Source organism: Phoenix dactylifera, chromosome 11 (genome assembly GCF_009389715.1).
Source record: "Phoenix dactylifera cultivar Barhee BC4 chromosome 11, palm_55x_up_171113_PBpolish2nd_filt_p, whole genome shotgun sequence".
NCBI classification, from domain to species: domain Eukaryota; kingdom Viridiplantae; phylum Streptophyta; class Magnoliopsida; order Arecales; family Arecaceae; genus Phoenix; species Phoenix dactylifera.
Genome location: NC_052402.1, coordinates 16,247,777 through 16,391,955, shown reverse-complemented (window position 1 = coordinate 16,391,955; position 144,179 = coordinate 16,247,777). Strand labels below are relative to the sequence as shown.

General features: G+C 42.6%; 6 protein-coding genes, 2 long non-coding RNA genes and 1 pseudogene across 14 annotated transcripts in view; 4 read left to right on the top strand and 5 right to left on the bottom strand.

Annotated features, from left to right (window-relative positions):
• Nucleotides 1-122, top strand: part of LOC103714620 (BTB/POZ domain-containing protein At5g03250-like) — a 5,090-nt gene extending 4,968 nt beyond the window's left edge. For both annotated transcript variants that reach the window (XM_008801931.3, XM_039131763.1), the window contains one exon: nt 1-122. This exon is cut by the window's left edge and continues 635 nt beyond it. The gene's annotated coding sequence lies outside the window, so the exon portion shown is untranslated.
• Nucleotides 123-31,679: 31,557 nt separating this feature from the next.
• On the bottom strand, nt 31,680-43,396 carry LOC103714619 (secretory carrier-associated membrane protein 1-like). Its single transcript, XM_008801930.3, has 13 exons — nt 43,079-43,396; nt 40,504-40,569; nt 40,291-40,407; nt 39,981-40,043; nt 37,987-38,020; nt 37,684-37,806; nt 35,574-35,636; nt 35,366-35,459; nt 35,198-35,243; nt 34,822-34,889; nt 33,093-33,141; nt 32,470-32,535; nt 31,680-32,163 (listed from the first exon to the last, which is right to left on the bottom strand). The coding sequence occupies exons 1-13, from the start codon at nt 43,133-43,135 to the stop codon at nt 32,077-32,079; spliced, it is 933 nt and encodes a 310-aa protein (XP_008800152.1). The 5' UTR covers nt 43,136-43,396; the 3' UTR covers nt 31,680-32,076.
• Nucleotides 43,397-45,784: 2,388 nt separating this feature from the next.
• LOC103714618 lies at nt 45,785-52,180 on the bottom strand (annotated as a pseudogene).
• Nucleotides 52,181-56,231: 4,051 nt separating this feature from the next.
• LOC103714616 (katanin p80 WD40 repeat-containing subunit B1 homolog KTN80.4-like) lies at nt 56,232-68,807 on the bottom strand. 2 transcript variants are annotated; one of them, XM_008801924.4, is made up of 17 exons: nt 68,470-68,807; nt 66,754-66,884; nt 66,221-66,338; nt 65,645-65,871; nt 65,449-65,551; nt 63,993-64,063; nt 61,502-61,576; nt 61,272-61,415; nt 60,325-61,195; nt 60,080-60,136; nt 59,853-59,989; nt 58,938-59,063; nt 58,331-58,405; nt 58,095-58,207; nt 57,229-57,345; nt 57,079-57,147; nt 56,232-56,703 (listed from the first exon to the last, which is right to left on the bottom strand). In XM_008801924.4, exons 1-17 carry the CDS (start codon nt 68,492-68,494, stop codon nt 56,643-56,645), a joined length of 2,520 nt encoding a protein of 839 aa, XP_008800146.2. In that variant the 5' UTR covers nt 68,495-68,807; the 3' UTR covers nt 56,232-56,642. The 2 variants fall into 2 exon arrangements, 1 of the variants encoding a protein (XP_008800146.2); XR_605253.4 differs by having other exon boundaries at nt 56,546-56,703; nt 58,327-58,405; nt 68,470-68,698.
• LOC113463212 lies at nt 61,583-63,290 on the top strand. The gene is made up of 2 exons (XR_003387077.2): nt 61,583-61,967; nt 62,008-63,290. It is a non-coding gene; the product is annotated as an uncharacterized LOC113463212 (long non-coding RNA).
• A 26,864-nt stretch (nt 68,808-95,671) lies between the features above and the next one.
• Nucleotides 95,672-97,196, top strand: LOC103714615. Its single transcript, XM_008801923.3, has one exon. It carries the CDS (start codon nt 95,853-95,855, stop codon nt 96,654-96,656), a length of 804 nt encoding a protein of 267 aa, XP_008800145.2. The 5' UTR covers nt 95,672-95,852; the 3' UTR covers nt 96,657-97,196.
• A 9,469-nt stretch (nt 97,197-106,665) lies between these two features.
• On the bottom strand, nt 106,666-112,704 carry LOC103714614. Its single transcript, XM_008801922.4, has 2 exons — nt 112,050-112,704; nt 106,666-107,469 (listed from the first exon to the last, which is right to left on the bottom strand). The coding sequence occupies exons 1-2, from the start codon at nt 112,341-112,343 to the stop codon at nt 107,311-107,313; spliced, it is 453 nt and encodes a 150-aa protein (XP_008800144.2). The 5' UTR covers nt 112,344-112,704; the 3' UTR covers nt 106,666-107,310.
• Nucleotides 112,705-115,198: 2,494 nt separating this feature from the next.
• On the bottom strand, nt 115,199-121,132 carry LOC103714613. 5 transcript variants are annotated; one of them, XR_005514021.1, is made up of 6 exons: nt 120,800-121,132; nt 120,120-120,529; nt 119,139-119,267; nt 118,644-118,798; nt 116,906-117,058; nt 115,199-115,747 (listed from the first exon to the last, which is right to left on the bottom strand). It is a non-coding gene; the product is annotated as an uncharacterized LOC103714613 (long non-coding RNA). The 5 variants fall into 5 exon arrangements; XR_003387076.2 differs by lacking the exon at nt 115,199-115,747 and having other exon boundaries at nt 116,589-117,058; nt 120,120-120,226; nt 120,392-120,529; nt 120,800-121,131; XR_605251.4 differs by lacking the exon at nt 115,199-115,747 and having other exon boundaries at nt 116,589-117,058; nt 120,120-120,223; nt 120,392-120,529; nt 120,800-121,130.
• A 3,491-nt stretch (nt 121,133-124,623) lies between these two features.
• On the top strand, nt 124,624-142,757 carry LOC103714612 (helicase-like transcription factor CHR28). The gene is made up of 12 exons (XM_008801920.4): nt 124,624-125,128; nt 127,825-127,903; nt 128,036-128,536; nt 128,711-129,651; nt 131,588-131,659; nt 131,757-131,834; nt 131,915-132,824; nt 135,025-135,155; nt 135,572-135,793; nt 138,668-139,282; nt 139,378-139,587; nt 142,121-142,757. Exons 1-12 carry the CDS (start codon nt 124,919-124,921, stop codon nt 142,223-142,225), a joined length of 4,074 nt encoding a protein of 1,357 aa, XP_008800142.2. The 5' UTR covers nt 124,624-124,918; the 3' UTR covers nt 142,226-142,757.
• Nucleotides 142,758-144,179: the final 1,422 nt, after the last annotated feature.

Below are 144,179 nucleotides of genomic sequence, written 5' to 3'. Positions count from 1 at the left end.
TGATATGGAATTGCTTATTTGTATTTCTTTTTCAACGGATTTTTACCATGTAAGCTTATAAAACTTTGATTTCGTGTGCCACTTTATTCTCTAGCATCATGGTAATAAATGATGTTTGCTAATATCGTATTTGCTAATGAATGCATAATCAGAATTAGTTCCAGTTTGTTCTGTTGTTTTGGCCATTTTTGCGAATCTTTTGTATGGTTTGAAAGCTGATCTCTGATCTATCAATTTTGTACAAGTGTGTCGATCTTCTTCAATCCATTGGAGTAGGCTTTTTGTCTCGCAACATCGGTTTTCTATTAACATTTCAGATAAGAAAAGCGCTTGGTTTGTTACTGTTGGGGGAAAAACCCCAAGTCATACCGCCACGGAGGCGCTCGGCCAAAAAGCGCCGACCGGAAAGGCGCTCAGCCAAAGAGTGCCGACCAGAGAGCACCAACCAGAGGGGTGCCCGGCTAGAGAGCGCCGATCCGAAAAGATGCTCGGCCCGAAAGTGCCGACCGGAGCGCCAAGAGGCGCTCGGACCAACCAACGACCAAGTAGGGATGCTCGGCTAGAAAGAGCCGACCAAAGGACGCCGACCAGAAAAGCGCTCGATTAGAAGGCGCTGACCAGAGAGGAAAGAGCGCGAAATAAAGGCGCTCGGCTAGGAGGCGCTCGACCAAAGGGCGCCGACCAGGAGCATTAGAAGCGACCCCGCCACAGGGCGCCCCATTGGGCGACCAGCTCGTCTCGGCACCCCTGCCGAGCCGATTGCCTTGACCAAATGCTCAACCCCTACCTAACCCCCTGAGGGACTTGACAACTCCACTACAACCTGCCGCTATCTCCAAGCCGTCAAGGCATAAGATCTCCGCAGGTATTTGGCATGACCTGCCATTAATGCATGAGACCCCCTCAAGTCTCCGATGCGCTCAGTCATTTAATGAACACGGCTCAAGACGATCTCTGGATCACTGAACCATCAAAGCGTATGGCTCTCCCTGACCGCCGGTTCACTCGGTAATAAATGCACTTACCATCCATGGACCCCGGGCCTACCACGGCCGGCGGTTCAACCACTCCAACAGGTCCGATCGACCGTGACAACTCCCTGGTTCCGGTCTGATCCGGCCTCATATTCCACTACGCCATTAATGGGCCAAATCGTGCCCAATTATTACAAAAGAGGACAAACTCCCTGTCACCTCCCGGGCAACATAAAATTCCTCTATAAAAGGGAGCCTGGGAGGAAAGAAGGGAGGGGGAGGGAACACAAGTAAACAGCACAGACACAATTAAGCACACTATCCTCTTTATCTTCTTCACCCTCTGACTTAAGCATCGGAGGGCTGGCGCCGGGGAGCCCGGCCTAGAGTTGGGCACTGGGCCGGGCCGCCCACGGCCCGGCACGGCCCGCTTCGTGCCGGGCCGTGCCTGGCACGGCCCATTTGAGAGGGCCGTGCTGGGTCACAGGGTACTGGCCCGCGGGCCGAGCCCGGCACGGCCCGCTTCGGGCCTGGGCCGGCACGGCCCGTTCTAGGCCCGCGGGCCAAGCACGGCACGGCCCGCGGGCCAGCCCGGCACGGCCCATAAGGGCCTGGGCCGGGCTGGCCCGCGGGCCTGGCACGGTCCGGGCCTGGGCCCGGCCCGGCCCGATAAAAATTAATGCTTCATAAATTTTCTAAAAAAATTAATAAATATTGAAAACTAAGGATTTATGAATATAAAGCCACCTTAATGGTGGGGGGTTTGGCATAGACCCCTACCAGTTTATTAATTTAAATCAAAATGGTACATGAAGGGAGGTTTGGACCTTGGTCTGACCTCTAGAATACAATAAGAAACTAAGAAAGGGCCGAGGTTTGGACCTTGGTCTGACCTCCAGAATACAATAAAAATGTACAATTATAAAAAATTAAGAAATCTTACTAATCATCAGTGATTCAGTGAATCAGTATTCACTCTTCAGTCTTCAGTCTTCAGTCTTCAGTCTTCAGTAGTGTTTGTATCATCATCATCAGAGGATGTTGTATTATGTCCACCTTTATCTTGAAGTCTTGCCTCAGCATCCAACCAATCCTTGAAGCAGAGAAGCATCTCCACCATTTCGCCCGTCATCCTACTTCTCTTTTCGTCAAGAACACGCCGACCTGCACTAAAAGCGGATTCCGATGCTACCGTGAACATCGGCACAGCTAAAATATCGCGTGCAATTGCAGACATAACAGGATATTGATTTCTAACACTCTTCCACCAAGATAATACATCTAGATTCTCTATTTGATTTTCATCATATGCAGACTGAAGATCATTTCGTAAATAAAATTCTAGTTCACTACTTAAAGATGAAGAAGATGAAGAGGAACTTGAAGCATGTGTGTGTCTTCTCTGTGCAATGAATGAAAAAATAGATGACGAACGAGAACTACTGAAAGAAGAAATAGAGGTTTGTATTTGTGTTCTAGATCCACGAATTTTTTCATCATATATAGCATAAATATCATAAAGAAGTTGTTTTACCTCATCTTTAGCAGATTCAGAATCTTGATTCATATTTTCAGAATATGCATCAAGTAAAATTAGCACGCCATTTAATTTAACTCTAGGATCAAATACAGCAGCTAAGTTATGCATAGGACATATCTTGTCCCAATACTCATTCCATTTAGATTCCATTAGGTCAATAATAGGCATTAAAACATCATCATATCTATGTTCTGCAAATTTTTGACTAATTATATATGCTTGTTGTAAAAATGAACATGAAGTAGGATAATAAATACCAGAAAGAACATTGGTAGCATTATAAAAACTAAGCAAAAAATCTTCCAAAATTTTTCCTTTATTCCAATCAGTTTCAGACAATGTAAAGCCTAATCCACGATCATTAATATATGCACTTAATAAGTTTTTATATGGGTATGCATCATGTATCATGCTATATGTGGAGTTCCAACGAGTAATTACATCAAGTTTAAATTTTTTAAAACGTTTACCATGATTTATGCATAATTCCTTAAATTCTTGAAGTCTTGATCTTGAAGCATGAATAAAAGAAACTGCATTTCTAATTTTTGAAATCACATCTTGAATCATGCCCATGCCAGCTTGAACAGAAAGATTTAAGATATGACATGCACATCTAATATGCAGTAAATTTCCATCTAATATGGGATGCAATGAGTCTTTTAATAATGCAACAGCAGAATTATTATTAGATGCATTATCAAAAGTAATAGACATAATTTTATCATTAATATTATATGAACATGCAGTTTGATAAATAATATTTGAAATTTGTTGCCCAGAATGTGGAAAATCAAAAGCACGAAAAGCAAGAATACGTTTATTTAATTGCCAATCATTATCAATATAATGAGCAGTAATGGCAATAAAACAATTACTACCTACAGATGCTGACCAAATATCAGAAGTTAATGAAATTTTTACATTTAAAGTAGAAAGTGTTTCAATTAAATTTTGTTTCATTGCTAAAAAGTTGGTCATAGCTACTCTTCTAAATGTACGCCTACTAGTTCTTTTGTAAGCAGGTTGTAGGTTTAATTGAACATATTCTTCAAAATTAAAAGATTCACATAAACTAAAAGGTAATTCATCCTTAACTATCCATTTTACAAGTGCTTTTCTTTGATTTTCATGATTATATGCAAAATTACCTACAAGTAATCCCCCTTGTATATTAAGGGTACTTTGAGTTTGAGCATGAGAATCATGCATCCTATGACTCTCTTGATGTCTTTTTAAATGCCCTGTTCCCCCACTACTACTACAACTATAAAGTTTGGCACATTTTTTACATCTAGCTTTCCAGACTCCATCAACCATAACTCTATCAAATTCATTCCATACAGCACTAGTCCTCTTACGAGAAGAGGTTTGATCTTCACTCGGTTCACCAGTTCTAGAGGAACTAGGAACATGGGGTTGGGGATTAGTTTCTTCTCCCTCAGAAACAGGAATGCCAAACTGACTTTCCTCAAAAGATGACATATCTATGATTAATTCAAAAAATAAAAACTAACCGCAAGGAGGAATTGAGTAGAGGGTCGGAGGGCAGAGGCAGAGCCGAGATTCCGAGCTTCCTCTTGTGCTCTCAACAGAAGCGACCTTCTCTTCTCAACAGGAACCTCCTCTTGTGTAGCACTTGAACAAACTAAAAATTAAATTGCTAGAAGAGCACTTTAGAAGAGAGAAATAATAGCAGTAGAGAAGGAGAGAATGAGAGGTTTGGTGTGGTGAGAATGAGGGAGGAATGGGCTATTTATAGAAGCCCCAAAATTTTTTTTCCCAAAATACCCCTCAATTCAGCCGTTATTGGACTGTTGGGAGGGGTAAAATGGACTTTTTTCCGAAAATAGCCATTGGAAACGGCTATTTTCCTCCCCCCTCTCCAGACGGGCCGTGCCGGCACGGCCCGTCTGGAGCCGTTGCGGGCCGTGCCTAGCACGGCCCGTTTGCGCCCGTTACGGGCCGTGCCTGGCACGGCCCGTGGCGTGCCGTGCCCGGCCCGTCCCGCCAATAGACGGGCCTGGGGCCGGGCCGGGCTGGCGTTCCGTGCTGGACGGGCCGTGCCAGGCACGGCCCGCTTCATAAGCGGGCCGGGCCAGGCACGGCCCGTTTAGTCCTTTGGCCCGGTGGGCCTGGGCCGGGCCGGCCCGGCACGGCCCGTTGCCCAACACTAGCCCGGCCACCGGCTTTTTTGCAGGACGGGACGGGACAGGACAGGACGCACTCTCCTCTCCGCTCTCTCACACCCCCCAGGAGGGCACAGGAGGACGCAGCCGGCCGGCGCACCGCCGTCCGCCCTCCCCGCGGCGGAGCTCCTCCTTCCTCGGCTTCGCGGCGGCCCCCGGGTCCAATTTCCAGCAACAGTTGGCGCTAGAGGAAGGGCCCGAGTTCGCTGCCATGAAGCTAAGAAGCAAAGGGGCTTCCAACGCCTCTCGACGTCCTCCACCCAGCCCCGAGCATTCCGTCCGAAACTCACCACCTCCGGCTGAGCCAGTTCATCAAGTTCGGCCGGAGCAGTTTGATGCCCTGGTGCAACAGGTGCAGGCCCTGGCTACCGCTGTCCAAAGCCTGCAGCCCAGGGGCATCCCAACGGCACCGCCTCCTCCGGCTCCAGTTCAACCGGAGCCCCCTACAAGCGGACTTCCCCTTCGAGGTCAGGACTCCCAAGTCCAGGCCTCCCTCTGGAGAGAGCACCAGCCAGGGGCTATGGAGGCTGGCCACAGCCTTCAGAAGCTGAGTCGGTTCCAGGGCAATCTGCGCTCGAACGAACCGCTGCAGCGATCTTCCAGAATGACGAACTCGACAAGAAGGTCGAGAAGCTGGAGCGCCAAATTCAGGCACTCCACGGGAGAAAATCAGGACGTGACGACGACTTCGAGTTCACTACGAAGTCCCCCTTCTCCCCGGAGATCAAAGATGAACCGGTTCCGCTACGGTTCAAGATGCCCCAGGTGGAGCCCTATAACGGCAAGGCTGATCCCCTTGACCACCTGGAAAGCTACCGGGTCTTAATGGCCCTACAAGGAGCCTCGGAGGCCATGATGTGCAAGGCTTTTCCGGCGACACTCCGAGGACCAGCCCGGCTGTGGTTTATCGGGCTGAAGCTGAGTACTGTCTCCTCCTTTGAGCAGCTCGGCAGACAGTTTGCCGGCAACTTTGCCGCCAGCCAGCCCCAGCGACGGACGTCCGACTCCCTCCTAGACATTAAGCAAAAGGAGGGAGAGTCCTTCAGGGAGTATTTGGACCGGTTCACCGCCGCAACATGGGAGGTCCGGGAGCTTGACCAGTCAATCGCCATGTCAGCACTAAAGACTGGATCCCGGTCTTACAGGTTCCTCTTCTCAATCGAGAAGAGTTTCCCCTCGGACCTCACCGAAATGTTCGCTCGGGCGCGGAAGTACGCCAAGGCGGAAGAGGCCGTGGCAGTTAGGCGGGGCGGGACCGAGCAGAACCCCAAGAAGAGACGCCGCGAGGAGCGCGGCCAGCCCAGAAGCCCGTCTCCGCGACGAGCTAAGAATCCGCCCCGCCCGAAGAGTCCACCCCGGTTGAGGGGACCGCCACAGCAGAGGTCACCACTCCGCCCGAAGTTCCAACTGCGGGCCCATGCACCCGAGGAGAGGTATGAAAAATACACTTCCCTTAACGCTCCTCGAGCTGAAATCCTCATGGAGATTGAGAGTCGGGATTGCATCCGGCTCCCACCTCCGAAGCCAGACACCAGAATCCGGCGTGATCTCCGGAAGTATTGCCGTTTCCACCGGGATCAGGGCCATGATACCGAGGAGTGTTACCAGCTCCGAAGTGAGATCGAAGCACTCATCCGCCGAGGGGTGCTCGATCGGTTTGTGCAAGGCCGGCGTGAAGGGAAGAAGCCCGCCGAAGGAGCAGCACAGCCTGAAGGTTCGAATGCCAACAGGCCCATCGCCGGCGTCATCAACACTATCCGAGGCGGGACCTCGGTTGGGGAGGCCTCAGGGGAAGAAGCCTCCTCGAAGCGCCCGCGCACCTCTGAAGCCGTCTCCTTCTCAGATGATGATCTAGAGGGAGTCGAAACTCCCCATGATGATGCCGTGGTCATCTCCATGATCATAAATAAATTCGATGTAAAACGCATCCTGGTTGATAATGGAAGCTCGGCGAATGTTTTGTATTTTGGTGCTTATTGTAAAATGGAGATGACAAAAGAGCAACTACGGAGGATGAATGCTCCGTTGGTTGGATTCACTGGGGATTCAGTCCCAGTAGAGGGCGAGATCGACCTTCTGGTCACAGCCGGGCTCGCCCCTCGTGAAAGTACCGTGGGTATGAGCTTCCTTGTAATACGCCTGCCCTCGGTTTACAACGCCATCCTCGGAAGGCCAGGACTCAACGCCCTCCGAGCAGTGGTCTCGACTCGCCACCTGCTGATGCGATTCCCCACCAGCCAGGGAATCGGTGAAGTTCGAGGGGACCAAATGGTGGCAAGGCGATGCTACCTAGCGACCCACGAGGCAAGACGACCAGCCGAGGTACCTGCCCCAACAACCGACCAGCCCTCAACTGAAGTTATGGAGGCACGGGTCAACCCCCAGAAAGAGCGGGTAGAGCCTGGTGAGTTGTTAATTCAAGTTCCCTTGCGAGAGAACTTTTCCGAGCTAACCGTGCAGGTCGGCTCTGGCCTTGGCGAACACGAGAGGAGTCGCCTCGTCAACTTCCTACGGGACAATATGGATGTCTTCGCATGGTCGCCTGCAGACATGCCAGGGATAGACCCGGAGATCATGGTCCACCGGCCAACCAGCAAGCCCGTGCGACAAAAGAAACGGGGCGCTGCCCCTGAACGACAACGAGCAGCAGCCGAGGAGGTCGGCAAGCTCCTTGAAGCTGGCTTCATCCGGGAGATATCCTACCCGGAATGGCTCGCCAACGTGGTCCTCGTCAAGAAAGCCAGCGGGAAATGGCGTATGTGCGTGGACTACACCGACCTGAATAAAGCCTGCCCAAAGGACAGCTTTCCACTCCCCAGCATCGACCAGCTCGTGGACTCCACCTCGGGTCACGAGCTGCTGGCATTCATGGACGCCTTTTCCGGATACAACCAGATCCGCATGGCACCAGAAGATGAGGAAAAGACAGCCTTCATCACCGACGGGGGAACTTACTGCTACAAGGTAATGCCATTCGGCTTGAAAAATGCCGGGGCAACTTATCAAAGGCTGGTCAGCCGAATCTTCAAAGACCAAATAGGCCGAAACATGGAGGTCTACGTGGATGACATGCTGGTGAAAAGCAAGGTGGCGCAAGACCACATAGCCGACCTCAATGAAGCATTCTCCACACTCCGAAAGTACCAGATGAAGCTCAATCCAGCTAAATGTGCATTCGGGGTCACCTCCGGCAAATTCCTCGGCTTCATCATTACACAACGAGGAATTGAGGCCAATCCAGAGAAGATCCGAGCCCTCCAAGAGATGGCGCCTCCCAGGACGGTCAAGGAGGTACAACGGCTCACAGGCCGAGTCGCAGCCCTCGGGAGATTCATCTTCCGCTCGGCCGAGCGCTGCCTTCCATTTTTTGCAGCCCTCAAGAAGCCGAAGAACTTTTTGTGGTCGGACGAGTGCCAGCAATCTTTTGAGGAGCTCAAGCATCTACTGGCTTCCCCTCCCCTGCTCACAAAGCCTCAACAGGGAGAGCTTCTCTATCTATATCTAGCTGTCTCCCCTGTAGCGGTAAGCTCGGTCTTGGTCCGAGAGGAGGGTAAACTCCAAAAGCTAGTATATTACACCAGCCGGGTCTTGAGGGACGCCGAGACCCGATACTCCAAGCTGGAGAAGACTGTCTATGCTCTGGTCATCTCAGCTCGAAGGCTCCGACCCTACTTCCAAGCCCACACAGTGGCCGTACTGACCGATCAGCCGGTCAAGCAGATCTTGCAGAGATCGGACCCTGCGGGCCGAATCACTAAATGGGCCATTGAGCTCGAAGAATTCGACCTCGAGTACCGATCCAGACCGGCGATCAAAGCACAAGCGCTCGCAGACTTTATAGTCGAGTGCATCATACCGGACGAGGCCGAGCCCGAGCCTGAGCCACCAACGGAGCCGACCCCGAGTTTGACATGGACTCTGCATGTCGATGGCTCTTCAAACTCGGGGGTAGTGGAGCGGGACTTATCCTCACCAGCCCGGAGGGGGTGGTCGCCGAGCAAGCCTTGCGCCTCGAGTTTCCCGCTTCCAATAATATGGCGGAGTACGAAGCGCTTGTCGCCGGGCTCAAGCTAACCAAAGAGCTAGGAGTGAAGGACTTAAAGGCCTTCAGTGATTCTCAGCTCGTCGTCAACCAAATTATGGGCGACTTTGAAGCCAGAGACCCGACCATGCAGAAGTATCTTCAGAAGGTACGGGATCTCACCTCAACCCTGGATTCTTTTCACATTCGACATATTGCCAGGTCGGAGAATCTCAGGGCCGACCAGCTATCAAAGCTGGCGTCCTCTCGCATGAGCGAGCTTCCCAAAATGGTAGTACTGGAGTATCTCCAAAAGCCTAGTACAGACGAGCCTGAGCAGACCCTCTGCACTGAGTTCGAGCCAAGCTGGATGGATGAACTCACCAGCTACCTGCAAGACGAAGTCCTCCCCACCGATGAACGAGAGGCTCGCCGAATCAAGCGCTCCGCCACCCGATACATACTATATGAGGAAAGGCTCTATCGGAGATCTTTCACATCTCCCCTCCTCAGATGCCTCCGCCCAACGGAGGCTGATTACGCCATGCGCGAAGTCCATGAAGGAATCTGTGGAAATCATCTGGGAGGGCGAGCATTGGCCCACAAAATTCTACGCCAAGGATACTATTGGCCGACACTCCAGAAGGATGCTATGGGCTTCGTCCAAAGATGTGACCGGTGCCAAAGGAACGCCAATGTTCAGCGCCGGCCCTCGGCTCCTTTGACTTCTATCAGCTCCCCTTGGCCTTTTGCCCAGTGGGGAATTGACATCCTCGGGCCATTTCCACTGGCCACCGGGCAAAGGAAGTTCCTGGTCGTCTCCATCGACTATTTCACAAAGTGGGTGGAAGCTGAGCCCCTCGCCCGAATCACCGAGCAGAAGATGCGGAATTTCGTCTGGAAGTCCATTATCTGCAGATTTGGGCTTCCCCGCATCCTTATCTCTGACAACGGTCGCCAGTTCGACAACATCCACTTCAGGGAGTTCTGCTCCGAGCTTGGCATTGACCATCGCTTCACCTCGGTCGCGCACCCTCAGATGAACGGAGAAACCGAGGTAACTAACCGTACTATTTTGCAGGGTCTCAAAGCCAGGCTTGACAAATCCAAAGGACAATGGGTCGAAGACCTATACAATGTCCTGTGGGCTTACCGGACCACGTTCCGCGTCCCCACCGGCGAGACTCCCTTCAACCTGACATACGGGACGGAGGCTGTCATCCCACTGGAGATTGGGATTCCTTCTCCAAGAGTCGAGCATCACGACACCAGCTCCAACTCTTTGCAGCTCAGAAGCAACCTTGACCTAGTCGAGGAAACGAGGGAGGCCGCCCGAGTTCGTATGGCGAGGTACCAGCAAAAGACAGCTCAGTACTACAACGCCAGGGTCAAAGTCAAATCTTTCAGACCAGGGGACCTTGTCCTCAGAAGAGCTGAGGCCTTCCGACCAACTGAGCAAGGAAAGCTGGCCCCAAACTGGGAAGGACCATACCGAGTCACGCGCATCCGCCGACCCGGAACTTACAAATTGGAGTCTCTAGATGGGACTCCCATTCCGCGGAGCTGGAGCTCTGAAAACCTCCGCGAGTACCACCAGTAGAACCCCAAGGGGTCCCTCATTATTCAACTATTGAATTTCATTCTGTGGATTTCATTTTATAATAAACTTATGATCTGCATACTCATTTCAAGCTCACCGATTTTCCTGGTTATCTCATGATCCCAGGTTTATTTCTCCTCTCCTGACCACGGTTGGGATGCCCCGATATCTCGGGATGATAGAGTACCCACGTGGACTCCCTGAAGATGGTTCGTGAGTTCGTGATGCGCTCTCCATCGGTCAACGAGCTCGGCTCGTTCTCCTACCCTGACCACGGTCAGGATGCCCTGCCACAACGGGATGCCCCGATCTGTCGGGATGGCTCGAGACGTCGAGATACGGTCTTAAGTGACCGACGAGCTCGGCTCGTCCTCCATCGACTTCCACCGACGAGCTCGGCTTGTGGTCCATCAGCCAACGAGCTCGGCTCGTTCTCCTACCCTGACCACGGTCAGGATGCCCCGAGACGTCGGGATGCCCCGATCCGTCGGAATGCCCTGAGACGTCAGGATGCCCCAATATATTGGGATGCCCTGCCACAACGGGATGCCCCGATCCGTCGGGATGGCTCGAGACGTCGAGATACGGTCTTAAGTGACCGACGAGCTCGGCTCGTCCTCCATCGACTTCCACCGACGAGCTCAGCTCGTGCTCCATCAGCCAACGAGCTCGGCTCGTTCTCCTACCCTGACCACGGTCAGGATGCCCCGAGACGTCGGGATGCCCCGATCCGTCGGGATGCCCCGAGACGTCGGGATGCCCCGGCTATAGGGAAGCTCGAGACGTCGAGATATGAGTTGCGGTCCTCTCTGACCAGACGAGCTCGGCTCGTTCTCCATCGACTTCCACTGACGAGCTCGGCTCGTGCTCCATCAGCCAACGAGCTCGGCTCGTTCTCCTACCCTGGCCACGGTCAGGATGCCCCGAGACGTCGGGATGCCCCGGCTATAGGGAAGCTCGAGACGTCGAGATATGAGTTGCGGTCCTCTCTGACCAGACGAGCTCGGCTCGTTCTCCATCGACTTCCACCGACGAGCTCGGCTCGTGCTCCATCAGCCAACGAGCTCGGCTCGTTCTCCTACCCTGGCCACGGTCAGGATGCCCCGAGACGTCGGGATGCCCCGGCTATAGGGAAGCTCGAGACGTCGAGATATGAGTTGCGGTCCTCTCTGACCAGACGAGCTCGGCTCGTTCTCCATCGACTTCCACCGACGAGCTCGGCTCGTGCTCCATCAGCCAACGAGCTCGGCTCGTTCTCCTACCCTGGCCACGGTCAGGATGCCCCGAGACGTCGGGATGCCCCGGCTATAGGGAAACTCGAGACGTCGAGATATGAGTTGCGGTCCTCTCTGACCAGACGAGCTCGGCTCGTTCTCCATCGACTTCCACCGACGAGCTCGGCTCGTGCTCCATCAGCCAACGAGCTCGGCTCGTTCTCCTACCCTGACCACGGTCAGGATGCCCCGAGACGTCGGGATGCCCCGATCCGTCGGGATGCCCCGAGACGTCGGGATGCCCCGGCTATAGGGAAGCTCGAGACGTCGAGATATGAGTTGCGGTCCTCTCTGACCAGACGAGCTCGGCTTGTTCTCCATCGACTTCCACCGACGAGCTCGGCTCGTGCTCCATCAGCCAACGAGCTCGGCTCGTTCTCCTACCCTGGCCACGGTCAGGATGCCCCGAGACGTCGGGATGCCCCGGCTATAGGGAAGCTCGAGACGTCGAGATATGAGTTGCGGTCCTCTCTGACCAGACGAGCTCGGCTCGTTCTCCATCGACTTCCACCGACGAGCTCGGCTCGTGCTCCATCAGCTAACGAGCTCGGCTCGTTCTCCTACCCTGGCCACGGTCAGGATGCCCCGAGACGTCGGGATGCCCCGGCTATAGGGAAGCTCGAGACGTCGAGATATGAGTTGCGGTCCTCTCTGACCAGACGAGCTCGGCTCGTTCCCCATCGACTTCCACCGACGAGCTCGGCTCGTTCTCCTACCCTGGCCACGGTCAGGATGCCCCGAGACGTCGGGATGCCCCGGCTATAGGGAAGCTCGAGACATCGAGATATGAGTTGCGGTCCTCTCTGACCAGACGAGCTCGGCTCGTTCTCCATCGACTTCCACCGACGAGCTCGGCTCGTGCTCCATCAGCCAACGAGCTTGGCTCGTTCTCCTACCCTGGCCACGGTCAGGATGCCCCGAGACGTCGGGATGCCCCGGCTATAGGGAAGCTCGAGACGTCGAGATATGAGTTGCGGTCCTCTCTGACCAGACGAGCTCGGCTCGTTCTCCATCGACTTCCACCGACGAGCTCGGCTCGTGCTCCATCAGCCAACGAGCTCGGCTCGTTCTCCTACCCTGGCCACGGTCAGGATGCCCCGGCTATAGGGAAGCTCGAGACGTCGAGATATGAGTTGCGGTCCTCTCTGACCAGACGAGCTCGGCTCGTTCTCCATCGACTTCCACCGACGAGCTCGGCTCGTGCTCCATCAGCCAACGAGCTCGGCTCGTTCTCCTACCCCGACCTCGGTCGGGATGCCTCGAGACGTCGAGATGCCCCGATTTATCGGGATGCCCCAATGCGTTGGGATGCGGTCTTCATTGACCAAGACGAGCTCAGCTCGTTGTCCGCCGGCTTCAGCCAACGAGCTCGGCTCGCTTTCTATTCTTGGATTTCTCTGCTGACGTCCCCAAAAAACGGAGTCCGAGCAGAGAAGCGTCTTCAGTCGCCTCGGCGCCAGGACGCACACGGTACAAGAGTCCGAGCAGAGAAGCGTCTTCAGTCGCCTCGGCGCCAGGACACACACGGTACAAGGTACCCATTTAATTAATGTTTCCACATTAATGTCTCTCTATTGTCTATTCTATTCTTGGATTTCTCTGCCGACGTCCTCAAAGAACGGACCCCGAGCAGAGGAGCATCTTCAGTCGCCTCGGCGCAAGGACGCACACGGTACAAGGTACCCATTTATTTAATGTTTTTACATTATCTTATCTATTCTTGGATCCCTGCCGACGTCCTCAAAGAACGGACCCCGAGCAGAGGAGCGTCTTCAGTCGCCTCGGCGCAAGGACGCACACGGTACAAGGTACCCATTTATTTAATGTTTCTACATTATCTTATCTATTTTGGATTCCTCTGCCGACGTCCTCAAAGAGTGGACTCCGAGCAGAATGTTTTAGTCACCTCGGCGTGAAACACTCACGATACCAACAAACTTGGTATAAACAGTCTGTTGAATCCCCGTCACGAGCTGACGAGCATTCAACCCATTCGTTGAAAAAAAAAAAAAAAATCCGACCCGCCCCGGCAATGTGGGGCTCGTGAAAGTGAATCCTAGGTTCTTCGGTGTTTAGCATGCTGAATTTTTTTTTTTTTTTGAAAACCATGGCTGAACCTAATCGGGTTGCCTACGTACCCCTTCATAAGGGGGATCAAGCCATACATAGTTCTTTTTAAGTTTTAAAACGCAGCGGAAAAACCGAATCAAACAATTTAATTCATGCATGCTTACAAGATCAAATCTAGAAATCAGCACCTTAAGAACACATAGGATTATGCCGGAATCGTTTAAACAATTATGCTAAAACTTTTATGCATGATTAACTATCAGATCTGAAACTTAAGAACTCTATTCCAATTAATCTCCGAATATCCATCGAATGGATTCTGGAGATATCTCCGTGAGGAGCCCCAAAAGAGGGTAAAACCTCGGGGAATTGGACCTAGACCTTGACACCATAATAAATGATTAATGCTAGATTAATACCTTTTATGATGGATGAAAGTTGTGAATCAGATTCTTGACTTCGCAGCCACGCACACGAATGGCCTCTACGAGAAGTACACGCGAAGTCCTGAAGGATCTTCTTCCGCAACAGTGCTAGCAGCTGCAGAACACTTGAAAGCTGAAATCTGCCCGCCGGGATTCAATCAACTTTTGATCAATCGCCTTGAAGCAGATAGAGATGAGGTTTGTAAGGGAAGTAGAGGACTCAGATCTGATCTTGAATCTTCTAGATATTCACCCTGAAAACCCTATCTAAAATGGAGAAGAAGAGGAGGAGGAGGCGGGTGAGGAAGAAGGCTGCAATGGATGTGTTTTTGGTGCCCATGTTTGACCCCTTTTAATGGCCTCCGAATTTTCATTCAAAATTCGAAATTTATTTTCAGAAAACCTCTTTTAGTTGGCACATGCAAAGGAATAGGAACAACCCAAATCAGATCTCAACCAAATCTGATTTAAATTCAAATTTTAAACACATGTGCAAGAGGGAAGGAATTTGAAATCCATGCGGCAAGGTAAAACACTTCATAATTTCGAAATCACCTCTTGAAATTCAAATTTAATCCATTCAAAAACTCAGACGCCACCTTGGCTGATGGTTTGAGTGATTAAAATCATTTAACACATTGCTTAATGTTTGAATTTAAATTCAAATAACAAACAATGTCGCCATGTGTCAAGCAATGGGTCCATGTGCCATGCAATAATTTTGGTTTATTTAAAATTCATGAAATCCAATTCCATGTCACCAATAATTGCCACATCATCTGAGCCTAATCCCCTTGGGTTGCACCTAATCAAATTTGGTCAAACCCGAATTAAAACAAAGCAATTTGGTTGAACCCAATCTAATCAGGTCAGACCCTGATTGAGCTCAAATTGAATCCAATTCAATTTTGGCTCATGTAAACTCAATCAAATTGAATTATTACTTTGTGTTGGACCTAATTCAATTAGGTCAATCCCCAATTAAGAACAAATTAATTTAAAATTAATTTGATCAGCTTAAGTCCTTTTTGGTTCTGACCTAATCCAATCAGGTCAAAACCCTGATTGAGCCCAAACTTGAATCCAATTCAATTTGGCTCATCCTTAGCACAATTACTCAATCAAATTGAGTTTATTAGTAATTTAATTACTAATTAATCCTTCAATAATTACTTTAATTATTTTATAAGATAATTTGCCAATCAAATTGACCAAATTATTTCTGAATGATTCTTAATCATTCATCAGCTTTCTTGATCAATCAAGAATCTTCTATGCGTGTGACCTCATAGGTTCTAACCTAAGCCGGTAGTATAGGAACAATTTTCAACACTAATCGATGTGACCATCTAGCAATGGTACCCGACGTCCGGATAGGTCGAATATATGCGAAGCAAATATTCTGGAACCCTGAACTATGGTTACTGTATAATTCAATCCCTTTGACTCCTAATGCCAGGATGACTTAGAGCTCACTGTCAACCCTATAATTAGTACATCCATTATGTGATTAACTTTAGATATCCCGTGACTCCTCACTGGGATTACCCTGGCCAAGGTTTTGCTAAATTAATCACAAGACATTATCTCCTGTTTTCAGGAGGGGTCAATTCCATCTTGACTCACAACTGACTACGCAAGTACTTGACTGCACCCAGTGACCTTCCGTCACTGAATTAGAAATTCAGGTAGTCCGGTACCAAAGTACAGTGAGTCGCTTGCTAGTCACAGGTTGCGGTCTCAGGTCAGAGGGCCAAACTTATACCCATATCCACTCGGAACATCTCTCGACAGTAGAGCGTTCCGGAATTGGTCACGTTTAGTGAAATGTACTTCTACACTTCACTTGTGTGGCATACCAGTGTCTCCACACTCCTTGGTTAAGAGGACAACCAATGTATATGTCACACGACGACCTAATCTCGATAATGTTGTCGTCCTAGTAACAACATATTATTTCGTCGCAAACAAGTTTAAGGACTCAAAGATAAATCCTCCTTTATCATAACATAAGTCCTAAGGACTTCATCATATAAGAGTTCATTTGAAGATGAAATGATGAATAATGCCAAATAACACTTTATTAATTTATCAATTCATTTACAAAATTCAATCATCAATATGCTGACGATTGACATTTAGGATACAAATTCCAACAACTCCCACTTAGCCTAATGCCAATCGGCACAGTATCTAATACCCATCTTCGACTTGTGTTCGTCGAACTCTTTGATGCCGAGGACTTTGGTAAATGGGTCAGCCAGATTTTCTTTTGTGTCAATCTTCTGAAGATCAATATCACCTCGATCGATGATCTCTCGAACCAGGTGGTAGCGACGTAGAATATGCTTGGTCCGCTGATGTGCTTTGGGTTCTCTTGCTTGAGCTATGGCCCCAGTATTGTCACAAAATACAGGCACTGGACCATCAATGGAGGGTGTCACTCCAAGCTCGGTGATGAACTTCCGCAACCATACAGCTTCCTTGGCGGCATCAGATGCTGCGATATATTCTGGTTCACATGTAGAATCTGCCACTGTATGCTGCTTGGAACTCTTCCAGCAGATGGCCCCACCCTTAAGAGTGAAGATATATCCTGACACGCTCTTGCTATCATCTTGATCTGACTGAAAACTTGAATCAGTATATCCCTCAAGTTTTAAGTCAGAATCACCATAGACAAGCCACTGATCTTTAGTATTTCTCAAATACTTAAGGATGGTTTTTACAACCTTCTAGTGGTTGCTACCTGGATCAGACTGGTATCTGCTCACTACTCCTAGTGAGTATGCCACGTCTGGTCTAGTACATGTCATGGCATACATTATAGATCCCACTGCCGAAGCATATGGAATTCTATCCATACTCTCTCTTTCTTGAGGGGTTGTCGGACAATCCCTTTTAGAGAGGTTAATTCCATGGCCCATCGGAAGATAGCCTTTTTTGGAATTAATCATACTGAACCTCTTCAGTATAGTATCAATGTATGTGAATTGGGATAAACCAAGCAATCTTCTAGATCTATCTCTATAGATCTTCATCCCTAGGATGTAAGATGCTTCTCCCAAATCCTTCATGGCAAATTGAGATGATAGCCAAACCTTTATTCCTTGTAATGCAGGAATGTCATTCCCGATTAAAAGAATGTCATCCACATACAAAATAAGGAATATAATAACTGAACCATTTGCCCATTTATAAATGCAAGGTTCCTCTTCATTCTTAATGAAGCCATATGTTTTGATTACCTTATCAAAACGTATATTCCAACTCCGTGAAGCTTGCTTTAATCCATAAATGGATTTTTGAAGCTTGCACACTTTAGACTCATCTGCAGATGTAAAACCTTCAGGTTGTATCATATACACTTCCTCTTCTAAATCTCCATTTAGAAATGCGGTCTTTACATCCATTTGCCAGATTTCATAGTCTAAATGTGCTGATATCGCAAGCACAATCCGAATGGACTTGAGCATTGCCACAGGAGAAAACGTCTCGTCATAGTCAATACCATAACGTTGACGATAACCCTTGGCAACCAAACGGGCTTTATAGGTCTCTACCTTTCCGTCTGCGCCCCGTTTCCTTTTGAATATCCACTTACACCCTATGGATTTAATTCCTTCGGGTGGGTCAACTAATGTCCAAACATCATTGACCTTCATGGATTCCATTTCGGATTGCATGGCTCCAAGCCATTTATCAGAGTCATACCTCTGCATTGCATCCATATATGTGATCGGATCCTCATCGTTTTCATCAAGTTCGATAGGATCCCCATCCCGGACCAAGAAACCGTAGTATCTGTCCGGCTGACGTGGTACTCTACCCGATCGCCTTAATGGTGCATCTAATATGGATTCTGGATCTGATCTAATCAAATCCGACTCAACTGGTTCAGTAGATGGTGTCGGATCTTCTACATGTTGAACTTCTCTAAGCTCAACATTAGAGCTATTTGTTCCTTCACCAAGGAATTCCTTTTCTAAGAAAATTGCTCTATTGCTTACGAACAACTTTTGTTCTTCAGCAAAGTAGAAGTAATATCCTTTAGTTTCTTTAGGGTAACCAACAAAGAAACATTTGTCAGACTTGGGTTCAAGTTTGTCTGTCTTCAAACGTTTGACGTACACCGGACACCTCCAAATCCTAAGGTGAGAGAGCATCGGCTTACGTCCAGTCCACATCTCATGTGGTGTTTTATTTACAGACTTACTTGGAAGCTTATTTAGAATATAGCAGGCTGACTCAAGAGCATATCCCCAAAAGGATATGGGCAGATTAGCAAACCCCATCATGGATCGAACCATGTCTAACAGAGTTCGATTTCTCCTTTCTGACACACCATTATATTGTGGTGTACCAGGAGGAGTCCATTGGGAGAGAATCTCATTTTCTCCTAGATATGTCAAAAATTCACTGGAGAGGTATTCACCTCCTCGATCTGATCGAAGAGTTTTAATAGTCTTTCCAGTTTGTTTTTCTACTTCATTACGATATAATTTGAACATTTCAAATGATTCAGATTTATGTCTCATTAAATAGACATAACCATACCTAGAAAGGTCGTCTGTAAACGTAATGAAATATGAATACCCATCTCTAGCATCTGTGCTCATTGGCCCACATACATCAGAATGTACAAGGGTCAATAAATCACTGGCTCGTTCACCTTTTCCGGTAAAAGGTGATTTGGTCATTTTACCAAGAAGACATGATTCACAGGTTGTCAATGATTCACAATCATTAACATCAAGGATTCCCTCTTTACTTAACCTGTTCATCCTATTCTTGTTAATATGACCTAGCCTATGATGCCAAAGGTAGACATCCATGACATTATCTATTCTAGGGCGCTTATTGGATTTATACATTACATGAATAGTCTGTGACAAAATGTAAATGCCATTACTCAAAATTCCATTTATTACAACAACATCATTCCAAATGACATTGCAATAATCCTTTTTTATTGATATTTCATAACCATTTTTGGCCAAAAGGCCTACAGAAATGATATTCAATAGAAAACTTGGACAATAGTGACAATCACTAAGGACATTTACATGAGAGCTGAATTCAAGTTTAAGAATTCCTAAAGCTAGAACTGGAACTGGTCTTCCATCTCCAACATTCAGGAACCTTTCTCCTTCTTCAAACCTCTTACTGACTTGTAGCCCCTGCAACGAGTTGCAAATATTAAAAGGACTACCGGTATCCAATACCCAGGTCGAATTATCACAAATAGAAAAATTGCAAGGTGTTATCATATAAGTACCTTGATTGGCAACTGATTGCCCACTTTTCTTAGGCCGGTTCGGATCGAGGGATGCAATGTAAAGAGGACAGTTCCTCTTCCAATGTCCTTGCTTCTTGCAGAAGAAGCACTCCGCCTTGCTCTGATCAGCCTTTTTATTCTTTTTCTGATTAGGCTGAGCATGGTGCACCTGTTTCTTTTGGATTTTATTTTTCTTTTTCCCTTTCTTAAAAGAGCGACCCTTGGATGAACCTCCCACTAAATTCACCGTCTTCTTAAGAAGTTGGTGATCATTCTCAAACGTCTGTAGTAACCCCAACAATTGGTGATAATTCACTACAGGTTTCGTCATACGAAAATGAGTGAGAAAAGGACGGTATGATCCAGGCAATGAGTTTAGTATGGCATCCTTCCCCAATTGATCATGAAGGGGAAAGCCAAGAGAGCTTAGACGCTCGATCAACTCAATCATGTACAGTACATGATCAGTTATTGAGGTCCCATCTTTCATTCGAGCGCTGAAGATGGCACAACTAGTTTTGTGCCTCTCAACGTCGTCAGGAACGCCGAATGATTCATTCAACACTTGAATGATATCTTCCGGCTGCGTATTTTCAAAACGCCTACTAAACTCATCACTCATTGCTGCCAACATGATGCATCGAACAGTGATCCGGTCACTGAGCCACTTCTGATAAGTGTCTCTAGCCGATCTTGATGCATTAGCAGCGGGCTGCTCAGGTGCTTGATCCGTTATCACATAAAGGATCCTCTCATGCTCTAGCACTATTTTTAGTTTCCTATGCCAATTATTGAAATTTGGACCAGTCAACTTGTCATTGTCCAACAATGAGCGAAGTGATAAATTAGTGGCCATTTCTGCATAAAAAGAAAATTTGGCTATTAGTATATGAATTGACTAAACACAGTAGACTTGGACTTTAGTCTAAAGATATTCCCACTATTTTATACAAATTGGTAGCCTCTACCTCTAATTTGAAAAATTACTCCTAATTCTTTAGTGGGCACTAGAACCCAATAGATCCCATATAGGCCCGAGTGTGGCTCGGCCAACCCATATGCACCTATTGGTAGGTTCTTAACCAATTGCTTCACCAAGCAACTTCTAGTGATGATTTTGCCCTAGGTTTTCCGGCAGGCGTGTGGCGCCTCCACCGAATACCCTAGTCAGTCCAACCATTAAATGATAGGGTTAAGTCTAATCAACTAATAGACGACCAAGCCCGAGTGTGGCTCGGCTCACCTGACCGCCTATTGAAGGTACACTTAACTCATCATATATTGAATGACAATTCCAATGCTTGATAAGTACCAGGCGTGTGGCGCCTCCAATAATTATCAAAACATTGGACCCATTATCACCCAACTTAATGGGAGGCTATGACCTAGTTATCTCCATAACCATTTCATTTTAAGGACCAAATAATTTTAGAGGATTTCATAATTAGGATAGATGAGAAGATCCGGTTAGTCTAATTTCTCCCACTGACTTCACCAAATCAGATTAGACTCAAACCGGTTAAGGAGACACCTAAATCAGTCATACTGATTTTCCTTAAGGCATGGGCTAACTCGAATCATTAAGTGATCCAATCAAAATGTGATTGACCATGTCGGCCAGGTAAGTGAGATCGGTGGAAGGGATATGCCATTAACTCGACAAAGACGAATCAGTGCGAGTAGCTCCCAATTAAAAACCACTGGTCAAAACTGCCAAACTTACCTTAGACACCGACTGGTTAATCAATTTCGATTTGATTACTCAAATGACTCGGGCTACACCTCTGAGCCTAAATCAAGTTCCATCTTGGTCTAATCAAAGACATGGAATTGATCAATCTACAACTATTGTATTTAACCTAGAGTTTCCTTGACCTAATCTAGTTACTACTTAATTAGATTTGATCAATTAACTCTAATTAAACCATGTTTGATTCTAACCTTAGGTCTAACCCAATCCTAAGAACTTGATTCAAGCTAACCCATATGCCCAAAGAATTATGCAATGTCAATTAATTGAGTTACAATTCTATTTCATAACACTTAATTCTCAATTAAGTTTAGACTTATGAAAGTTTTGATCATTGCATATTTCTTTTTAATTACATATTAATTACAATCTTTCAGTTCTTAAAATACATTTTCAGATCTGAGTTTTTGTAATTAATCACATGTAATCAGATTTAATTCATGTTTAAGTCATTATGTTTTATGTTCATGCATCACATATACATAACAACATGAATTAATACAAACAACATACATCTTATGTATTTATTTTTTCACTTTTATTTTCAGATCTGATTTGTTCATTAAAATCAGAGATCATATGAATCATAAACTTTATTTAGATCTAATCTAAACAATATTATGATTTCAGATTTATTCATGTTACTAATCCTAACACAAACATGCATCATATGCATCCAAAATTTCAGATCTACTTAATCATGCATAATCAGCAATTAAATCAATCATAAAAAGCACTTTAGATCTAATCTAAATATGTTAATGATTTCAGATTTAATTGCAAGAATTAAAACATAAAAGTTTAAACATAAACCTAGCTCTGATACCACTGAAAGTGAATCCTAGGTTCTTCGGTGTTTAGCATGCTGAATTTTTTTTTTTTTTTTTTGAAAACCATGGCTGAACCTGATCGGGTTGCCTACGTACCCCTTCATAAGGGGGATCAAGCCATACGTAGTTCTTTTTAAGTTTTAAAACGCAGCGGAAAAACCGAATCAAACAATTTAATTCATGCATGCTTACAAGATCAAATCTAGAAATCAGCACCTTAAGAACACATAGGATTATGCCGGAATCGTTTAAACAATTATGCTAAAACTTTTATGCATGATTAACTATCAGATCTGAAACTTAAGAACTCTATTCCAATTAATCTCCGAATATCCATCGAATGGATTCTGGAGATATCTCCGTGAGGAGCCCCAAAAGAGGGTAAAACCTCGGGGAATTGGACCTAGACCTTGACACCATAATAAATGATTAATGCTAGATTAATACCTTTTATGATGGATGAAAGTTGTGAATCAGATTCTTGACTTCGCAGCCACGCACACGAATGGCCTCTACGAGAAGTACACGCGAAGTCCTGAAGGATCTTCTTCCGCAACAGTGCTAGCAGCTGCAGAACACTTGAAAGCTGAAATCTGCCCGCCGGGATTCAATCAACTTTTGATCAATCGCCTTGAAGCAGATAGAGATGAGGTTTGTAAGGGAAGTAGAGGACTCAGATCTGATCTTGAATCTTCTAGATATTCACCCTGAAAACCCTATCTAAAATGGAGAAGAAGAGGAGGAGGAGGCGGGTGAGGAAGAAGGCTGCAATGGATGTGTTTTTGGTGCCCATGTTTGACCCCTTTTAATGGCCTCCGAATTTTCATTCAAAATTCGAAATTTATTTTCAGAAAACCTCTTTTAGTTGGCACATGCAAAGGAATAGGAACAACCCAAATCAGATCTCAACCAAATCTGATTTAAATTCAAATTTTAAACACATGTGCAAGAGGGAAGGAATTTGAAATCCATGCGGCAAGGTAAAACACTTCATAATTTCGAAATCACCTCTTGAAATTCAAATTTAATCCATTCAAAAACTCAGACGCCACCTTGGCTGATGGTTTGAGTGATTAAAATCATTTAACACATTGCTTAATGTTTGAATTTAAATTCAAATAACAAACAATGTCGCCATGTGTCAAGCAATGGGTCCATGTGCCATGCAATAATTTTGGTTTATTTAAAATTCATGAAATCCAATTCCATGTCACCAATAATTGCCACATCATCTGAGCCTAATCCCCTTGGGTTGCACCTAATCAAATTTGGTCAAACCCGAATTAAAACAAAGCAATTTGGTTGAACCCAATCTAATCAGGTCAGACCCTGATTGAGCTCAAATTGAATCCAATTCAATTTTGGCTCATGTAAACTCAATCAAATTGAATTATTACTTTGTGTTGGACCTAATTCAATTAGGTCAATCCCCAATTAAGAACAAATTAATTTAAAATTAATTTGATCAGCTTAAGTCCTTTTTGGTTCTGACCTAATCCAATCAGGTCAAAACCCTGATTGAGCCCAAACTTGAATCCAATTCAATTTGGCTCATCCTTAGCACAATTACTCAATCAAATTGAGTTTATTAGTAATTTAATTACTAATTAATCCTTCAATAATTACTTTAATTATTTTATAAGATAATTTGCCAATCAAATTGACCAAATTATTCCTGAATGATTCTTAATCATTCATCAGCTTTCTTGATCAATCAAGAATCTTCTATGCGTGTGACCTCATAGGTTCTAACCTAAGCCGGTAGTATAGGAACAATTTTCAACACTAATCGATGTGACCATCTAGCAATGGTACCCGACGTCCGGATAGGTCGAATATATGCGAAGCAAATATTCTGGAACCCTGAACTATGGTTACTGTATAATTCAATCCCTTTGACTCCTAATGCCAGGATGACTTAGAGCTCACTGTCAACCCTATAATTAGTACATCCATTATGTGATTAACTTTAGATATCCCGTGACTCCTCACTGGGATTACCCTGGCCAAGGTTTTGCTAAATTAATCACAAGACATTATCTCCTGTTTTCAGGAGGGGTCAATTCCATCTTGACTCACAACTGACTACGCAAGTACTTGACTGCACCCAGTGACCTTCCGTCACTGAATTAGAAATTCAGGTAGTCCGGTACCAAAGTACAGTGAGTCGCTTGCTAGTCACAGGTTGCGGTCTCAGGTCAGAGGGCCAAACTTATACCCATATCCACTCGGAACATCTCTCGACAGTAGAGCGTTCCGGAATTGGTCACGTTTAGTGAAATGTACTTCTACACTTCACTTGTGTGGCATACCAGTGTCTCCACACTCCTTGGTTAAGAGGACAACCAATGTATATGTCACACGACGACCTAATCTCGATAATGTTGTCGTCCTAGTAACAACATATTATTTCGTCGCAAACAAGTTTAAGGACTCAAAGATAAATCCTCCTTTATCATAACATAAGTCCTAAGGACTTCATCATATAAGAGTTCATTTGAAGATGAAATGATGAATAATGCCAAATAACACTTTATTAATTTATCAATTCATTTACAAAATTCAATCATCAATATGCTGACGATTGACATTTAGGATACAAATTCCAACAGCTCGGACCCAAAGTTTACTAACTTTGCTAAGTTGTCGTCCCAGTGACCGCTTTAGGGCTTGGTCGAAATCTGGGCTAGGCTCGGAAAGACTCTCCGAGCCCAAATCCCTTAAGCACAAGCGTTGCTATACCACTGGTCGAAGGGCCGAGTAATGGAGCTCGGCAAGCCGAACCTAAAACCAAACCCTGTGGCGGGTAAAGCTGAGGCCCTAGAGCCCATACCCTCGGAACCTAAAATGGATCCGAGCAGAGAAACTTAGCAGACGAGTTTCCAAGAAAGTATATTCATTTCAAAAAGCCCGTAGGCTGAGTACAAAAATTCGGGTTCGACCCTTACAAGTATGGGGGGCCATCCCGACTTTACAAAATAACAAAAATCACACTAAGGCTCGAGCTCGACCACTTCGGCTTCGGCAGTATCGGGAGCGGTAGGCTCAGCAGTCGGGGCTTCAGTAGCCTCGGCAGCAATGGGAGTAGCCTCAGGGGCGGCTTCGGGGGTGGCTTCGGTCGCCTCGGGTGGACCTCCCTGGTCAGCCCCCGGAGTTTCTGCCTCCGCCTCCGACCTCTCGGCCCCTGCTCCCGGTTGGAGCAGGTTTACATCGAAATCCGGGAGAAGCCGCCGCAGTTGGTTGCGGAAGTCCCGGAAGCCCTGAATTAGCCCGTTCACGCCCTCCTCTGCTAGGAGGTCGTGAAACTCCTCCGACTCGCGGAAGAGCCTTACCGCGTTCTGGGCTTGCTCCCGAGCCTCGTGGTATGCGGCCTTCCGCTCGAGGGTTTTTATTTCCCGCTCAATCTCCGAGTGTCGGAGGCGGGCATTCCCCACCTCCTGCTCGCGGGAGGCCAACGCCAGCTCGGCTGTGGCCAAACGAGCCTCGGCGGCGCGCACTTCGGACCTTGTTAGTGTGTGCGCGCCCTTCTCTTCATCGAGCTCGGCGGTCAGAGCTCGAATTCTTTCCTCGGATGCTCCAATTCTCTCTTGGAGCACCTGACGTTCGGCCTCGGAGGCCTGGTACCTCGCCTCGGCGGCCAGGTACCTCGCCTGGGCCTCCTCGTAACCGCGCTGGCACCTCCGGGCCCGCTCCCGGTAGTCTTGGACTATGTGCATCAGCATTTCCGTCTCATGCAAGTGCTGTAAAAGAGACGAAAAGAAAGACATAAGGCGCTGCGAGTAAAATTTTTTTTACAAATTACATAGACGAAAATTTTACTTACCCGGACGGCGTTGCAGCGGGGTAGCGTCCATGAAGGCATTGTAGCTCATGGACTGTATCGTGGCCCGGTCGGCCAGGAGCAGCGCGACCCGGAATATTTCGCGCGCCACTCGAGGGTTTTCGAGGGCTGAATCGCCCTCGAATACCGACCAGGTGAGTGCAAGAGGCACTCGCTCCCCCGAGCCGGATGGGCCCGGAAGGCCAGCATCGGCTGGCCTAAGCGGAGCCGACCCCGAGGCTCCGTGACTGCTCCCCGGCTCGGAGCTAGGGGGCTGGGGTCGGACAAGCGGCCGATCTGACTGCCGCACGACCGAGGCGGGGCGCGCAAGCGCGGGACCCGCGGAACTCCTCCCCTGGTCGGCAACTGAAGCATCCTGCCGACCAGGGATTTGTGCCAAGGGCACCGGGCATGGGAGCACCACCGAAGCTCCCCGGGAGCCCGAGCCCCTGGAATCCGCGCCCTCCCTCTGACCAGCATCGGAATGCGCGGGGCGAGAAGGACCCGCCTCGGCCACTGCTGTCGCCGGGGTCGCTGAGGTCTCCGTGACCTTCTGCTTCTTCCTCGGCTCGGCGGGCTCGCCCGAGAGCTCGGCTGCCCTCTTCTGGAAGCGAGCATAGAGGACTTCGCTTTTAGTCACCATCTTTGCGATATCTACAAAGGCGAACAGGGTTAGAACATTAGAACAGTAAGAAAATAAAAAGAGACTAACTATCCTTACCGTGGGGACGTGCCGAGCTCAAGCCCACGTTCACCAAAGCGTCCTCACATATGAGGCCGTTCAGTAAGATGCCGTCCCCGAGGCTGCGGATGGCGTCGAGGATCCCCTGCTCACGTGGAGAAAGTCTGGGGGATTTGTTGATGGACTTGAGCTGAGCCGGTCCCCACCTGGGGTCAAACCCCCAGGACTGTGCAGAACCAAGGAAGAAGAATTTCTCCTTCCAGCCATGAATGGATGAGGGGGCACCATGAAAAAGTGGCCGACCCGCCCGAAGGGCGATATACAGCCACTCACCGTCTCCCGGATTCGACTTAAAAATAAAAAGCCGCCGGAAAATGTTGACAGAGGTCGGAATTCCGTGCAGTAAGCACAGCGATAGGAAACCGACCACTGTCCTCCAGGCGTTCGGAGTGAGTTGTGCCGGAACCAACTGGCACACCGTCAGCAACTCATTCACGAAGCCGTGGAGAGGAAATCGGAGGCCGGCCCAGAGCGATTCCAGATGCTCTCCGACTCGGCCTACCGGAGGATCGACTATCCGATCCCTTCGCCTGGCGGGCTCCAAGCGGAACCCGTGAAGAGGGAAAAACCACTCTTCGGTCATTTCGACCTCCAGGACACTCATGGTGGATACAACCTCACTGGGAAGAGAACCCATTGAGAGAAAGGGATTAAGAAAGAAAAAAGGACGACCTGGGGAAGACGCCGGAGAAAAGAACTTCGGACCGTGAAAAGCTGGGGGAAGAAAAGCTAGAAGCAGAAGGCAATAGGAAGGGGACGGAGGGCCAGGGGAGAGTTTATATAAACCTCCCCAACGGCCCCGATCGGCAAAAGAAAAGCCGCACCCCGTTGAGATGACCACACGTGTCGGTCCAAAAGACAGAACGACGCATTTAATTAGGGTTAACGCTTCGAACGCCGAAGCGCCCCATCGGATCGTGTGGCCCCATCATGAGCCCACGGCGCAAGGACGCCTCGCAAAAGGTGTCCCAATAATGAGGATTTTCGGGAAAGAAGAGACGCCGCCTATTAAAGGCATCTCGAAGCGTCCGATAATTCAAAATGCGCAATAAATTAAAATTTTCGGAATCCGTAACGGCCCAACTAAAGCTACTTCCCGCGCTCCAGCTGGTAGCCAACTGGAACTCGAAAGTCGGGAGGTAGTGTTGGGGGAAAAACCCCAAGTCATACCGCCACGGAGGCGCTCGGCCAAAAAGCGCCGACCGGAAAGGCGCTCAGCCAAAGAGTGCCGACCAGAGAGCACCAACCAGAGGGGTGCCCGGCTAGAGAGCGCCGATCCGAAAAGATGCTCGGCCCGAAAGTGCCGACCGGAGCGCCAAGAGGCGCTCGGACCAACCAACGACCAAGTAGGGATGCTCGGCTAGAAAGAGCCGACCAAAGGACGCCGACCAGAAAAGCGCTCGATTAGAAGGCACTGACCAGAGAGGAAAGAGCGCGAAATAAAGGCGCTCGGCTAGGAGGCGCTCGACCAAAGGGCGCCGACCAGGAGCATTAGAAGCGACCCCGCCACAGGGCGCCCCATTGGGCGACCAGCTCGGCTCGGCACCCCTGCCGAGCCGATTGCCTTGACCAAATGCTCAACCCCTACCTAACCCCCTGAGGGACTTGACAACTCCACTACAACCTGCCGCTATCTCCAAGCCGTCAAGGCATAAGATCTCCGCAGGTATTTGGCATGACCTGCCATTAATGCATGAGACCCCCTCAAGTCTCCGATGCGCTCAGTCATTTAATGAACACGGCTCAAGACGATCTCCGGATCACGGAACCATCAAAGCGTATGGCTCTCCCTGACCGCCGGTTCACTCGGTAATAAATGCACTTACCATCCATGGACCCCGGGCCTACCACGGCCGGCGGTTCAACCACTCCAACAGGTCCGATCGACCGTGACAACTCCCTGGTTCCGGTCTGATCCGGCCTCATATTCCACTACGCCATTAATGGGCCAAATCGTGCCCAATTATTACAAAAGAGGACAAACTCCCTGTCACCTCCCGGGCAACATAAAATCCCTCTATAAAAGGGAGCCTGGGAGGAAAGAAGGGAGGGGGAGGGAACACAAGTAAACAGCACAGACACAATTAAGCACACTATCCTCTTCATCTTCTTCACCCTCTGACTTAAGATCGGAGGGCCGGCGCCGGGGAGCCCGGCCACCGGCTTTTTTGCAGGACGGGACAGGACAGGACGCACTCTCCTCTCCGCTCTCTCACACCCCCCAGGAGGGCACAGGAGGACGCAGCCGGCCGGCGCACCGCCGTCCGCCCTCCCCGCGGCGGAGCTCCTCCTTCCTCGGCTTCGCGGCGGCCCCCGGGTCCAATTTCCAGCAACAGTTACTATCACAGGAGCACTCTTGATCAAGTTTCGGAGTACTAATGACATCCAAAGAGCAGCTTCGAGGCTTCCATTATTGCAGGCTCTTTACTCTATGGAGAGATTATTTTCATGTCTCGAATCCATGGGATAACAGAACATCATCACACCAAAGGCTCGTCCTAGATCCAATGCGTTTGTATTTTATTTTTACGTCCCATGCAACGTAGTAGAAAGATGAAAAATTTTGGATGAGAAGATAAAGGATAAGGAAATTAGAAAGGGGAGGCTCGATCTCTTAATGCATATATATCTTCTTCTCTTTTTTTTTCCTGCATCTAAGAGTGACTAATTAATTGAACAAAATCTCAAAGCTTGAAAAGAAAATAAATCGTTGATTTTTTTTTTTTTTTTGCTACAACGGATGTCTAATATGTGTCTAGTGTGAATACATTCAAAAAAGCTAAAATACAACAAATCTCGCAGTATTCTAAGCAACTTCCTCTTTCCAACTTACAGAGGTTGATCGGATCCTAGTTCAGGAAATATAAGGTAGTGTATTAGTAGAAATGCAAATGGATCGGATCAGATCGGGCCATGAGTGGCCCCGACTCAATCTAGTTCTTTATTCAGGTTCTAATGTTTGACCCTAACTCAACCAAATAAAAAATTAATCTAAAAAATAACGGGTCGGGTTGGATCGGAAGTCAACAAACACAGACCTGATCCGACAAATAGAATGGATCTAATTTTAGAACCCAATCCAATACTATAGATTTTTTAAAATAGATTCGGTCGGATCGGATCGGATCGGATCGAATTACCGATGAACCCAACACATTTGCAGCGGTTTTGGATGCCAGGCTTGGGGGACGCACGGCCGCTGGCAGTGTCCCGCATGACATGGATATCAAGACAAGATTCTACAGGATAGTGGAAACCATGCGGTGCGACTGCAAGGAGTACGAGTACAATTACATGGAGGGAGCCTTGCTTATGGGAATCTCAATGCAGACAGAGGCGCTGATTCGATCTGCCCCGTTTTTATCGTAAGATATTCATCATCGCGCTTCTAAAGGAGTCAGCATTTCCTCGGGCTATTGGGCGTGTCTGGAGGCAGAGAAGTTCATCTTCCATGTGCTTTTGACTGCCAGTGAGCTGTCCAGATCTAGAAGTGTGCCTCGAGCTTCTTCGACCTGGTTCAGCGGTGGGGGTTGATAGAGGAGTTCTTGTTCCTCGTAAGGAACTCGTCAAGGAGGCCAGACCGTATGGAGCAGAGAATCAGGGCCGCCTATCTAGCTTGCCATTGCTAGCTAGATAGGAATGCCCGGGTATTCAAGGGTAGAGGTGGGCATCCGAGACAGGTAGTGGACATGGCATTGCTTCATGCGGCAGAGGTCCTTGGCATTACCGCATCGTCCTCCCTTGGGTTTAGAAGAATTTGGGGCTCTCATTCTGCTTTTGTAGCGTCCAGAACTAAGCTCATTTTCTGGAAGCTCCTACCCCCTAGTTTTCTTGAGGTGAACCTCGATGGCAGTGTCAGAGAGGATGGATAGGGTGGAGCCGGGTTTGTTATCAAAGACTTGAAGGCCGGATTTGTGGTGGCGGGGGGGCGACGAATCTTCGATCAATCTATGGTCAGAGCAGAGGTCAGAGCTGCGTGGGAGGATTTTTCCTACGCGAGGAGAGTACTCGGTGCTGATTGCATTATTCTGGAGGGGGACTCAGCCACGACGATCGAGTGGATCTAGAAGTCCGACCATGCGACTGGCAGGTGGTGGCTGATTCATGATATCTGTAGGCTTTTGGAAGATTGTGCCTCTATCGGACTATCCATATCTTCAAAAAGGCAAACAGTGTGACGGACTGGGTGATATCCTTCACAGCTCACCACTCTGAAAATTTGTTTAGGATACTCACACTTCGCTACTGTCTTCTATGTATTTCTTCTTTTCTGACTTTATGGATTGTACTCACATCTGTTATGTGTGAGGTGCCGATGTACTTAAAAATAAAAAAAAATAAAATAAAATAAAATAAAAAAAGAGGAGGAGGAGGAGAAGAAGAAGAGTGTAGGTAGATAGAGACTGCTTGAGGGCATTTCGACCAGTGGAACAAAATGGTTCTTTTAACGGTCATGACGGACAAAGGATAGCTGAAGGGACGTGTGTCGTGCGTTACTAAGTTCACATGGAAGCTTCATTATTCTTTTCTTCGTCGATGCACGCAGAAGTTTCACACACCACACGACGCATCTAACGTGCAAGCCATTTTCCTCTAGTATCGTGATTCCGTGAACGCGCGCGCACGAAAACGCAGATGAAAAACCCAATGAAATTCTCAGACTCAAAAAAATAATAAAACAGCGTGAACGCGCCTACATCTGATGGATAACTCTCCCTTGGATCATACCACAGAGGCTGATCGCCGAGCAACAAGGAAAATTAGTTTTATGACCTTCCGCTACCGTTCGTTCAAATTACGGATTGTACGGATTGTAGAGGCCGTAAACAATGCGAGGTTGTTCTAAAAGTTGTATGCTACCTGATGACGTTCATTTGAGGGGCAGAAAATGAACTAATGGTGTGTTCCGAAACTAGTGAGCTATCAGATCAATATCATCATACAAAACCATAATGCCCTCAAATATACAAAGGGAAACAAAACTTTCTTCGGTCTCTCAACCATGCTAAGTACACGTGGCAATTGAAACCAACCAAGTACGCAACAATCAATGCAGCAAATGGCATGATGCAGCAACAAGAATATCATGAACATTCCATCATTTGTGACTTCATATTGACTAAAGCATAATGAATTAGTATAAACAAATGTGGGTGCCAGAGACCATTTTTGTTGAAAGAAGCAGGCACTGTCATGTTGAAGACAATTTATCAGCAAAAACTATATGGTATGAATGGGGGATTCAGTTACCGTATTATAGACCGTTACTACTAACGCTGTTTTCTCTAGCACGACTACACAAACATAGAGGCGAGCAAAACACAAGCACGAAGTAATGCTTCCAAGAAGCTGTACACTCTCCTCAGTAAACTACGAAAATGCAACCAGTGTATTCTAGTTTATACGGGGGGTCGGACAACCAATAAAATTCTCAAATACATAAATGGCTGCGAAGAAATCATGCAAACAACATACAGATGGGTTTGCTATCTGCCTTTTTGATGGTATAACTGATCTTCCACTTTAAGAGTAACCTTGGAACCTAGGATGTGAAGTATGTGCATCACATTGCTGCCCTCATAGCTCCACGGGCTGCCTCACGCTTCATTTCTGCTGCTTTTCCACTCCCTCGGAAGTACATGTATACTTGCTGCAAGAAGAATGAGAACGAAAATTATAAAGAGGATATATCGAAAAACTGACATAAAATCCCTTTTCTAGTACAAATATGTTAGCCTAATTAATAATAGCTCTATCTCCCCATAATAAATGCTTATCATAGTCTAAATCATAAACAAGTGTGAAATCAACACAATTTTCTTTAGACCAAATTTTAAGCGATGTTTTAATTATGAATTTTTGTGACCGGCAAAACTAGTAAATAATAGACTCAAAGAGAAAAAAATAAATAGTTCGACCAGTGATCAATTTTGCATATATGTGCATGAAAAAAGACCTGGATGACCCAGATGCTGAGCAGCGATTCAAGACAGAACAACCCGAATCCAATGAAGTAGAAGATCTACAAGTAGAACAGTATGAAGTTAGATACGACAAGAAGTATGATGTTAGACAAGATATAAGTATTCAAGAGGACTGAAAGAAATGAAACAGGAATCATTTTTACATAAGTCCTAAGAATTTTATAAGTTTTCCTTGGCTAATCTCTGTTGCATGTGCATGTCCACATTTACATGTGCGCGTGTGAAAAATTTTACAGTTGAATTTATCGACTTGCAACACCAAGTTGCCAACTACACAAGGATGTTAGAAGCCCAGCATGCACTACGGACTAGCATTCTGTGGCATCAGACCAAAGGTCAGAAAGTAACTGTTTGTGCTAGGTGGGACCAGCAAATTCTCTCTGCCTATGTAGCTGGGAGTGGTAACCCCTACAATTTACATTAGCAGAGCAGAAATCTGGCAAGAACCATAGCTTGTAAAGCTAAGATAATCAGCAATGTTACAGAGTATTATTTTAGTAGCACTGCAAATTATCTAGAGTCTAGGTGAAGATGTTCTTTTAGCACATCTAACGTAGTTGATTCCATGCATGTTTCATAGATAACCTTCACTTACCCCAACCAAGGCCTTTCCGCTGATAAGATCTATTGCCGGTAAAATACCTCTGTAACAGGAAAAAAAAAAAAACATAACAAAAAGAAGAAGGAATTAGCAACCCATGGAAATTGACAATGCACTTCTTCAATGAGTCTATATACAAGTGTTGGTGACAGTCATATTTCTCTTTCGGAGGTTGTAAATTACAAAATAGTCATAAATCTTAAGCATTTAATGAAAACTAATGTAATTTTGACTTGTTCAAAATTTGTCACCTATTTTTTTATTGTACAGAACCACAAGATGTCAAAGCAAGCCAATCCTTTGTAGAAATCACTTTCATTTTCTGCAGAGTATTGTTTCTTCCAATTTCTGGCGAAGCAAAGGCTGGGAACCCATATGCTTTAGTACTTGGATGACCAACATATGAAAGTCCAAGGTTGCCAGAAATCAAGCTTTCCCAGCCCAAGCATCAAAATCCCCTTGGTATGATGGTAACAGTGATTCTGATCATTCCTGACCACTCAAACCCATGTTGAGAATAGTGCAAAGTTTTGTTCCTTGAAAATCCCATGATTCCTCTTAATGAAGAAAACATCATGAGTTCTCTTCCAACCAAATCTCTTACAAAACAGTGAAAATAGAGACCAGAACTCAACTACCAAATCAAACTTTCAATGTCAACCGACACAAATATGTTATTATTCTTCTCTAAAGACCATTAGGATTTCATCAGCAGATCTCTGTAAGTCATCTGGCATGTACGGTTTGATCTTTCAATATAGCATATGCTTGGACTTGCCTAAAAACCTTTCAATTCAGTGAATAATTCAATAACCTCTACTACTGTGTTAGTCCAACCCTTCACATATTGCTATTATAAGAACCTAGATTTCTTCACACTTCAACACTCATATACCTTCATTGTTTGCTTATCAAACTTCATTTCTAACGTCCACTGACAGCTTTATCTCTTCCATTAAAATTAGCCAGCACCACTCAGGCAATCCTCGTTGTGCCAAGCAATGTCAGCAACTCAGCAACCAAGTCATTTCATTTATTAATTTATGAGCACCGAGCAGCTTCAATGCATGCAAACATTCCATAAATGGCTATTATTGCAAAGCTACTGATGGAGTCAACCCATCTCTCTGTTTTGGTTGGAATCTACATTAACTTTATTGGAAGCCAAAGAGCCAAACTTCCCAGTTAGCTAATAACCGCACTACGATAACTCTTTATCATTTCATGCAAGATCAATTTATGCTCTCATGAAAAGTTCCTATTGGCATGCACATGAGATCAAAATCTATAGTATCAGGAGAGTTCGGGTTTTCCTTCTCATTCAAGACCATGTAAAAGTGCATTGAAGATCCGATGGTTGGTCACAAGAGTTTCCTTTACACCTATTAGATTAATAGAACTCTCACTTCAAGCACAAATTGGACAATCATATTTCATGTCATATTGATTGTTGTCAAGCCATTTATTCTCTCAATTTCCACAAGTATTTGCCTAAGATAACTAAAACTTACAGAACACAAGGGGCGTAATCTGAAGTGAGACTGTAAAGTATGCATTCAACAGTGTTTTGAGTGACCTGTCATGATTTGCCCAATTATCTGAACATGTCATAACTACAATATATTAAAGGAGAAGAATTGTAGCAACAAAAATTTGATTATAGTTTCAATTCAGAAAATACTTTCATTTTTTTCTCCAAGCATTAGGCATTAGAGGAACTTACGTCAAAGATTTCCCCTTGAATATAATTGGAGGAGCCACAGCCGAAAAGATGCAGAAACCTATGTGAAGCTGTTGCAAATTAAAGGAACGATAAGTAAGGCATCTACAATAAGCTTGTAATCAAGGTTCGCCGTACCGGTACCGAACCCCGTACCGGTGCCGCACTAGTATAAGCGTACCGAATGTCGGTACGGTACGGTACGCGGTACGTCAGGCGTACCGACACTGGCGTACCGATACCGGTATCCATCAGTACGGATACGGTACGCCCGGTACCGACCTGTACCGATCGGTACAACATACCATGCTTGTAATAATGAGCACCTGAGAAATCAGGAAACCAACTTTACAATACAATAAAGCATAGAAAAACTCACCAGGTAAAGCAGGAAAAACAATCCAAACCTCATAGCACTATCAGTCCTATACGATGGGCAAATGCCATGTGAGCATAGATGTTCATGACTCTATAATATCTAAGAAGTCTTGATGCATCACATGAAAGGTTAAAATCTTCTGAAACTGGCATCATAAAAGGATAATACCTCATGGCACGATAAAGAGGCCGATACCATAAAACGTACGCTCCTGGGACGCCAGAGATAAAGTAGATGATGGCAAGCAACCAGATCTTTACACCTAGAAATTACATAAGCAAAATTAGCTTCTTTTAATAATGATGACATCCTCTCCACGTTGCAGCAGGTAACTCATCAGGCACATAATGACCACGGCCAAACTCTTCAAACGTACCTTCACCCTTAATCCAAGCTGTTGTAACTGCTATAATATTCCAAAAAAGGCATGCAGTCAATCCTGCACAACAAACAAGTAGCAAATATTCTCATTCCAAAGTTGGATATCATTATATCCAGCTTATGCACATCATGTATCATTTAGAATTATTTAAAATATTCATTCATAAAAGTATCCTAAAAATTCTTTTATTTGCCTTAAACTGAATTTCCATATAAAACCATAACACCAATTGTCTCTTCCTCATTATCTACTTTTCTCTCTATCTTCTTCATTTTTGACCCAATCAAGGTTCGTTGTACCGGTACTGGACCCCGTACCAGTGCCACACTAGTATAGCATCGTACAGTATGGTACGAAATTTTTTTGGCATACCGAGGGTTGATATGCCACCCATACTGATACCGGTAATGAATCAGTACAGTATAGTACGGTATACTATAGACCCAACCACATTCCTTACAGGCCACCTTGCTTCATCTGTGAATAACTGAAGATCCAAACCTGTCCAATCCCTCAATCTGAAGCATGGGTATAAATAAAAAAATAGACATCTTTGATGCTCTTTTTTTTGATTGAACCCTTGATGCTCATATTACCAACAAATTCAATTATTGAACAACAAGAACTATGGCCAAGAAGAACATAAGAGGTGATGATTGGTGCTTTTAGGGGGCATTTGGTATCGGGTGATCATCTCAAGATCAAGAAAGATGTGGATGGAGGTGATGAAATCACCGCTTTTGGCTGCCCTATAGTGATCTTACGTGGTAATGATCTCAAATCACCCCCATCCTCAAATCACCGCCCAACCTAGTGATGGAATGTCCGCCTTGAGGCCGGAAATCCAAGATCATCCACCAAGGTAGTGATCTCGGGCTAAAAATTGAGAACAAAAATGCCCCTCAGTATAGCAAAAAAAAAAGGGTATATCAATGTATCATTGATATATTATATCAATATTATATATATATATATCTGTTATTATATTATATTGATAATTATATATTATATTTATGATATAATTATATTATAATATATTCTTAATAATATTATTGTCATATTATTATTCAATGATAATTTTAAATTATAGTAGAACTATATTATTGTACTTTATATTTATATAATGAAAGTATTTAATATCTTACTTCTATTCGCCTTATTTTCCTAATCAAAATAATTATTAGTACTACAAAATATATTATAAGTATAAATCAAATATTATTTCTATAATAATTAATATATCTTATAGGATTAATAATTTATAGGACTAATAAATATATTTTATAGAATATATTAGTAATTAATATATAAATATATGATTAACATATATATTTTTATGGAATATAATAGGGCTAATTTTTGTATTATATAATGAGTGATCTTAGATTTTTATGGAATAACAAAGAGGTTACTCGTGGATATTTGAGAATCTTTAATTATTAAAACATTGCATACCAAATATGGTAATCTTAAATCACGGAGATCATATTAACCCGAGATAAGGATCACTAATGATCTAAGATCACTTGAGCGATCCCATTTGGGTCATCAAATGCTACACGAAGGACATGTTTGGTGTTGCTTATCATTTTTTTAAAAAGTTCTCACAAAAGGAGAAGCTAGAAGCTTGGTTTTCTAGCTTCTCCTAAAAACGATTTTTTTCACTTTTTCTTCTTGTAGAAGCAATTTACAGATATTGTTACCAAAAACAATTATCTAGAAAGCATATTTTCACTTTAAAAGTTACAAAACTACTATTTTTTTAAAGCAACACCGAACATGCCTTAAAAGATTTTCTATGGCAGTTCTAGCAATGTGACAAGTTCAATATGCAACTTACAAAACACACATATGGGCTTCAGAATTTCTTTCATACAAGAACAGAATGACATAAAAATTAATTTCACGCCAGGATAATTAACTAGAAGTTTCCTCCCTTCCAGACCTAAGTTTCAGATGCATATGAAAATGTCCAGAAAAAAAAATGAAGTTCAACTTTTTTATTAAGCAAAGCAAGCAGGTAGTCTCAACATTCCCCTCCCCCCTCCAAAAAAGGAAAAAAAGGAAACTTAAGAAAGCATATAATCCATGAACGAAATATTACCTAACAACGATGCAAATGCAAAATATTGCAATCTCTGCAGGTGGATGGGTATCTCATTTGCAATATCATGATGAATAATGGGAAAGAAAGGTGGCCAGTTTTTCTCCTCGATAACAACACCAGCTGCAAGAACAGAAGAAATAAGTCACTTGGGCTACCATGACAATTAAACTACTTTAGCCTCTCGATAACCAAAAGAATTTTACTGATCAAATAAAAATGGGAGAATTGCTGAATAAGAATACACAAAAATGAACCATAAATCAGTCTAGCACATTAGTTAAGAAAACAATGAAATATTACCCCGTGCTGCAGCCTCTTCCCGCCGTTTTAGTTCCTGCATGGTACAAATTGATAAAACAGTGAGCATAATGATTCTCGCCCATTGACAGAAACATTCTAGACAATAGGCAGTCCCGCAATTTAATCCATAAGTTACAAATAATAAAACAAAGAAAAAATCTTCTTTCGATTATTCTTCCATAACTATGCTAAGTCTACAGATTATTCAGCATAACTAGGGCTGGAAGTGGGCTGGTTTGGGTCAAGCCATGCCCCTACCTGAACCCAGCCCGAATTATTTTTGGGCTTCGGGCTGGGCTTAGGCCCCAAAATTTTTGGATAATCCGGGCCCGAGCCCGACATGAGCCCAGGCCCAGGCCCAATCCGAACCTAATTAGGTCAGTCCAAAATACCCGTTTGGGCCAAAAATAGGTCTGGCCCGAACCTGATTGAAGTTTAATATTTCATAATATTGCTTTACAAGTAAATAAGGTAGCTAAAAATTGGGCTCTCTCCTATAACACAAATAAATGATACATGATACATTATTCTCAGCTAAACCCATTTTAATTTATCCTTCACTTCCTCATTATTCTCTTTACATAACAACATACAAAAATAACTTGATTCAGGCTCCATTTTGGACCTTGTTTGGGCTCGGGATCGGGCCGGGCCAATGACATATCCGGGCCCGGACCGGGCTAATAACATATCCGGGCCCGAACCGGGCCAATGACATATCCGAGCCCGGCCCGAAAAACAAATAGGCTCTACATTTAAGCCCAAACCCGACCGGAACTCTTTCGGGCCAAGCCCAAAGTCGGCCTAGCCCAATAGGCCTTGGCCCGGCCCAAGCCCATTTTCAGCCCTATGCATAACAAGGGAAACAAAATGCACGAGTCCTAGAGTATCTATGCAAACCTCTATAACCACATAAAAGAGAATAACAGTAAGAGATACCTGCTCCTATCATGCAAATAAAAAAAACGTTTACTTCAATTACCTGTTTATCCTCAGAAGAAATCATACAAGGAAAGAATTGAACAATATCATGGTTGTATATGTTGAAGGTTCATCTTATTGAAATACATATATAAACATGTGAAAATAATTTCAATAGACAATCACTTATCATTTCGCCAGAAATTCAATAATAACAATGTTTTAGAATGACATAATTCAGTTGTCTACATTCCTACAACAACCTTCACAAAAATTCAGCAACAACTATGTTTGGCTTGACATAATATAGTTTTCTACTTTTCAGAGACCAACTTTACACAGCAGTGCAAGAATTAAAAAGAAATCAGCCAAGTTCTATAGTTCTGCCAATGTAATATTTATCAACAATCCAAATCAGTTGATTTACTGCTTTCCATATATCAAAGTTTTGAGGTTGAAGAACTTGAAAGTTTGAGATGTTTCTCTCACAAAAACATTTTAACCCTCACAGGTATACATCAAAAGAAGGTTCAGACATTCTCGTAGATTGTACAAAGAGACAATGATTAAAATCAAGGCTGCCTTTGGCAGAAGCTGAGGCTAATGTCATAAATATTTGCTTAGACTTTGTCTTTCAAGAAACTTAATAAGCAAGTAGAACATATCAACAAACACAACTATATTTCAAATATTTTCTGTTAATGAAAATCCTTATTTTTTCATCTTCAAACATGTATTGTCAATCAGTTGTTCAACTCAAAGCCAACGAGGCTCATATCACCTTATCACCCCTAAAACTACTGATAGAATAGAAGCTTCAACATAAGATTCATAGAGGAATATGCCCTTTTTACTTCTTCTAGAGCTGCATTAACTGTATATAATTCATTAAGAGCAACAAATTAGACATGGTGCAATTGTTTATAGATTTCATGCAAATGCCTTGTCTTTTGTTTGCAACACAAAAGAAACAATTAAGAGGCACAACAGAACCTCATACAGCAGAGAACTCAAATGTAGTTTCAATGTCATCTGCAACACTTTAGTTTATCAGAATTTAAGTAGGAATTTACCTTTTCCCTCTTATTTAATTCGGCCTCCTTGGCTTGAAGTTCCTTTTCCCTTTTCTTTAGATCCTACATGAAAATAGATGTAAGGAAACATATCACAAACTCCAAAAGCCCACTAGCACATAAAATATATACACACATAAATAGGAGTTATTGATGCCAGGATTATAGAACCAAATGCTGTACACAAGCATGGTTAATCAAGTGCCTAGCCAACCTTCTCAATTGTTAAGGTACCATTCCCAGCATGATGGATCTAACACATATCTGTAAATAGACCATTCTTTAGTCTTGACCTAAAATTTCCACTTACCTTTGATGTATCAAGAGGAATGTCAACTGTTGCACTGCGATCATCGTAGAAATCAGCAGGTTCTGGAGGAAGCGGTGAAAGCCTGGAATTTGAAGCAGGAGGAACACTTCCTGGGTGCTGGGTTGACAAGTTCATGCATGCTACGAGTCAAGTTCTGCGTTTCCTCATTCCATCAAAATGGTAATTCAGAACAAATAGCTATTAAAAACTTACTGTTGTGTAGAATGGACCCCCACCATAATTTGATTGTCCAGCTACCTTACCACGAACTCTTGGGTCCTGACACAGATAACAACAAAGGTCCAAATGCTGTCAAATATATTTCAACAAATTAAATAATCATACTATATTAGCACAGACCAGAACTCGTCATGAGACAAATGCAAGTAGACAGAACTCTTCCAGTTGTTTTCCCTTCAAGTCATACCTAATGCCCATATAACCTTAAATGATTCCTTACTTCGAAGAACAAATTAATTCTTATAAATAATTACCATTAGTTACTATCTTGCTTGATGAAGCTAGAAAGGAAAAATATAACCACAAAAGAAAAGATATTACACAACATTACTCATAAAGCCTTCACTAGATAAGTGAAGTAGGGTAGTCAGTTAGTTATTAATCTTGTTGCATTTCCTTTCAGGAATATGACAGCTACTTCCCTCTAAAGCAACTACCATACTCTAAAAGCTCATAAAACTCAAATTCTAGTTTGTCATTATCCAATGGCAAGATGTCCCAATACAGAATTTCATACTATGTTGTCTCATCTGAAGAACCCTAAAACTTTCACCAACCTTTTTTTGTGCCCAGGTGATCCTTCTACACTACATAGGCAACTTGCATGGTGTCTGTCTTCATTTTTCTCACCAGTACATACCACAGTGCTACACATGTTTACTTACACATATCTCTAGTGCTTTTGTTGCAATTAAAGATGATTATGAGGACAACCAGCCAATGGAAGTTCTTACCAATGAGCACTGTTTTAAAAAAGCAGTGTATATGTATATCCAGACCCTGACTGCCTCACTTAAGGTTTACTGCACTCTGTTGTGCGTGGATGAGACGCAATATGGGTTCCCAAGTGGCATGAATAAGCCTAAGCCCTGGATATGGAACCCTGCGCCTCCTCGTCTCCTCCTCTGCCACCATGTTTTAGTTTTTTTCTTATTTTCTAGTTTCCTTTACTAAGTTATTTCTATTTTAAATATTTAAAAACAAGCTAGATGTGCCTAGGTACTACAGTATAACTTGACTGCTGCAAATTGCAGTTTCGCTTTATAGTGCAGATTAGTATCTTACAGTACACAGAATAACCACTCGTCAGTCCTGGAGGCATAAGGCACCAACAGCACATATCCACTCAATCTATGCTGAACATACATCATAAATATTCTCTAGGGAACATGAACATAATAAAATCCAAGAAGGCTAAAATAGGCCACCAATTATCAGCTCTATTAACATTGTTAGCATCCTTGCATCAAGTGTCCAGCACTGATAAGTCACAGTTGCAGAATTTCGGGTATCATGAGCTAATACAAGTTTCCTCTAAACGTATGAATCAGGATGTCCAAATGCACATTGTGGGAGATGTTCAGAAGAACAGTATTGCACATGTCCTATCAGCTTTCTTTGGGTACTCTCCCTTCTCAGCTTCCAACTTTCACCAATTTGGTCATCCACTGGCCATACGGAAGGAGGAGGAAAAAAAATCCAACTACTTGAATGCTGAACTTATGAAGTATGATGATTATAGAACATAACAAACATTAAGTGGCACTTAGTGTGAGCAATTGGCACGACTATATTTCTTTGAGTCAGTAAAAGACTATCTATTCCATTGCTTTTATTCAAAACCATGTCTTGCAATGGGAAAAAAATTCACACTTAAACAAATCTAAGAAAGAGCAATTGAACTGCTAATATCATCGATTTTCCAACATATACTGAGGACCCCAAAGTCAAGAAGAATTTGTTTAGGGGTAAATGAAGATCAGAATATCTATGTCCAAATGTAATAGTTGATACTAAATAGTTCTTTGACCTGATAAAATTACATAGACCGATCACATTTAAAAGACGCTTATAGTGCGGTCTGCATATCAGGCGCCGTTATTTTTGTTCATATGAGTTTGAAACCGCACCTACAGATAGAAATTGCCACTGCATGGCATGCTCAAATGCTCTTGTATCCATGGATCCAGATTTAAAACCAAATAGAATAGCCTAACGGTCATCCCGATTGCACTCTCCTTGATATTGATAATCTTCCTTCTTGACGTTTTGCCCCCGGCAACCAATATTTATCGATCAAAGCACCGCAGCTGCTATGCTTTCTGCTCAGTAGAACAAACCATCCCGTCGAAAACCCCAAGTCACACAAGTTCAAAATTAACCACGGGAACATTTACGAAACGAAAATACATGAAAGGAAGGAAGAAAAATATCCATCCTAGTCCAAGGACAAGCACACTTCATGCTGCGGACAAGCAACTCCATAGAATCAGATCCAGCCCAATCCGCGCATAAATTACACCTAAGGTTCCATAAAAACCCAAAATCACAGGCCAAAACCCTAGATTCCGGATCTTCCACAGCCCCCCAATCTCTGCAGTAATTTCTTCCCCAGATCCGGTCGGCAAAGCCCTAACTCGATCGATCCTTCTCAGATCTACAACTTAAAACCGAAACCAATTGGGCAAAAGCAAGAAGAGCACGTAAAAGACACCAGAGAGACAGATCAGGCAAGAGAAATGGAATCGCGAACAGGGAAGGGACTCACCGCAAAGGGATTGACCTCCTCCTCGTCGAAAGGGTTGCTGTCGTAACGGCCCGCCATGGGATCGTCCCCCTCCTACCACGCGAAAGGGATCGATCTCTCCGGAGGAAGGAAGAAATACGAAGATCTCGAGATCCCGCGGAAAATAACGAAGAAGGGACCGGGAATAGTGAGGGACGAGGTTTAGGTGGGAGCTTTGCAAAGGAAAATAACGAAGGGAACGGGAGCGGTGAGGATGAGCTTTGCAAGGCGATTTTTCCTAATTTGCTTCGGCTTGGTAAATAAGTTAAGTGCGCGCGCTCGCTCGCCCTCTCTCTCTTGGTTCCAATGTGAAGACCCTTTATTCCTTTCTTTACCTTTGGGGGTGGCTAACCGTCTACAATAATACGATCTTGGACTTTCACGAGCCGCCCAGTTACGGCGCTCTGAAGCCGGGGGAGTCAGATAGGGAAGAAACGCGTGAAGCGGTAACGATCAAAGAAATGAGTAATGTAAGTAGAAAAATATTACGTATCGTGCAGCATGGTCAAGCTTTAGAACATCAAATCCATAATAAACTCCCATGATATTAAAAATCTTGCAACTTCTAATGTGACATAGCAAATCTATTTATGATTTATTAAGAGTCCATCTGGAATTCAAATCTTGTGTAAAGAACTTTTCATTTACTAGAACTTGAATGGACACAAAAACCATGTATTTAGCTTTTATTCTTCCAAAGGAGACAAATTCAGATTGAAAAAATAATAGCTTTAACACACTCATGAAGCGTTTCTTACTGTGAAGCACATATATGAACCCCAAAAGTATTAGATTGGAAAGACGCTAATAAGCTGACACTCTTAATTTTCTTTCAGTATTTTTTTTAGAACTTCGTAAACACGCCTTATAAAAAATCTCTACCGTAATAGGAATTTGGTGTCAAAATCCAATTCTACGAACATGATCTAAACAGTTCCGTAAGTTGACCTCCAGGTGGTTTATTTAGAAGCTTCTTTTTAGTTCTTTTCCAAAGGTCCTACCAAGGACTATTCTAAGTTCTCCTGGCCGAAGATCTCGACTTCAACTTATAATAAAGTTGGGAACATGAATATTGAATAGCGTGGAGTAGAAGTTATCCTCTCTTCTGAAAAATTTGGCGAATAGCAAACTACGCCTTCAAACGGACGAAGTTGCCTATCTTCCCAGGCAAAAGAAAACGTTGGCTGCAGAAGATCAATTTTCTCTCCACGTATAACACCAAAAGCATGCATGTTGGAATCCTGCCTGTAAGTCACAGTCAAGGAAATAAGTACATGGTAGATAGTAGAAAAGCATAGAGCAGGAACTAGGATGATATCTCCTTTCAGATGGATACCAGCCCCTCGTTCGAGTCAGGAAAAGCACACTCTGAGTTGAGATGATATCTGCTAATATCTTCTCTATTTTTTTTTCTTTTTTAGTTCAGATATAGGCTAGTTTTGCGCCAACTTCCAGGATGGGATTGAGAAGCATTCTAGGATTAAACAAAAAGTTGTAGTTACTACTGACAAGGATAGGCCAAAAACCCAGCGGTCCTCCGAGGTCTTTAAGCTTGAGGTCTGTGTATGTCCTAAATAACCACCAAAAGTGACAACCTTCCTCCACACACTGTATAATAGAATAACATGATGACACCGATAGAAGAAAATGCAACTCTATCAGATATAAACACTGGAGCTTCAGCTTATCAATTACCATCATGTAACTACGGTGAATTACGATTAAAAAAATTCACTATATGCATCGATGAATACATGGATAGATAGCTGTGGGCATGATCTACAATTTGCTCCGATAATCTGAGCGCAAATCATGCGATCAAGAAAGTTGAGCAGACAATGACATTAGTCACATTACAAGAGTGCACTGACCTCAGCAGGTAGCTGAGACACTCCCATATTTTCATTTTTTAACTCAAGACTCTCCAATGAAGGTGATTGTTCCCCTCTATGCCTGGTTAATTGCCCACTTTGATAGCATCCTCTCCCTGACAACTTAAATGAATAATAAACAAAAAACCAATAAGAAATTATAAACGCCAAGGAAGCACAGACCAAGAAAACATTTGGCCGGGGGAAATTCTTCGAAGTGCATGGACTATTTCTTGCATTCATACTGGGTTCTCCTGAACGGTCCCTGACCAGCATCCAGCTTTTCAATTTACACCATGCAGGAGTCCATGCAATAGACTTCCCCGGCAAATATACAAGATAACGCCTTAAAAACCCTGGCCAATCAATGCAACAGTTCCTGACCAGCATTCAGTTCTTGGCAAAAGTCTGGCAATCATTGGCCAAAATCAAACCTTCCAAAGACTCCGAAAGGAGAGAGAGAGACCAATCAAAAGTTGCTGGATTCTTACCTAGCTTTTGGCGACAATTGGCTACGGCAACAGTGCAAATGGCAGCAAGTATTCAAAGAGAAAAAGCCGAAGATTTCTGGTAACACCTTCAATCAGGGGACATGGACTCTCTAGTGAGATCAAAGAGAAAACCAAAAGGGCTTTAAATAGGGTTGGAGAAGGATGAAATCCGCCCCTCGGTCGGATTCCTTCCGATGAGGTCAAAAGGATCAGGAGTCTTCTTTCTTCACACGTGCTCGTCGAAAGGATCGCGAGTCTTCTTTCTTTTTTGCAAGTGCGAATCCCAGAAAATTTTGCATGCAAGGCAAAGCATGTATAACATCTTGGGAGGATAAATTACCATATATATTTTAATTAGATTACCTTGTAAACAAGAGAAACATCAGTTTCTTCTTCACCATATGGTTAGACTATACAATTTGCCAGCTAGATCCAAAACAACAAAAGAAACTCGCAAATTCTTTGACAGAAGTCAAAAGGTATACCTCAGAAAATCCCTTCGAGGGAACAAAAAAAACCAAAAACATCCTGCTCCTAACAATATCACCTTCTTTGAGCTCTTTCCCTTCCTTTGTTAGGGCTCTCCTCTCATCTCCTGCCACTTCTTTGGCCACCCTTCACCGGTCGGCCAATACTTCTCTTCCTAGCCCCAGTCCCTTCTGGTATGTCCGCATGAGAATCTTACTTGCCATTCTCCATTAATGGGGTTCCAGCTCCTCCACCGGAAACCGCTGAATTCCCCTTGGTGTTGAGATTGCATGAATGCATGCTTTGAAATCTTTTGATTTGCCGGATCAGAAGAGAACATGTAACACCATGATCACCCGAGCTCCGAGCAGGATTTTTAGCACTCTGCTGCAGTGCTTTGCACACAAGATCTCGAAGGGTTAGTGCAGATTTGGGGCTCTGGTGAGTTCTTTGGATTGAAGACAACAGCATTATTGGAGAGTAGTATCAAGTCCCTACAGAGCTCCTTGGCTGAAGAGACTGAGCCATTGCTGATCCTTGAGCTTAGGGTTGGAAGTCAACATGTTGGCGGATCATCTTCTTGTATCTGGCTCTCTTCTGTAAAAGTTGAAATTAAAGGAAGACTATTTGTAACAAGACACGAAGGTTTTTGGAGTGGTCATAGGACTAAAAATGGATATTGCAACTAAGATGGCAGAAAATAGAGCTCCCATGAAATGAAAGGTTTAATATCAAAATCTATTTTTAAAAACTAGCCATGGTTATCATTTTAACCATCTATTATTCAAGAATTCTGAGCATTTCACTGATCCTGATCCAAAGATAATCTGAGCATGGTTTTTTTTTTTTTCTGTTCAAAAAAATTCCTAACAAAGAAAATAGCTTTGTCCATTACACAATAAGCATGATAAACCTGATGATTTCTGGTGTTGAAGTATTAAAACAAGCATTATATAATAACCCTTGCCACCTTACCAGGTTTTCAAGTCAGCGACAAAAAATTGAAACATCCTTGTGCTCCATAATTGAAATCACAAATCCTGTGAGATCAATATTAGTATCTTCACCTCTTGCAGACAAACCAGATTCCTCATGTAAGGGTAGAACATCCCGCTTAAGACCTTCAGATGACTCTTCTCTATCCATGTATGCAGCCAAAGTCACTGTCTCACTGTCTCCCACTACCTCCTTTGACTATAGTAAAGACCCTTCTCTTCCTCTTTCCCCTTTTCCCTTTGAAGGTTCCAAGCCTGGTCTCCAAGTTTCTAATCTGAGCTTTGTCCTTCCTGGAATCTGCAGAGAATTCCATCTTCAAATCATTCTCTCGACATGAAACTGATGTTAAGATCTGGAATCCTGATGACCAATCTCTGCCTGTCTCCGGAGTAAAGCTACCAGCAGATGATTTATCTTTGGATATATCCTTGATGGAAGAATCAATATCACCTGCATTTTCAGTGGGTGAGTGTGGCTCTGTCCAGCTGGTATCATACTTGAAATTGCAGTCACTTCGTCTCTCAGCACTAAGGCTCTCAAGTTTGGATTGCAAAGACCTATTTCAAATGGTTTTACAAATAATAGCTATAAGTGAGAATAATTTTCATGTACTATGAAAGAACAAAAACACCCATAGTACATAGGTAATGCTATCAAATCCAATAAGGTATTGCAACTGCATTAAAGATTTAAAAGAGTAACTAGAAGAATGGAAAGGTTTGAAAGAGAAGAAGCAAAAGATCTACAGAAGTATCTGCCATTAAATGATATCATTTAATTATTGGAACATAGTTTTCTTCTGTTTTACTTTTTCTATCTCTAAGAATCTTGTATCTTATCGCATAGAACATTTCAAGAACCAAATCATTTAACTAAACTGAAATATAATGATAAAAGTGCACGAGTTTGACAGCCAGAGGGCACTTAAAATACAGATATCAGATAATACATGTTATTTATTTCACACACGTTCATCCCAACTAAGTATTTTCAACACAGGCAATTAGATTTCATAACATCATTAAGAAGAATCAATAATGTATCAGCTCCTTCATTACAGGGATGAGGCATAGCAATTGCTAGATTTAGACATATGAATAGGCAATACATAGCTAGAAAGACATATATTAAGGCCTGCAAACATCTGACGGCAGGCATCTGCATTTGTTTGCATGAACAAGAGTTCAATACCAACCAGATGGAGGAGTCTGATTTTTCCAACTCTCTTTTTAGTTCAGCAACTCTCCGCTTCCGTAGTTCTTCAAACCAAGCACTGAAAAATGAAACAGGAAAAATGAATAAATTAAAATAGGAGAAGTAAAAAACTTTGGCAGCAAAAGTTTTGATAAGAAGCAAGAACTTGTGATCATTATCCATTTTTTGGGGAAAAATATGAATATTCTAAGTTATCAAGCTGAACTCTCTCAAATGATCCATTTGGATAAACAATCTATATCATGTAAAGTGACAATTAAGCAATATTGCAATGATTATAGTATTCCCTATCATCCACTTGCTCACATCTTAAGTTCAACAATAGACATTTTCCGGGCATTTTCATGCAATCATTGCCGTCCCATTTCAAGCTGTTAGGTTCAGGGTGTACCAACCTATAATGGGTCAAAACCGAAATGAGATTGGGTTTCGGTTCAGTACAAGCCCCAATTCAACTTGAACTAACTTGTACAGTCAGAACCAAGCAATATCGCCATGTATTGGAGTGCATGCTATACCGTGCCAACTCGTACCATCCAATTTCGAATGATAGTATGATAAAAAGTAAGATAACGATTTTGAGAGCTATCCCAGCATGGGGTGCGTACCATACCGTACGGTACCCCTACCACTAGCACGGTACCCATACCAAAACTGGATACCTTATTTTCATGTGTTATGTATGTGTTGAAAAAAGAGAGCTATTATAATTATAGATAAATATAAAATAAGAGTTTTTTCTTTAATAAGAATTTAACCTATTTATAGCCTTCACTATATCGACTTAGAATGTACTTCTGTTGAACTTCGAGAACTTTCCAGGTTTTAGTTTCAAGCTACCAAAAACAACTACAATAAGATGAGCCTTCCTGTTCACTTTTATATTCTTTTATTATTACTCACTTGCCCTATTTGCATTTATCTGATTATTGTGGTTTAGAAAACTAACATTCGAGCCCATGACCTCCAAGTCACAGTAGAGCAACCTTACTGTTGTACCAAGACTCACCCTCTTAACTACATACAAATGAATTAAAACCAAATTAACATACACCATTGATTCATCTTTTTGGAAAGTTAAATTCCTTGTGCATCAAAATAAGATACTCATTGATGATTGATCTAAAGGTTTGATGGAATTGAATGGGTTAAATGTATGAACTATTTCTTGAAAAAAAAAGTTTAAACCTACATGGGACAGGATAGACTGAAACAGAACTTCCAAGAAGACAACAAAAAGGATAACATAACCACTTTTGAAATATATGACACGACAGTGTAGTCATATGTCTGAACATCAGTGTCTTATAACTAATGGCCACCAATATGAGAAAGCTCTCTTCAAATAGAAGATAATGATATTACAAGGAAACAAAACACTTACTGTAAACTGGGGCTTTATTTAGTACGATCTATGCTTGGCACTATTAAAACTTAACACCAAACGTTACTAGCATTTGTGTTGCTCATTGACTTTCTTGATTTATAAGAGATGATAGGTAGCAATGCTCTTGCAGAAGCACAGCAATTTCATCATGGGCCTTCTGTATTGCACTGGTTAAAAAAGCAATTCTCAGAAAGAGATTGATGTGGCCAATCAGATCGATGCCAGCATAGGCATCGAGTGTTTGTTTCATTTATTTAACAAAAGATAGTTATGTGTTTCATCCTTATATTAATAATGTAACTAAGTTCATCCTTTTTAATTCTTGCACATTAATTCCCACTACGACGTAAACTAGGAATTTTAGCACAATTTCATGAGACGGCTGACATCATATAGAAGCTGATTACTAGAATCAGCTCAATCCCTCTATGGAATTTTCCAAATGTTGACTTGTTCCTAACCAATTAAAGTATGATAGGAGAAATGTTGTACGGTTGCAGTAATTATTGGTTATAGCAAGCCCAGTGAAACACCAAGAAAGGAAAAATGTTCATTAGGGTCAAACATACATATCGAAAAATTGGTGGAATAATCCACATCTTTAAGGGGTTACAAATTAAACAATACCTTTTCCATAGTTTGGGTTTGCACCATGCAAATTAGCATTCCTTCTTCGAGAAAGTTTTCCATTTAAAGGTTTACAGTCTGTTGGTGAGGTATATACATAAGGTTTCAGGCTTCCATGTCAAGCAGCATTTCCAATATAAGATTTCAAGAAAGCACTTAATTTTCTATATAAATATTCAAAATTTTCAAATAATTTAAATAAATATAGAAATAGAAAAATGTGAGTCCAGCTTAGGATTCTTCTTTGGAAGAACAAATTTGTTGTATTTGGTACAAAAATGACAACCCCGAGACAAGTGGATGCACACATTACAACTGGCACCAGACTTTTCTTATTCCGAACTCTTTCATTACATATTTAAAAATCCGTAACAGCATTTACAGCAAAGAATATAAGGCAAAGAGATTCTCTTTCATTTAAAAGGAAAGGGAATAGATAACAGATAATTGAACACTTACTTGCATCCGGAGTAACGCTCTCGTAATTCCTTGTACTTGGCCTCACATTCCTGCAATAAGAGATCATTGTGGATATTTTAGGTTAATCAGAACCATCTGTGCAAGATCAAACAATCTTACATAAAACACAATACATATATATTAAGGGTGTGCATAGGTTGGGTCGGTTTGGAGCCAAATGCGAAACCGAAACGATTTAAATTGGTTTTCTAAAACTGAAACCGAAACTAAACCGATCATCTACAAAAACCGCTTGAAACCAACCTAAAAAATTCGGTACAGTTTGGTTCGATCTAGCTTATTAGGTTGATATTCAATGGGTTGGGTTAAATCTAAATATAAAAAATTTTATTTTATATATTGTTGAGTTTCAATAGGCTAGACTAAATGAGCTGTGCTAAGTTTAAATATAAAAATTTTATTTTATATATAAAAATATAAAAAAATTAAAAATTAAAAATTATATATATAGATATATATGGATTGGGTCGGATTGGTTTGAATCGATTTTCTGAAAACTCAAACTGAACTGAACCGATTTTTTTTTGGTTCAAAACCTCAACCAAACCAAAACGAACAATGGATATAAACTGAACTGATCGGTTCAGGTTGAGTTTGAGTACATCGAATTGTACATATCAAAATTTTCATAATTTCAATTTTCAAAAAAAAATCCTTGATATTTTTTTAAGCCCAAAAATGCTAGGGATAGAAATAGGTCTATATGAGGGATGCATAGAGTTAGATAAGATAGACTGGAAGGATCGGGTCTCGCAAAACTGCAAAAATTAGAGATATATATCCGAGTCTGGTTGGGAGTGGATTTTACGCATCTACTCGGATTGGGCAAAACCCGCGCTATTAAGTGGACGGAGTAAATTGCCACCCAAGAACGCCCTCGCGACAATTAGTTTAAAAAAATGAATGTAGAAAAGATCAATGGGAGGAAACTTCAGAGGGGACTCGTGATTTCCAGGGCGGCAACAACTTACATGATAATATCTGAATTTACAGTTAAGTGGAAAAAAAAAGATAATCAAACATCCATTTAAAAACTTTTATTTCAAATAAAAAAGGAAAAATAAGCGGAGATAATTCGATTAATGATAAAAGAAAATTAAGCTCAACAACTGTTTTCGGGGAGGAAAAAAAAAAGGAAATCAAAAGAGGAAGAAAGCAAGAAATTAGACATATGGAAAGGAGGTGATAATTTCTTCTAACAAAATCTTTACCCATAAAAATTGGGGAGAAAAAGGCGAGGAGGGGGGGATGGGGGCAGAGGAATCAATCACCTGAGGGGTGAAGAGGTCGGGGAAGGGGGAGCGGGCCTGGAGCTCGGCGGCGACGGCGTCCCAAGCTGCGGCCCCATGGCGGAACACGGCGCCGCCCAGGACCAGCTCCTCCCACGTCCCCCATCTCAACGTCTCCGCCATCACCAACCCTCCGCCCGCCCGCCCGCCCGCGACCCAATCTGATGAACTACCCGTCTCTTTGATCAAGGTCAGGCACGAGAGGGATAAAAAGGGGCATTCGCTATACTCGGAAGAGGGGAGAATGAGGTGACGGTGGGTTTTTGGGGGGCTAAGAAGGGCAGTCTCGTGGTGGGGTTGGTTTTCTTTCGTCTTTATCCTTCTTTTTTTATTTCCAGATTAGATGGATAGTGACGGCTTTTCTTTAAAATTTTAAAGCCTTTTATCTAAAGGTAAAAGTTGAGCAGATAATAATAGAATATTGAGATCCCGTCACCGCCATGGAGTAATTTCGGTTGGGATTCTAAAGCCATTCTGGGCAACCTCCTAACGGTTGAGCGGAAAATAATGGATCTTTCTTAATTAGAAGTGGGTCACATTAATTTAACTTTCACTTCACAGTATCATTTTGATCCTATTATTTTGAAATAGAGCTGATCATAAGACTTTGGGTTGGATCTGCTTAAAATTTGATATTTTTTTAAAACAATTGTATAATATACTTTTATTTTAAAATAATGATAATATATGTTAAATTCTTGATCAGCTTTATTTTGAAATAATGATTAATTTTTGAACGCATGTATTACAATTGTGCATATTTTTTATGGTACTATGTATATATATTTCTAGGAAAAATTATGAATAAAAGAGCCATTAAGACAAACAATTGCACATAAAATTTCAGGTTTAAAAGATCTAAGTGTTAAATATTAGTCAAATCAAGAGATGAAACTAAAATTTTCAAAAATTAGAATTTTTTTATTTGAAGCTTTATTTTCACCAATTAGTTACATGCGTTGAAGTTAATTGAATGTAAATTTGATCTTGATTAATTTTAGAATTTCTAAAAAAATAATAAATTTTAGATCCATGATGTGGATCTGGGCATAACTCATTTGACGTGATAAAATTGGGCTAAGATGTTAGACTAGTTTAGATGACTAAAGTTAAAATATTTGTTTAACTAATATTATTTGAGTCTCAATTGGACCTTTTTACTGTAAGTAATCTACATGAGATGAGAAAAATTTAACTTTGATTGGCTGGAATTTAGAATAATTTTTGTTTCAAAAATATTCATAAAATAGAGTAGGATTTTTTTATAAAAATATATCAGATATTTTATATATTTTTTAAAAAGTATATGCCCAACTAAATGTAGAACGTTATGCAGTATGCTATTTTTTTTTTATGACTGACTAAATATAAAAATAATTTTTTTAAAAAAATATTTTGTATGCAGGTACGGCGGTCAGCTCTGGATGGTCAAACCCTTTCAGATAAATTCAGAAAGGAGGAATATTTGCGGCGCGAATGGCGGCGACAATTGCGCGAAACGTAGTTTCGGATGTCAACGACGGTTGGTTTTTGTTTGTTGCGAGTAATGCCACGAGGCTCCAATTATGGACACGAAAGCAGTTAACACGTGGCACAAAAGCAAAGTTTGATGTAACTCACGTATTCGTTGCCATGTACGGAGGGTTTGGTAAAATTATTAACCGGCGAATTATTAATTCGTCGCCACATGCACGCGGAATAGAGGGAACCTTCTTTTTCTTGAGAGTGATCCATCTATCCACATAGGAGCTGAGCATCACGTATAATGTACACGAATTGGTCTTCGATATGTACAAAAAAAAAAGATAAAGATAAAACATCATAAGCTTCTCAAAAAATAAATGGAATTGTGTTAGATGTTCCAATATGAAAAAGGAGCACTAGAACCAAAAAAAAATCTGCATAAAAATACAATTTTATAAGTAAAATTTCAATATTTCAAAGAAACTAAAACACTCCATAATGATGGACCTTTGGAGAAGATTCTCGGCTTCGGCTTCAAGCCTTACTTCATTTGCTTACTTTGAGTAGAATTGACGACGAGGATGATAATAAAAAAAGATGCTGAAATGATGAAGATGTCAGCATTTGTTAGGATGATAGTGATGGTTGCGATGGCACGAAGGCGTCAAAGATAATGCGGTGGTAATGGAAATAATGGTAGTAAAAAATTATGAAATTTTTTATTTTTGAAAAGCTAAAAAGTAAGATTTTCTTACTTTTAAATTTTCTAAAAATAATGAAAATATTTTTTAAAATAAAAAATAAAAATAATTGTACTATATGTGTTTTTTTTTTTTAATTTAGTTTCTGAAGTTATATTTTCAAAATTAGAAAACAAAAAATACAAGTGATGCTAAATAGGCTCTAAGCATGTGCTTACAACTGATCTACTCACACTTAGCATATTCTGTAAACAAAAGCACCAGGGCATGGATAGGATATAGTTTCCCAAAGGAAACGGAGCCAAGTGTTGGTGACCTGGATCTGCGAGCTATGTAATGGGAGTGCCTGATCCTGTTTAGTTCAAGTACTTAATGAAGTTTGGCGACAGGCACTGAACTTGAAAAGAGATTTCTAGATGCTCACCAAAAAAGAAATGCTTTCTAAACACAACAAAATTTTATTGATTCATTTGAATTGAATACGCTATTTATACACAGTTGCTGAATCCATTGGTGGTAGCGGTAGGTTTTCCAGTCGTCCTAGTTATCATTTAGAAAATAAGGCTATTTACCGTTGTTCTTTTGTCAGAAGTGCATATGTGATCACTAAAATTCCTTCTTATTGATCTTGAAATGAGATGTCATTTTTTTCTTTTTTCATTTCTGGGCGTATTTCTTTACTTTCAGGTTTTGAGTACTGAGGGATAGAGTTCTTTGGATAAATTTCTCACCCGCTTTCTTTCCAAGTTATCACCAGCTCTATTATGATTAAATGTAATGGTATCACAACAGTTTCTAGTATCCTTCATATATTTGATGAGGCTAACTCGTTCTTTTCTTGCCAATATTTGGCATCTGAAACTTCTGTTTTCTGCTTCCTCTAATGAAACAGTCAAGGCATTTGTATCAAGGGTAGTTAAGGATGAAATAAAACTATTTGTAAAGAATGAAGAGCTTGCATTGGAAAAAGTAGGACAAAATGGAAGTAATAACGGACAAGATTTTTGAATTTGGGCAAAAGGTTGGATAGACTATTATCTTTGTCCATACAAGTAGTACCAGCATCCTACACCAGTCACCGAGCAATGATGGTTATGAGTGCACATCAATTCTGGGCGCTTTAAAGCAAGAAGACAGAGAAAAAATTATACAGAAATTTAAAGATGGGTTAACCCAAATTCATATAACCACCGTTCTTGTTGCTTGAGGTTTTGATCAATCACAGGTATTTATTTTAGGTAGCTCAGTAGAGATGGCTTTCTTGATCCTACAATAATATGGTTTTATATTTCTAACATTTTTTTTTTGTCTTTTAAAAGGTTAATTCAGTGATCGACTTTGATCTTCCTTGGAAACACAATTTCTTCAAGGCATATAATTCGTCGGAGCTACTTGCACTACTTTCTACAAGATGTTCCATTCTTGGTCTATCATGAAAGTAGTAGAGGTAGAGAAATATAAATGGATAAATAATTGCTATACTTTGAATTTGTGTAGTGTTACATTTTCTGCAACCAGCTTGTACTGTTAAGTCTGAATAACACTCATTTCTTCAACTATAACAGCATAAATTTCTGTTTGGTGCGTGTAAACAGGTGCTGCCTTCAATCTATTTGTACTGATGAAGACGAGTCACTCTAGGAGAAGATTGAGCATCATTTCCATTCTCCAGCATCGCATTTCTGAGATACCGGCGTCATACCTTATCCTCTTTCCTATTCAAACAGACTGATAGATGGATTCAAACCATTGAGCTGCACTCTACATTGTAGGTTTCTAATTGGAAAAGTGGAGAAGATTTCATGTCTGCACACAAGGATGCAGGTTTAGCATAGCTTGTCAATGCCAAAGCAAGGATGATAACTAGGATGATGAATCCTGCCACAAACTCGCACTAGAATTTGCAAGAGCAGCCAGAGATTCACAGTCCAATAACAACTTCAGAGCCAGTACAATATAGCAGTGAACTACCATTGATCCTATAGCTTTTGCTTTGTTCATGCCATTTATCGCATATAATGATCACACACCTCAGAGGTTTAAAAACTATGGAGATGACAATCATACCTGTAGCAAATGCTGGCAGACAAACTGAAGAAAAAGAACTATGCTAGGTATAGAAGTCTTCAAGAGGATCAACTCAGCGGATCAAAAAAATAAACGCATGTATTATATGCTAGAAATATTTATGAATTAAGCATGCCCCTAAATCCACCCTTGTTCAATATACGGAGGTCTACAAGTAACACTGTAGCAGCAATTAACATGATGTTCTAAAGAATATTGTCTAACTGAACGTTATTATACATACAACATATACCAGAAGCTGGCAAAATTGATAAAGTAGCTCCACACCGGATCATGCAGCAGGCTCTGGAGAATAATGAATCTGGCAGCTTGGTTAGGACTAGGGGATTGTCATCAGGAGCAGTTGGCAAGGAATGCTGGGGTTGCTTGCTTAGATGCTGCACAGGACATAAAAGCAGGAGTTTTTTTCTTTGCGTATCTAGAGAGACATAAAACTGTAGTCAGAAGAAACTTTGGCTGCTTTAGCCGGTCATAAGTCAAGCAAGAAGAGATTCAATTCCTGGGCATGTCTTGCTATCAGCCCCCCTCTTCTGCAACAGGACCACAGAAACATAAGCAAGACATCAACCAAATTCAAATTTAATGGTGAAGACCAAAGTTTCTAATCCTCTTATATATTTATGATTTATTATACTACAAAGAAAACTGATGTAATTTTAATATAAATCATAACATGAGCAAGAGTATGGGCAGAAAACATAGAAACACCAACCTGTGTCATTTGGTAGCAAAAGTTACGAAATAAAAAGGTAAAAAAAACATATTTCTTAGTTTTAAATTATGTTTGAAACTTGAGCACGGCTCATGGTACAGTTTAAGGTTGCAGTAGAACAAAGCTTAACCGAACCAACTTGACGTGTCATGACAGTTTCTGTCCAGTAGTGCAACTAAAAGAGCTTCATTACCTAATCAGCGAAGGGAGCAATTGTTTTATCATTTCCAAGTGGTTGAAGCAGTGACTGCAACGCTCCAACCTGGTGTTCACCGTTCAAAATATCAATAGACTGAAAATTTGATATTTTAAAACCAACAGGGAAAAAAATCAATATATGGACCTCTGCTCAGCCTGAAGATCAACCCCTACTAGTGAAGATGCTGACATTGTTAAATGGATAACTGGTCCAAAGATCTTCACAAGCTCCAATAGCATTTCTAGAGAGATAATAAGGTGCCTGTACAATTATAGCATGAGTAAATTGCAGCAAGTTACCATTTATGTGTATAAACACAATTAATCGATAAAAGAAGAATGCAAACCACAGTGAATATCACAAATGAATCTAGTGATAGAACAGGCAAAATAACAGCTACAGAAGGGGAAAAAGGAGTGGTGGAAGGGAGAGGGGAGGACAAGAGAGTATTCTTTTTGCAATATATGAGAACACTGTTTAGAAATATTCTTAAACATCTATGTTTCCATACATGCTTGCTGTTAAGGAATGAAGGGTAAGTTTTTTGAAGGAAAGAGAGAAGAGCCAGTTAAAAGGCAAATTCCACTACTACAACAATTCCGCAAATATTCTGTATAGAAAATATTTATACTTGTTTGCCTATCAACCTTATTACATGAATCTCGGGATATATGAGTGACCATTTTTTTTCCTCAAAAAATGACTTGTAAATATGCTGTTGAATTTTGAAATAAGAATGCTAGTAAGGGCCTGACTCAAAAATAAAAGCTGCTAGGCCATTATATTGTTGAAAATAAAGAAACTAATTTTGCTGTCCAAATTTGAAATTACATACATAAGAAGCAACATACAGCAAAGTAGGCAACTGAAAGCTAAGATTACCCAATGATCTAAAGCAGGCATGAATATGAAATTCAAGGGGTGACCTAGATCCTAGCAGATGATTTCGTATTTGTATCTAGTGGTCATCCAATAAGATCGATCAAAGAGGCCAACTTCCTCTATTCTACCTTTCAGTCCTGCTGTTCGATAAACCCACAAGAAGTGGAAGCAAGCACGAGAAAAGTTCAAGAGTAAAACGGTCAATTTTCTCCTTGAGAATGCTGATAAGATCAACCTGAACCTGCAATTTGCATATTAAAAAATAAATTGATGAAAATATAGAATGAAATGGACAGCTGATTCGTCCAAAAACTAAGAAAGCTAAACACAAGTTGCAAATGAATGGCCTGAAAGGAATACCTACAGAATGGTCAGGCAACTTTGCCACTGCATTGATTGCACCTTTGATACCATTTTGTTCCCAAAAGTGCCTCACCGCCTGCAAATCTAAGTCAGTACCCCTTTTCTTCTATTATAAATGCTAAATGCTTGTGGCTAAGATAATATATGTATCTGCACACATTCTTGATTGAGCTCTACATGAAGAATTTCTACTTCTTAAAGAATGAACAGCAACAAAGGGGAAAAATTGGGCCGTATATCCCACCCATGCAGATCTGCAAAATATGGTATATACCATGCCAGGCAGATAAGGGTACACAAAGGCATGTACCTCTATATAGTGAATGCTAGTCTGTATTTGTCCAGGCTTGTGCATTACGGTCTAGGCACACCAGCAGATACTTGCACAGACCCATTTATTTTGGCATGTGCCCAGGCATATGACCAAGCACATGACTGGCTTGGCATGGTATAGTATTGTATCATGCCAGCCTTTGACTAGCACAAACATGCTCTGTGATAACATAATGCTTGAATTTGAGTGCATAGAATTAATGCTTTCATCTGATGCATATCATTATGCAAATCACTTAAGCATCAAGATATCAAGTTTAGTAATTAGAAGTTACCTGTAACTTTGTTAGCCGAGATTTTACAGCATTAATGAACACATCATGGTTTTGCAATAGTATATCTGGAACGAAATCATCATCCACTGACATCGCATCCCTTTCAGAGGTTTTCCCTGGTGATTTCTGTGCATCATAAAGCACCATGAACATAGCGATTACTTCTAACTTGACAAGAAGCATCGTACTAAAATCATGTGAAAAGTTCATACTAGTTGAGTAATGGCTAACATTCGTAAAAATCCTTATACAACCTATTCCTGTCTCTGCTAAAATTCACAAATCACTTTTGACACAGAACAAGACCTAAAAGTGACTGTTGGAACTAGCAAGCATTGATTAAGTTGAGAACAAGGAATACCAATGGCCGTTTGATTTCAAGAAACATTCGAAACATTTAGCAGTATGTGCACACTAAGCTTCCGTAATGGTACCTGACTATTTCTTAATAACGTTCGATTGCCCATAAAATCCTACTTAGCTGACAGTTCGTGTATATTTTATAAGTGCCAAAGGGCTGTTGGGAGATGGGAAATTGTGTGAATGTGCCAAAATGGACTTCTCTCATACATTTTTGGATGCCAAAAGTAAAGTTACTTGAATGTGTATAAGCAGTGTCCACAAATGCTTCTTGAAGAATGGGTTCATGAATAACAGGTTATAATTGAGTACAGAGATTTACATGATTATACTGCCTCTGTAATATTTAATGAAGCTTATCATCTATTTATGATCAGCTTATGAGAGTCGAAAAGTTATTAACTAAATATATAGATTAACCTTGTCAGCTTTCACTCTGACATAGAAACTGAAAAATACCATTTACAGACATAGCTCGAGTGTCAAACCATCCTACATGTGGATTGAGGGAAATATAGAAATTAAATAAAACAAGTTCAGATTTAAAAAACATACAAGCAAAGATGCCGAATTGTCGTCTCTGTGGGATGGGTCAGAGGAAGAACTAATTGTTGCTGAGCAACCGCTGTTAAATCTCTCTCTTTTTTCCCATCTTTCAACTAGAGATCGTGTCTTTCCAAGTGGAACAGCCACTACCAATAGAAACACAAACATTATCAAATATGTATGACATTCTCAAAAGACTAAATCAGATATCTCCAGAAAACCCCTCTTCCACACACCTCCTCTGACATATTTGACTGAATTTGTTTCACTGTTCGAGCATGGTGCTTCAGCATCTGCAGGGAAAAATAAATTGTGTTTCAGATAATCATGTCCTAATATAGCAGAAATATTGTTTCCTCATAATTTTGTCATTAGCGCAAAAGCAATAAGAACATATAAATCAGCCTCTCAGTAGACAATAAATGATTGGAAATTTTCAAATGAAGCTTCAACTTCCACAAAGTACAGGGCAAATTTTTACGTTTGTCACTGTATACTTGTAATGGCTGCTCCAATGACATTATTTTTTCAAAATTTTCTGCAATACTTTTGGTCCTTGTATGGTTTCCTTCGCCAGCTTCTGCAGCTTCATGGCTCACCGCTGTCCTGGAAAGTAACTTTGGGTCCAAATGACCTAAATTACTACTCATGCCACTCAAAGGCCCAGATCCAGATGCAATCAATTCGCTCTCACTACAACCACCAAGAAAAGATGGCTTCCGCATCTGAGTTGGTTTGCAGAGTATCGAACCCTGAGTTGTTGCTTCAGTGTCTGCAGTTACTTTTCTAGAGCTACCAGGAGTGTCCTGGTTTAAACCGTCTCTAGGTACAATGACAGGCATGGAAACAGGATTAGCAATTGTCTGGGCATCCATCACTGCGTTTGCCTCCATCATGGAGCCTTTCCTCGAGGTTAGTGAATTATTCGTACCGATTATAGTTGAACATGACGAGATCGCCCTTGATGCAAAACCTGATTCCATTCTGTTCGGAGTATTAGAAGGGCTCTCTGTAGCTTTAACAACCCTGAATGTGGTAGAATTCACAGCAGATGCTTTGGAAGAAGACTTCGAATCAAATCCTTGTGGAGTACTATGGCTTATGGTGCTTTTATTCCTTTTGATGTCAGTTGAATTCATTGGAGCCATGTTTGAAGCATAAGTAGACTTGATCCCTTGTAGGACATTTTCTTTTGGTTTACCTCCCCAGTCATGATGTCCTGTAATCAGTGTAGTACTAGATTTTATGTTGCTTTCCATTAGCTTGGTAGAATGATCTTCCCCATTACTATATACAGGCTCCATAAGATCATATGTTTTTGACACCGCACCAACAGCATATGGTCCAATTAGCTGAAATCGGGAAGCTATTTACATCAATACAGAGAGACAAGAAAAGGAATAATTCAAAATAAAGTGAAGTATTTACTGATATATCAGCAACCCAAACTCCAACACGACTTTCATGATAGGAGCATCCCAAAAGTTTTCCTTCATAAACACTGAGATCACCCAAAGTAGACCACCCCATGTCAACAACATCATGACATCTTATAGGCTCCCAGGAGAAAACCTAGCAAGTAACCAATAAATCAAGCAACAACAGTTTCTACACATAAATATCACCCACAATTAAAATACAAAAATATATATATATACCTTTAAGGTTACATCCAACCCACAAAATAGAGTTCGTCCATCGGGATGAAAGATCATGGAGCGTACCCCAGTAACCTGAGGTGGTACAGATTCAGCATTTTGCAGATTTGAAAGAAAATTGTATATGGGTGTTTTCCATTGTCTAATTTTAGATTTTCTTATTATAAATTTCATTCTAGCAACTAATTTATCATGAAACTATGGAAACATGAGCAGAAAATAGAAGCCCTTAAGAAGAAGATACAGCTACAAGCATATGACAACTATGAAAGCATTGATGAATTTTCTCTTTCAGAGCAAATGCAACAAAAAAACACCAAAGACGATATATGAGTATAGAGTATATAGACTTATCATTTGAATTATGACTGAAAGATATTAGGAAAATCGGGGCCTCTAGTTCTAATATCTCATAGAGAGATATAGGTGTATGCCTCTAGTTCTAATATCTCATAGAGAGATATAGGTGTATGCCTCTAGTTCTAATATCTCATAGAGAGATATAGGTGTATCAAAAAAAAAATCAAATTAGGAAAAAATAAATTTATGACGCTTGCTGACCTACTGGTAATGTTGAATACTGTAATGGCAGTGATGCAAGGCCAATATGTGTTTGATTTGGATCGCAAAGGAAACACCTCTGCCCAGTTAATTATCTTTGGGAAGCTCCTTATCTGTGCAAAACCTTGTAAAGTGGGGCTGGCATTTTAACTGAAGGTGAGGAAGGAGAAAACCATTATTTATCTACTCAACCACTTCTGTTTCAACAACAAGGCATGCAGGGAGGATCAGGGACAGCCTAGGTAGTCAGCAAGGCAATACAGCAGGTTGAAAAACCATCCAGTTTCCTTACAGAATGAAAGTGATGTGAATTGGGTTGCAGGGTTCGGATTATTGATATCCAAAAAATCATTTGTTCCTTAAATGCATCTTTGTCTTGCATACCATGTGTTAGTTCAAGTGTTGGTTCTTGATTTTTATGCAGGATGTTCAGAAACTTCTTGGTGCTGACCTTTACTGTTTGTTTCACCAAATCCACCATAATCTGAATATAATTTTACCGTATTTATGCCTAATTTTGCCTAATTTTCTTCTCCATAAATGTTTAAGAAATATGAAAATTTAAAATAAAGAAATAAGACAGGTACAAAGGTGATGATAAGCATAAGGTGCATGCCCAACAGGAGAAGAGTAATGAAGAAGATGCACACAAAAAAAGTTTTAAATAATTCTTTAGCATGCTATTTATGGCTTAGACAAGGAATCTTCAAATAGATTTCAATAAAAGCTACAAGTTTGTAAATAAGCATGTTAGACCTTACAAAAATCATCAAAATTCCATTTTCTTTAATGAAAACTGGGCCGCAGGATGTTATTTGAATTAACAGAAGAACATCAAATATATAGGGTTAGTCATGCAAGTCCGCAACATTATTAATTGTTTGTTGCGATGGCCGCTGCTCAGGTATTCACTGTAGTAAGACAGTTCATGCTATAGATAAAGTTTTGACTTAGAGAAAATTTAAGCGTAACAATGTAATATATGTTATGAGCTGTAAGTTGAGTGAGGGGTTAGTAAAGTGCAAGAAGGAACCTTTATTTTGCTAATACACTTTAGCATATGTAGGTGCACGATACAAGCATGAAGTCAAAATATCTGACATAAAAAACTTCAGAAACCCTAACACTGAACCATGTCCACACAGTTTTCATGCTTGTCTTGATATATGTTGAATATAATATATAAGCATTGGGCTAGATGGCCACGGCTCAACAATACCAAAAAGATCTAGAGGTACAAAATGCTAACAGGAATAGTTAATGCCATATTGCTCTGATATCATGAGGTCCTATGAAGTGTCATTGTCCATCTCACTAGAGCCACATAAAGAAACTAAACTCAGAGAGTCCTGATAACAATGATGTGCTTGTAAGTATAGTATGTTTCTCAATGCTTTGGATTAATGTTTGCATCTCTACTTGCTTTCAAAATACAATGAAGCTCATTAAAATTGAAGTCAACACAACCTCATTAAATATTTATGCAATTGAAGGTATCTAAATATCTTCAAGGAAATATGCCAAGCATCAATAACTCACATTAGATATTTCGCATCCTGTGAGCTCAAAATGAGATAGGAGACCATAACATATGACTGTACTAAATTTTCCTTGAACTGTTAGACTTGTGGCAGAAGATGAAGAGAATATCTAAGCAATTATTCAAATCCATGCACTTGGGACTTGCAAAAGAGGTAATGCTGCATGAGCTGCACTCCCAAAAAGGAAAATTGAAAGCAAGCTATAATATTAAGCTGAAGCCCTTAAAGTGAATGAAAGACAGAGAGAACCTTCTCCAACCATCGTAATTTAAGTATTGAATGCTCATATAAAAGAAAAGTAAATCACCAAAGTTGCAAGATTTGAAGCATCGGAACAAGTGTAACAAAGTCCATGTTTCTTCTTCCAACAGGAGAGACAGGTTACATACCTCTGGCCCTGCAGACCCTATTAGTTCAAATGTTTCTAGGTCCCAAAACTTTACAGTTCGATCAGCTGAACCTGGAAATTGTTCACATGCTAGCCTCATTAATTGTTTTTGCACAAGATGCAGGAAGTGCACATCAACAAATTTTAAGATCTTCAATGAAGAGTATTACATTAAATAATGCAATATGAAACATAATATAGCAGGCCCAGTAGACCACTACGAGAATCTACAATTATTATGTAACTGCATGATATATACTTAAAGTGATGGGATTTAAATTCAAGTGGACGTGCAAATTACGAGCATCTTGTTTTTTATTCAGATGGAATACAAGCTATGCACATCTTCTTAAGCTTAACATGACTCTCAAAACTGTGGGTGGGACAAGGAGAGTTTGGTTTCAAGGTAAGCTGAACTATACCGAACTGGTCGGTTCCAATCATACCAAATCGGACCAGTAGGTTACATGCACAATTCAGAAAATCGAAATAAGAATTATTAGCCCTTGAAAATCAAAAGTTCGAAGTCCTCCAGCTCTCTTGGCGCGTTTTTCGAAGCCCTCAGTCCTTGATGATGATGATGTCATCCTGGCAAAATGGTCCTCTCTCTCGGTCCTCGTAACCATATCTGGAGTCGTCGGATGGCTCAAAGCTCTCGAAGCCCTTGCTTCACCTCTCTTTTCCCTCTTCCGCCTCTCCAACCTCTATCCCCTCGCAAAGCCGTCATCGAACACCCCTCTCTCTCCACATCCGGTCTCTCTCAGGTGAGTCCGAAGGCCTCGGCCTCTCTCTGTTGCCTCCTTCCTCTTCCCCCTCTCCCTTTCCCTCCCCCCAGTTCTGTTATGTCATGGTTCGGTATGGTACATACAAGTACCATACTATACTAGTCTCCGGCCAGTATGACTCATACCAGTTCGGCAAACCTTGTTTGGTTTAGTTCAGCAATACCTATTAACCTGGACAGCAATAGGTGGCATTTTGAGACTTCAACTAAATTGGGCTCTTTGGCTTATAATGTATCTTGAAGATAGATGCAGTTCCCTAAAAAAAAAATCTTGCCTTTTTCCTCGTTGTCAAAACTCATTCCAAGGCAAGGAAATTTTAGAAGTTCATTCCCTAATTGTATGAGCCAAAACTATATAGCTTAGATGGCAGGTGTCCTACCTGCTAACAAGTATGCAGATTCCATACCCGAGCACCATTCTTGTCCATTGATGCAAGGCCAAAAGCCAGTCACAAAATGACCTTGAATTTAAATGCATAATACTTGGTCCTCAAAGTAGACACATTAAAGCCTTGTTGATAACATTATGGCCAATATATAATAATACATGGCATTGATACATAAGCACTAGCATGAGGTTACAGAAACATAATATGCAAGCTACAAAGCACAAAATAAAAAAGCAGATGATACTGCGAACCAATTTTAGAAATTTGAAAAAGAAAAAGCATACCTGTTGCAAGTAAAAACTCATGAGGATGAAAATCTATGCATCGGATTTGTCCTTTATGGAACTTAAAGTCATGTAGAAGTTTCCCTGCAGTCAAATCCCATAGCTGTACAGGCAGTTCAAAAAGGGTTTTAGTTGTTCTTCCCAGTGGAAGAAGACAAGTAGCATTAGTTCAAGCAGCATTAACATCAAGAATCACCTTCACTACATTATCTTCTCCACCAGTAACAACCCACCGCCCATCTGGAGTAAATTTGATTGTTCGAATTCCACGCGTGTGGCCCTTGTAGGTGTGGATGCATCCCTTTTTCCTAATATCCCAGATCTTGAGATCGGTGTCCGAAGAACCAGATGCAAAGAACTCACCAAATGGATGGAATTCAACAGAGGTACAATTGAATCTGTGCCCGCTAAGAGTGCGTACAACTACACTTCAACATCAAGAACAGACACATCAGCAGATATACGCCTTCTTACCTACCGACATTAGTGTGACAACTAAATGAGCTAATATAATGTTTAAAGATGAAGTTTTGAAACTGGAGTCTACTAGACAACATGAACAAATGGGTCCAAAAAAAGTACAGAAGTTCAGCAAAATAACTCATACCAAATGGCTTAATATGCCATATTGGAGGAGTTGTGAGTTTTGGTAGTTTAATACCACACATTGCAAGAAGTCAAAAAAGGCAAGTTATGAAGTTCTGAACCAGCAAAGCATAAGTCTTAGAACTATAGTTAATTGTTTCCAGTAATTTAGGTGTATATAACTTACTCTTTGCCTCTTCCAAATCCCAAAGCTTAATCGTACCACTAGAAGATCCTGCAAGAACCAAGACCTCCGCTGAATCAAACGCTACAGATTCAACTGCACTTGTGTGACCACATAGGCTCTGCAATTTTACAAAAGACAATTGACAATGAGACACGTACTTATGATTTCTGAATCATAACAGCGTATCATAGCTTTAAGCAATTATACAGAAAACAAAATGATGAAGCAATTGTATACCATAAACTGTTACATCTACAACCATGGTGTTTCCAACAAAATACAACATCCTGTGAGGATTCATGTGCAAACAAAGGGGATTTAAAAGGAATATGACACATATATACATATGTATTTGCCTATATGTCAACGCAGATATACATGTTATTTTTATCCTGATAGCACACTCCTTGAGCTAACAGTTTCAAATTTCCATAGCAACTAAGTAGCGGAGGTTGGCTTTCAAAGATAGAGTAACAGCAAGAACCAAACCACACAAGGAATAAGGAGAATATAAGTTAGGGCTTAGGACTAACCAGTAATGGAGTTGGTTTGCCAATTGCCCATAGATTCACCTTGCGATCTTCACCACCAGTAACAAAAACTCTGCTAGATTTCTTTCCAATATTTAAACATTTGACATCAGATGTATGCGCTATGAATTCCTCTAAACATCCACGTCAAGAAAAAACAAGAAACAAGGGAAAATAACAGCAATATTGGATACAAAGAGCAAAACTAGACTTGCATTTAAAAAAGTTCTTGCAGGGTAAATGATGAAGTAAGACAATCATTTTCTCCAGATCAGTAAAGAGAATATGTTAATTATTAAAGGGAAGGGAACACAAAAACTTATTGAAACAGAAAGCATCTCTGGTTCAAAAGTTTGTGCACCCATCTTATTTGGGAAACTTTCACAAGGAGTGGTCCTGATGTAAGCTATAGATAAGCATGAAGCATGCAAAAGAGCACATCTGATTTTGCTTTAAAATCTGAACACCCCATGAGTCACATTTGCTCAATTGCTGAAATTGCTGGAGTCAGCAGCAAAGAGCAAAGCAAGAATGTCATATAATGATATATTAGCTAGAAATTATAACAATGACTTGCAGTCCATTTCTTCTTGATTTCCCTTTTGAGTCCTTCACGGGTTATCCTTGTCAAGGAATACATGCCATGGAAATGCTAGCTTTTCCATATCCTTTTTCAGCACTTTGATCCTTTTGAGAACCCATTTTCCCTCAACATTTTAATCCACAGAAAGCACCATCCTTAGAATGTCTGGTAGTTTTCTTTAATTTTCCATACATTCTCATCCAGCAATCTATATATCCTCTATTTCCAAGCAATGAAGCTACAATTCTCAACCCTCAACTCAACCAATTCTAGAAAATTTATAGGATTTATGAACTTAGTTAGATACCTTCCAAATGATTTGTCAACAGGACTTGAGCTATCGTGCATCTAAATTTATTAGGATCAATTTTATCGAGGAAAACCTCAACATTCAGAAAAGAGCTACGCACTTAGAGACATGCACTTAAATAAAAAAATCATTTAAACAACTCAGCCTGGTGAATCAATCACACAACGGAATAAGAAGAGAGCAATTGAAATTTATGTAGAACTTGAACACAAAGTTAAAGAAACCACACGAACACATTACTGGCAAGATCAGATAACTCCCTCCCAGAAAGGCTTCGGGTACTTATCTTTCTAAATCTACTCCAAGTCTCCAACCAAATATAGCTCCAGAATAAAGTGATCGCAAGCCCTCAAGTAATAGCATCGTCCAACTGGATATTAGAATAATATCTTTTCAACATGATCGATTGCCAGCGATCAGTGTCACTAAGGACCAAAGTCCCAGCTGGTTCACATCTTATAGACTTCTAGACGCCAACCACATTCTTGCCATATATATCACTCAAAAAATCTAGCTTCAGCCCTCAATCCAAATGAGCTTTGACATCCAGATTTAAGTAAAAGGCCAGCCCTTCAATCATATTTAATAGCTCTTTGAATCCAATGGAGACATTTAAATCCAATCCAAGTCAAGCTCCTTAACCAAATCCACAGCTCGTTTTCAACAAAAAGACCTCTACACGCTCCCAATCCAAGAAAAATCGAATCATCGCACGCAGAACAAGATCCAGAGCAACATTGAAGCTAAAAAAGAATCCAGGAGAAATCGAGAAGACGAGATCGGGCCAAAAGGAGGAAAAGTTCGAGCCTCTTTAAGTAAAGGATACGGAGCTTGTAACCGCGCTTCGCCATTATCAGCGGAATCAACGCAATTCGCCTCCTGATCTTCGCATCAATTTTCCGAGAGAAGGCAGATCGGCGTGATGCGACCCGCAGCGAGCAATCGGAAGCTTCCCTGTTTGATTTAAGTCGTTGGAGCTCTCTTTCTCTCTCAGAGCTCGGCCATGGGAGGTGGGGGGAGGGAGTGGAGAAGAAAGAGGAGGAGGAGGAGGAGGAGGAGGAGGAGAGAGCGATGGGTGGAGATGGAGGGTATGCGTGCAGCGGCTGAGGTTGCTTCGACGTCTCCTTTGACCAGAAGAAAGAGGTCGGTGAGGAGTCTAGAACCTCTGCCCAGCCACAGACCCGAGAGGGTGGTTCCTTGTGGTTATCGGTGTGACCGTCGATTCCAAGAAACTCGTGCAATTCCACTCGCTGACGAACACGTAAGCAGTGAGGTCTAATTGCACCGCTCGTGCCACCCTCATATACAATTTGAACTAGTTCCGGCAGGGCGCCTGCCGGGACTAAGTGATGTAAGGCTTTTTACAGATAACTCCCCAGGGAGCACATGATTTGCAAATAAGTTACCGGATTGATTTTGCCGCTAGTCCCGGCACTCCGGGCGTTGGGCCCGATTGGTATTGGTGTAGGAAAACTTTTTTCACATGAACCAGTCCAGCTCTAACATAAGTATCACTCCAAAAATAACCCTCCACAGCATAGATATACTTTTCTCCAATAAAATTTAATAGAATACTATATTTCTTATAAAATTCAATGCAAATAGATATCTTATTACATTCAAACTAAAAACATTAATACACACATACATACACATACATAAATATATATATATTTATATAGGTGATTACAAATGGCCATCACATTCCATGCAAAACTAAAATCATTGATACATGATACATAAATATATAACTATAACTATAACTATAATTTTATATATATATATATATATATATATATATATATATATATATATATATATATATATATATATATATATATATATATATATATATATATATATATATATATCCATATATATCCATATAAGTGATTATGCACAATCATCTTCGGGAACAAAACCCAAGTAAAATGCTTATCAGCCTAAGAGTACACCTAACATATTCAATTAATTTGAAAATCAACAACTGACAAATCAAAAAATCAAATTGCCTATAAAGAACCATATGAAATATTAATTTAATTAGCTATTTACTAATCTTCTAATTCTAAATTTTGATGCTCAAACTATTTCTAACCCAAGATTTTATCTCGATTTGAGGATTAGAATGTAAAATTTGAATTTTTTCTCATTCAGATAAATGCACCCCTACAAAAATGAAACTAATAGTCAAAGAAAATTGTAAAGTGAATATGGTAAGTAGTTGCAATATAAGAGAGAGAGAGAGAGAGAGAGAGAGAGAGAGAGAGAGAAGGGTTGTTGGGTGCTGCATTCAATGACCTGAATTAGTCTGATGTAAGTGACTTAATTAGTCGGATCATAAAGCAAAAAATTGATTAGGGCAAAAATGGTATGATAAGAGTTCTCAATAGTAGAATTTAGTGATGTTTGGTGAAGGTTGGGGCGGATATCGATACAATGGACAATCACTAATTTAGTTTCCTCAACAAGAGTGCACAAAGAAGAATAAAAGAGGAGGGACCCTCTGCTAGGGTTCACTCATATATATATATATATATATATATATATATATATATATATATATATAGAGAGAGAGAGAGAGAGAGAGAAAACAAAGAGAATAGAGAGGAGTGAGAATAGAGAATGTAAGCATGGGATAGTTATGGCCAATAGTGGAGGGGTGAGTTGCGACTATTGGCAATGATGGTGAGCGAGGGACGAAGAATGGCAGTTAGTGGTGGTGATGGTCAGCAGTGAGCAGTTGATGAAAAAGAAATTAGAAGAGGAAACAGAGCACCAACAAAACATAGGATTGAAGAGGCATGGTGCCCTTTCGAGCCTTGACTTAGATGCCAGCAATTAAGGCTCTAATGACAGGTCATAGAGGCATCGAGAGGGTTCAGCTAGAGGTCCGACAAGGTCCTCAACTTTGAAACATGGTTAACAAACTAAAATAAGTGGAGATACTCAGGGAATAAAGGAGGTTTTTGAGTAGTGAAACTTGATAGTTTTAGCTACAAACCAAGTCAACAACGATGACTGTATATAAAGATGAGTAACGAGAGAGGAAGTTAAGGAGGTGGAAGGTTGATACCTTAGCTTCGTTGAGGTTTAGGCTATCGCACGGTAAAGAAATCTCTAAGAGAGGAAAAAAAAAGAGAGAGAGAGAAGGGGGGGAGAGAGAGACGTTGTGATCGGCGATGGTGGTGAATCAAGGGGAAGGGAATGCCTTTAAAAAGATGAAAAATTAGGATTTCCATATACTTCGATAGCTTCAGAATTCCGACCCCCACATGGAATCATCAAGAGTCCGACTATCATCAAGCATGCGCGAAGCATGCATCCAGCTCGCAGGTTGGGTTGATTTGGGTCAAACCCCATACAAACCCAACTTCACAATTTCTAAACCATACATAATTTAATAATTTATTCACAAGTAATTTTTGACTAGTTTGAGAAAATTTATGCATTAAAAACTAATGATATCATATATTGTTGATGGCAAGAATATTTTCTGTTATTGTTTGTTATTATTGCCTCTCGTAAACTCAATTATAATAAACTATTTCAGAAAATTCGTTGGTTTTTCAAAATCCATATCTTTATCTCCAGCAAATTATTCTTGAACACTGAACTCTTGATTGTGCTCCACAAGAGTATAAAACTTTCCTAAGTCTCTCATTCAATTTTGAATTAGCTCCATCCAGCAATTGGAATATCGTGATTAGTTCAAACAAAGGAAAGGAAACTCCACATATATTACAATTATTTACGCCTAAAATCTTTAAAAATACATTATCCAAAACTTGAACCCAAAATCTCCTGTTCATATATATGGGGAAGGGCACGACCGGGCATAACCCTCGGTCCCCGGGAACCGGGACCCGTTCAAACTTGAACTCTCATCTTCCACGTGTTCTCCTTCGTTCCCGTCTCTCCTGCACGGGTCCAGCATGAACGACCGGTAGATTCATCGAGCTGAGCTGGGCCCCACACGTGTGGACGCCAGCCGACACAAGCGTTTGGTGGCCGTGCGCCGCCCGGAAGGCCGGCTCGCGGGGACCCCACGCCGACCAAGTCCCACCCATTTCTCACACCCGAGAATCTAAGGCATGCGGCCAGTCCTTCTATCCGACGTGGCACGTCTTCCAGCCTCACGAACGTGGCGACGGGTTACCAAATGGCATATTGCGGAGATCTAATAAGGTTAACCATGCGAGGACAGCTCCAACGGCAACGACTTGATAGGGCTCTTCTCGTTGGACTCTGATGCCTATGTATGACCTTAATGAGGACCAACTCAACAAGTATTCAGTCAAAATTACTTATACCATTGCATGAATAGTAATTGAATTAACTTCATAGGGGAGGTTCAAACTCATAGTTCTTACTTTTTTTTCTTTTTTTTTGGGGTGGTATATTGGCATCTCACACTAAACCAAGATGAGTACAGCCAAAAAAAAAAGCTGACTAAGTAGTTGAGTAATACTCTTCACTTCATTGCCCGGCTGTAATTGCACTTTCTAATGCATGGAATTGTCTTGGCTAAGGCTTTGCAAGGGTTTGCAATTCCACCAAGGAGCATTCATTAATTCTAGAACTATAAGTTATGCTCAAACCTTGCTAGGCTAGTATGCAGGAAGCCTAACGCAAGTTAGGCTTTAATTGGTTCTGCATTAAGTCCATATCATGTAAAAGCTTGTTAGGTTGCACGTATAAATCTAACCTATCCACATCATTCCATCCAGCACCATGTGGTGCTTTAGGATATATATTACTCCTCCATTATTATGATGTGGCCTTGATAGTTGACAGGGTAACCAAAGAAAAGGAATGCCTATGAATGCATCGCATCAAAACCAGAATTTGGCTTAAAATGGTTTCCATGTCAATTTTGAGATACCTTAAAAAAAAAGTCTCGCCTAGCTTCCCACTCTATGTAATTTGGAGATGAGATTCTGATAGAGTCTATTTTCATGCTTGGTAATTTTTCTGAACATAAAAATACTAATTTTTATAGGTATTGGATTCCCATAAAAAGAGATAAAATCAGTAAGGACTTGGATATAATTTTTCCTACTCCTGAGTATATGCCTCAATAATAATAATAAAATTCGCTATGTATTATATTATTAACTACTAATTATATTACTTTTATTTGTATTTCTTTCAAATTATAACAATATTAAATTACATTAAATGCAACTGGTAAGTTTACATGTTTATTTTTCTTCTCAAAAGTTTACATTTTCTTTTCTTTAATCGATGGATCTTTATTACATAAACGAATTAAGCCCTTTTTACCTTTTTAGAAAACAGTGGGAAATACCTTCCTCTTCTAGTGCATATTTCATCAATTTTTCTCCTGCCCTTGGGCGCCTAGGCGCACATTGTCTTTCCACTTTACTGTCTATGGCTTAATAGCCAATTGCGACCACCTATCATGGTATCGTTATCGTTCGGCCTAGAGGGCAAACTTTTAGGAGTTAAAAGCCTTCGAATTAATTATGAAATGACATCGCTGATTTCCTAATGTAGTACCAACCCACTCATTTTTTCTCTTTTTTCTTGTGAAAAATGACTCATTTTAGTTGTAATTAAGAATCCTATGAGCAATTAAAATGGAAGAGTTTTCTAAGGTGAGTCTTGTGCAGTGTTTGTTTTGCATCGAAGAGAGTTATACGGTCCTAAATAGTTGCAATATCATCCATCTCATGAATAGATAGCTTACATCTCTGCAACATTTTTATACTTTTAGGATGAAGAAAAGTAATCTATCTTTGAGATGGAAGATGTAACAGCTATCCAAAACTGTACAACCAAGGCAAAACACAGATATACATAGGTACATAATAGTATGAAAGATACCCTTCAATGAACCCATAGGCTTTACGAAAGGTGATGTAGGGTCGAACCCTCTGATCTCCATTGGACCACCTATCATTAAACTTGTGGGCCCCTTATCATATGCTAATAGTTGTCGCCACCATTTGGAGTGCACAGACAACACCATCAATCCCCCTCTAATCTCGCAATTTGTGACCTATCCATATCAAACATCCAATAATGAGATGACAAAAAACAACATCAAAATTGCTCCAGTTACATTTCTCAAGCAGTGATTCCTCGTGTTGCTGGAAATTGGACCCGGGGGCAATCTTCGGTCGAGGAGAGGGAACGACTGTTAGTCCTCACGGCGGGGCGGCGGTCTGTCGGCGGGCGGCGTCCTCCGTCCGGGGCGGTCGGAGAGAAGGAACAGCAGGTCCTCGCAGCGGGGCGGCGATCCGTTGGCTGGCGGCGTCCTCCGTCCGGGTGCCTGCACACGAACCGGTGGCCGGGTTCTCCGGCGCCGGCCCTCCGACGCTCAAGTCAGGGAGGGGGCAAATAGTGGGGAGAAGGAGATAAACAGTGATTTTTGGGTGTATGAATGTTCCAATCCCCTCTTGGGAGGCCAAGGCTCCCTTTTATATGCGGGGGTCGGTTTACCTGTGATGTAACAGGGCGAGGCCGTAGTACGGCTTGGCATGTTGTTCAGGTCGGGGTCAGGCGAATCATTGCACTGATGTCGGCGGTATGGCCGAGATCAGAGACTTATCATAGTCGACTAGACCCTGCTGGGTCGATTTGCCGTGGAGAGCTGGGGATCCGTAGATGTCAGGAGCCATGCGCATTTATTGTGGAGTAAGTCGGAGATCCGCATTTATTATGGAGTAAGCCGGAGATCCGCATTATTGGTGGAGTAAGCCGGAGATCCGCATTTATTATGGAGTAAGCCGGAGATCCGCATTTATTGTTGAGTGTGCCGAAAGATTACAGCGGCCATGCGCAATAAATGCCGGAGGGGTGTTAGAGTACGGTCCTCGGACATCGGGGTTTCTCTTAGGTCGGAGGTTTCGGGGTCGGTCGTCTTGTGGCCGAGCGTTCCGAGGTCGGACGCTGACTTCGGCTGTCCGGGGTCGGAGGTTGTACGGCTTTTTAGGGGCATTTATGTCATTTGGGGGGAAACTTTATTCCCCCCAACACTACCCCCCGACTTCCGAGTTCGAGCGGCTTGTGGGGCTCGGACGTGGGAAGTAATGTGCCGGATGACCCCCCGGATGTGGCTCCCGCCGCTTAGGACTTAAGCATATTTTTCTTTTCTTTTTCATTGTATCCGGGGTCGGCCCTTGAGTGGCCGACTTCCAATTTTGTAATTGGCCTTCCGGCCCTTTGTTAATGAAGAAATGTTTTTGTCATTCTGTGTTCATCTTTCCCTCTGTTGTCGTGGATGAGGCTAGAACCTTAGCTAACCGCCTCGACGACCTCTAACTTCGTATTTTAATCTTTGGGCTGCTTAACGAAGCTGCCTTTTTCCCTGGCTATATCTTAGCCTTCTCGGATTCCAGTCGTCTCGACCAAAGGGAGCTCCGAGCTTAGGTTTCTAGAAAATTTCTCTAAGTCCTATAACTCGGATCTTAGAGTCGTGGGAGTTGCCACGTTTGGCCTTTAGGAAAATCTTAAGGTACCGAGGTCGGGCCTTAGCCCTTCAAGTGGGACCGGAATAGGTCTATTCGTGCCGCTATTCGGGGAGTTTAGTCGGGTTTCCGAGCTCAACTCCGAACCTCTCATAGGGAGCGCGGGCTAATAAACAAGTTATTGCCGAAGGTTTTCATAGTTATCGTTCTCGGACCCTGCCGAGATTTCGGTGAACAAGGCTGGGATTCCCAAAGATCGCCTTAGTACCTGTGCTTGGCTGGTACATTCGTGGCCGGGACCACTTTCTCAGCTGGACGTCGGAGTTTACTTAGAAGAGCCGAGTTGGGCCCTACTTTATGAAGCCTTAGTACGGATTGCGGAGACTTGACGAACAAAGCAGGCATAATGAGGTTGGGAGGTCGGTCTTAAGCCGACCCAGCGAAGAAGCCCGGCTTTGGGGCAAAATAAGACTCCAACATTGGACGAGATCCCGCTCGGCAATATGTAGATAAAATTTGACAAGGAGGGCGTCTAGTTGGGTGTACCTCTTGCATTCTCGGGGTCATGCTTCGCGTGGTGGAGTAGGTCGCTTCCCTTCCTCGTCGACCTCCGGAGTCATTTTTGACTTGTAAAAGGGGCTCGGGCTTCCCATGGACCCGGCGACTCCTGCCGGAGTTGAGAGGATCTGGGGAGGCTCTGTTGATTTGTAGCCCTTTTTGAGATCGAGGGGGCTTAAGACCCTATGGTCGGACCTCGGAGCGCCTCAACCTTGGTCGAGGGATCTCACATCAGGTCGGCGGGTTCGTGGACGCTTTGCTGACCTGTGATACCTCCCGAGGTCGAGGGAGTCTGGTTCTCTACGGTCGACCCTCGGGGCATCTCGACCTTAGTCGAGGGATCGTTCGTCAGGTCGGCTGGTCTGGGCACGCTCTACCGACCGGCGACGCTTCCCGAGGTCGAGGGAGTCTGGTTCTCTACGGTCGACCCTCGGGGCATCCCGACCTTAGTCGAGGGGTCGCTCGCTTCGGGGATCGGGGATCGTCGACCGCTCCCGGGGGTCCACTTTGTGGCGCCCCGGGTGGAGCCACCCTTTCCACCCCTCACGGCGCCTTCCCGAGGTCGAGGGAGTCTGATTCTCTACGGTCGACCCTCGGGGCATCCCGACCTTAGTCGAGGGATCGTTCGTCAGGTCGGCTGGTCTGGGCACGCTCTACCGACCGGCGACGCTTCCCGAGGTCGAGGGAGTCTGGTTCTCTACGGTCGACCCTCGGGGCATCCCGACCTTAGTCGAGGGATCGCTCGCTTCGGGGATCGGGGATCGTCGACCGCTCCCGGGGGTCCACTTTGTGGCGCCCCGGGTGGAGCCACCCTTTCCACCCCTCACGGCGCCTTCCCGAGGTCGAGGGAGTCTGGTTCTCTACGGTCGACCCTCGGGGCATCCCGACCTTAGTTGAGGGGTCGCTCGCTTCGGGGATCGGGGATCGTCGACCGCTCCCGGGGGTCCACTTTGTGGCGCCCCGGGTGGAGCCACCCTTTCCACCCCTCACGGCGCCTTCCCGAGGTCGAGGGAGTCTGATTCTCTACGGTCGACCCTCGGGGCATCCCGACCTTAGTCGAGGGATCGTTCGTCAGGTCGGCTGGTCTGGGCACGCTCTACCGACCGGCGACGCTTCCCGAGGTCGAGGGAGTCTGGTTCTCTACGGTCGACCCTCGGGGCATCCCGACCTTAGTCGAGGGATCGCTCGCTTCGGGGATCGGGGATCGTCGACCGCTCCCGGGGGTCCACTTTGTGGCGCCCCGGGTGGAGCCACCCTTTCCACCCCTCACGGCGCCTTCCCGAGGTCGAGGGAGTCTGGTTCTCTACGGTCGACCCTCGGGGCATCTCGACCTTAGTCGAGGGATCGTTCGTCAGGTCGGCTGGTCTGGGCACGCTCTACCGACCGGCGACGCTTCCCGAGGTCGAGGGAGTCTGGTTCTCTACGGTCGACCCTCGGGGCATCCCGACCTTAGTCGAGGGATCGCTCGCTTCGGGGATCGGGGATCGTCGACCGCTCCCGGGGGTCCACTTTGTGGCGCCCCGGGTGGAGCCACCCTTTCCACCCCTCACGGCGCCTTCCCGAGGTCGAGGGAGTCTGGTTCTCTACGGTCGACCCTCGGGGCATCCCGACCTTAGTCGAGGGGTCGCTCGCTTCGGGGATCGGGGATCGTCGACCGCTCCCGGGGGTCCACTTTGTGGCGCCCCGGGTGGAGCCACCCTTTCCACCCCTCACGGCGCCTTCCCGAGGTCGAGGGAGTCTGGTTCTCTACGGTCGACCCTCGGGGCATCCCGACCTTAGTCGAGGGATCGTTCGTCAGGTCGGCTGGTCTGGGCACGCTCTACCGACCGGCGACGCTTCCCGAGGTCGAGGGAGTCTGGTTCTCTACGGTCGACCCTCGGGGCATCCCGACCTTAGTCGAGGGATCGCTCGCTTCGGGGATCGGGGATCGTCGACCGCTCCCGGGGGTCCACTTTGTGGCGCCCCGGGTGGAGCCACCCTTTTCACCCCTCACGGCGCCTTCCCGAGGTCGAGGGAGTCTGGTTCTCTACGGTCGACCCTCGGGGCATCCCGACCTTAGTCGAGGGGTCGCTCGCTTCGGGGATCGGGGATCGTCGACCGCTCCCGGGGGTCCACTTTGTGGCGCCCCGGGTGGAGCCACCCTTTCCACCCCTCACGGCGCCTTCCCGAGGTCGAGGGAGTCTGGTTCTCTACGGTCGACCCTCGGGGCATCCCGACCTTAGTCGAGGGATCGTTCGTCAGGTCGGCTGGTCTGGGCACGCTCTACCGACCGGCGACGCTTCCCGAGGTCGAGGGAGTCTGGTTCTCTACGGTCGACCCTCGGGGCATCCCGACCTTAGTCGAGGGATCGCTCGCTTCGGGGATCGGGGATCGTCGACCGCTCCCGAGGGTCCACTTTGTGGCGCCCCGGGTGGAGCCACCCTTTCCACCCCTCACGGCGCCTTCCCGAGGTCGAGGGAGTCTGGTTCTCTACGGTCGACCCTCGGGGCATCTCGACCTTAGTCGAGGGATCGTTCGTCAGGTCGGCTGGTCTGGGCACGCTCTACCGACCGGCGACGCTTCCCGAGGTCGAGGGAGTTTGGTTCTCTACGGTCGACCCTCGGGGCATCCCGACCTTAGTCGAGGGATCGCTCGCTTCGGGGATCGGGGATCGTCGACCGCTCCCGGGGGTCCACTTTGTGGCGCCCCGGGTGGAGCCACCCTTTCCACCCCTCACGGCGCCTTCTCGAGGTCGAGGGAGTCTGGTTCTCTACGGTCGACCCTCGGGGCATCCCGACCTTAGTCGAGGAGGCGCTACGGGGGGCCGCGAAGGTACTACCCCGTTGTTGGTGTCGAGCGCCACGGGGGACTGCGAAGGTACTACCCCATCTTCCCGAAGTGTCGAGGGGTCTGGGCACGCACTGTCGACACTCGGGGCATCTCGACCTTAGTCGAGGAATCTTGCACCAGTCGACGTTTCACCGTCCTGCGATTCTTTCCGAGGTCGAGGGAGTTTGGGACTCTACGGTCGAGCCTCGAGGCATCCCGATTTTGGCCGGGAGATCTGAGGATCACAGACGACCCAATATTAGAAGAGGATTACAGTCATCAAAATGAGAGAAATATTTGCAGAAAAAGGAGCTGAGTCCATTATTCTGATTATCTTGAACCCCTTGGGGTTTCACTGGTAGTACATTCGTAAATTCTCGGAGTTCCAGCTTCGTGGGATCAGAGTCCCTTCCAGGGACTTCAATTTGTACGCCCCTGGCCGTTGTACCCGGGCGATTTGATACGGTCCTTCCCAGTTTGGGGCGAGCTTTCCTTGCTCGGTTGGTTGAGAAGCCTCGGCTTTCCTGAGGACGAGGTCCCCTACTTTGAAGAGCTTGGGCTTAACTCTGGAGTTGTAGTATTGGGCCGTTCGCTGTTGATATCTCGCCATGCGCACCCGGGCGACCTCTCTTGTCTCTTCGACGAGGTCCAAATTGCTCCTGAGCTGGGAGGAATTGGTATCGGGGTCGTAATGCTCCACCCTCAGAGAAGGCAAGCCGATCTCCAATGGGATGACGGCCTCAGTGCCGTATGCTAGGTTGAAGGGGGTCTCTCCCGTGGGCAGTCGGAACGTGGTCCGGTACGCCCAAAGGACATTGTACAAGTCCTCGACCCACTGTCCTTTCGACCGATCAAGCCTAGCTTTGAGTCCCTGCAAAATAGTTCGGTTAGTTACCTCAGTTTTCCCGTTTGTCTGGGGATGGGCAACCGAGGTGAAGCGATGATCAATGCCGAGCTCAGAGCAAAACTCCCTGAAATGAACATTGTCAAATTGTCGACCATTGTCAGATATAAGGATACGGGGTAGTCCGAATCGGCAGATTATAGACTTCCACACGAAGTCCCGCATCTTTTGCTCGGTGATCCGGGCAACAGGTTCGGCCTCGACCCATTTGGTGAAGTAGTCGATGGAGACGACCAGGAACTTTCTCTGTCCGGTGGCCAGGGGAAAGGGCCCCAGGACGTCGATCCCCCATTGGGCAAACGGCCAGGGGGCGATGATGGAGGTCAGCAGAGCTGAAGGTCGGCGCTGGATATTGGCGTTTCGTTGGCACCGATCGCACTTGCGGACGAAATCCGTTGCGTCCTTCTGGAGTGTGGGCCAGTAGTATCCCTGCCGCAGGATCTTATGGGCCAAGGCTCGACCCCCCAGGTAATTTCCGCAGATCCCTTCATGGACCTCTCGGAGGGCGTAATCCGCCTCGGAGGGGCGGAGGCATCTGAGAAGGGGAGAAGTAAATGATTGTCGATAGAGTTTATTCTCGTACAAGACATACCGGGGAGCCTGGCGCTTGATTCGGCGAGCCTCCGTCTCGTCATGAGGTAGAGTTCCGTCCTGAAGATAGCAGACGAGCCCGTTGATCCAGCTTGGCTCGGAGTCGATGCACATAGTGGGCTCGGGTTCCTCCGTGCTGGGGACCCGAAGATACTCGAGCGCTGTTTCCTTGAGAAGCTCGCTCATGCGGGAGGTGGCCAGTTTGGATAGCTGGTCTGCCCTGAGGTTTTCCGCTTTGGGAATATACTGAATATTGAAAGAATTCAGGGCAGATGTGAGTTCCCGCACCTTTTGGAGATACTTTTGCATGGATGGCTCTTTAGCTTCAAAATCTCCTTGGACCTGGTTCACCACCAGCTGGGAGTCGCTAAAGGCCGTCAGGTCTCCCACTTTTAGTTCTTTCGCCAGCTTGAGCCCGGCGATGAGAGCCTCATACTCGGCCTCATTGTTCGAGGCCGGAAACTCGAGGCGCAGAGCTTGCTCGGCCACCACTCCATCTGGACTGGTGAGGATAAGTCCGGCCCCGCTGCCCCCCGGGGTCGAAGACCCATCCGAGTGCAGGACCCATGGCTGCTTCGGAGTCTCCTCCACGGACTCAGATGGCAGCTCGGGGTCGTCCGGAAGGGTGCACTCCACGATGAAGTCGGCGAGTATCTGAGCTTTGATAGCCGGCCTGGGCCGATATTCTAGGTCGAATTCCCCGAGCTCGACCGCCCATTTGGCGATCCTCCCCGCACGATCCGACCTCTGCAATATCTGCTTCATAGGCTGGTCGGTTAATATAGCTATCGTGTGGGCTTGGAAGTAAGGCCTGAGTCTCCGAGCCGAGATGATGAGAGCGAAGATGGTCTTCTCAAGTTTAGAATATCGGGTCTCAGCATCCCTGAGAACCCGGCTGGTGTAATAGACCGGCTTTTGGAGCTTGTCTTCTTCCCGGACGAGGACCGAGCTTACTGCAGCTGGGGAGACGGCCAGATATAAGTAAAGAATTTCGCCCTTCTGGGGCTTGGTGAGCAGCGGGGGAGAGGCCAGAAGGCTCCGAAGCTCTTCAAAGGCTTGCTGGCATTCTTCTGTCCACCGGAAGTCTTTCGGCCGTTTGAGGCTCTTGAAGAAGGGGAGGCAACGCTCGGCTGATCGAGAAACAAACCTTCCCAAGGCGGCTACCCGCCCCGCGAGCCGCTGCACCTCCTTAACTGTCTTTGGAGGCGACATCTCTTGCAGTGCCCGGATTTTCTCCGGGTTGGCTTCAATTCCGCGTTGGGTCACTATGAAACCCAGGAACTTGCCCGAGGTGACTCCGAACGCACACTTCGCCGGATTGAGTTTCATTTGGTATTTTTTGAGCTTGGCGAATGTCTCGCTGAGATCGGCTATGTGGTGTTCTGCCGCTTGGCTCTTTACCAGCATGTCGTCCACATAGACTTCCATGTTCCGGCCGATCTGGTCTTTAAAGATTTGGCTGACCAGTCTCTGATAGGTGGCCCCAGCATTTTTCAGGCCAAAGGGCATCACCTTGTAGCAGTAGGTGCCCTTGTCGGTGATGAAGGCCGTCTTCTCCTCGTCTTCTGGCGCCATTCGGATTTGGTTGTATCCTGAAAAGGCGTCCATAAAAGTTAGCAGTTGGTGTCCTGAAGTGGAGTCGACGAGCTGGTCGATGCTCGGGAGAGGGAAGCTGTCTTTTGGGCAGGCCTTGTTCAGGTCGGTGTAGTCCACGCACATACGCCATTTTTCGTTGGCCTTCTTTACGAGGACTACATTGGCGAGCCAATCCGGGTAGGAGACCTCCCGGATGAAGCCGGCTCCGAGGAGTTTGTCCACCTCCTCGGCCGCAGCTCGTTGTCGCTCAGGGGCGGAGCCTCTTTTCTTCTGCTTTACAGGCCTGCTGGTTGGCCTCACCTGGAGTCGGTGGACCATAACCTCGGGGTCAATTCCTGGCACGTCCGCGGGCGACCAGGCGAAGACGTCAGCGTTGTCCCGCAGGAAGCTGACGAGGCGATTCCTCTCATGGGCGCCGAGGCCGGAGCCAACCTGCACGGTTAGCTCGGGAAAATTTTCTTGTAGTGGGATTTGAATAAGGAGCTCACCGGGCTCTACTTGCTTCTTCCAGAGGGTGTCCCTCGCATCGAGGGTTTCTATGGGCAGTGAAGGGCCCATCGGGCGGTCTGGTGCTTCGGCTGGTTGCTTTACTGTGTGGGCCGCCATGTAGCATTGCTTGGCGACCAGTTGGTCTCCGCGGACCTCGCCCACTCCTTGGCCGGTGGGGAACCGCATGAGCAAATGGCGAGTTGAAACCACGGCTCGAAGGGCGTTTAACCCTGGGCGCCCAAGGATGGCGCTGTAGACCGAGGGCAGACGGACCACCAGGAAGTCCGTCCTCACAGTGCTCTCCCGGGGGGCGAGGCCAACTGTGACAAGGAAGCTAGCCTCACCTTCAACCGGGACCGCATCTCCGGTAAACCCGACCAGCGGGGCATTGATTCTCCGGAGGTGTCCTTCTGTCAACCCCATTTTTTGGTAGGCATGGTAGTACAAAATGTTGGCTGAGCTTCCATTGTCAACTAGGACACGCTTTACATCAAACCTATTTACAATCATTGAGATGACCACAGCGTCATCGTGAGGGGTCTCGACCCCTTCTAAGTCCTCGTCCGAGAACGAGATGACTTCATCAGTGCGTGGGCGCTTCGGGGGTGCTCCCTGGGCGGCTGTTCCTGCCGAGGTCCGCCCAATCATGTTGATGGTGCCGGCGATAGGCCTGTTGCCGCCAGGATTTTCGGTTGGTGCGACATTCTCCGCCGGCCTCCTTTCCTCATGTCGGTTCCTCACGAACCGGTTGAGTACTCCCCGTCTGATGAGCGCTTCTATCTCGTCCCGGAGTTGGAAGCAGTCCTCCGTGTCGTGCCCGCGATCTCGGTGGAAGCGGCAGTACTTCCTGAAATTTCGGGGAAATCCTGTGTCTCGCATAGGAGGCGGGGGTCGGAAGAAGTCCCGGCCCTCAATTTCCATCAGGATCTCGGCCCGAGGAGCATTGACGGGTGTATAGTTCTCGTACCTCGCCTGGTACGTCCGGGGCCGTGGTGGAGACCTCGGACGAGGAGGTGTCCTCTGCTGAGGTCGCCCCTGCTGACGGGGCGGGCTCCTCAGTCTGGGGAGATTCTTCTCTCGGCGGGGAGACCGGCTCCTTTGTCGACCGCGCTCCTCGCGGCGCTTCTTCCGCTTCTTCGAGGTGGGCTCGATTGCCCCCCGCCTGGAGGCGACTGCCTCCTCGGCCTTGGCGTACTTCCGGGCTCGGGCCAGCATTTCGGTGAAGTCGGCCGGGAAGCTCTTCTCGATGGAGAAGAGGAATCGGTAGGAGCGGACCCCAGTCTTCAGAGCCGACATGGCTATCGACTGGTCTAGCTCGCGAACCTCCCATGTGGCGGCGGTAAAGCGGTCCAGGTACTCTTTGAGGGACTCCCCCTCCTGCTGCTTGATGTCCAGGAGGGAGTCTGATGTCCGTCGCTGGCGCCGGCTGGCAGCAAAGTTGGTGGCGAACTGCCTGCCGAGCTGCTCAAAAGAGGACACCGTGTTCGGCTTCAGACCAGAGAACCAAAGCCGAGCGGTCCCTCGGAGGGTTGCTGGGAAGGCCTTGCAGAGTATGGCCTCCGAGGACCCTTGTAGGGCCATGAGGGCCCGATAACTCTCCAAGTGGTCGAGGGGGTCGGTGATTCCGCTGTAGGGCTCCACCTGAGGCATTTTGAACCTCGCGGGAACTGGCTCGTCCTCGATCTGGCGGGAGAAGGGGGACTTGGTAGTGAACTCAAAGTCCCCTTCCTGTCTTGCCTTCTTGCTGTGGAGTGCCGCAATCTGGCGCTCCAGATGCTCGACTTTTCGGTCGAGCTCCCCCACCCGTGGGATTGTCGCTGTGGTTTGCGCCAGCTCACGGTGATCCGGGGCTGACTCCGCCTCAGAAAGTTGGGGTCTCCGGTCGAAACCTTCTCCCGGTAACTCTCTCCGGGGAGAAGCTCGTTCTCCATTGTTGGCTCTGGAGGAGCCATGCAAATTTTGGCTGGGGAGAACCGGGCCGTTGGGGAGACACTCCGGCGGGGCCTGGGCCTGCGGGGGAAGTGCCGGTAAAGCCTCCACGCGCCGCAGGCCCTGAACGGCGGCGGCCAGGGCCCGGACTTGCTGTGCCAGGGCATTGAACTGTTCCGGCTGGACCTGAGGAGCTGGGTCAGCCGGAGTTGGAGAATTCTGGACGGAGTGTCCAGGACTTTGCGGGGGACGCCGGGAGACGTTAGAGGTTCCCTTACTTCTCAACTTCATGACTGCTACTCGGGCACTTCCTCTAGCGCCATCTGATGTGGGGTCGGAACCCCGACACCAGCCCGCACACCGGACGAGCAGGGAAAGCATCCGCGTCCTCCCCGAGGTATTGTCCGCTCTGGGATTGCCGCTTCGGGTCTGCGGGAGGTCGCCCAGGGCCGTGGCCCAATGACAGTCCCGAGCCCTGCCGGCGCGGGGGTCCGCGGAGGTACTACCCCTACCCTCACGGTTTTGTCCTACAAAAGGGCCCTCGGTGAGAAGAGGTGTTTGCACCCCCCATTTAAGGCACAGACCTTTCCGCTGATTATCCGATGTGGGACTAAACTGGGAACCCCATCCCACAACACAGCCCCCCGAGCGGGAAGGTCTGTGCGTGGCCGGGGCCCTTCCTCTAGCGCCAACTGTTGCTGGAAATTGGACCCGGGGGCAATCTTCGGTCGAGGAGCGGGAACGACTGTTAGTCCTCACGGCGGGGCGGCGGTCTGTCGGCGGGCGACGTCCTCCGTCCGGGGCGGTCGGAGAGAAGGAACAGCAGGTCCTCGCAGCGGGGCGGCGATCCGTTGGCTGGCGGCGTCCTCCGTCCGGGTGCCTGCACACGAACCGGTGGCCGGGTTCTCCGGCGCCGGCCCTCCGACGCTCAAGTCAGGGAGGGGGCAAATAGTGGGGAGAAGGAGATAAACAGTGATTTTTGGGTGTATGAATGTTCCAATCCCCTCTTGGGAGGCCAAGGCTCCCTTTTATATGCGGGGGTCGGTTTACCTGTGATGTAACAGGGCGAGGCCGTAGTACGGCTTGGCATGTTGTTCAGGTCGGCGCTCGGTCAGGCGAATCATTGCACTGATGTCGGCGGTATGGCCGAGATCAGAGACTTATCATAGTCGACTATACCCTGCTGGGTCGATTTGCCGTGGAGAGCTGGGGATCCGTAGATGTCAGGAGCCATGCGCATTTATTGTGGAGTAAGTCGGAGATCCGCATTTATTATGGAGTAAGCCGGAGATCCGCATTATTGGTGGAGTAAGCCGGAGATCCGCATTTATTATGGAGTAAGCCGGAGATCCGCATTTATTGTTGAGTGTGCCGGAAGATTACAGCGGCCATGCGCAATAAATGCCGGAGGGGTGTTAGAGTACGGTCCTCGGACATCGGGGTTTCTCTTAGGTCGGAGGTTTCGGGGTCGGTCGTCTTGTGGCCGAGCGTTCCGAGGTCGGACGCTGACTTCGGCTGTCCGGGGTCGGAGGTTGTACGGCTTCTTAGGGGCATTTATGTCATTTGGGGGGAAACTTTATTCCCCCCAACACTTGTGTTGTGGGATGGGGTTCCCAGTTTAGTCCCACATCGGATAATCAGCGGAAAGGTCTGTGCCTTAAATGGGGGGGTGCAAACATCTCTTCTCACCGAGGGCCCTTTTGTAGGACAAAACCGTGAGGGTAGGGGTAGTACCTCCGCGGACCCCCGCGCCGGCAGGGCTCGGGACTGTCATTGGGCCACGGCCCTGGGCGACCTCCCGCAGACCCGAAGCGGCAATCCCAGAGCGGACAATACCTCGGGGAGGACGCGGATGCTTTCCCTGCTCGTCCGGTGTGCGGGCTGGTGTCGGGGTTCCGACCCCACATCAGATGGCGCTAGAGGAAGGGCCCCGGCCACGCACAGACCTTCCCGCTCGGGGGGCTGTGTTGTGGGATGGGGTTCCCAGTTTAGTCCCACATCGGATAATCAGCGGAAAGGTCTGTGCCTTAAATGGGGGGTGCAAACACCTCTTCTCACCGAGGGCCCTTTTGTAGGACAAAACCGTGAGGGTAGGGGTAGTACCTCCGTGGACCCCCGCGCCGGCAGGGCTTGGGACTGTCATTGGGCCACGGCCCTGGGCGACCTCCCGCAGACCCGAAGCGGCAATCCCAGAGCGGACAATACCTCGGGGAGGACGCGGATGCTTTCCCTGCTCGTCCGGTGTGCGGGCTGGTGTCGGGGTTCCGACCCCACATCGCCGGAGCCTCACGCAACACCTCGTATAGTAGATTTGATCACCATATTGCCACTTGCTACCTCGTCAAGAAAGGCAACTGGGTCAGCCCATCTAAATTCTAACTGTGCTGGTCCAGTGAAGTCACTTGCTGGGCTATGTTCCATGGCTCGGACCATACGATGGCCAAATCCCAGTCCAAAAACGAGTACAGGACCAAAAAACAAGGCCTAGGGCTATGCCCATGGCTCTTGGAAGTCCATATCCAGTAGTTCCTTTTTCTTATCTACATCTCGTCCATGAGAGTATGTTTCGCCTATCTCATCCTAAAACTCACTAAACATATTTCACATATGACTTCTAAGCCCCATTTGAAAGCGATATAAGGTAAACAGGGAGATGGAAAAGTTATCCCTGATTATATAATTTACACCGGATTTAGCAGGTATAAACTTTGTTTGCTTGCTTCTTCTTTTTTTTTGCTCTAAAGCGGATGTCTCATACAAATGAGGTACGAATATACCTAAAAAAGTCAAAAAAATATCAAGTCTCAGAGCATTGCTATTTGGAAATTGGAATAAAAAGGGATTGTATAATTTCACATATTCGAGCATTTAGATACTGACTGGCGAAATATTTGCCTTTTCAATCCCTAAAATTTTAGAGTCATTATTTTGGTAAATGTGCATGGATAATATTATAAGGTGATAGATTATTTTAACATCATTAACCACAACTAAAATATAATAATATATTATCTAATATAGTTAATTTTGAATTAATATTATTTTATATTATGAATTTTGAATTATTATAAGTAAAGGAAGAAAGATGGGTATAACGGTGCTTTTTCTTGGTGAATATGGGGCTAAATCAATCCAATCACACCCGGTGTAAGTCTACATCCAGTCTTCTTGGGTATAGGTTATACCCGGTCTAGCTTGGTTGAGGACGTGTTAATAAAAAAAAACAAGGATAAATTAAATTTGGGACACAGCTTGCTGTGTCTGACATTTATCCTCGATTTAAACTGGGATAAACCCTCTTTATGCTAGGTCCAAATATGATACCTTTTAATACATGTAAATTAAAAGCTATTGGTTGCTCGAAAAAATAGAAAAATTATGGCTTTTATCTCTTAGTTTATATGGTGCACCTTACTATGAAATGTTTTTTTCCCTTTAAATTTTTTATTTGATGAAAGGGGAGGGTGCTTAAAAAATTTATACTTCTAGAAGAACATTGAGAAAAAAGGACAAACTCATGCTTTTTTAAAAATTTGTTTAAAATTATATGCTTGTATGCCTGAGTTATGTAACAAATAGATCCACCAATCTTTAAAATTTAATGACCAACCCATTACCACTATGGTTGGTTTTCCATTGACTGCACCATCACAGCATAAGTCTAGATTTTATTTTTTGATATTTTTCTCTTCTAAAATCCAAAATTTAGCTAATCCACCCGCTTTGTTGGAATAACAACTCCATTCACACTTTAGGTGATGTTTAGTTGAAGCATAGGCAGATTTTATTTGCAAAGTGGGCATAGAATTGAAATAGCTTATGCCTACTCCTTATGCTTATTTAGTCATTTTAAATTATACCTTTTGAAATTAATATATAGCACCTATTATATAAAATATTGCTAGCATATTATATATAATATCACTAGTATGAAATATTATTATATTTTAGTACTCTGAAAAATATTATAATATTATAGTACTATATGTTATATTTGATATATAATATCTAAATATATTTCGATGTGCTAGGGCGATCGTAGAAGATTCAACAATTTGATGAGTAGGCATGGCGGTGGCTCACAACATAATCTAGGAGGATCTCCAGGTCGATGTGCACCACTTTGGCCACCATGAATAGGGTTGGATAGGGCCCGAGAGTAAGATCTGCTACATCAGGAAGCTGAGATATATGCCACGCTTTCGGAGGCCATAACTTAATCATACGATATCAGATTGTGATGATCCTTTTTTTTTAATCGGACAATTTTTCAAGATTATAACATGATGCCAAGCCCTTTAGGAGGAGGACCCCTAGTGATCGAGCCCAAATTTCATCGTTTGGGGCCTGAAATGAGCCTGTCAAACTAAAAGTTTTCTTTTCAAATAAGACTTTGATTGGGCATAGCTCTCTATTCGAAAAGAATCAAGCAGAGCGATAGAAGACAGAGTTAATGTAGAAGTTGATATCTACTTTCTCAAAAATTTTAACTTTTTCTAGAAGATTTTTACTAGTAATGTTTATTTTAGAAAAAAGAATCTTACTAGGATTAGAAAGAGGAATACAACCCAAATTTTGTAAGGGCAAATCTCACTGTTATAAATAGAGGCCATGTACCTTGATTTTTTAATTATCAATAAAAGAAAAAGAGACTTAAGCCCTACTTTCAAAATTCTTCTATCTTCTTCTAGTTATTTTTCGAGAAATTTGAGTTGAGCGGGTTGAAGAAAATTTTTCTTTTTCTTGATCGGATCACAACAGCTACCTCAATTATGGTCAAGGCACATCTTCAACCCAAGAAGCAAGTCCAACATGCTACTGAATAACGTACTGTAACAAGTATATAATTGATGCCCGAGACAAGCCTATCTATAATCATATAAGAAGATGGCTGATGTAGCGATTCCAAGATAGGAGAGAAGGCTTGGATAAAATTGCAATTCCTCTTTGCCTCAGGATATAGAAGAAAGCTAGAGAGTGCTAAGTTAGAGGCCATGATTACCATTGTATATGGGAGGAGGGCAAAAATTTGAAGTTGAGCATAGCAATGAGCGATATGTCATAGACTTGGGGGAGAGTGCTTGTGGATGTAGGACATGAGATCTATGAGGCATCTTATGTTATCATGCTGTGGCAGCAATTATGTTTATTAGAAAGGAGGCAGCGCACTTTGTTATTGCTTGGTACGATAAAGGTACATTTGCTAGAGCTTATAGTACACCATTTAACCAGTCCCTGGCAAGCAATCTTGGCTAAGGATAGAGTACCCCATTATTTCTCCCCCTATCCTAAGGGCTTCTTCAGAAAAATCTAAAAAGGTAAGAAGAAAAGAAGAGAATGAGCTAAAGAATTCTGCTAGAATCAGAAGAAAGGGTACGTCTCTAAGATGCGTCACTTGCCAATGATAGGCCATAACTCTACGGCTTGCAAAGGCCCCAAGAAGGAGAAGGCAGAGAAGAAGGATTAGAGCATTGGATCCAATCAAGCCAACAACCAAGGTAATAGCAAAAAAGAAAGAGGATAGGTATTATGTAATCATATTTCTTCACTCAACCATTATATCTTATATGTACTTATGTTTCAACACTATTTTTCAGGTTCAGGACACTAGGAAACCATAGAAGAAGAAATCTGCAAACTCCCTGCATGCAAACTTCTAGCTTGCATCCTTATAGTCATTAGCCTCACAACTTGCCTCTTTACAGCCATCAACCTCTCTACCTACCTCCTCATAGCCTGCCTTCTCACAGTCATCAACTTCCCCACCTGCCTCCTCATAGCCTGCCTTCTCACAACCATCAATCTCCATGCCTGCCTCCTCACATCCAACAACCAACAACCTCTAAACCTACCTCCTCACTGCTAGTAGCCTCCCAGATTGCTTGCTCACAGCCAGCAAATTCCTAGATTGCTTGCTTATAGCCAACAGCCTTGCTTGCTTATAGCCAGCAGCATCCCAGCTTGCCTCCATATAGCAAGCACCCTATCATAGCTTGCAAAAGCACTTTCATAGCCATGATGTTCTCCATTTATTTTTAGCAAACTTTTGGTTATGTATATTTTAGCGAACAGTGGGATACTTTTGGTTTAGCACATGTGTGGTATGATACCTTTGGTGTATCACTTTTGGTGTAATGCTTTTGGTGTTGATTGTGACACTTTGCGTTTGTGAAACAATGTGAAACATTGTGATACACTGTAATATATTGCGATACATTATGGTACAATCTGTTTTGACTTTGTTTTTGGACATTATGTGCCAATATAATGATTCTTCTTTTTTCATTATGCGTTATTTGTGTTTTGATTATTTTGAGTTAAATTGTTTGTGAAATACTAAGTATTAGTGGATGATGTGCCAAGTGCTTAATCTTATGATTCTTCTCTTGTGATGCTTATCTTATGATTCTATCCTAAATTGTTAAATATCACTTGATGATGCAGTTTGTATCCAAAGGTAATCATGCAGATACGTATCTATTGTTTGCATCTACTAGGGTATCATTTTGTAAAATATAGATTTGATTCCTTTTTTTGATTTGTTTGTTAAATAGCAAGTACCAGTGGGTGATCTATCAAATGTTTTAATAGTATTTTGATCCTTTTCTTATGATTTTTTTCAAATTATTACACACTGGTGGATGATGTAGCAAGTATCTAAGTTATAGATACCCGCAATCTACATCTGCTAGGGTACAAGTATTCACTATTTTAAAATTATAGAGGATGTGTCTGCAACATATTAAAATTAGAGGGGTTGTAACTAGAATATAAGTGAAGTAGAGAGGGTGTTAGCGGAATATCTAGAAAGGTGTAGGGGTGTAATTGAAACAACTTAAAAGTTCAAGGTGTATTTTTACTGAATATTCATTTATATATTTTAGCTTCAAATGTGCTAGGCATGTGGAAAATGCTTGGATCAGAAACCTTTGGAATGCTTCTAGTACAAAAATTAGTCTTAATGGTTGGGTAAAGCCATTTATTTTAGGCAAAAATATCATTCTCATTACATCAATATCCTAGAGTTTACAACACAAGTTGGGATTTTCCTTAAAATAAAACATCCAACATAGGACAAATCCCAAAACATCCCATACCAAGTCATAACAACCCAAGATGCTAGCTTATAGAACACGACCTATTTGATCCTTCTTTTGTAGCTAAAAAGTTGGGCCTCAAGCTTCTTGTTTCGCTGTAAGATTTTGTTAATGATGTCCTTATCTTTTGCATTTGAAGGCAGATCATGCCAACGAGAATAACCACTACCCTTATTTACTTGGAGCATCAAGTTGAGGCCGAATATTCAAGCCAAAAATGGAGAATAAATACGAAAACAGAAAAATGGCAGCATACCTCATATATCCCACATCCAAAGAAATTCTAGCTAGGGTTTTCAATAGTCTATGAGGTCCTCAAAGGCGACCTTATTCCATAATGACAAAAATCGACAGGCTGGGAGGACAAAGAAGTGGAAGAACTTGATTGAGATGCTTCCATTGTCTCTCTCTCTCTCCACACCTTCATTCTCTCCTTTTGATTTAGAGTTTCTTAGATAGAGGAACAAGAGTTATTGGAAAGGAATCACATGGGGTCATGTGATACCTAACATATTTCGGAGCATCTTGGCACAAGAACTATCCCACTAGCATATGACGCTAAGGGTAGTTTGGTCATTATATAATTTTATGCAGTTTGGTCATTATATAATTTTATGTTGTCATCTGATGGTCATATGATACCATTATGGACTCGTTTGGTTCACGGGAAGCATTTTTCCTGATAGAAATATAATTCTCGGGAAGCATATTTCTGAAAAGAGGGTGTCTGAAAAAGTACTTTTGGCATGTTTGGTTAACTTGGAAGATTTTGAAAACGTGAAAGGTTAGTTTGGTACTTTTCAAAGTAGAGGATGTAAGTAAAACTTACCTAAAGTGGAGAGAGAGTTTCTATAAGTTTTTTCAAAAAAAAAAAGTTACCAAAAAAAAATCATATCTTCTAGCCCTCAACATGTTATATTTTATATTATTTTGAGTGTGTACTTGTTAAATATTGATGCCTTGGTGTCTTATTAAAGAATGCTAATGCATTATTTTCTTTCCCTTTTATGGAGCTTTTTCCATTTTGAAAATAATGGAGGGGCAAAACCAACCCACGCCCCCATATCAATCTATTAAGAGTAAGAGAATAAGATATAACGATAATTACAGCAGAGGAACATAAGAAAGATTAACATGTCATTCTTGCTGTTGCTTAACATATAACCATGACTGCAGCGACCTGATCAACTCGAGCAATGCGGTCCTCAAGCCTCAAAAGAGTCTAATGGCAGCCATAAGATCTGAACTATCGGAGGTTTTCCTGCCTAAAAGGACTCTGGAATCTTGCTCTTTCTATTCTTGCCAACAGATGGCCAGTACTAACCGATCCCAGGCCTTCTTGTATTTCTTCTTAGTTCACTGCTTCCTCCATGCGGTCCCAAATGAGAGAAGGGTAAAAAGGGCTACCCTTAACATCAAGTGCAGTTTTTGAGAACAATCCATACACTCCTCACAAATGAACACTGCAGGAATAAATGGTTCATAGTTTTTATGCTCGTTCCACACAACAATATGCATCGTTTGTCCACCTGCCATCCTTTCCTTGCTAAACTCTCCTTGGTCTGAATTCTATTTTTTTTGCTAAACTCTCCTTGGTCTGAATTATATTTCAAAGAGCAAGCCAGATGTAAGTCTTTACTTTTTCAGGTGCAGCTAGTTTCCATAGCTCCTCATATGGACTTAATAGACCTCCTCTGTTTAGAAAATTGTGGTGAGAGGAAACTGAGAAGCTGCAGTCCCCTAAAAGCTTCCAAACAGTGTACCACCCCATTTGCAATTGCTTTTGAAGGGGTAAAAAAAAGCTCCTTAGAGGGTAGAAGTTCTTTCGAGGGATATTTTAAAACAGTTTTTTTTCCCTCTTCCGAAAACCAAAAAAAACTCCAATTTGAAGGTTTTAGGCAAAAACTCCATTTGAGATGGTGCATCAAGCCTTTTTTTTTTTCTCTTTAGATTTTTTTTTTTTTTTTTTTTTGGGGGGGGGGGGGGGGGGCGGGGGCGCCAATAATCATCCATAATCATTTAAGTTGATTTCTTTTTATTATCATAATATTGTAATAAGGATTTTGAGTTTTAACATTATGATGATTATAAGGATCTATTACGAAGAAAGGAGTATATAACAAAGTTAAATATTTATATCACTATTAGAACCAAAAATATCCAGTTTGCTATTATGATATCCTTTGTTACTTGATTACACCTACAAAGAAATAATTATATTATTCACTATATTATTTAGACTAAAATAAAATAATTCAAAAGTTGATAATATGCTATAATAATAGCTTTCGATAGTATAGTTATAATTTAGTATGCTAATATAATATTATTATGCTACTCTAAAATTATTATATTAAAAGATTATAGAAATATTAATATATTTTTAAATAGACATAAAATTTATTACTTATTATATTTTATAATAAATATTAAATAAATAATTTATAATTTAATTCATTTTATAATAACAATTTTGATAGTATAAATAATTAGATTTAAAAGCACTATATAATATATTTTATTAATTTTTTTTAATACCAATGTATTTCTTGAGTTTAGTTGCCAAACAGATGCTAAAATTTCATAGTACTTTAAAAATATAATTATAAAATAGCAAGCAGCTTTTTGTTAAAAGCTCTACAAGCGAGTACTCTACTATCCGAAGCTCTACATATAAAGTTTTATTACCTATAGTAATATTAAATAGGGCTTTTATTTCTCATCGATTATGAGTAAAAAAAATTCCTTACCTTAAAATTCAAAGGTCTGATCATATTAATGTTCTAATTAAATACTCTCGTATTCCATTGAGATGCTAAAACAACATTATTTTTTTTCGATGTGGCATAAAGAACGAACAAGGAAGCACCAAGAGGGCACTTTCCTCTCGTAATCTAATCCTATCTCCATTGTGGCCTCAATGATTATGAATGCCCCCGCCTTCCCCAACACCCTACCCCTTGGCCTCCATTTTTTTGGTAGAAAATTTGCCCCCCTCCCAATTTTTCTCTGAACCAATTTAAGTCAAAACTTATTATGACCCCAATCTTCTCTTTGCTATCAAACACGTGGATGACAAAGAGTTTCAATATCCAAAAAAATCTAGTAGGATTTTTCTTTTTCTCTAGAAGGATTTGGCCCTTCTCTAAAACATTTACTGTTATGCCTTTTTTCTAAATTTTTACCAACCATTCTCATCTTACCCAAACAAATCAGGAGAAATCATATTTTCTCCCTCCAATCCTCAATTTAAATTCAAAAGTCATCACTCTAATACACCATCCACGCCGCCCCCTCCCCCTCCCTCGGCAACCCACTTTTCTTCCGTTCTTTTGCGTCTTTCTTACCAAATGTCTATGAAAGAGAATAAAAAGGAATAAATAATGAAGAGAACATTTAACCCTTGTGTTAAATGGGGGTTAGAGATTCCACACGATTTTTTGGGCGTCACTGGAAAGATTGAAAGAAAAAAGTTTATAAAACTTTGGTATTTGTTATTGTCTCGTGACTACTCTTCTTAATTAAGAAAAATGATGAATCCAATTTTCATTAAATATAATAATACAACCTAATGTTAAATGGTATTTAATTTTGTTTTTCTTATACTTGGTGTTATTAGCATCCTACCAACCCCGCCCCTCCCAAACGAAAAAAATGTGGCTCTTTCCTTCGTGGACCAGGATAAAGTGTCGGCATATTTTTTTTTTTCCTTGTATCAGTTAGAAAAATAAAGCTGGCTGTACGAACTCACGGGTCCCACCAGCATTGGATTTGAGATAAATAGATAGCATCCAGATCTTACCAACTCGTTCCTATGAAGCAGCACCAAAAATTATGGAACTGGATGCCCCGCGCCCGGATGACTTATTGGTGGTTATGCTTTTTTTCTACCTGTATCAAGGTAGCGCTGGAGTGATGTACCCACATGTGAGACGGTGAGCCCACGAGTCGAAAAAAACACGCGAAAACTTACGATTTGTATCGAACATTTTCAGATGGAAGGGGGTCCAGTACAAACTGCTACGCGGGTGAGCTGGTCCCTCCATTTTTTTACCAGAAAAAAAAAAAGCAGCACTAAAAATTGAACAGATTGGCGGTACCTTTTTTATATAATGACACCGTAATTCTCGGGTTCGGACTTTAATTAAATACCGGACCCGCCCCGTCGGGTCCATCGTCCCCGACAGCTCCATCAGTGATCCCACCTCCGTTCTGATCCTCTTGTATACAGAAGACTCCACGCAGATTGGACGGTTGTCCTCAGCCTTATTCCTCCGATCCCGGGAATCCTATGCATTATAATTTCCTGCCGGCCCTAATCGGAACAGAAGGAAGGGAAGGTCCAGCAGTTGGACGGTCCTGATGGGGTCCCCACGGATCATGCCCTGCTCCCATCCCCCCCATCCCCTCCCTAGCCGAATTCATTGGATCGGAGGCCTCGGTTGGAGAAGGGCGTTTTCGTCCTTCTGATCAGCCGACATTGAATCCCACAGATCAGACGCTAAAACAAAGTTATTATTTTCTAAGAATTTTAAAAACGGGCGTGGCCGCGTGAATGATGGCATTTTCGTGATTATCGCGCACTTAGTATGACCTCTCTCGCCCCACGGTTCCGCTAAATGCACCCCCCCATCTGGAACCTGGAAAGGGAGAAAAGGGAAAAATTTGTTGATCTCGAAGACCAGGAGGTCAATTATATATAGGAGCCACCAGATAGCTCCCCAGATCCCGGTGGGAGAGCCGCAGCCGTCGCCGTTCCCCAGCCGAGAGATCGCCGGAGATGCCTCTGTAGTGGAGGAGAATGGGTTGCTGCTTCAGCAAAACGGAGGCTCCTTCCTGCGGCAAACCGCCGGAGCCTGAGGCGCCTCAGGAGGAGACGGTGAAGGAGGTGCTCTCGGAGACGCCGAAGCCGAGGGCGAGGACGAGGGAGGAAGGGATTGAGAAGGAGGAGTTAGGATTCGACAAGGTTTTGAAGGGGGGTCCATGTGTTAGCTCCATCAACGGAGGCTACGATGAGAGATCCGAGGAGAACTCCGAGGTCTGCAGCATAAGCGAGGGCTTCTCTGCCTCCACGATGGCGACGGACAGTAGAGTTGGGGAGGAGGGCGACGCGGAGGAGGTGGAGGGGGAGCCCAGGAGAGCGAGCGAGGAGAGATCCCCGGCAAAGTTCCAGAGGAAGCTTTCTCGCAACAGAGAAAGCGGCGCCAGCTGCGGCAGCGGGAGGATCTCTCAATCGCCGGTGAAAAGGAGGGCGGGTGCCGTCGGGCGGACGTATTCCGCCAGGGAGACGGGGCAGGGGAATGCGGCGAGGAGCCGTGTTCCGGCCGGGGATGCTTTCCGTAGAGACCCAGGGGAGAGGTCCGGCCGGAGGTCGGTGTCCCCGGCTGCGAAACGGGCCGCGGACCTGCGCAGCGCCACCACCGGTGGCCAATGCAGGGTGGTGCCGGCATCGAGGGGGAACGGCCGGTCGTCGCCGCTCCGAATCCCGCCGCCGCCGGATGAGGATGAAAGGAGGGCGGAGGAAGCAAGCTGTGGTGACGGCGGCGAGGGGAAGGAGTCGTTGGAGAATCCCCTCGTTTCCTTGGAGTGCTTCATCTTTCTCTAGTCTCTTGCCCTCCTGGGAGCGGTTTAGGTATGCAATCTGTTTTTAGGGTTAACTTTTCCAGGGTCAGCATTTCCGAATCGTAAGCGGGATAAAAAGAGAAGGGAAGTCATGAGAAAGGCAGGCTAATTTGGTGACGGTTATGGGCCGGATCCAACATAGCGCCCGGTGGTGCGGCTACCATCTACTTCTTAGAGATATCTAAATCATGGTTTAAGATAATCTTTCAGATGAAGCACATAGGTTACCGACTGAATGGCTGGCCAACCATTTTAGAATAATTTTTGAATTGAAGAGAGATGGTTATCTGGTTCACTCCGAAATATATTATTTTTCGACTTGTTTTAAATTTATCTCTATCCTTATTTTATAAATCATTCCTTTCAATTAAAAAAAAAAAGAAGCAAAGCTCTTCGCTGTTTTAAGTCGCGGGTGAGGGGAAGGATCACGATGTTCTTCCCCCGCTTGGGAACCGTTTGATCTTGATCGTACGGTCTAAATGTATTATAACTTCTCCTTATGATGAAAAGGGAACCTGATATATCTAACCATGGTACCTGCTGCGCGTCGTATTTTTGCCTTCGATATTTTTTTTTAATTCCTGAAAAGTGATATAAGTTTGAAGTATAATGAAAGAAATGGCCTTCAAGGCGTACGTTGGTTTTTTCCGGACGGTTGATGATAGTGTAGGCTGATTGATTGATTAGACGAAGGCCGTCAATTTATTCAGATGATGGGTCTCTGGCTCGGTCTTTTCCGCGGTGCTACTGCGACGAAGAAAGAAATGGAGCAAAGCAGTTGACTCTCTTGGTTCCAGACTATTAGAAGGGGAGCTGGGACTCATAATTTCCTTAAAAAAATTAGACTTTTATGCGACTCACGCAGCTATAAAGCATCTCCTACCTAGGACAAGACATGCTCTGAGTGGAGAGTGCATCCATCTCGAAGGCAACTCTACAGACAACATTTTAAGTAGAATAGACAGCCTTTACTTTTTGACATTAGGGCTGTTAACGAGCCGAGCCGAGCCCGAGCCTCCGCAGGCTCGGCTCGGCTCATTTCACCAACTTCCCGGCTCGGGCTCGGGCTCAGTACCGAGCCCAGGATTGGGCTCGGGCTCGGGCGGCATAGCTCGGGCTCGGGCTCGGGAAGCTCGTTTGCCCGAGCCCGAGCCCGAGCCCGAGCGGCGAGCCCGAGCCCGCCCCATCCCCAGCCCCATCCGGCCATCCCCATCTCTGTCTCCGTCGACCGTCGGAGAGAAGAACGAGCAGCCGCCAGCCGAGCTCAGTTCCGGCGGTTCGTCGGAGAAGAATGAAGGAAGGAAAGAGAAGAAGAAGAGAAGAAGGATAGAAAGAAATTAAAAAAAAGGAGAAGAATGACTCACCTTCTTCTTCTGAGACGAACGAAGGGCGGCGGAGGGAGCTCGGATCTGGAGAGCTCGCGGTCGTTAACAGCCCTAACGACCGGTGCCTTCTTCTGAGACGAACGAAGGGCGGCGGAGGGAGCTCGGATCTGGAGAGAGGGAGAGGGAGAGACGAACGAAGGCGACTCAGAAGAAAGAAATAAAAAAAGAGAAGACTCACCTCGTCGGCCGGTGCCTTCTTCTGAGACGAACGAAGGGCGGCGGAGGGAGCTCGGATCTGGAGAGCTCGCGGTCGTTAACAGCCCTAACGACCGGTGCCTTCTTCTTCTGAGACGAACGAAGGGCGGCGGAGGGAGCTCGGATCTGGAGAGCTCGCGAAAGCGACGATCGCCGGTGGAGGAGTCGGCAAAGAGGGGAAAAGAGAGAGGGGAGAAACGGAACCGAGCTCGGCATCGGCGGCGGAGGGAGGCAGCGAGTCATCGGCGGCGGAGGAGAAAGGCGAGAGGGGAGGGGAGGGACACCCGGAGGGGAGGAGGGGAGGGACACCCGGAAGAGGGGAGGGGAGGGCACCGGAAGCTTCTGGAGAAACCCAGAAGAAAGGAGAAGAAAAAAAGAAAAAAAAAAGAGGAGGTGGTCAGCCAGTCAGGTGGGAGGGAAGGATTAACGGATTGGGTTTGGATTAACGGGCTAAGTCCCAACCCAAACCAATCCAATTCGATTTTGGAGCTCTCTTTTGGGCTCGTTTGGGCTCGCGAGCTGCTCGGGCTCGAGCTCGGGCTCGGGCTCAGATTTAAACGGGCCTCATTTTGGGCTCGGGCTCAGGCTCGTTTGACTAACGAGCCGAGCTCGAGCCGGGCTTTTACCGAGCCGGGCCCGAGCCGAGCCCGAGCAGCTCGGCCCGTTTGACAGCCCTATTTGACATACGGCAGATGGTAAAAAATTCAGAGCCACACATGTTTACCGAAAGACTAATACAACTGCTAATTAGGTGGCTTTCTATATGGCGCAACACTAGTAGGATTTTTTTTTGTGAATGAGATAAATATTTTCTACTTATTTAGACAGCTTTTTGTCTCTAATTTGAATGGTTGTACTCATATACGTATGGTGTGAGAAGCCAATGTATAAAAAATAAAAAATTTAGAGTACCCGTGAGGTTACCCCTCACCGCGCGGGCATGGGCTCGTCGTGGTGCGGCCACCGTAATACCGTTACACAGCCACGCCTACTCCAAGATATTCCTCACAACACAAATAACTCATTGATGAAAAAAAATCATGTTAAGTTGATTTATAAAAAAATGTACTTTATATTTCACATGAGCAGAAATTAAAAATAATCACTTTAGAATTAGAACGGCAACATCATCAGTGAAGAGAAGGCCGGTTGCTCCTCCGTGGCGTCACCGTAGCTTCCTAGGAACCAAAGATATTATCTAGCATACCAGGGCCATAAACCAAATTGGAGAACGGGGAGACGAGTTTAGTACTGCTTTAGAAAAAATATTTATGATTTATACAGTAAAAAATATTTCTAAAATATATTTAATAATATTACCTAAGAAATGCTTTTATTATAAAAATAAAAAAATATTTTTAGAAGAAGATAGAAATATAGTTTCCGGCTTTACTTGTTCTCATGGAGGGAAGCAACGTTCAAACCCCTGAAACAAAGAAAAAGTAAAAGGGAAGCAAGTGTGGTGCAACACCCATTCGAAATAAAAGTAAATCTAACAACTTTCATGGATGCCAGGAAACAAAATCTTTTAGTCCGACAGAATCACGGAACCGGATGTGTGTGGTCTGCGGACTGGAGATTAAAAAGGTAAACAGGTCACGACACGGTAAGAGTTTTGCAGAGGGTGCGAGGTTCTCGTTTTACCCTCTGGATCTTTGCATGCAGAGCTCAGCTGGGGGAACCACGAGTTCGAACCAAAAAGACTTCAATTTTTCCTCAACTCAATTCCCAAAGTGCAAGGCTGGAAATGAGATGGCATGAAGCAGTGTACGAAAATTACCAGAAGCAATCAATAATTTGCCAGGTACAACTGAGGGAGAAAGATCACGGCTTCTACTTTTCCATCAAACGCAGCACCAAAGAGAATGAGGCGTAACTTGGACAGGGACATGTAAAATTAGTTGCAGAGTAGTGTGCAGGAAAAAAAACTGCAAACTTGAACCTAATCCATCACTTTGGTTTGGTTCTCTTTTTTTTTTTTTTGATATAGTTAGTTTGGTTTTTGTTCTAAAAAATTTAAACCAAAAAACCGGTTTGGTTTCGATTTAAATTTTCAAGAAACTAACCCAAATTAAAATTCCGACACACAAATATTGTCCTTCCACTAGAACAACCACCCGTCGTCTTTTTTCTCACCATATCTTCTTCATCTCACCACCATAACCACCGAGACCTCTCATCTAAAGGGGTGTCCCAACTCGCAACTCTTCTTCTCTCATTGGACCTCATCTCGCTACACATATTTTTCTTCTTTCCACCGCAACCACCAGAGCCCCCTTATCCCACTAATTCAAAGACAACTAATTCAAAGACAACGAGCCAATGGTATCATTGTCTTGCAGCCGGAGAGATTGTATGGGTGGCGGAGACATCTTTCTAATGCCTTCTGGAGTATCTCATCTCTTTCAAGCTCTATTATTTCGTCATAAAACTTATGCTAGAAACCTCCTTATCACAATGTCATACTTTGTACTCTTCAATGTTTTAATCTTCTCTTCTTTCTATTTGATTGCTTCACTTGCTATCCTTTTTTTTGATTCTTGGAATGGTGTTAGGGCGAAGAGAAATTTCGGAATAGAATGTCCACAAGAAATTAGAGAGCATCCAAAACGTCTCTCTAATCTAGATTGATCGTAAATCTTGTTTTCTCTCTTTTTTTTTTCTTCTAGGATCTGTAAATTTTTTTAAGGTCTGTTTAGCTATTTTTATAGAATCCTGTTGAAAATCCTGCAGAATATGTGAACTAGACTTTTTATTTAAGCATGGCCCTATATCAATCAAACTCTACCTAACTCAAATCCTATGGGGAAAAAAAAAAAAAAGGACCTCCATAGATCTTAAAATAGAAGCTAGAGAATTTTCGGCCGAATCCTATAGAAATATTCTAATAAACTCTTATATTGATTTTTCCAATAAAATTGCTAAGAACACTATCACAAACTAGTAATGCTCAGATCTTCTCAACCTCATACAACAAATTTAAAATTGCAGCTCTTCAACTAAAACTAAACCAATTTTTTTTTGTTCTGTTTCATTTATTTTGTGCACTCCCCGGCTTACTTTTGTTTTTCTTTTATTAATTTAAATTCGTTTGATTTTAATTTAATCTTTAAACAAATTCAACTAGCAGAGATAATAACTAAAAAGTTAAATAAGTTACTTGAGATACGCGCGTGGATCCTTTTTTTTTTTTTTTTTTTGGCTTAGGCGGGCGTCTCACAGTATGCGAGTACAGAGACATCCAATAAAGTTAGAAAATAATATATCACGGAGAGCCGTGGGCAGCTCTCCCCCCTGCATCTATAAAGTGCCGCCTGAGTGACTGCCTATGTAAAAGGCCACCCAATCAGCGGCTCCATTAGCCTCCCTATAAACATACCTGGCCAGAAAGGCATCCCCATCTCTACCCATGGCCCAAATATCTCGGAGTAGGGGATGGTCCCACCCCAACACCCTCCGACCCTCCTAGATCCACCCTATAATAATGGCCGAGTCACTCTCCATAATAATGGAGCGAGCCTACAATACTCACCGCGCATATCGAAGGCCCTCCCATGCAGCCCTCAGCTCGGCACTGGGGACCGAGGTCTCTGCTAGCTGATAGCCACCAGCCACTACTACACGAGAGCTCGGGTCCCTAATGACGAACCCAGCGCCCCTTCTACTTTCACCATCCTGTATCGACCCGTCAAAGTTAATCTCGAGGAAGCTCGGGGGTGGGGACTCCCAGATAAAAACACCAAACGAGGCACTGCATGAACGGAATGGGAGTCCCAGATATTCCGAACTATCAGAGGCCCACCTGACGAGGTCCCGTAACTAAGCTCCTCTGCTTGTACACAAGCACACTCTACCACATAACTCGGCGACATATGGTGTCCGCCAAAGATCCTAGCATTCCTGGCCAGCCAGATCTAGTAAGCAATGCACATAGCTCTAATAGCCACATGGCAAAGCTGGGGGCTAGCAGACCAGCATCGGATGACCCGCAAGGACTAATCCCTCAGTCCCCATACATCATGTGGAATCTCTGCTAGAGACCAAGACCTCCTCGACCACACACACTGTAGCAACTCATGCTCAACTGTCTCGTCGACATCACACGTCGGACACCGGGGGGAATCCTCACCCTACGGTCACTGAGTACCGATCTCGTCGGTAGGCAATCCCAAACCTGGTATAAGGGCATAGAAATCTCTCTGCAAAAAAATCAAAACAAACCTTTAAAAAAGCAAGTGCAATAGCAACTTTCTAAAATATTCCAATATGGACGGGAAACTCTTAAGTAAAAAACTCCTGCCACTAGTTTATAGATTTAAGCTAGAGCATTGCCAAGCCTTGTGCACTAAAAATATTATTATTTATGTCCACAACTCAACTTAAATATAGAGTTTCAGATTATTCGGTGAATTTAATGAGCTATATCTCCTTCAAAGTTTTCTTATTTCTATCAGTTTACACTCTTAAGAAGTTGTGTTTGCCATCTTGTCATCCAACCATGGCAGCATATATTCCACCTGCATAAGTGGTAAATAACTAAATTCCTTTTGTAATTGTTTTCTTCGTCAACAAAATCTAGCTTCATTAGATTGCTAACGTCCCAGATATCTCCGCAGATATAAATCTTCCAAAAGGTTATGCAGAGGTGGCCCTCCCCTCATCCATGTATATTTTGGCCATCAAACAAAGTTTTGTTTACTTATCCTGAATTCATCAACCCATGAGAATAATCACTGAAAGTGAGAAACAAAAGGTAAAACAAATAAAATAATGCGCCTGTTTTTATCTCTATAAGCAATTATCTCCTATCTGGGAAAAGATATATCTAAGATTTAATAAGTAACTAATATTGTGAATTAATAACCAACTATTGAACTTCAATAATAGAAACTAGTCTCTTGCCCCGGTAATGCTGCTTGAACTAGTATTTTACAGGGTAGTGTTTTTTTCATTGGTGTTATCCTACAACATAGTTAAACATCATAGTGAACAAGATTTCGTATTTATAGCTATAATTTCACAACTTCTGACAAAATAATAGAATTATCTACAGGGTTGGAAGGTGTTGGGGGAAAAATATGTCGTCACGCTTTCACGAACATCCGAGCAGACCCTCCGACTTGGAGGCGCCCGAGTGGCCTCTCTAACCTGGAAACGTCCGACTAGACCCTCCGATCTGGAGGCGTCCGACCCTCTGATCTGGAGGCGACCGACCAGATCCTTCGACCAGGAGACCCGGAGACGCCCGAGTGGCACCTCCGACCTGGAGCCGGTCGAGCAGACGGTCGAGCAGACCTCCTCCGACCTGTAGGCGGTCGAGCAGACCTCCTCTGACCTGGAAGCATCCGAGCAGCTCTACCAACCCAAAGATGCCCGATTTTCGTGCTGTGGTCACATCCCCCCGCAGCGCGACCGAAAAACTATGCCTTGCCTTCGTCAACAATCAATGCGTATGACTCCTGCAGACATCCGGTTTACTCAACAATCAAAGCGCATGGCCCCTGCAGGCACCCAGCCTACTCAACAATTAAGGCGTATGGCTTCTGCTGTCTACGGACACCAAGCCCCTTACGGCAAATCTGCGTGGCTACGAATGATGGCATGACTCCACGATGACTTCAGAATTTCGGCCTAATCTCCTACAGTAACAGCATTGATTCACACGATTGAACATTAATTTCTACTACATGTCCAATCGTACGACAGACCGTTTGCCCCGTCACATCACAGGTAACCCAGCCTCCCTCTATAAAAGGGAGGGGGGGATATTGACTACTTCTCTCGATTGAGACACTTGCCCCCTCTGACTTAAGCTTCGGAGGGCCGGCGCCGGGAACCCCGACCACCGACTTCTTGCAGGTTTTTCGGAGGACGTTGCGCGCCAGCCGGACCGTCGTTCGTCGATTCTCGCCAGAGTTCCCCCCTCCTCAGTCGACGGTCGCCCCCGGGTCCAAATTCCAGCAACAGAAGGCAAATGGGTTCTAGCATAAATTGGTTTAAAGAGAAAGTCAGGTGACTAGAATATTTATAGAAATTATTGTTTTGACAATAAAAATTGAAATAAATTGGTTTATTATACAAGATTAATTTAATTTACTCTTCTAAAGCCTGGTTGCTATAAAGTGAATCATCATAAGGCCAACCGAGCCCGATAATGGACTTGGGTAGAGTCACGATCCTCTCCTCATCATTCATTGAATGGAGCTCAAGTGTGCCGTCATGCATATCGTTAGTTGTGATTCATGAACTAGACCTCTTCAGTTGAGACACGAACAAAGGGTCAGACCTTGCTTGGGTAAGGTTAATAGGTTCGCTCTGGTCTAATTAAGGACTAGGTTTAGGTTGAGGCTTTATAATTGTTACTCTTAGCTTGCATTTTTCCACAAGGATCTCTTATTTTCTTTTGCATAGCTTTGACCTGTTTTTTTTTTTTTTTTTCGGGTCGCGCTAGAGTTAAATGTTTGAAATAACATCTATTGGAGATAATAATAACGGCTTTGGAGGCGATCTCACATATAGAAAGAAATAGGAGGTGTTTTTTTTTCAAGAAAAAGAGCCCTTCTTCTCCTAGTATTGCGCTATGGCATAAAACAACCTCCATCACCTTAGAAGGAAGCTCTACATCTAATCCCATGGCTCAGACTGGCCGCCCACCCTTAGCATGTATAATGGCCACCAGATATCATGATCAGACTGAGTGTGCGGTCCTTCCTCTTAAAACTGTAACCACTACTTGTCCTCCAGATTGATTTTCATCTCCTTGTTAAAAAGAACTTAGCATCCGCAGGGATACGACCTTAGTGAATTGGAGGTTTTCTGGATTCTAAGTGTTGCGGGATTTTTTGGGCTCACGCAACAGCATAGTCCCAACCAAGCCGAGCAAAGAAAGAGACTGCGTCCCTCACGAGGTATTGTCCGCTTTGGACGCTCCGGCCCGCGCGTCCAGCGCTACGGGAGGAGACATTTCCGACCCGCGCGTCCAGTGCTGATGGAGGGATGCCCTTACGGTTTTACCCTTCAAAAGGCGCCTCATGAGGAAAGAGGTTTTCCCTCCTTATAAGGCACGGAGTTTTCCGCTTCCTAGTCGGTATGGGACTAAATTCGGCACCACACTTACAACATAGCCCCCCCAGCAGGAAGGTCCTGGGCCGGCCTGAGCCGACGCAGCTCTCCAGGCCCAGAGAGAGTTTCTATGTGCGGGTGGGCCCCTACCTGGCACGCCATCTGTTGCGGAGTTTTTTGGGCCCACGCAACAATATAGTCCCAACCGAGCCGAGCAGAGAAAGAGATTGCGTCCCTCATGAGGTATTATTCGCTTTGGGCGCTTCGGCCCGCACATCCAGCTCTACGGGGGAAGACATTTCCGGCCCACGCGTCCAACGCTGATGAGGGGATGCCCTCACGATTTTGCCCTTCAAAAGACGCCTCGTGAGGAAAGAGGTTTCCCCTCCTTATAAGGTACAGACCTTTCCGCTGCCTAGTCGGTATGGGACTAAATTTGGCACCACACCCACAACACTAAGTGTTACGGGCCTTCGGAGTAGTAATGCGAAATAGTTGTTAGGTTGCAAAAGAGTTAGCCTCTTACCTTAAAGATGAGACACACAAAGCCCCCTAGTTGGCAATAAAACGATGTAGAAGCATATGTGCACATAAATTTGTAATTGTACTCAAGTGTATCCAAATTTAAGCTTGTTTTGCATATAAGCCCCTCCATTTTTCTGTTACCACATGTACTGTATTACAATAAATGCTCAGTACCGCCTAATTTATAACCCCCCTCGTAGAGGGTTTTTCGCATATTACATAAAAGTCCTGTTTGGTATTAAGGAAGATATTCCAGAACGATCTTATATCGCTTAAAGTAATATGCAACGATTATAGTGTAGCACAAACAAACTGATTCCAGATCAAATCATAAAACTAGGAACTGATAACTAAACTTCTTAGGCATTCGTTTTTAAGAAATAGAAGTACTTTCTCATTAAACCTTAAACTATAAAGTTATCAACTTTGGAACCAAGATAGATAATAGAAGTCATTGTGCATGCTGCCAATGGAAGAAAATGAATTTTTATTTGCATGTCCTCTTAAGACTCTCGAAACAGCATCTCGCAACCTGTCTATCATATGAGTTTAACCCTAATTCAAACAGATACGGAAGCCCCTATTCTAACAAACACTTCATCAATTCCTTATCAGTAAATTGATCCTTTGGTTTTTATGGACTTAAACCTTTCTTGTTACTCATGTACCTCAATGAATACCACAAGTTTTTCATAACATTTAGATTTTTCATTGTGGATCTTGAATACCATAAGGCCTTTTTTTCTTTTTTAATTTCTGCAAAATCTACACTACCCCGGCCGTCCACCTTAAAGATAGAGCTGTCCATCCTTAAAATGAATGATGTAGTGGCTATTCAAGACAGTACAACCCTTTTCATTGCAAAAGGCATACAGCAAACTGTAACTCTAGATAATGAATTTTTACTGGAATGCCATGTAAAAATTCTTGTCCCATGCAAGAAATCTAGATCTGCCACTGGGTTACAAGGAAAGTTGTTTTGACTTCTGAAACGAATATAGCAGCCTATAGTAGATTTGCATGCAGATCCATGAGTTTTGATCCCTGCGACCTGTAAAACCTTGCTTTTGGGTTGAGTCATGCAGAAAAGAGGAACAGCCAGAGGAGAGTCTAGAACTCAATTGATTTCTCCTGAACATTGACACGTAAATCTCGGACGGATCGAAACAGAAGGCCTCACAGTCCTACTGTTTCCAAGCATCCAAGTTGTGCAATAGCAAATACACAGAATGATATGTCCTTCAGAAAGCCACCACACCATCCCTTGAACGAACAGGGGCAGCATACACTACATGAGAGAGGTGGAGAACTTCTTGTATTTTGACATTATCTGCATGCATGAGCAGATAGGAAACATGGGTTACGACCGCACCAGCTGAACTGCCTCAGGTGGAACCAAGCAGGCTGTCCAAATGGGAAATGGACATTGCAGGAAGATGAGAATTTGGACAATGCCATGCTCCGAGATTCCTAACTTAGATTTGATTTAGACCCAGCGATTAGATTATGTTGATGAGAAGGCCAAGAACTACGTTCCGGGGGTAAAGGTGCTGGGGCAGGGTGAGCAATGAAGGTGGGTATATCATGCCCGGGCATCAGCACTGAAACCCCTTTTGCATAGACTGACATCTGCAAGAGAAGCACAGCATTAGTCACAGCGAGCTGAACCATCTGCAACCGTGTCAAGAGGTTAAAACAATTGATGAGTCTGCATAATAATCATTCAACCAGCATACTAACAATCATTACAGCTAAATAGGCTACTTCTTTCACTGCATCTAGAAATTGTCCCATGGTTATAAACTCCTGAGGTTACCCAGAAATGCAAACATAGAACTAGAAATATAATACTTTTTTCAGAAAATCAGATGCCTTCAAATGTCTCCAATGAAAGCTTAGTGGAAAACTGATGATAAGATACTACCAATAAGCTTTTCATCGAGTCAACATTGATACTACCAATAAGCTTTTCATCGAGTCAACATGCATGTAACATAAACAGTTCTCCATTTTGGGGGAAGGTAGGTCCCTTCCTGGAGCAACAGGCTCTAGAGGCTGAGGCTGCACCGTTAAGCATAAGAAATATATGAACCAGGTTGAAGCAGAAATATGCATGAGTGCAGTGTGATCATTTAAGATTTGCAAAACTTAGAACTAAATGTAACTACCTCTCAACAATTGAAAGTGGACCAATATATTATGATCATGCTCTCTCTCCCTCCCTCCCTCACCCCACCTTTTTTCTTTCTTCCTTGATGTGTGTTCTGAATGGTATCAGGGGTCCATTCAAACAATTTTGAAGATCAAATTTTATAGTTCTAATCAAGATTATGTTTATTAAACCAATAATGACTATCTGAAAATTAATGATCAGTTGTTACAAATCTTGCCTATTATGAAACACCAATGCTCTACAGCAAAATTAACACTATCCTGATAGTCAGCCTCTAGACCATCAGTTCAGGGGGGGAAGTTTTGTTTTCTTGTAAAGATAACAAAATTTTCTTCAAATGCCCCAGTTTCTGGAATGGGAAAAATATTCAGACTAAAAAGTGCGACCAGACATGCTTTACGGAGCAAAAGATTTAAGCACCACTTCAGAGAAGTCAAAAGCCTTCAGTTAATTTGCTTAAAGAACAAGAAAATCCTATTCCGAGGAAAACTCAAGGAATAAGAAAATTCTATTCCAAGGGTCAGTTCCATTGATAAAGTACATTAAAAAAAAAAAACACAGACATGGCGATGAGTGGACTTAGAAGCATGGCTAGCATAATGAATGCAGAGTTTTATGTTAAGAGATAGCAAATAACTGGCGAAAGCGGACTAGGGAGGCCATTGTTAGAATCACATCACCATCAATTTCTTGAGAGTTGATCTGTAGGAGTTTTTCTAGATAAACAAAGAAATCTCTTTTTGGCTTTACCTTCTTGTCTTCAAAATGAGAATTTAGTCATGGTAATGAGAGTTCACTAGTCCATCTGGATCTCAATTTTGAAACATCTACTTGCCATACATTATTTGCACATGAAAGGACTCTAATCAATATAGTATCTCTTCTTGTTCAAGATGTGGTATTCATGTTTCATCGCATCAGTCTTTTATGATTTTTGATAATCTTGTCTTATTCCCGCACCTTCTTCTTGGTCTTTCGTACACGACCAGGGTCGCTAAGGGGCATAGATGCAATTACTGTAACCAATTAGCAATGATAAGTAATTCAAGGTCAGTCATCTGAAACTCATGGAGTTATCCTTCCCTTAATCTTTTCGAGTCCCATTCTCAGAAGCAGCCAAACCTTCGTAATTTTATTCTTACCATTTTGTTTGGTCCTTCTTAAATGGATACATCTGTACACTGCATAATGTCAACAATTCCTCAAAAAATGCAACATAAAGATATTAAATCCCTCAATTTCATATGATCACAATTGATAAAACCTTAACCTTTAAGTCTCATCTCATCATGCAACTGGGGGGCTTGGAGCCAACAGTTTTCTTGTTGTGTATATTATCATGAAAAACAATTCTATCTTAAATTATGGGCCAAACCAAGTGAGTTCCCTTCTCTTTCTACTGAAAAATAACCATTTTTAAATAATCAATTAAGGAAGACACATCAAATAATGTTACATTGGTGCAATATGCATCTACTGACTAAGTGAATATGAATCAACCTAGGATGAGGTGTGCTTACAGCAATGAGTTGCCTGCAATGCATGGCATGCCCTATATTATTACTCATCCATTAATCACAAAGTGGAACTCTAGTAAGTCATATTTGTCTAAGTGTGAGGACCCGTACAAAAGTGTGTTTAGTCCCACATCAACTATGCAGTAGATACACCTTAGGTACTTATGCATGGCCAAAAAATTCAAATAGCCTTTTTTGGTTGAGGTCCTAGATTGTTATAAATGGTATCAGAGCAGACTCGGTCCATGACCCATGGGGACTAAGGGGCACTGCAGCACGGGCCTATTTGAGTTCACCATGAGCTGATCATAGTATTGTGATTGAATTTATGGTACTTGTCGTTGAATTTGAATGAATTTGAGCCTTTATCCTAATAAGAATGTTAGGGCTTAATTGGTGGAGTATGCAAGGACCCGTGCGGGTGTATATTTAGTCCCATGTCAGTAATGCACCGGGTAGATCTGGAAAACTTATACAGGGCAAAGAAATCCAAATAATACCTTCCAGCTAGCCTTTTTTGGATGAGATACAGCTAGCCTGCGCATGATTCCTTCTTTCATATTCCATCTCAAGCAATATTTTTCTTTGCCTCCCTAAATTCTCTAATTCGCCTTAATGGTTTGACCTTCTATTCTTCACAGTGTTGCCACAAGAAGTCACCTACATCCTTAAGTCACTATTAATACACATTTAAAGGGTTCCGCACAATACCCACTTTAGGCGCTGCATCAATATCGATCTGGCCACCCAAGAACACTTTAATTCTTGATGTTGCTATGTAACTGCAGGAAACTAGCCAACATGCTTGAGTAACCACACATAAAAGTTCAGCACACATGGATTTTGTTGTGGAATTTGTTTTAGAATGGATCATTCTATGATACATCCTTAATATTCATTGACATAATATATACTCTCATGCTCATATAGATGAGACAGACAATTTTTTCTACCTTAGGCTCCTTTGGGGGTATGGTTCTTCCAAATATTTCATTATTGCATCTTGAGCGCAATTGACTCCAAAAAGGTCTGACAAAAGTTGTCTAGGGTTTGTATTTCTTCTGAGCATTAAACCAACCTTTTTCTTGCAATCCTTCTCATATACCATAATGACTATCTCATAGGTGTCAGTCTTAACCAAAATAGTGAATTAAACACTTTATTTTAATTATTCCTTGGTTACATAATTTGGAAAAACTTTTTCAATGTCAAATCATCCAACTCCTATTCTACATAATTCACGGATCACGTATTACTTCCACATTCATCCTTTTATCATCATATATGCAAACATCTGATATATCAAGAGCATCTTGATTTCACTATGAATCAAGATAATAGGCGCTGATTTGTCTACAAATGGTAGACTTGGCGAGCAATAAACACTGCCTCCATCTGAACTAGGAAACTCTCTTCTATGTATTTCCAAGTTAGCAAATAGCTCAGATGTGATCTTTTGAATTTCCTAGGTTCTAATCATTTGATAGGTAACAGTCAGAACCCATCTGATGTCTAGCAAACTCAAAATATTAAAACTATGTTTGTGGAAGGCATTTGATTAACTTCACTTTTCCTTGGGTTAAATGTTTGACAATGAACAATTGCAGCTTCTATTTCTTTTTTCCAATGTAACATACAAGACTGTGTTTTGTCCATAGATTGTAAAGATGAAAATGTGCAGTGAGCTCTTGTTGCATCTAACAACACTGTACATCATATGAGACCTTGAGAAAGGCATGTTCTGCATGGCATCTCCTAGCAGGTATTCTAGCTACAACTAGCTTTAGTCCAGCTCGTGTTAGTGCTCGTGATTGTACCACGAATTGAAACACCACTGTAATCTAGTTTGACCTACCTTGGTACCTTCAAGTAGAGAGAGGGCCAACGCCAACATTATGGACAGAAAACTCGCCGGATTAGGCGCGATCGAGACCCTACAACGCCCTCTCGCTTTGGACTCTGTCCCAGGTCCTAAGAAGACCGACAAATCCGTCGTTAACTCCTTGTCCCCTCTATTACGCTAGTGCTCGTAGTAAACAACTTTAATTGAACGCCGCATGGGAAGCTGCCCCTTCCAAATTGCGACAAAGCCTTCGTGCTTCTCTTTTTTATTTATTTATTTATTTAACTTCCTCTGGCGTGGTGCGTCTTATTATTAACACTTCCCATACCACTGCTGTTGATAATATTCAGGAAAATAACAAAAACAATAGTGCATGTTCCACTAGAAAATTATATTTTGCATCTTTTTAATCTTAATCTACTCTGGATTCTGGAATACTTAATTCAAGAAGCATAAGAAAAAGAAGAAAAAAGAGCTAAGAAATATAGCTCCGAAAGCATTATTTAAAGTCCAAATAATTAAGAAAGGCATGCATTGCTCGCATAATCCAAGGAAGCAAGCGACGGATGTTCCGCTAAAGCGAAAGGGATTTTTTCTTTATACTGATAAGATATAATAAAATAATAGTAAATAGATGTAGAAAGTGGAGGTGTGGTGTGGGTTAGCTTAAAGCTACCTTGGGCGAAGGGTAACCGAGCTTGCCGGCGAGGCCCCGGCGGCGTTGCGCCTCGAGATCCACGGAGGGAGAGCCCCTCCGCCTCCGGCCATCGTTGGAGGAGAGAAAAGGAGGCCTGGGGCGGAGGAAGCGCTCCAAGATGGCCATGACGACGAACATGGAGATGAGGATGGCGGTTGCCACGAAGCCGAAGGAGACAGCGTTCACCGAGCTATCGAAGTGCCTCCACCTCTCCTCTCCACGCTCCACGTTCAGCGGCGCCATTGCCGGCCCCCCGACGCCGCTCTCCCCCATTCCCACCTCCTTCGACTCGCAATCTCTCTCTCTCTCTCTCTCTGTGTGTGTGTGTGTGTGTATAACCTCCCGGGCCGGGCTCCCTCTACCACGTCTTCGCCATGGCCTCTCTCTCCGCGGCCGTGCGATGCAGGGCGCACCGCGAGGATGGCATTGATGGGTATGGCGGGAGATCGTCAGCCCCTGAGAGCAAATGAAGTGGTGATGATGATGATGGATCGCTCTCTCTCGTTTAGTAGAGAAGAAGATTTAGGAGAGAAAGGAGGCCAAGAGAAACGGGTGATTCGGGGGCGGAGAGGGAGAGGGAGAGGGAGAGGGACCCATGTGGAGTGATGGACTGATGGGAGCTCGTCTTGCTTTTGTTTCGAGAGGCGAGCTCAGGATGATTGATAGAGATGGAGGTGGGCCAAGGCCCGGATCCACCTCCACTCTCAAGCAACCAAGCCCACTTTTTCCATTTTCTACTTTGACACCTTCGGGAAACACCCCTTCTTTTTCCTTTTAATTACTAGATCTGCCACCGACATCGGTTCCCCTATAATGCTCAGCATTCAGCGCAGCTTGGCTTGTTCACATATCCAAAATAACTAGAGAGCCGCCCGACATCTGACTTTAATATAAAAATGATCCAAGTTAATGCAAAGGTGCTCGACAAAAACAATAGAGAGAGACAAAATTGAATGTGTAACCGGCGTGGAAAGGAGGAATTAGTTCACACCTTAAACAGACTGTAATATAAAGAAAAATTAATGGCATGTCATATTAAACCGACTGCAATATTATCTATTCACACCTTGGTACAGCTGTTTGGAACGTTCTTGCGCCCCTCACTTCCTCTAACAAATGCTTTATATGTTGTTCTTTGAATGTTTTCAGAGTTTTAATGCAACCACTACCGCAAAAGTATGGGAATCTCTTACTTTTTTTAAAAAAGAAAAAAATCCTACTTTCTTTGTGCTCCCTCCATCTGCAAAAGAATATGTTTTTCTTTTCTATCTTACAGAACCAAGTACCAACTTGGTATTTTCTTTTCTCCCTTGTCTAAATAATCTCTAATGCGCGGAAGCCAACCTCGCAACAAACCCAGCACCAGACCCATAATACACGTTCAGACATAAAGTAATGTCCCAGACTGGGCATGTGTGTCATTCTTGTAAAGGAGCTGGGTAAATGCGTTCCGTAGCAGCTGGCCCAGGAATCGCTTGGGGGCAAGCATTGTAATTTTGATAGGAACCGCGGGTGCCTTCGTAGTTCGTGTGACTCCTCCCGAGGCTATCCCGGATTTCCACGAAAACGAGAGAAGACGACATTATCGGACTGGGACTCGCTGGAAATAAAAAAAGGGCCCCATATGACATGCCAGGTGGAGTCCACCGATGCGTGAGTTTCGCTGACTTGGCATGCCACGCAGGATTACTGGCCAACACTACGGCGGGCGGCCAGATGTCCCGACGCGTGGACACGAGTCGAGCGTTGGGTGGTCGAGAGCGAGCGAGGCAAGGGTGGGGATGGGTGCTGGGTTGGGAGCACGACCGGTCCGACATATCAGGCCGCCGTGTCCGCGCACCAGGTTGCATGTTCGGCCGCGTGCCTGACGCGTGTCTCATCACCCTACTGGCTTCAGAAGCAGGGAAGGTAGCACGTGCTGGGGGCGAGGGTGAGAGAGATCGGGGGAACGGGATATGGGCATGTCAATACGTGCGGCCGCACGTATCGCCTTCATGGGTGCGTTTTATTTTACCCTGAGATATATAGTCACGCACCTTTACACGCATCTCCAGGCAATCTGGTCCCCACAGTTAGGTGGTGTACGAGAGACGAATTTGTTGGCAATTGCCGTAGCCTCCCATCAATCTTCAGATCTGAAACGTTTCGGGACCGGCCATAGCGATGTCGCAGACCGACGAACAAAAGCTGGCCACTTAGTCGGCGTCGTAGAGCTAATCAAATTTCCAACTCTCTTCCAGCCCGTGACAGCTCAGCCGACGACCGTGTGCAGTTTTCCTACGTGCACGTTGTGCGATTAATCTGCATAACTGAGATACGCAGACATAATTCCCGGATAAGATATACGGATTGTTACCAAAACGGCTAACGCATATGCCCAGTTTGCTCGGCTAAGAACACTGGCAAGAGTGAAGACCTTCAGCAAAATCGGGAATGTAAATTGAGTTCCACAAAGGAAGAAGCCTCTGGTTTACGACATTCGTCTTTCTTTCTGGCTCCTGCTCCAGTACTAGGAGAGGGACCCGAGGTTAGAAAGATAAAGATTGACGAGTTGATGGATCATAGAAGATAGGATCACATGGATGCACCACCCAATGCACTAGTTTTGATATGTTAGTATTTGACTTTAGCATGCATCAATCACTGCATGCCATGGAAGCAGGAGCAAACGCAGCAAAGCTTCTTAAAATGTACCAAGATGACAGTTCCAACTAAAGGGAAAAATGGCATGTTGGGGGTCCTGATCTGTTAAGTTGCAACTTAGCAGCTCTATGGTAAGGTCTTCAAACAGCTTCAGAACACAAGGGAATCATGTTCAAATTTTTTATATTAAGTGTTTTTTGTTTTTCGGGCAAAGTTCTCATAAAGAGACCCAAAGATCACTAGGTGTTTGCAAGAACTAGACATCCAAGAGGAGATACCAATGAAGCTGGATGGGGAGCTGCAGTGATTGAATTGTAAGCTCAGTGTAGTTGAACAAGGTTTTTATTCTTCTTTTCTTTAGGGTATCTGAATTTCCTAGGCAGCAGAGAAACAGATGGAATAATTTGCAAGAACTTTTGATGTTTGGAAGCGTAGTTGTTTCTTGACAGTCAATTCAAAGACCCAGAAAATTATACATCATCTTGTTTTTGGGTGAAGAAAGTTATACATCATCACCATCAAAAAATTTCAATTTTAAGGTCCTTTTTTATTTCTTTTTATCTTCCCAGAGCTTGTTCAAGTCGTGGGGCCAAAAACTATACAAGTCGTTTGGGCACACTATGAATTGGTAGATAAATAGAGCAGAACTATGGACCATTTGCCAAGTTTGGAGATCAACAACAGGAATACGAAGTAGTAGAAGTCCCAAGGCCACAAAACATAGTTCAAGGCCTTCCTTGGTCCTCTAAGTAGGTAGAAAAGGAGAGTTTTGTTGTCGAGGTCTTCAAGTTTAGAGTTCCTGCCAGAATTCTAAGTAGTTTTGTGCTAAAATAACAGAGATGAGCTGAGTAGGGACATTGAAATGAGGAAATAACTGCAGTAAGAAGCATTTTAGAAACCTTTTCTGGAAGATGAATGCAGGACTCAAGAAAGTCATGAAGAAAGGAAGCGAGAAGAGAGTAAGTTCTAGGACGATCCATTGAGCTGTGCCCTCAACTCTGATGATGACTGTTCTGATTTTAAGAATAGAAACTCTGCATTAAGCAAGAGAAAATTTCAACAAGTATCAAAGTTCTACATGTTATACTTTTAGATTCAGTTTGTTTGCTTTAAAGATTTTTGTTTTTTAATATCACCATGACGACCACTCCCACCATCACCACTATTGCTATTATTGTTATTATTATTACTACTATTATTGTTATTGTTGTTGTTTGTTATTATTATTATTATCATTATTATTCTTATTATTTTTGTTCTTATTACCATTATTAGTATTATCATTACCACTATTATTGCTGCTACTGTTAATAATATTACTATTATTACTTGCTATTACTACTACTACTACTACTACTATAATTAAGAAGTAAGAGATTGTGTCTTTGGTCCTATTGTGTTTTACAGACTTAATTTGGCTTCTTGTAATAGAACGCATGTCACAATTTGATGTCGCCAAGCTGTTATATCATCTGAAGCATTAAGTACCAGGTGGAATTGAAAAATAAACCAGCAGAATGCATCCAGATGGATGCAGCTCTTTCTTTTTTTCATTTTTCCTTTTTTTTTTTCTTTTTTGCCGCAGGAGTTGGGGGGCAGAACTGATTTTCTTGTTTCCTTAGCACCATGCAGGAATGACACTTAGCCAATGTCTAGAGACATGTCCATACCAAGGAATTGGCTTTTTTGGATTTCATTGCCCCATATTGGATAAAGGGATTGATGCATTGATTTTTATTCTCATGAAAATGATGCAAATTTGGTCCCTGAGGTATTTCAGTTTCAACTCAGCTTCCAGTGAAAAGCAAAACCACGTATTCCATATTCCAATTATATAGAAACAAGGATAAGTTTTTCTCAACTCTCTCAGGAAAGTTATGCAGCATGTTTTCAAAGAGAAAATCCACAGATAATGCACAAAAGGGGTTAGACACATTTGAAATTATAGTTCCCTTAACCAATAACAGATGGATACCAAGTACAGAAAAATTTTGCAGACATTTTAGTTGGACATCAAAATTCCAAGATTTCCACAAACTAGCAACTGATAAATTGCTGAATATGATGGGAACACAGGGAGCCAGAAAGAGCTATACTGTAGAACAAAAAACCTTTAGCATCTCTATGCTATGGAACTAAAGTTTAGAAAATTACCGAAGCAGACGCTTGAAAAAGAGTGTCATTACACTGACCTTGATTCAACACAGATGACTTTCATCAGTTCAGATTGCTAGGCCTTCAAGTGATGCTGTCTGTATATTGATGATGTGTGGATAAGCAGCCTTTTTGTCAAGCTGCTTCTGAAACCCATATCAGCATCCTAAGCAAACTTGAGAGCAATGAGTCTGCCAATTTAACAATTGCTGTTATTCAGCGCATTTGTATTTTCCAGCGATGCTAAACAGAAAACATCGAAACAAGATGTACTATTACCAATTGTAACATGAAGGGGAAATAAAATCATGGGAGCAGAATTTCTGAATCAAAAAATGGGATATCTTGAGAACAACATCAGGGAAAAAAGGGGAAGCAGAAATAAACCATGATCAAGTAACATGCAGGCAAAGTAGAATATCAAGAATAGCATTTCATAGAAGATAGTAGAGTAGTAAGTTCAAATAGAAAACATAAGTAGAATAAACTTAGACAAAGTGGTACGCATAGTAGAACTGCAGGTGTAAAATTCCCGATCGGAATAATATCATGGGAACCTTTAGTAATACTGGAAGACTTAATATTCAACAGCTAAAAAACAGATAGCCCTATGAACTAACATATGCGGTTTTTCTGCCATGCCTTCCTTCTTTAGAAAGTACCAAACAGGATCTCTTGCTGGCCTTGTTAGAAGCAGTCATCATTTAGGCTGCCATTACACATCTAATGGAGAACTATTTTATAATATTTTCTCTTGGGGCTACTAGAGTATTTGTGCGTCTGTGTGCAAAGTTCATGTATCTGCTTTCAGTAATCAAAACGACTCTTGGCATTTCTTAGGTCCTTCAGGGCCCTTTTTTTACAACAATACCATTTTTTAGATTCACTGCCCAGATTACATCCGGCATAATTATTTCCTCTTTCTCTCTCTTTCCATTACTTATTTGATTTTACATCTGGACATCACATCAATGCATGATGATAGTCTTCCTTAAGCCTTCTAAGAGGAAGTGTGCAAATTTGCAGGTATGAGGCTTGATTGTGTTATTTATTGTAATTCTGATCTTTTGCACCAAGTAAACAGAAAGCACATAAGCATAATCTATGACACGTAGGCGTATCTAGCTTTCCTTTTGCCACTTGATTGCATCTCCTTTTTTTGTTTTAGGTAAAGACCACTAAAAAAGATTAGCAGGTATTAAAACTAATGTGTATCAGAAAAAATAAAAAAGTTATTTTTAATTCTATATGCATAAACTATCTATGACCCAAATAAGTATCCTGCAAAATTAGCCACACCAAGTACTTGGGGTAGACATAACTATATTATATTTCCATTCATTGTAAGCACATTAAAGCTAAACTAAGGGCAATCACATGGGATCGGTGTTAATAAAAACAGTAGTCAGTGGATCCTTACCATGGCCTCCAAAGGAAAATAAAGTTTTTCAATACACCCAAAGAGGGTCCAAGAAGAGAATGATAATTATTCATAATTGATGAGAACTCTTAAAATACTATATGCAAAAATGAGCTTAGCAACATTGTATGTGGAGAGTTTAGAATGGTGCTCTAAGACCAGCACTTAGAATTCTTGAGTGCTCCACAATGCAAATAGTTTTGCAGACAAGATTGCCATGCCATTTTTTGCCGCCACCATACAGTTTCAGAAAGGTATAAATATGTACTGATCGCATCTTAATTTTTTTTCTTTTTTTCTATATGCATACCTCAACAGACGCAGGAAAAAGAAAGAAAGAAATACTATGTCCAAACCTTTGTCATGGCCCTCACTAGTAAGAATGGATACATCCATCTCTTTTGCAGTTTTTGCATGCTGGGAAACATCCAGAAGCTCTCCACAACAAGCTGGCTTTACATCTTTGAGCGCCATCATTGCCATTGTCCTCTCATACTCTTTCAAAACTCGGCTGCAAAGAACCCATTTCACTTTGAGAAATAGTAAACAAATGCACTTCAAGCAACATTGTGCAAACACAACAGATTCTATTATCTCTCAATCCCCACATATTATGTAGTATACAAAGTTTCCATCAACCCATGCCTGTAACCAAACCATAATCAATGAGCCCTGTCACCAGCATTTAGGTTCATATGATTATGTAGTCATAAATATCATGGAGCAAATCTACCACAATAGAGTGAAAAGAAGGGAGCAAAAAAGGTGAAAGGTTTCCTAAATAAGCCTACTGGAGACACTAACAACAGAGTGTATAAATAGGTTGTCATAGTGATATTAGAGAGAATTACATTCACACAAGCCCTTGGTGCAAGCTTCCGAGCACATTCCAGAGCCTCTCATCTTTTTCTGCAGCGAATAATTTCTATCAACCTCTGCTGCTGTAACTGGAACTTGAGTTGGCGATTCATATCCTGTAGCTGCAAAAACAAGCATATCATCAGCGCTTTTTGCAACTTCCCTCGCACAGCCTTACTATGCTGTTAGCATGAATGTGCAATGCTTTGCATAACGCTATTCAAATGCACACTACATGCAAGTACATATCATAAATGTCATCGTGAGACTAACATGACTGATATATGAAGATCAAATTGTAGTAGCGAAATAGGATACTTCAAATCAAGCTATGAAAATGGTCACAAGACAAGAGATAATGTATGAATTTGTCAGTTCTTATTCTTTCAGAAACATGGCATGCTGAACTAAAATCTTCTTATAAAATTTCAGAAAAAGTGTAACGAGGTCACAAAAATTTAAAGCAATATATGTGTCCGTTAATACATAAATGTTAAAACTTCCAACCTACTGTTGAGTCCACTTGGCTTCACTGGAAATCTAATTTTACTTTCTCAATCATATATACATTTTTAGGACAATAGTTATCATCGGACTATCGATCTTCCATTGTCAATTTTATTTCCTTGTTAATTCATGAAGGATCCTCCATTCAAATAGATCCATCTCTTGTGGAATGATTTGCAACACAATCTGGAGAGTATAATATTTTGTCCACAACCATCACGTTCTTGGATCTTTAAGAGTTTAACAAGGCCCTTGGCGAGGTGAAGATCAAATACCTTGTTTTAAAGACTTAAGTAGCAAAGAGGTAACAAGTATAGATATAGCGTGACTTTAACCCATAACCATAGTTCTTTCCTTGGTATATTAGGTCTACTTTTCTGTTCCCTTCTTTACATCTTCTTTTTATTTCGTTTGAATATCGAAAGAACCACATAACCTTTATCATCACTGAAAATGATAAAGAATACCCGTGGCTTCCAATCATTGATTGTCCGGATAGCGTCCTCATTATTACCAGACAACACGGTTTCCTTCAAAGCCTTGCGGTCCTCTACTGTTTTGAGATCCATATCTGCTGTTTGGCAATAAGGAAAAGCAGGGAACAGAGGATATATCAAGACTACTGATACAATGAAATGCATCACTAAAAAGAATTTAAGCATGCGAGTTCAATTCCAGATTCGAGCTGGAACTTCTTCGCGGCCAAAGCAAAACCTTCGGTCAGAAGAAAGTTCATCACCAGCTTATTCATGGTTCTTTGTCAAAATATGTGTATCTTTGAGCTTCTTTTCCCATTCCTCTCTCGATCACTTTCTTCCGCATCGGCTCCTTGGAAATAGAAAAAGATCTTCTTCCGCATCCCAAGGCTTTCCCGTATCTATGTGAATCAAAAGAAACAAAATCTAGGTTAAAGATAAACATCGAGAACACGATATAACCACCAAAAGAATGCCTGAAAACATCAAGAACGATACAAAAGGTTTTCCCACACGGACAAAGACCAAAAGAATCGATTCCAGTCTTCTGCAGAAGAAATACACCAAGAACAACACAGAATAGCCAAGAGAAACATAGCAATCGAAATATTAGAAACCAATACTTGAAAACAGAACGCGAAGCCAAAGATTGCTGCAGTATCGCGAGATACCCGAGATACTTCTTCTTCTCTCTAAATGGCGGGAACGACGAAGGGATGTAAAGGGCGGGGGGCGGGCGGATTGCCATTGCTGCGATTGGATCGAAGTGCCCAAGGACGACGGATCTATCACCAAATTATGCATGATCTGACCCTCATCTACCGAGATAGCCGCAATTTTGGATAGAACGAGCATATCGCTGGACCCGACGGGATTTTTTCTTCAGTTCGCTCCGCCAAATAAGTTTCCATGCTACCTGGATCGAGTATGCGCTGTCGCTCCATCCATGGCATCGTTTGAAACTTTTAATGGCAGGTGCGTGGAGACCTTTTACTCCACCATTGGTCCAGGACAAGTGCCCTCTTTTCACCATTCCTATTCATTATTTGTACGGATGCCTTATAAAGGATGCATAAAACTATGGTGCAATCTAACCTATTGATGATTTACCAGCCCTCATCCACCGATATCTCACATTTCCTATTTGCAGATGGATGTGTCCTAATTGTCCGGGCCACCGTATGGACTGTGATGGTCCTCTCCAGCATTATTAAGGGGTACAACGAGTCCTCAGGATTGAGGGTAAACTTGAGCAAGTAGGGGATCAGATTCAGCTCTAAAGTTAACCTTGTAAGCAGGCACTAGATCAAAGATCTCCTGCAGATCATGTGATCTAGTGATATCTGGAAGTACTTGAGGGTGCTAATTACCAGAATGAGTCCATCTTTTGCTGACTGCAATGGACTAATACAAAAGTTTCTAGACAAATTGGAGGGCTGAAAATAGAAGACATAATCTATGATGGATAGGGTCACTCCAATCAAGTCGGTGTTAGCAGTGCTACCTTCCTGATGACCAACTCCATTATCCTCAAGGATGTCATGCAAAGACTTCGGAATATTATGAGGAATTCTCGGTGGGCCAAATCCGATCATTTCAAAAGAATCCATCTACTCTCATGGGACTGAGCGTGCTAGCCTATTCGATATGGAGGGCTTGAAATCCCCTCCTTGGTTTGCAAAAGAAGAGGCCATGATGACCAAGCGGGCGACTCGACTCATGTTGGACATTACAGCCTCTGCTGCTCGATAATGAGGGCAAAATATGGGTAGTCGTTCAAATCCTCGCCACTAGATTCGGCATCGAATTTTTTTTTCTATTTGGAAGAGGATTTACTCTTATGCTCTGATGGTCTTCTCCAACATTAGATGGTCTATTGGCAATGAAGCATCCATTGATGTTCTTCATAATTCTTGGATCTCTTCTACTCTCCTTACCCACTATATTAGCTTCTTGCGCGGATAATTTGTCAAAGATCTTCTAGTGCTTGGGAGGAGGAGGTGGAACTCTCCACTCATCCATCAACTTTTTAGTGCAGATTTGGGTGATAGAATTTTGTTTATGGTAGTTTCAGGCCTTAATAGGGCGGATAGATTGGAGTGAGGTCCATCCTCCGGCTTGCCTTTAAGGTGGGTGATCTTTATAGTCTATTTTTGCCCATGCCTAATTCTACTTATACTATAGCCTGAGGTTGGATACTCCACATTCATCTAGGGGTTGCTCTCTTCATATGAAAGGTGGCTTGAACCATCTCCCATTTCCGGCCATATCATATCGGCATGCAGTGTAGCTTCCACCTCACTTGGCCTTTTGTCTCGAGGTGCAGGAGTCCAAGCTAGCTTCAAATATGTGCTAGGTGGCCCTACTTACAAACTCCTTGCTATCCCCTCTCTCTCTTTAGGTCAATTCTTCTAGACTGAAGGAGAAAGCTTATAGCAAATGGCACAGGAATGAGATGATCTTTACATGCTACATTGCTTATTACATCTAGCTGGCATGGAATGGCCGTTTCTTTTGGAGAAAACCACGAAGCCATAGGTTGATTTGGTTGAGAGCTTCTATTCAAGCCTCTAAGTTCATCCAGGCCATTGCCATCAAGGGTTCTTCTACAACAAAGGATATCTACAGCTCTCCATCTACAGACTCTACATCGCCTTAGATGATCTCTTTCTCATGGAAGTTATCACCTCCTTGTTTCTTTAAGATCAACTTTGATAGCTGTATACATGATAAAGAGGCTCATTTGGAGCAGCCATTGTTATTAGAGATATGGAGGTACCCGATTATTTGATATGATTGTCTTGATTGCCAAGCTGCATGGAGCATGGAAAGGAGTGGCCTCTAATATAAAGACCTTAAGGCATCTCCTATTGTGATTTAGCGGGACTCAAGCACAATTACTGTTAATGGCTATCACACATGACCCTTGAGATTAATGGTGCTCACCCACTTATCCAGGATTACATGTTGATGTTGGATTCCCTAGATTGGTCTGTGTCTTATATGGCCAATTACATAGGGGTTACCTTGTGGGATCACTAGTCATTTCTTTCTTCTTTTTTTGTGAAAATTTTGTATGTTAATTCTCATAGATGTACTTGTAGTACATCCATCTTACAAACAAAAAGGGAGAATTATGACAATCATCATAAAACAAAAATATTTAAAAGAGAAGGATGGCATTTATTTAAAGTAATCTTCAAATTTATTAGATGTGGTGATAGAAATATTTATGTGGGGATACTAGAAGTTCTACAAATATTTTTTGCATTGTAATTAAAGATTTTATTAAGCATATTAAAAAGATGGTTTTTTAAAATTTAAGGAGGGCATTATAAAAGAGAAAAGGCAAAGCTTGGATATTTTAACTACAAATTAATATTTGTTTGTTATATATTTGAAAAGGGCTATATGCTATAGTTAATGGCCTACTTGTTAGTCTTGTTGGCAGACATTTATTGAAGCTAAAAAAGTTAATTGCAATCAAAGCTTAATCCATTAAACATGCAATTACATCGCGAACTTAGTTTCAATATCATCAATAAGCTTTCTCCAAGAACAAATCTATTTGTACTTCTATTTTCTCCCAATTATTTGTCACAAATGGCAACCAATAAATGCAATGCATATCACAACATACCACTACTACTACAAAGTTTAAAATGTCAATTGTTACTATGCATAATATTAAAATTTTTAAATCCAGTCACGCAACACCAATCTTGTGAAACCTTTCATCTAGAGAGTTTCATCTCATATATCTAATTGCACTTATAAATACACTCTACTTAGAGCTATTGTTGCTTTGAGATAGAGAGAGAGAAAGAGACAATCACATCGATCCAAAATGTTGCTTGTGTTAGTAAGATAATCATGCAAGGAGATCAAAACCATCCTCCATTACCCTACATACATGTTACTCTTCATATTATGCACCCACACAATCAACATTTAAAGCACATGCACCAATGTATAGATTACCTTTTGCCATCCTTAAGCACATCAAAAAATATCATATCATGAAGAGGGACATAAGTTGTAAGGATCATGTAACATCATTTTCATATCTTTTAGTTTTTATTTTTCTGTCCTATCAATGCCATCTTTTTTTTTATATTAAAATCTAAGTATATGAATGGGGCATGCTGCATGCCTAAGTATGCAACGGTCGGTACGTCCTTATTATTCACGAAACAAGACCTTCCTAGGTTTTAATAAAGCGCGGCTCCTCTTCTCACCTCCATAGGCTCCTATTCATTATATGTCATCATGGTAATTAAGTCGGTGATCCTGCTTTCCATCGGAATCAGAGGCGCGCGCGAATGAGTAAAAACCGAAAAAGGCGTGGGGAAATTCCGGGATGAACACGGCTCCTTCTCGTCCTCGTTCTCCGCCCCAGTTTAGGAAACGACGACTTGACTCACGCGTCCACAACAGCGGATGGAAAGTTAAAAAATGATAAACCCACCCCATCCTCCTCCTCCGAATCAAGCCCCCCTTTCCTGATCTTTTCCCCCACCCAACCTCCCTCCTATTTATACTCCGCCGCAGCCACCTCACCGCACATCACCCCCGCAATTCTTCTTTCCACGTTCCTGCCCCCGTCTTTTTCGCCCCTATTTCGCGACCCCCCTCTCTCCCCTTCCTGGATTCTTGAATCTTGAGGGCCGACGAGAACCCCCTCGGATCAGTGCGGCCGCGCGGCGGAGGAATTTGGTCTCGGAGAGAGGGGTGGGGCGGAGGGTGGAGGAGTCTAGGGTTTCGACTTCCCATGATCTTGTGCGACGCTGATGGGGGACGCGGTAGAGAACCCAACGAACGCCTCCTTCTTCGATTCCGATGCGGTGAACGGCAGCTCCACCGATAATCTCTCCATCACCATCGACGAGCTGTTTGTGATCCTCGATGAGGACCCTGGCCCATCGCAGGGCTTCGCCGAGGACCCTGGCCTATCGCAGGGCTTCGACGAGAACCTTGGCACCTCGAAGGTTCCTTCCTCGGTGAGTCCGATCTCTCCTTCTTTGATCATCGACTTGCTTGTTTCTGTTTTTGAGTCCATGGGTATTCTATTTTGGGTTTTCAGTTTGAATTTTGATCGAACCGGGGGAAACTGTTTTCTTGGGATCATCGGCTATGTTATCTTTTGCTGGAGAATCAATCTATTCTGGTTCCATGTTGGGAATAGTTTTATAATTTTGTATTCTCGAGTCTTGACTGGGAATCGAGTGCATGATTCATTTTTTTTTCTCAGTCAAAAAACACGATGCGGGCCTTCCTTTCGTAAGTGCACACTGTATTCATCATATTGCCATATCTATACTTAGGGAATTGTAAAGCGGGTGTTTGCCTCACGATTTTGTTCTCAATATCGAGAGGTTTTTCTTCCCTCGTTGAAAAAATATGTCTTCCTTGATTGATGAACAAGAAAAAGATGGTTTTGAGCTTTGACTATACTAATTTTCCTTGGTCGGTAATGCTACTTTAGAAAACATCTTTTCCAATTTTATCCCTAAATTGAATTTGATGGTTGGATAATGAAGACAAAGCAACTGCTTATGGGCCGTCTGAGAGTTATAGTCCAGTTTTACATTGTTTATATGGATGTTGCACATATCCTTCTTGGCATGCCATGGAGGTATGATCGTTGTGGAACACCTCCAGCACATGGAGAATGGATAGCTGAAATTTTATGCAAGTGTTTTTTACACTTCCATCCTTTAGAGTCAGGGGATTACCTGTCTAAGCAAAGGTTGGCAAAAACTACCTGGGTCACTGACCGTTCTTCTTTCTGATTTCATAGTGGGTAGATTTCTTCTAGTTCAATGTCAAGGACATCTGCATGAGACTACCCAAGTATAGTATGTTTACTCACAGACCAGTGTGGTGCAACAAAAGCTAAAAATACTGACTGGTGTGAAGTCAGGTAGTGGCACTACGGGCAATATGGTTCTGAAAAATTGGTGCTTAAGGCATATTGTAGGTTTTCTTACTAGAATAGCATGTGCAACATTGGCTCACCAAGAAAAAAAAATACATGCTTTAAATTAAGGAAGAAAAAGCACATCTACAGATTATTAAATGAGCTTCTAACACATTTAGAATTATCTAAATTAGAGTTTGAATATGGAAATAATGACCGAAATAGTAATTTATCTTCAATTAAAACCTCTTTGGTTGTGATGTTCTGCTCACATTGGCTGCTGGAAGATTGCCTTGAAGAAGTGCAATTTGGAGCCCATGTAATTTAGAGCCCACAATTGCATTTCTTAAAAAAAAGAAAAGTGAAGAGTGACTATGTCTGTGATTAAAGGTTTTTTATTTCAAATTTGGTTTTATGCCTTTTTTTTTCTTTTTCCATTTACAAGTTTTGAATTTCAAATTGAGATCTTTTTAGGAAGTTTTTGATTGTTAAAAGAATGAGGTTCAAAAATGGAAAAAGTTTAGATGACATTCAGAGAAAATGTGAATTTGGAAAATTCTAGTCAAAACTTTTCTCAATTTCATGATTTTAGGGTAATTCTGAAACTTCAATGCAGAACTAAACACGTGGTGTAAATATCATAAATTGCAATTTCAAATACATGTAAGCTCTTGCTATATCATGATTCTGTGGTACATGCAAAAAGGATGGTGATAGTCTTGATTCTGGTTATGTGTGTTTGCATGCAAAACGGGTTCTGGAAATTATTTTTATGAATTTTTGTTTCTTGCAGCTTTTTGGCATTTCACTTCTTTTTTGGTCTAAGTATGTAAAATCAAAAGTTGTAAATTGTAGATCTAAAACTTGAATATCCTTTGCAGTTCTTGCATAAGGTCTTTAAATACATATGCTCTTCTCCTTGCCTTGCATCGCCAATAGGGTATGTCGGTATAAGTGGGCCAGTTAGGGGTTTCTACCCTAAACTTGGTTGCATATAGTGTGGGCAAACAAGAGCTGATCTGACCAGACCAGATGCCACAAGAAATGCTTCAAAGATCCATGTTCAACTTAAAAAAGTTGGATTTTTCTGGATAGTTGGTTACCTGGTCTATCTAACTTGTATGTTATACAGGTATCATTGAGTTAAGGCCATCAATTTGGAATTGAACTTGGCCTAATGCCCCCTCTTGCAACCACCACCACCACTGCTTATCCATGGCAAAATTGTAAACTTTCCTCTCTTCTCAGTTAAGCCATTATCTCGATCTAAAACATCTGGATGACAATTTACAATGTGCCAGACAATGTAGAATCATTTCTCATATGTTGTTTTTGTGCTAGCCAAACACATCAGGACTGCTATATAGCGAATCATCTGGATGTGCAACAGTAACAACTGCAACCCCCACTCCCATTGGAAAAATATGCAACCAAGAACACCCTGGATTAAAATGCTATCCTGGCATGTTTGGAAGTTTAACATTTTCATTCAGCCGATAAAGATTCGAGACTAGAAGCAAAGAAAGTCATCCACTTTATTTAGTATTCTAATTTAAACAGACTTTTGTCTTTGGGAATTATGAAGTTCTAGTAACTGTTTTTTTCCCAAGTGGAGTAGAGATATACAAGCCTTTTTTCCCTAAAAAAATGACAATTTTGAACAATGCTATCTTTTTAGGTGTATTTTTATTCCTCATTTTGTTTTTGTTTGCTTCATTTTCTGGCATAAATTTCCTCCTTTCTGTATGCTGAATGGTTGTAAATATAAATCCTCAGGATACTCTAAAAGATTTGGGTCAGGGGAAACTGTCTCCTGGCCTGCTCAATCCTGAGAAGGCCTTTTGGACTCAAGCAGGTAATATGTTGAATCTGATTGCTTTTTCCAACTGTGTTGGAATCTGACATCTGTAAGTTAACTTACTAATCCTGCTAAAAGATATGTCATGTGTGACACTTCTCTTTCCCTCTCTCTTTATATTTGACTCAGGTTTTTCAGAACCTACAGCAGTTCTGGAAGACTTCAGCGGAGAACTGAGATCAGCTCAATGGGATACATCAGATAGTATGGATGCATCTGATTGTAAGCAAGAAACTGGCTCTGAGTTACTTTCTAAGCCTGAAGGAAGCTTTAACAACTTAAGTTCTAGCTGTCATCCACTGTCTGTGAATAATGAGATGAGTCATGAAATACAGCTTCCTGACTCCACCTTGGCGAACTACCATTGTTTTCCTTCAAATCATTCATCTAACTGGTTAAGTCTTTCAACTTCAGACTATAACCCTAGTTCGATGGATTTAGTTGAGAACTCCTTTAACAGTTTGATGACAGGCAACTTTGACCACCAACAGTTGCAGAATAATTTACCAAATTGCAACGCCCCTCTTGATAATGCTGAAGGAGAGGGCCTACTTTACTTACCATATGCAGGCTTTGGCAATGGTTTCTACTCAGACAATGACCAAGAGAAGGACTTTAAGCAAATGAGAGGTAAAAATTGTTTCAAACAGGGGCCAAAGAGTCTGAATCAGATGCAGATAGTATGTCATATCTTTGTATGCTGCAAAATGGAGAAACAAGTGAAACACCTTTTTTTCTCAATGAAATTGTTTTTATGTTTGAAATATTTGGTTGTATCACTAAGTGTTTGTTTTCCTGTTTCAGATTCATCAAATACAATTTTGATGGAAAAACCTGGATTAAGTGACGGAATGCATAGTAATGTAAATACAGTTGCTGTGCCAGATTCTTCAGTGCAGGAAGGAAATCTCTGTCCATCACACTCTATCTATTCATCTATGAGTTCTGATGCAGCTTTACCTGATACATTACTTGCTGAGTTGTACGCTAGTCAAACTACTGGTATCGCAGACGGTGGTAGAGGGAGTTGTTCAACATTATATAGAGAGTATGCTACTGGTGATGCTAACTATGACTTAAGTCAGTTCTTTCCAGGTCAATTTTCCCAGCCATTTTTGTCACATGAAAAGGAAACAACGGGACATATGAAGGCTAAAAGAGAAGATCAACTGTTTTTATCTCAGAATTCATGTGGAACTAGCGAACTGATGTTAGAGCCCTCTATCGTAGGATTGGACGCAAATTTGTCAGAAACATTATTTGCTGAGCAGAATCTTTATGAGGATGTGAATTTCAGGAGTGAATCTAGCTCAGATTCTTCTCCCCTACCCTCTAGCAGAAACTCAACTTCTGATAATGTTGATAGATATGCAGTTGATCCATCAAAACTATTGGTGCCTGATTCTAAGGTAAATTTGCACAATAAAAAGCAAACAACTTTCCCAAAGAATGAAACAGAAGATCAGATGCCAGAATCTCATCACAAACAGAGTGGTATTCCCAACGCAAGTTATAATGCTGTCCAAAAGAATCTCTCAAGAAGCAGCATAAGTGTGGATGATGATGCTGATATATGTGTCCTTGATGATATCAGTGATCCTGCCCATCCCCCTCCCCCACCAGTGCACATAAATCCTCATTCACTGTCACAACAATCTGGATTTGCTGGCCCTTATCACCCTGGTTTAGGAGGGATGAGACTTAAGACAGACGATGAGAGATTAACTTACCGAATTGCATTACAGGTTTGCAAATAAGCTTTACTGATAGTCACATCTTTAAAACTAACTTGTTACATTCTTGAAGATATCTTTTTGACTACATTTTTAAAAGATGTTCGGATATCTTTTTTTTTCTCATTTAAATATGTAGTTACAAACTATTAACTTCACTATGGATTCTGTTCACAAATTTAATCAATATTATCTGCAAATGTTAGTTGATTTAGTCTGAGATCAAGAATATAATGCTAATTATAGTATTAAAAATATGATGCAATTGGAGTTCTTAAAACATACTATATATGCAATAATTAATATCAAATTAGAAAAGTTTCAATGTGTAAGTTTGTGCGGATTGTGCATGTTGACTCTCCGACATTCTCTGATATGAATTTGTGAAGTAAAAAACACAACAATAGCGATATCTAAAATCAACCATTAATCAGAAAAAGAAGAGGCTGAAACATGAATTTGTAGGTAATCAAATGACTTGGATTTATTTTAGTTGTTTTGGTCTAAACCTGTGCAGGTTTGTTTGGTAACTGATTTCATATAATGAAACTGAAAAAAAATGAAGTAGCTATTTACTTGCTTCAGCCATCCTTTTCTCAGCTTTACATGCCGAACAACCCAAACAATTTTCGAACTGAAAAATCATTTTTGATGGAATTATAAAACTGCTAAATCTTAAATGTCCTCTTCACAGTGCTATCTATTGATGAAGTCTTGCATCAACGCTTTGGATTAGCATACATGAATCCCTTCCCACCAATTACTAACTTAATGCATGCTTTTCCAAATCGATATGTTAGTTTAAGGTTCTCCCTTTATCTATCCTGTATCTCAACATAGAATCAAGCACCTCTCGATTTTTGGGCCTTCTCAAATTATTTTCTATACATGTGAATACCATCTTCATTGATCTCTGTCATTTTGTCCTTGGTGCAATTTGATGCATCTTTTCAGTATGCTCATTCCTTTACAACATATCCATTTATGCATTCTTATCCCTACAATATATTTTTTGCATGTGGGCATTATTTGCTCTCAGTTTTTTTTTTTTCAGTTTTCTTTCTCTCAAATTGCCAATGCATATGTTGATCAGAGGCACCCAAAAAGAACTCTTCACTTTATCCACCAAACTCTGATTCTGTCAGATATATGTCTTTACTTTATCCATCCAACTCTAATTCTATCAGACATGTTTTTATTAATTTCTTTATTTTTAGGATAATATTATCCAGAATAATTAAATTAATTATGCAATGGTGTTTCTTTGCTGCCAATTTTGACTGGGGCCTATTTTTCATTCAGTCCCATTATAATTTCATTCTATAGACATCCCTTCATCAATTGATTTTTTGACCCTTAATCTTTTTGTGTTTCCTTTGTGCTTCCAATCTGTCACTTAACTTTACTGTGCATAGAGATGTGGAAAATTGATTGAAATTTTTTTGGTGTGTTTCAAGGAAGACCAGAAAAATATTTAGCTGATAGGAGTATGTTGGTGTAGTTTGACCCTGTTACCTGTCATAGTCATTTTAATGTTAAATTTTATTAGTTCTAAAAAACAATTTATGTGCCTAAAGTGCTTGATTATGTTAGCTGTATCTTCAAGAGAGCATTTCTTCTTTATCTTTATTCCAGAACATGACACAATTCTCAGTGGCATCTCTTTCATAGTTAGCTTGTTCTACAGCTCTCATATAATTTACTTTGAAATGTATCATCATCATATGTTATTAAACTGAGGCATTTTTTCATTACCATCATACCCCATTTTCCTCATTCAGGCCATTTAATCATACTTTTTTTCAAACTATTCTACCCTTTCTCCTTGTTTGTTGTGTTTAAGAATGCTGATTTTTATTTTGTTCTGATACTCAGTTTTTAGAGTCTCTACTATTATTTCTGTAGATTTGTACAGTCATGATGAAACTGAAGCTTAGTTGTTTGACAGGATCTTGCTCAGCCAAAATCTGAAACTACCCCACCAGAAGGACTTTTAGCTGTTTCTCTATTGAGACACCAGGTCTGGGTTGGGTTACATTATTAATTTTATGATTTATGAGGTAACTTCTGGGTATTGTCCTCTTCATGTGTTTAACTAAAGCGACACTGTTGGACAGAAAATAGCTTTGTCATGGATGGTACAAAAGGAGACTGCTAGTCCGCATTGCTCTGGAGGGATTCTTGCAGATGACCAGGTTTTGCTTAATAGCTTATTTGTATACATCATATTGCGGAACCTCATATAGATTTAGTTGGCTTCATGTCTATCTTACAGGGATTGGGTAAAACAATATCTACTATAGCACTTATCCTGACGGAAAGATCTCCATCGCCAAGATCTTGTCCTGGAACAGATAAACAAAATGAATTTGAAACTTTGAATCTGGACGATGACACTGATGACGATGATGTCTCCGAGCTTAATCTTATCAAGCAGCCTCGCAATTCAAGTTCTGTGGTGAACAGTAAGCCTGTGAAAAGAGAGAACTCTGTGATGGCAGTGAAGAGCAGGCCAGCAGCTGGAACTTTGGTTGTTTGCCCTACAAGTGTTCTTCGACAATGGGCTGAAGAACTGCAAAACAAAGTCACCAGCAAAGCCAATTTATCAGTTCTGGTATATCATGGGGGTAATCGAACAAAAGATCCCAATGAGCTCGCCAACTATGATGTTGTTCTCACAACATATGCTATTGTAAGCATGGAGGTCCCGAAGCAGCCACTTGTTGATAAAGATGATGAGGACAAAGGGAAGCCTGATGCATCAACTGTTCCTACAGGGCCTATAACCAATAAAAAGAGGAAAAGTAGTAGTTCCAGTGCAAAAAATCTGAAGGATGGTAACACAACGGATGGTCCATTGCTTGAGTCTGCTGCTAGACCTCTTGCAAGAGTTGGGTGGTTCAGAGTTATACTTGATGAAGCTCAAAGCATCAAGAACCACAGAACTCAAGTTTCCAGGGCATGTTGTGGTTTGCGAGCCAAAAGAAGATGGTGCTTGTCTGGGACTCCCATCCAGAATGCAGTTGATGATCTTTATAGCTATTTCAGATTTCTCAGATATGATCCATATGCTGTTTATAAGTCATTTTGCTCTAAAATAAAGATGCCAATTAGTAGGAATCCACCTAATGGGTACAAAAAGCTTCAAGCTGTTCTGAAGACAATAATGCTGCGCCGCACTAAAGGTGAACTCAGGAGATCATGTTTTCCTAGTATATATGGGCTGATATTTTTCATGGATGATACGTTCCTTTTAATCTTCAAATGAAATATTACATTTTTGTGCAACTCCAACTCTATGATTAATTAGAGCTTTCATCCCTGAATCTGAGTAGCTCTAAACTTATAGTTCTTGTGATCTTGTCCATTAGCACTTACGTGTTCATTTTCAGTCATTTTTGATGAACTCTTTTTGTATCCCTTAAATATTCTTGAGAAACCATGGGATGCACCCCCTTTCTAGACTCTTTATGCTAGGGTTGAACTGGACGTGCACTTCTGCAGGATGTCATGCATGGGAAAATCCATATAAATATGTTTATATCAATGATACAACTAATTATGAATTGCATCATGGTGCTTTACTGTTTGATCTGAATGCTGAAACTATCTATATAATTGACTACTAAATTTCTACTCAAGTCAAAACATATGAGATGAATATGTTGATAGCTTTCTTCTGTTTTTCTGCTGGATGCTCAGTGTAATGGTGTAAAGCATTCAAGTTAATAGCTTTTGATGTGGATGATGATAAAATATTGATGGGGAAACCAACAGTGCTATTGACCAAGAGTTAGGCTTAGGATGTGTCTGGTTGCATGTGAAAGACATGGTTTCTTTTGTCAAAATTGCAAACTTATGCAAGTATTTTGATTAGGCGATCATGTCTAATACTGTGAAAAGACACTCTTCTCTTTAAAGTATCCTTTTATTATTTTATTATGTCACTGTTCAATTTCATATCAGCTTACAAACTCCTTAGAAGCAAATGGTTTGAACTTCCAGAATATCTTAGAGAAAGTGTGATATCCTTTTGAATCTCTGGAAGCAACTCTAAAGTTTCTCCACATTTTCACAAATAATGAAGTGCCAACATGGCCTGTTTAATTAATTTCTGCTGCATGGTTGCTATCCCGTTGTTGTTTTTTATCCATTTATGTTTATTTAAAATCCCTTCCCCACTACTTCTGTTGAAGCCTTTTCATATTCTGCCTGCTTTGCCAGCTTTATTCTTCATTTAACAACTTCATTTTGCTAGCAAGTACTTATTTCCCGACAGTTAATTAAATCTAGTCGTGTTTCACACACTCAAGAATGGTTAACACACACAAACATGTACTACTCTTTGAGATTCTAATAGATGAAGAGTTTTCTACTTTGTTTTTTTGTGCAAATTCTTTGTTCTGGTAAATGCGCAATGGGCCCCTATTTGGCCTCTGGACATCATCTCACCATTTTAAAAAGTCATCCCTGGGAACATAATATATAAGCATTAATATTAAGCTTTCTCCACTGGATATGCGTCTTGTTCTTTCATAGACTTACCATATATCTACTTCCTTATCTCTTCTTTGCCCAAATTATGTTTTAATATTCATTATTTCTTCAACGCCTAACATTTTGATTTCTACAACATAGTCGTTCTTATGAATTCTTGTTGCCCTTTTGGTTTTGTGGTATTTGTCAGTCACAAAGTGCATTGTATCATCCACCAAGCACTAGTCGTATATGAGGCATTCCTTTATGTGTGTGTATTACCCAAAAAACTATCTTTCGGATCCCAACATGATATTCAACCTCGTATATCTTATCGGCCAAACCTGCATTGTCTGCAAATAGCGTATGCAAAAGATCAGCTCTAAATCCTCGACCTTTTTTTAAGCCTGTTATAAGGGACACTATTGATTTAGGTGTCTAATTGGTGCATTAATGCGGCCTCGCATTGATTTCATATTGTTCATTGGAGCTACTTTATCTGTCATTGTTTACCAAAGCTGCATTTCGAATATGTTTCATGAAAGTTGAGGAGCATGTCTCCAAATACTTTCACGAGATCCTTGAAACAGTATTACTCTACATTTGTAGTTTTTTTGTCTTCTCCAAAGGAGAAACGAGAAACTCTGGTTTGAATTTTTGATATCATTGCAACTTAATGATTCCATAGATAGTCCCACATAAAGATTAGGTTTATCTGCCCCATTGATATTATCCTTCTTGCTTTTTCTAGTTGTTTACTTCCATAAGAAGGTTGCTTACCATTCTTTGTGTAAGTGATTGCATCTTTTCCCCCCCTTTTTTGAGTATTTGGTGTCAAAAGAGGATTTTGATTTGCTTTGATGTTTGATATTCTGTAATTTGTTTTAACTTTGATAAATTGTTTTATAGGTGCTCTAATTGATGGAAAACCAATTATTACCTTGCCTCCAAAGACGGTCACTTTAAAAAAGGTGGATTTCTCAAAGGAGGAACGGGCCTTTTATTTTGCTCTAGAAGCTGAATCTCGAGAACAATTCAAGGTGGGATCTTGTTTGCCAACACTTTTCTAAACGTATAATTGAACCGATTTTTAATCTATGCCTGGTCATTGATGGTCGCATATAATTGATCTAGGATTTGGATGGTCTTGACTACTGCTAATGTTGGTTGTTAACCATTTGTAATAACAAACAGAAAGCAAGGTTGTTGAACCTCGAGGTTTTTTATGTTTCAAATGCTTTTGTGCAATTTGTCATGAAGAGTTCTTATACTCCACCTTGGGCTTTAGTTATTCTCTGTGTTGTGGTCAGATAAAATGTTCTCTGTGCCTGAATTCATTATTATGCAAAATTTTATAGTTTTTAGTTCTCATGCGCCGCCAGTTTTTTAGTTTCTATATAAATTTGTAAGACTGAATTTGAATTTTTTCTAAACTTGAATATTTTTTCTTGCTTAGGTTTATGCAGCAGCTGGGACTGTCAAACAAAATTATGTCAACATTTTATTTATGCTCTTGCGGCTTCGGCAGGCTTGTGATCATCCACTTCTGGTAAAAGGATATGATTCTAACTCTATCTGGAGGTCTTCTATGGAGATGGCAAAAAAACTTCCCAGAGAGAAGGTAGAAAGTCTTTTGAGATGTTTAGCAGCTTGTTTGACAATCTGTACGATCTGCAATGTAAGTGTTAGTTAATTTCTCAAGATGCTTTTCTTTTTCCAAATGCTCTTTTCATTATATTTTCTTGTTTGGAGATATTGGTCCATGTAAGACATGCATTATTTTGTATTAATTCCTAATTGAAAACAAATTGCATGCTTTTTTTCCATGTATCTTTGACTTGATAATAGTATCAAGGAAACTGCTCCATTGTCAATTGGATTTTTTATCAAGCATAAGGATAGTACTGAACTTCAGTTATAGCTGTTCTATTTGCATTTTAAAACTAATTGATGAATGGCAATTTTGTGCTTGAGATATGAGTGCAACTATGGTTGGGTAATTTCAAATGTGATCCGACTCAATTCGGTGAGGGTAGAATCTATGGACTTGGATTGATTTTAGGCTAGCAGATCAAGGTTTTAATGAACTTGGTTTGACTTTCAGTAGCACAGACCAACACAATAACAAGTTGGAAGGTTCAGGTTGAGAGCTTCAATGACCTGATCCAATTTGATCAAAGCTCATGGTCTCACTCTTTTTTAGCTCGAGATATGACCTTGGTTGGGTTACAACATCTGGAATCTGGCACATAACAAACTTTGATTACATTGGAGATTTTTGCAAATACTGTTCATATCAAGTTGATTTGATTAAGAGTTTGGACAACCTCATCCAACCAGGAAAAAAATATTTCATGGTGACCTACCCAGTTAATATAACGTGATATTCAAATATATAAATAATCTTGTTACATCTAATATCATCAGTGATTCGCTGTTACTACTATCATATTTCTAGGTGATTGCTTTAATTCATTTTTCTCTCAAAGCCCTCAATTCATCACCTAAATCACATAGCCTGCAGACTGACTAGATGTGATTTAACTTAACCTATACTATTTTTGGGTTCAAGAATAGAGCGCTATTAAGGTGTGAATTATGGGAATAGGTTAGGTAGGATAGGATATAATACTATTTGGTAGTTAAACTAATTTATATGGACCGAGGTGCAATACTCCTTGCTCATGATGAGCATACATGATTCATGGGGGTTCTCTTTGTATTCATGTGTGTATATGTGTGAATGCATGTATGTATATCCATGGTCGTATATTAATGTATGCACAAATGCTTGCACACACCTCTGAGAGACAGAGAGAATGTACAAGTCAAGAACGCTCATACTTGGCTCCACAATGTGAGTGAACCTGAGGAAGATATGAAATTATAAAATAGTTCTATTTATTTTTAATTTTAAGTTTGTATGTAGAGAATGAGACTGACATGCCTGTTCTCAGGAGGAAGTTAAAGGAAATGGAGAGAGAAGGCCTGATATGAATGAACATTGGAGGGTAGTTATTAAATATTTTTGCACCAACTGTTTGAATAACCCAAGAGATACTTAGAAAAGTTCCTCCAGTTGTGGTCAGTGTCAGAATCCTGACTAAACTCGATTTTTGACTGAACCAAGTGGATTGGTAATTTGGACAGGGTAACTCACGTCATTACAAAAATGATATACGATATTTAAAAATAATATAAAAATTATAAAATTAGGAAAAAGGGAAAATAATGATAATACAAAAAAGGAGAATATTTCAAATTACTGATCTAAGTTTGTACTATGTAGTATCAGTATTTTTAAATAAACTATAAATCTATAAACACAATGAATGACTAAATTAAAATTTATATTGTAGTTTGTGTCAATTTTCTCAATCATGAACTTGGTTTAGGTGCTTAACCGTCTGTCCCTCAAAATCATGCCAAACAATCAGCTGAGGCAAGGTTCTATAAACACACATATTTCTGTTATTACTTGGAAAAGAAGCTTATAATAAAACAAATATTAGAAAACAGGGTGAATTGGGGAAAAAAGAAAAAGGAAAGCTCTTCTGAGTGGGAGGTAGCGAAGATGGACGGTTGCCAAGTTAACCAGATATTTTTCGATAAATATTGAGTTGTTTCTGACTTAGGTAGAAGAGATGGACAGTAAAATTAGTTGGATATTTTCGTGCAAATTTTTTGTGTTTTTAGTGGGATCGTGAATAACCAATTCAAGTACCTTTTATTTGGAAAATTGATCCATCATTTGTTCTGTGACTGGAATTTGTAATGATGTGGTCTAGATCCGGTGATTCCAGATCCAGACGCGCGAAGTTTTACACTGGTCAAGGTAGCATTATCAAGTTAAAGTAAACAAGGCGCTGTGCCTCTTACGTGTTACAGTTAGAACGACCTTGCCCTTTTCCATTCTCATATCCTGCTACCACAAGATCTTTGCTCCTAGACATGTTTTCTCATCATTATGAGCTTTTAATTCTTTATAAGGATATAGTACATGGCTAATATGATGTGATTTGACGTTGAAAAATTTGTTGACTAAGGATATTTTGGAAATTCTGCCCAAGGAAGTACGAATCATCTGATTATGGTATTCTATGAATGGCAGACTTCAAAGCAAGCAAGTTATATATATTTATGGAAGTTTTTACTTGAAGATGTGGGTGGAAAAAATGACTCTTTAGAATCTTCCTGCATCTGTTCTTTTGAATGTGGATTTTTTTATGTCTAAGACTAACAATATAGTTAAATCTGGGCCTTCTCCATGTCCTGTTCTCTTCTCTCTCTCTCTCCCCTCCTCCCCCCCCCTCTGCTGATTAGTTTTTTTTGTCATCCAAGCCTGTTTTTTCTGCTTATTATAAAAAAAATGCTGACCCATTGTTCCTGTGCTATTTTTTCCCTCATCAAATTCGTTAAATTTTAACTTAGCCACCATCTTTTAAAAAAACCCATTCTTGTTTATGCTTTGCTTAGATAGAAGATTGATGGTCCTAGTAGTGGAATGCAAATATATTCGTTCTCCATTGTTTGATGTTTCCGATGTCTGCAGGATCCACCTGAAGAGGCTGTTGTTACCATCTGTGGGCATGTTTTCTGCAAGCAGTGCATCTGTGAGCATCTTACTGGGGATGATAACATCTGTCCCTCTGCCCACTGTAAAGGCCGGCTTAATGCTGATTCAGTATTTTCAAAAGGGACTTTAAGAAGCTCTTTATCTGGCCAACCTGCTGATTCATGTTGCTCCGGTGATTCTGGTCCTGAATTGGCAGATGCAACTAAGCTGTGTGGGAATAGTTCACCTTTGAATTCTTCTAAAATAAAAGCTGCTCTTGAGATTTTGCAATCACTGCCCAGATCCGAGTACTTCTCAAATAGTAATTTCAAAATTTCTAGTCATGTAGCCACTGGTTCTGTACAAAACACAGATCGTACTATTAAAATGAGTCCTCCAATTGGTACAAATGATAGAAAACATTCTGACTCAATTGAAGGTTCCCATGGTCAAGTAACAGAAAAAGCCATTGTCTTCTCCCAGTGGACTAGGATGCTGGATTTGTTGGAAACTCCACTAAAAGATTCTTGTATACAGTACAGGAGACTTGATGGGACAATGTCTGTTGCTGCTAGGGAGAAAGCTGTGAGAGATTTTAACACTATTCCAGAGGTTTGCATGTCAAATCTTTCGACTTCTTCATTATCTGAATCTAGATTTTGATTTGTGTTTCATGCTTGTCCATCTAATTTATTACTTTATGGTAGGTAACTGTGATGATTATGTCTTTGAAAGCTGCAAGTCTTGGACTGAATATGGTGGCAGCCTGCCATGTTCTACTACTAGATCTGTGGTGGAATCCTACAACTGAAGACCAGGCAATTGACAGAGCACATCGAATTGGCCAAACACGTCCTGTCACTGTATCTCGCTTAACGGTGAAAGACACAGTTGAGGATCGCATCTTAGCTCTCCAGGTATCTTATTGCATTTTTCTAGTCTTTCTTTACCTCTTCTTTTCAGTTCTATTGTGTGGAATATGTGAGAAGGCTAGGTAGATTCATAGAGATGCTCAGACACTATCATGGAATTCTATAGTCAAGGCAGTGTATGAGTGTGTCTAACATTGATTATCATTATCATAAACCGACCCATGTTGTCACACAAATGATTCTACAGTTGTATGGAAGTATACCATTTGTTTTTTAATTGTTAGTTGATATGGCTACCATTTTGAACGTATAGTATTTGATGGTAGCATATTTGAAAGTTAATGATTCTGATATTGTACAGCATTTCTATATTTTGTTAGAGCACAAAGGTATAGCCTGTGTTTTTGATTTGTATATACACGCAACACCACTAGCATCCAAATTTGCAGAGTGGAGTAATGCTGAAAAATTGGCTTAGCCAATTTTGTTAGAAAATATGCAAATATAAAGCAACTCAAGGTAAAGATGTGCAACAATAGTACTTTGTTGCCGGAGAATAGATCCTAGATGTGTAACAACTATTAGATCACCTCTCAGTCATCTTGTTTTTTAGCGCAAACTTGCCCAGTTGTATAGGTTTGGGCTACTTGTACAAGACTTGAATTTTTGTAAGTTCCTAATCAACCTTATTGTTAACTGTCAATTGTTGTGTCATGCATTGGGGTTGTATTTAGGATCAAGTATACCAAAGTTTGAGAAAGCTTTATGATTGGCTTTCCACTTGACATTGACACTTTATCTTGGCACTTTTTCCTGGTCAAGGAATCTTAGGCTGAGAGAGAAGCATACCTATCCTATTAGGCCATTTGGGTAGTTAGAAAGACATGCCTTCTTGGTTATTTAATCACTGAACTTTTAGAATTTAGACTATTGTAGAGTGTGGGCAAAGAGACAAGCTGGTGCTTTTTTGATACAATTTTTTTAAGGCACAAACTACAACCCAGGAAGCTATTTCAAACAAAACCCCTTGCTATTTCTTTAGTACCATATTTGCCAACCTAATTGTTACTCTAGGAGGTTATATGTACCTAGCAAGAAACTGACAAGAGATATTTTCTCACTGCTGCTGGACTTATTTTTATCTTGGCTGCCTCCAATTAGGATCCTTTGGTGCTAGCTGTGCCCCATGTGTTTTTGCATGCAGTTTTCCTTTCTCAGTTACATGATTAAATGAGGATTCTAGTTCCTGTCATTGGCATGTTGAGTATCTTTTAAAATGATTGCATCTTGATGGTCATCTGATGATCTTTAATCACAAGCCATTGATCCGATAAGTAGTTTAGAGTTGCTAGCGCTCATCAGTGCATCGTGCTCTTTAGACACATTGCTTGGATCTGTGGTACACTTCCATGTTTTTAGTTCGTTGCCATAGAAAATGCTATTTGGTGAACAGTCAATAATCATATGGTCAGCCTTTCTACCTTTGGTAGTGTTGTCCTTCATTTCAGTCTCTATTAGGGTACTCTGTGCTTTTCAGGTGTGGACCCTTTTTTTGGGAAATAATTCCCCAAAAATCCTGTGCTTGAGGTGTGCGAATTTCTCATTGTAGGCTCTGCAATCTGAACTTCTCTGCTGCTCTTTCAATTGATTAAATCTTATACCAACGAGTCCTTGAATTTTTATGACAACTTGCTTTTGGAAAATTCTTGGGATCTGATTACAGTTTCCTTTTTGCATTGATTGGTGCTTAATCAGCTTGTGAATTTATAGACCTTCTACATCTAGAGAGAAGGTTCTTATTGTAGCTTTGATACTGGGTTAATATCTATGGTTGGAGTTTATAAATAAGCAAGATTCTTATTTTACTCGTAGTTCAATTCTAATTGCACTTGCTTAGGAATTTGGACTCACAAGGGCAAGGATTGGAAGTTGCATATTATTACAAAGCAAAAATGTTTTCATCACCTCAATCAAAGGTCTGTCATAGCGGTGCATACCAACTTGTATCAGATGGTAATGTACTATATTGGTACCAAATCGAGACTTAGGATGCCGAACTGATTCCCCTGCAGGGCATACCAATGCTGTACCGGCATTTGTATTGGTATGGGATCTGGTATTGGGATGGTGAACTTTGACCTTAATACAATTGCAAAGCTAGGTGTCTGTAACATACGAGGAGACAAAACCTGACACGTTTATCTTGAACCCATGCCCCATGTCAACACATCTCAGCATAATTTCCTCATAGAAGTGTGAAGAAACCTTGTCTGTTATGTTTAATAGGGAAAGCTGCGGCAGGTAAAATTTAACTTTTTGCTTTAAAATCGCAAATTGTTTCTGTCAGATAAAATTTAACTTCCCCAGATTTCTTGATTTTGCATTATTGGCTTTGTCCTTATTGCATCAGTAAGCGCATCATCTTCATGTGTCTCTCCCATGCAAGTTTTGGCTCATGTTTCCTTCGCATTGCTGGTCTGTCTGAAATGGCAGTATGCCACTCATCCGAGACCTTTAATAGCTGCTTTATTCCATTCTATTTTTATGGTGGTAGTGATGTATAAAACTTTTTCTCTAGGAAAAAAAGAGGGAAATGGTGGCTTCTGCATTTGGAGATGATGAATCAAGTTCCCGCCAGACTCGTCTGACGGTAGAGGATTTAGAGTACCTGTTCATGGTGTAGCCCTTCATTCTTTTCCGCACAGTTTTGCTCGTTGCTGATGTATTAGGCCTTTAACAGTCAACCCTGTCCTCTGGCCCTTGGAGTCTCTGTGATTGGCACCGTGGTGGCAGTTTAGGAGGTGGCTATCTAATTATGGAGGTGGTTTGGCCTAAATTTATATGTTATATTTCAGTTCAGAAGATTTTTCTAGAAGACCGTTTTATTCAGTTTCCCATTGGAGTTGAGGCACTGTTGACTGGCTAATAGTAGGAATTTATCCAAGAGGAAGGGCACTAACCAGCATCATCTGTGAATAGCCGTTGTACACCTCACAGTTTTCCTTTTCTTGGTGGCTGAGCACACTATCTTGTCAAGATTTGAGTTTCAATAGGTTTACAGGAAAGGATAGAAGAAAGGATGCCAACATTCAATTAAACTGGTCTTTGATATTATTTGTAAATCTTTGAATGCAGTAACCATCTGAGCATTGTATTGTTGATGTCGTTTATCATATCAGTATCTAGAGATTTTATAGTAAAGATTTTATGGTTTATTTCGTTTTGTGTTTGTGCATGCAAGCATGTGCTTGTGTGCGCACGTGTGCAAGTATTTTTCATGAAGTGTGTGAAGAGAAATATGTCTGAATGATCCATCTATTGAACTCCGCAACCACAGGAACCTGATTCTCTTATAATGGCCAATTTGGATTTGGATGAGTTTTTACCCTTGTACCAATTTTGATCATATTGCTACCTTGCATATGTGCACCGATGGTTTGCTTTCATGCCATGCTACCATGAGGCCACATTGGCACGAACTGTGATATGCCTCATCTACCTGACCTTATGGATGTATTTTTGCTGTCAATTAAGCTGATTTGTACGGATAGCATCTGTTGGGGAGAATAAAGTTTCCCCCCAAATGACATAAATACCCCTAAGAAGCCGTACAACCTCCGACCCCGGACAGCCGAAGTCAGCGTCCGACCTCGGAACGCTCGGCCACAAGACGACCGACCCCGAAACCTCCGACCTAAGAGAAACCCCGATGTCCGAGGACCGTACTCTAACACCCCTCCGGCATTTATTGCGCATGGCCGCTGTAATCTTCCGGCTTACTCCATAATAAATGCGCATGGCTCCTGACATCTACGGATCCCCGGCTCTCCACGGCAAATCGACCCAGCAGGGTCTAGTCGACTATGATAAGTCTCTGATCTCGGCCATACCGCCGACATCAGTGCAATGATTCGCCTGACCGAGCGCCGACCTGAACAACATGCCAAGCCGTACTACGGCCTCGCCCTGTTACATCACAGGTATACCGACCCCCGCATATAAAAGGGAGCCTTGGCCTCCCAAGAGGGGATCGGAACATTCATACACCCAAAAATCACTGTTTATCTCCTTCTCCCCACTATTTGCCCCCTCCCTGACTTGAGCGTCGGAGGGCCGACGCCGGAGAACCCGGCCACCGGTTCGTGTGCAGGCATCCGGACGGAGGACGCCGCCAGCCAACGGATTGCCGCCCCGCTGCGAGGACCTGCTGTTCCTTCTCTCCGACCGCCCCGGACGGAGGACGCCGCCCGCCGACAGACCGCCGCCCCGCCGTGAGAACAAACAGTCGTTTCCTCTCCTCGACCGAAGATTGCCCCCGGGTCCAATTTCCAGCAACAGTTGGCGCTAGAGGAAGGGCCCGAGTAGCAGTCATGAAGTTGAGAAGTAAGGGAACCTCTAACGTCTCCCGGCGTCCCCCGCAAAGTCCTGGACACTCCGTCCAGAATTCTCCAACTCCGGCTGACCCAGCTCCTCAGGTCCAGCCGGAACAGTTCAATGCCCTGGCACAGCAAGTCCAGGCCCTGGCCGCCGCCGTTCAGGGCCTGCGGCGCGTGGAGGCTTTACCGGCACTTCCCCCGCAGGCCCAAGCCTCGCCGGAGTGTCTCCCCAAGGCCCGGTTCTCCCCAGCCAAAATTTGC

Coding starts and splice junctions, on each gene's coding strand:
- LOC103714619 (XM_008801930.3), bottom strand. CDS start 43,135: ATGGCGGGCCGTTACGACAGCAACCCTTTCGACGAGGAGGAGGTCAAT. Junction 40,044..40,290: donor TTCCTCTTGATACATCAAAG/GTAAGTGGAAAT, acceptor ATTTTCATGTAG/GATCTAAAGAAAAGGGAAAA. Junction 37,807..37,986: donor GGAAGAGGCTGCAGCACGGG/GTAATATTTCAT, acceptor CTGTTCTTGCAG/CTGGTGTTGTTATCGAGGAG.
- LOC103714616 (XM_008801924.4), bottom strand. CDS start 68,494: ATGGCGAAGCGCGGTTACAAGCTCC. Junction 65,552..65,644: donor GAGAAGATAATGTAGTGAAG/GTGATTCTTGAT, acceptor CTGCCTGTACAG/CTATGGGATTTGACTGCAGG. Junction 58,208..58,330: donor CAAAGTTGCCTGACCATTCT/GTAGGTATTCCT, acceptor TGCAAATTGCAG/GTTCAGGTTGATCTTATCAG.
- LOC103714615 (XM_008801923.3), top strand. CDS start 95,853: ATGGGTTGCTGCTTCAGCAAAACGGAGGCTCCTTCCTGCGGCAAACCG.
- LOC103714614 (XM_008801922.4), bottom strand. CDS start 112,343: ATGGGGGAGAGCGGCGTCGGGGGGCCGGCAATGGCGCCGCTGAACGTG. Junction 107,470..112,049: donor TCGGTTACCCTTCGCCCAAG/GTAGCTTTAAGC, acceptor CTTCTCTTGCAG/ATGTCAGTCTATGCAAAAGG.
- LOC103714612 (XM_008801920.4), top strand. CDS start 124,919: ATGGGGGACGCGGTAGAGAACCCAACGAACGCCTCCTTCTTCGATTCC. Junction 125,129..127,824: donor CCTCGAAGGTTCCTTCCTCG/GTGAGTCCGATC, acceptor ATAAATCCTCAG/GATACTCTAAAAGATTTGGG. Junction 135,794..138,667: donor CAATCTGTACGATCTGCAAT/GTAAGTGTTAGT, acceptor CGATGTCTGCAG/GATCCACCTGAAGAGGCTGT.